A 144,179-nucleotide genomic window follows, 5' to 3' on the forward strand; every position below is an offset into this window, starting at 1 on the left:
TTCTTTGGATTTAATAATATAGTCAGCCCTCTGTGTCTGACAATTCTACATCCTTGGATTCAATCAGCCAACAGCAGATCAAAAATATTCAGGAGGAAAAAAAAACCAAACAACTCTAGAAAATTCCAAAAAGCAAAGCTTGAATTTGCTGAGTGATGTTACCTATTTACATAACATTTACATTGTATTAGGTATTATAAGCAAGTCTAGAGATGATTTAACATATATGGGAGGCTGTGCATAGCTTAGATTTTGGTATCCACATGGGTCCCAAAACCAATCTCCCATGGATAGCATGGGATAACTCTATTAATAATGTGAGAGTTGTTTGTTACTGAATCTAAAAGTAGAGTGCTTTTAGCTTACATAAAATTCAAATTGCATGAGCCTTGGCAGAGTAATAATGGTATAAAGTAGAGTGTTTGACTTAAAACCTGTTCTTTGATCAGATTCGTGAACATTTATTAACATGGCCTCATCCACTAGAATGCCCTATGCAAACAAATCCACCTGTCGAAACTCTTGACTATGCTTTTCACTTTCAAAAACTGCTGGGGAGTAGGTATAGCTCTGTGGTAGAGTGCATGCCTAGCATGCCTGAGGTCCTGGGTTCAATCCCCAGCACCTCCATTTAAATAAACATAATTTCCTCTTACCCCCACCCCCCTAAAAAAACAAAAACAAAAACAAAAGCTGCCGACAATACTGTATTTTCTAGTCAATCACTCTAGAAGTAGATGTTTCCTTATGTGAACCACCACAATTCCCTGCTACTTCTGTTCTTGAATCACTTATTTTTATTTTGCTTTTTAAAATATATTTATATGTACCACTAGTGTCTAGATTACAATTCTTTTCAAGGCTAAAATATGTCTCATTTACTCCTGTGGTGCCCATCTCAGGGCATGTAATAGGTCTTCACCAAAGATATTAACTAAATAAATGACAAGATATTGGGGAATTTCTTTAGGTAAAGTTCCGTATATTACAAGGAGTTAAAAATGAAATCGAAGATGCTAAGGCAGTTTAAATTTTTCTCCCCAGACTTTTGCTTTAAGAATCATATTTCTCTAACCTAGGTTTTTTCTTACTATCATACTTTAGGCCTTAAGATTGAAGGTCCAGGTTAATGGTCTGAGCTGACTTTGTATGAATAGCTTTTGCTGATGAGGGCCAGATAATAATCTTTCTCTCTCCAGCTGACTGGTTCTGTGTTTGTGCTGAGCTGTGCTAGATCTGCTCAGTTGATATGAGGGATGGTGGGTTCCAGGTAGGACGCCAGGACCCGGTGTTTACAGCAAAACAGACCTTTGCGGTAGTTGGTAACTTTCATCATTAATGTTTGTATTTCAGCACATGAGTACATTTAATACTACTACTAAAAAGAATTGTTATTATTATTATTTTAAACCAGAGAGGTAAATGTACTTCCCTCTTTTTTTTTTCCCTGCCATTTCTAATTGACTGTTAAGTCTAGCCAGTAAATTCCCCATTTAAAATGTATTTTTTGATCCTGGATATTCTATTACATTCTTTTTTAGATTTTTCCTTTCTCTAGTGTGATTTTCCTCATTCATTCATTATGTCTGTATTTTTCCTTCAGTTTTTGCATATATTTATAATATACATTTATTCACAATAACCTCGGTTATAAATACTTACTTTATAACCGAGGTTATTTATCTGCTAATTCCAGCATCTGAGTTGTTGAGGTTGAGGTTTGGCCTATTGTTTGCTTTTTCTCCTGAGAGACCCTGAGTTCTGGAACTTTCTTCTGAAGAGTGCTGATGTGTGTTCAAGCAGGCATTTACCTTGATTGGGTTTGATTCTAAACCCTGTCTCCCCAGAAATGGGCAGCTACTGAAACCGCTCCACTCTCTCATTTGACACAAAACCTTGCAGTCCCTGTTGGAGGAGGTCATCGGGAGGGCAGGACAGCCAGTTGACCCAGGAGCTGTACCAGGGCAGCAAGAGGCTCTTCAGTCCTTCCCTGTCCTTGGCATGTACATTTTGCCCACTATCCCAGGCACTAGGGGCCATTTTAAGGGTGCAGCCTTGAGAGAATATTTGTTATGGAGACCACCTGGACAGTACACAGGACTGAACCCAGATAGGGTCTCTATACAAACTTGAAGATTCTTGGTGGGCAGGGGCCGAGAGCTATTCCTCTTGCAGCTGCTCAAGACAAGGCTTGAAGTAAGTTCCCTTGCTTATTAAACCTGCCACCTTCCGATCTGGAGCAGCTAACTCTTTCTTGGATTTTTCCCTTGCCTTTCTGATAGGGGGGCCAGTTGCAGATTTCACCCAGGGAACGTCTGAGGTTGCCAACCGGCAAGCAGTTCCCCTACCCTCCACTGCACCGCTGGCATATCCTGGGATAAGCCAAGATGTTTGATCAAGTTTATACACAGTTATGAGGATCTCCCTTACTGAGGTCTTTTTTCTTTGATTTTCTCCTCTCAGTTTTCAGCCTTTTAGCACCCCATACTTCATCCTCAGCAAGTCTGAGCCTTTGCATGTGTGTTAGTCCCCTTCATCCCCTCCCTGGGTCTTGCCTGGTGGGCGTCCTCAGCCATAAACGCTAGAAACAAGGATTTCACCTGGTGAGGCTCCTTTCTTTCCTGAAAAAGTCAAATGCCCTCCAGTTCCTTCCTGCTCTTGCTTGCTCTCCAGGGTTTCCTCAGAGTTACTTTCCATACTTCGTTCAGAATTTTGAATAGTTATGGGTTCAATATAAATGACTCCATCATTCTCATAGAATAAATTTAATTATGAAGGTTCATATTGTGTGTCATCCTGTGAAAAGGAAATCTGAAACAAAGAGAGAAAAATAGCTTAAACTCTCCGAGAGTAGCTCTATTATTAGGGGAGATACAGAATTAAGCCAGGAGAAATAGTCTGCTTTCTCTGAGGGGAATTTAATTTGATCGCAGAATGGTATATAAATTGAAATTTAATTATTTATTTGATCAGTTTTATTAACATATGTAAAAAATAATTGAATATTTTATTAAAGATAAGGAAGAAAGAAGCTCTAAATCAAGCTAATAAGCATTTATTGAACACATTTACATACTTTGCCCTTAAAAAAAATCACTTTCTATTTCATAAAGAGAAAACAGTAGTGTTCCTAATCTTTCCAGGTCCTCTCATTACTCAGTTGAAAAAAAACAATTCAGTTTCGGGAAGATGGAGGAAGTGGCCTGAATTTCAATTCTTCAGTTCAGAGTCTTTCCACAAATAAAGAGAAAGAAAGCCAACTGGAAAGAGTGGTAATCTGAGAACAGCAGGCAAAACCCGTGGGGGTCTCAGAATCGAATCTACTGGTTAGTGGGTTGGGACTTCGTAAGGTCTTGATACCAAAAAATAAAAACTCCCTTTCAGGTCAAAGTCTTGATTGAACCAGGAGAAAATTCTGGGACTAGAATCCTAACTGAACAGGACAATGACAAGTTCAAAGGAAAATGCTGATCTGCAACTCAGGGGACAGCAAACTTCTTTTTTAAAGGACCAGATAGTAAATTTGCCAGCTTTATAGTGGGCCACTTGCATCTCTGTTTCATCTTCCTTCATTCTTTCCTCCCTCTCTTCCTTCCTTTCCTTTTTCTTTCCTTTTTCCTCCCTACAATGTTCTAAAACCATGAAAAGCATTCTTAGCTTGAGGGCGGTACAAAGACAGGCCAGAGACCCATACCTGGTCCATAGGTGGTGGTTTGCCACCCTTGGCCTAGGTGAACAGTGAGAAAGGGAGCCAAAGGAAGAGCGTCTCAGAAGACAGGACTCTGTGTCGTTTCAGCCACCTTGAGAACAGCAGAAGTGGGCACTCTAGAGCCGTGAAGTCGGAAAAAGATAGCAGAACTCATCTCTTCTTTCAGAAAAGACTAGAACGCTCATTTGACTGAAAACGGAAGAACAGAAAAAGGTGAGTTGAATCTCGTGCCAATTTAATACAGGAAAAGGAGAGTCAGGAGCTCCAGAGCATCTCGACAGATTAGGAAAATTCTCAAGAGACATGCCCTCAAAGACATGAGAACGGTAACCTAACATTTCAAAACAGATACATTAAAAATAGAATAGAGAATATGGATAAACAACACAAACTAGAATGATGAAAATGCAGAAATACACTCCCCTGAATATACTGTTAGCAACTATATATGTAAACTGTTGAATGCTGATTTCAGGTCTAATAATGTCGGCATGAAAGAGTATCCCTGCCTCTCTAGTCCCCTACGTCTTAGGATGGGTCTCTAGTTAGGTAAAAGATATAATCAAATACTGGCTTTGTTCTCTGTTCCTTCTCTTTCCAGGTATTGTGTCTAAGAGACAATCTCCTTATCTTCTCTGAAGCCATCCAATGAGTGAGGTATCTAGTAAAATGGTAGGGATTTATTTTGTAAGGAATTTTATTGAATAGATCATGCTAATAGAAATGATGCTTATAATTTCAGAAGTTAGAACAAATAAGCACATTATATGGGTGAGATGGATGTTATGTCTTACTCCATTGTTGTTTTGATCAAATCTCAGGGGTGATTAAAATCTACTGAAATTCATCAAATTTATCATTTGTCTGAAAGATGACCTTCTCTAAACTACCTAGTGCACTTAATCCATTACAGAATGTACCCCATTCTGGGAGGAGAGGAGTTCCATTTTTCTAATATTACCCTTCTTGCAATCAATGCTATTCTCAAGAGGATTTTTGTTTCATGGACTGGATGTTCTTTGTAAATTCTCAACATGACCTAATATAAAAATCAATGCATCTTTATGTAAGTTCATTTCTATTATTAGATCTCACTGTAGCTTCACGCTAACGTGTTTTGAAATATAAGCAGCACCCTACCACAGGGCACAGCTTTTTCCTGGTAATGCATTAAATTTCATTATGGTAAAAACCATTATAACACAATAAAATCCACCACAGCTTTTTAAAAAAAAGTGTCTCAGCTCCAGCCGATTGCCAATAATGTTTGTGCTTTAATGGTCTCTTTACAATACTGGTCTTAATTAAGTTAAAAAGTGCTTTTTGTCCAGGTTACATCTCTATTTGTGATCTCCCCCCATGATAACGAACACAGATTTTCTGGGTTGCCAAGGACTAAAGGAAGCGCTTTCTGTGAAGAGGAGTAAACAGCTTCTCTGGAAGCCCACATCCAAAGCGGAAAGTGAAGCAGTGCACACAACATTGCTTACATGATGGATCTGCATGAGCACTTTATTTGACGGGGTAAAGAAGAGATGATTAAATTCTGCATTTTGCATATTCATGAAGTAAACCCAACCAAATTAAAGAAGAAGGTGCCAAAAGAAGTCCTGGGGCATTTGAGATCTGTTTTATTTCAGTCCTCTTCTGATGGAGGCGGTGGTTAATTACCCCGCAACTTGGTTTTTCTAGCCATAATAATTAGAACATTCCAGCACAAGGAAATAATTTAGACCCTTTGAAGTGGTTGTAGAGGGACTTGCCCTGGACTATAATTTTTCTAGAATCTAGAGTGCACAGAACTCTTCAGTGATTGTATTTTCTATTGATCTTACTCTCCCACCAGAGCACAATTTCTCATAATTCTCACTTGTATTTGAAACTATGTGGCTTTCCATTGATCACCTATGCTTTTCATTATCTGTTAAAAAATCTCATTTTCATGTTCTAGACTTCTTATTTATGTACTTGATTGAAATAGTCATCTTACGTTTTCCAAGTTTAGACTAGCAAGAAGAGAGATCCTTTTGAAGCAAAACCATTAATTTTCATATTCAGGATAGGTGTGACTCAGCAAGTTTGCAGAAATTCTTTGGGCCTGATCACAATGCCAGTCAGGTGTCCTCATGTTGAGTTAGAAAGTTTTGTAGAGGAATTTATGCGACACAATGGAGAAAATAAATCTTCAAAGCTTCATGGTAAAATATCAATACTTAGCTTGAAGTATTTCCAGAAAATTAGACATGAACACAATAACCACATAAGAATGGTCTTAAAAGACAAGTCATTCTAGATTGGTCGCCAATTTGGATAATAAGATATGCTGTGTCCTTTGAGGAGTACTAATTACAGTTTTATGCCACCACTGAAGATACAGTACATTTTTTTGAAGCATTATGTAAGCATATACAAATTGTATTTTATTAATTTTATTGGTTATATTTTATACTTGGTATATTAATCATTAAGTGTAAAAGGGATTTGGAGAAAGACTCACCATAGACACAGTACCAAGATCCAAATCTGAGTTACTCTTAGCTTTTTTCCTCTGCTTCATTTGCTCCCAAACCGCCCCACTCAACCCACCACTAATTCAATCTGTCAGCAAGTCCCACTGAGTCTACGTCTGAAGTATAATCTATCTGTGCTCTTCTCTTTCTTGCTGTCTGTGCCTTGGTTCTATTACCTACTCAGTAGTCCTCAAAGTATAAACTCCAGATTCCCTGGGATGCATGAAACCCTTGCAGGAGATCTGTGAGATCAAAATATTTTCATTGTAATAGTGGAACATTAATTTCTTCTCTCACTCACATTTTTTTAACATCTTTTATTGAGTTATAGTCATTTTACAATGTTGTGTCAAATTCCAGTGTAGACCACAATTTTTCAGTTATACTTGAACATATATATATATTCATTGTCATTTTTTTCACTGTTAGCTACCACAAGATCTTGTATGTATTTCCCTGTGCTATATAGTGTAAGAAGACATAGTACATTTTTCTCAATGATTAGTGTCTTGTCCTTAAAATTTTGCAACATCATCTTGAATTTCAGAGACACACATACACAAAATGTGTGTTACATCTCCGTTGTTCGATACAACGAACAGCTTTTTAACATTTCATGTTCTGCTGTATAAGGCAAAAGCATTGTGAAAATCATGACCCTGATGTTAACTACTCATGGGGGATGTGGTACAGTATTTTTTATCCCCAACGTGGCTGTTTAAAGTAAGGAGGAACATCCCCATGGCTGTCCCAAGAGGAATGTGAAGCTTCTCACGAGAAAGTGAAGTGCAAGTGGAGAGAAGCTCTTTAAACATTTTCAAGAGCCCTTTGCTTTAGGGCTTTGGTGGAGATTTCCATGACTATCTCTTCTCATACTCTTCTCCAGCTTTGCATCACAATGGCTAACAAATTTTCCAGTATGATACAATTCGTCTTCATCCTCATGAAGAGATAAATGAGAAATGGCCAAGATTATTTAAATCTATTACAAAACTACAGAGCATGAAATCTTAAGGACCAGAGCCCCTCCAATGAGAGACCTAGATACTGCAAGACCTTCAGTAGCTATCGATTTGAGGGGAACTTTTATTAAGGAGAAAGAGGATGGGAATAGGTTTCAGGAGCCCAGTGGTTGTAATCCTAATTTGTCAATTACCAATGACATAACTTCAGGAAAGACCCTCAACATTTCCGGGTCTCTGTTACATGAAGGGCCAAACAGAGGAATTTCTCAGGCAACTTTCCATTATAACATTCTGTGAGTGGTTTTTGTTATATTTGTTAGAAGATTTTTATATATTTTAGTGTATAAAAAAAGATCACATTTTTATTTTATGCAGTTCACCTAAGGAAATTTATAAAGAGATGAAGACACAGCCTAAAATAACTCTAGAGAGTTAGGCCGTGTCTCTCCACATCTCTTCTGGATTTTTTACAGATGTCTTTAAGAGATTAAAGAGAGAAAAATCAGAAGAACATCAGTGTTGTTCAGTTACATATCTTTCAGCGTCAAAGAATTATTTAACATTTTGAAGACATTCTTCACCAGGATTCTTGACTGGTCATGGACTGTTACTAAATTTATCATTTTTTCCAGAAAAAGAATGACTTTTATGCTAATCAGTGTTCTTTGTTCAATTCCTGGACAAAACTCCTAGCTCTTCAATAACAGGCTTTTCTAATTCTGTTTTGTAATTGCAGTAAGGCATCTCTGAGAATTTATCTCTCCTGATGCACGCCAGCAGTATGTGGCCTTTTCTTGAACCCGTCAGAATTGTGACTTTTCTTTGAACTCTTGGCTGCTTGGTGCTACTGACCTTGCTGCTCGTTTATAGCTTGGGTGCCATTTATCACTCTCAGACTTACAGATATTGTTGTGGAAAGAGACTGAATGCAATCATTCATGCCATTGCCTCTTTCTAGTGGTGCCTTCCAGCTTCCTTCCTTACAGGATAACTGATAGGGAGAGATTAGTGACAAAGCTGTAATTCTACTGAGGGATTGTGATGTAACTGTATCATAAACCATGAAGTGAGACTCAAGAGGTTTGAGATCACGAATGCTGAGATTAAGTTACAGCAGCCACAGTCAATCTCTGTCAATATGTGTTTTGTGATGGTTTGTAATCTGCCTGTAAAATATTAGCTACCTGTAGAAAATACCTTTTTTCCCCTAGTATTGACTTTATTATATAGCTTCTGCAATTTCAGAGCTTAAGAGAAATATTGATTTTTATTTTTACAAATACATACAGACATTTTACAGGCGATTAAGAAAACTTGCTCTTTGATTTGGTGATACATGTGGGTTTTTTTTTTAATTGCTGTATAATTGACATAACATTATATCAGTTTTAGGTGTACAACACAATTTTATATTTGTAGTAACACGTTTTAACTCCGTGAAACTTTTTGTAGGCTTCTCATGCAACACTTGAAATATTTAGGTTTTAATATTTTGAAATTGAACTTTTTATGTACGTGTGAAATTTTAAAAGACAATTTCTTGATGTTGAAATTCACCTAATAAATGGAACCATTTTGAAATAAACAATTCACTGGCATTTAGTACATCACAGTACTGTGCAAACACCACTGCTGTCTAGTTCTGACACACTTCCATCATCCGAGGTAAAACTCTGTTAACTATTCAGCAGTTTCTTCCCAGTCTCCCTACCCCCAGGCCTATGTATGAAAATTTTAACATAAAAATAATTTATTTGCTTTTTTATTTACTTAACAATCAGAAGAAATTAAAGCCATTATTTTTGAATCCATGTCAGTTCATTTAACTTGTGCCTTTAGCAGCACTTTTGTAAGTTATTTCTGAGGGAGGAGTTTGTCCAGGTAACACAAAACTATGAGGTTATTAATAAATATTTATTTGGTGTGCCAAAGCAACTGGTTAAGCTAGTATACACAGATTTCCTTCCCACAGGAGTTTTCAGAAACCTTCCAGATATTAATAAAACTCTGCTTCTCTTTAATCGAGGGCCATATTATACAACATTACCTAAAATATTTGCCTCATATTTCCTGGAGCATTCTGAGCCTACTTTTGAGACCTCCTCTTTATCAAACAGTAATCTGGGTCTAATTGTGATACTGTTGGAGGATATTATAAAGAAACAAAAGATATAATAATGAAAAAGAATATGAAAAGGAGTATATATGTATGACTGAAAGATTATGTTGTGCTCCAGAAACTGACACAACATTGTAAACTGACTATACTTCAATGGAAAAAAAAAAAAGGTATTATTGTCCTAATTTTATAGAGAGATAAACTGATGTGCATGGTTATTTAACGGCAGTCACATAATAATGTCTTCCTTTGTGATTAAGTGATTTGTCCAATATATCATAATTGTAAATGACAGAATGATGATTTGAATTCAGATGCCTGGGCTCTCAGATTCTGCAGCATCCTTTTTATTCTGCAGCGTCGCTGCATAAGCATGAACTTGGAACTCAAGTTTTCTGGGCCTTGGTTTTCAAATTAATCAAAATGAAGAAATTGGATGATCTCTAAGGTCTATTCTAGCTTCAAAATTCTGTTGCTTCAATGCTGTACTATTTCCTAGCCTGTCTGAATAGGATTTGTAAAAAAAGAAAAAAAAAGAAAAAAGAAATTTTATATCCCTACATCAGGAATCCCAAGATCTCAATAAAAATGTTAAAATACGTTCCCAAATAAATGAACAATTACGACAGCTGACCTTCCTACAAACCTCCCACAACTCAGAATGAGTTATAGAATCAAGGGAGGAACTCTGCTCTGCTTTTATAAATATAGTTAAGACCAATGTAAATACATGACTTGCCTTTAACACTAGGGTGTCTTAGACATCGATCTAACTTGCAAAGAGGGCATGTGTGTGTTTGCCTTCCCCTGGCCGTCCTTACTCATCAAATAAAGGAGTCAGTTCTAGGGCCAAGGAGGTCTGTATCCAGGTGGGAGACGAGAGAATGTCAGACTTGATTCACCACCTTCAAATCAGCTCATTTGTTATTTTATTAGAGGAACATACTAGAGTAAATAGATTGGGTCAAACCTCAAATGACCAAATGGATTTTTTCTCCCACCTTTAAATTATTTTTCGCCTGTTTACTAAGATGAGCATTTCTCTCCCTTTTTCTACACACATGCATCTCAGAAAAAATTCTGAAATTTCCCTTCTTTCTATGTATGATAAACCTTCTTAAAGTCACAGTATCATTTGCACATTGTCACTTATGAAGAAGATTTTTTAAGCTTTATTTTCTGTGGTTTGCATTATTTACTATTACAGTACTACAAAATACTTTTTATATGTTTTGTAAAATTTTAAAATAAATATCATACTGAATATATTTTCAAACTATGTGTCTCCCTTTCTCTCACTTTCCACCCTGATATTCTGGTATCTCCCTTCAATCTTGTTCTATACTGCAAATCTCCTCTTTCCAGGATAGAAAGTAAATTTTTGTTTTCACTTCATTTTCATAAGAATCCTCTCCATTTTTAGAAGAGAAATGGAATGCAAAGAGTCTGCACAGAGGAGAGCTATTTGGTAAGTCAGGTCCTTGTGGGCTAAATGGATCACTGTGGGGATGGGAGGAAATGCTCAGAAGTTTTAATTCTTTCAACATTTACAGCTGCTACAGAATTATAGCAGGTTTCAAGCATATTCTGAAGACTGGTGGGCTTTAATGTCATGTTTGACTTTTATGGTTATTAAGAGAATTATCTTTGAAAAAAAATGGAAGTGTCATAACTTCTCCCAAATCCTTTCTTAATCTTTTGATACTTAGTCATTTGCTTTTGTGTCAATATCTTTTCTTCAATTGCTTCTGTGCATATAAGTAAAAGCAGTCCTTCAGAATCACTTTTATGGACTTTGTGAAATCCCACATCCTTTGCAAAATTTGTAATTTCACTTAGCAATCAATTTCCACTGTCAAATTTTCATGACTCCTGACAGAGAACTGATAGACTGGTTCCATTAAGTGGTTGGTATGATGGGCAGGAATGGAGGTTAGCATCAGGTAGAAGGAAAGTTTTGAATAGAGTCCTACTTTAAAGTTCTAATTTTATGATATATTTATGTCATGTGGCTCTATGAAAGTTGTGGGTCAGAAAATAAACATTCAGATATGACAGACATATTTTAAGCCACAGATTCTTCTAAAAATAACTTTTATATATGTAATATAGTTTATTATTCATATGTGAATATTTTATTCCTAAAAAACTGCTTATTTTCTTAAATATCTCACCACCATGATTAAGCATTCAATTACATTTAACAGCCCTCCCAAATTTAGCCCTCATCCATCCCCAAAGAGAGAGGCATCAGGAGTGAGTATGCAGTTAGGGTCATTTGTAGTAACTAGCTCTGGAATCTGTCCTGGGGTTCACAGCCCACTGACCATGGAATATGTCAAATACTTTCTGCAAGTAGTCCTGGATATTGATCTTCCTGTCTCTGGACACAGAACACTGCAGCTCAGCAGTACCTGGGGTCTATGAAACCCCCTTGGGGACATGTGGCTGGTTCTGACATAGGGAATGGATCTGTGCAAGGACTCATAAAATCTGAATGATTTATTCAAAGCAAACACAAGGATATTGCCCCCTCTGGTCCTTTCTATGTGGTGAAGGCATACAACAAGCTATCCTTGCTTTTCACTAGAGAATGTTTGTGAAAATTATCATGGCTAGTTTCATTGTCAAAAAGATTGATTTTTCTCATATGAACAATTGTAATGGGTGATAGGTATTATATTTCTGACCAAAGATCCAACGTAAAACTAATCAGAGCAAAACATGTAACAACTATAAAAATCTACAATAATTTCAACTAGCAAAATCTCACTTGAAATCATAAAGTAGGGAAAAATATACTGAACATATCCGTTCTATAAAGAAGCTATCATTATAGATTTGACTAAAAACATATAGCCAATTGTTACTAAGTGATTGTTTTATTTGTTTTCTTAGAAATTAGAAAGTATTCTTTGATACGATTTTTTTCCAGCTGACTTTAAAAGCTGTCCAGAGAAATTTGAATCAATGCCTTATTTTCTTTTCCACACTTTTTTTAATGTAGCAAGCAGATGTGTTTTGCAAAAATAATCTACAGTTCCTTTTATTTTGCCAAGCCAGCGTATCATTAAATATTGAGTGTGACTTCCAGGGGTGTGAAAATTGAATAAGGGTAGTGGTGAAATTTACCAAAAGCAGTTAGCTGATGGACAGTGAGAGCCTCATACAAGAACATTAAGGGAAAGCTTCTTGAAGCAGATTTTTGTGCTTCTTAGTGGTGGCAGTGTCAGCTTTGTTTATGGCATGTTCAGGTTACCAGACCCTCTCTGGAGATGAGGTGACCTAAGGAGGCTGCTAGGATAATGCTTTCCTGTAGACTCTGGCATTTCTTCCCTGACCCTCCTTGCAGTTGAGTACCTTGGCACCAGCTCAATATTTACTCCCTCGCCATCTTGGGATGGACCACAGAGGGCTCTCTGACTGATCCTTATGAGCCAGAGGCATTCTGCTCATCAATCCTGGCCCGTCACTGCCATCCCTTCTCTGAAGGGTTAGTGTACTCCTTGCCCAGCCCAAAGACCTGTTTTATTCAGCTGAACATATTCATTTTAAAGAAAGAATTGGTGCACAATAAATGAAATGGGGAATGGGAGTTAGCTTCAGAGATCATTTTATGTGTTAAATCACTGAAGTGTGGGAAGAATCAAGTGTGAAATTAGAAGCCTAGTGTGAAGAACAGAACACTAGACTGGAATTCAGGAAAAAGTGTGCTACTGATGGTTCTGCCACTGACCTGCTGTTATCTTGGAGAAACTATTTCACTTCACTGCATTTTATTTTCCTTATCTGTAAAGTGGATCTGTAGAGTGGACTTTAACAGCCATGGCTGTATATTTATAGTCGGGATATGTCTTTGTTCCTTTATTCCATACCTCAACTGTCAATTGCCAAACATACCAACTGGATTAAATATGTATAAATATTAATTATGCATTCTCTTCTTAGCTACCATGTAGAATTCTTTGTTTTGTTTATATCAGTTGTATTAGTCAGAGTTCTCCAGGGAAACAGAACCCACATTTCTGTTTACTATAAGAGAAGATTTGTTAGAAAAAAGTGGCCCATGAAAGATAATCAAGGCTTAGAAGTCCCCTGATCTGCTGTCGGAAGGCTGGAGACCCAGGGGAGCCTGTGATGTCGTTGAAGCCCAAGTCCGGAGGTCTGAGAACCAGGAGAACTGATAAATGGGCTCAAAGCCTAAGAAGAGACAATGTTTCAGTTTGAATCTGAAGGCAGAAAAGACCAATATTCCAGCTCAATTCATCAGGCAGGAAGATTTCCCTCTTACTCCAAGGAGGGTTAGACTTTTTTTGTTCTTATTCAGGGCTTCAACCCATGTTACACTGGGAAGAGTAATCTGCTTTACTCCGACTGCTTATTCAAATGTTAATCTCAACCAAGACACCCTTACAGACACACCCAGGATAATGTCTGACCAAATATCTAGGCACCCCATGGCCCAGTCAAGTTGACACATAAAATTAACCATCACACTAGTCAAAAAGGAAGCCGTATATAATCTTTGGGGTTACCTAGTTGATATCTATTTTCTAAAAGGCTTTAAAAATGTTTGAGAAGCTAAAGACATCGAGGCATATGGATCACTCTGAAAGCTCACCCTACTCCAGAGGATTTGATTTTAATAAGACCCTTTACATGGAGAGAAGGGCAGTTCATTTCTTTGAGTAGAGATTGGAGGCTCTGAAGTTTAATTTCCCCTTGATAAAAATCTTTCATCCCTGATGTCATTTAAGCTTTCTTGAAACTCCTCATTTTATTCTCTGCCATCTTTCAGGTTGAGCAAAATTGTGCATTCATTTTCCAAAAATGCCTCCTTCAAGTTTCAAGAACACGGTCTCTTTTTGGTTCATCATGGAATTGAAAACAAGCATACCATTCACTGGCTTCATATTTTTCAAATATATCCTTCTTGTGGTCTTTACCTTTACAAACCCAAAATCTTAAGTTGTCTTTTTTATTTTCATTGGGGAATTTGTATGCCATATGGCTTATTTTAGTTGTGCTTGAGTTTCAAAAACTACAATTGTTATGGTACATGAGTAGGCGGAAATTGCAAGGAGGATGCTGGATAGCTAACTGGAAGAGGAAGATGGTGATTTCAGGGTCAGAACTTTGGGTTCATGGTTAGTGTGGTGGGGCTTTGAACTTTTGCACAAATTCTTGCCCACAGCCTTCCCTACCTTGTGAACACTGACTGATACTGCAAGAGTCAGCTTCAATATTCATGTACTTTGTGATGCCTTCCTTGAGCTTACCAGGCACAATTAGTGTTCTTTTCCCTACTTGAATAGCACAAATGTGTGTTTACTGTGAAGCAAAACATAGTTCAACTGCAATTAGTTATACTTTATCTTCTGCTCATTGCAGTCACTGGAGCATTCTTAGGATAAAGTTAAGGGGAAGCCATTTTAGCTGTCATATGGAAATACTTTTTGGAATGTTTTTGATATAACAAGTGAGAAATTATAGACTCCTCACTGGCATTTTTTTAATGGGAGAAAATTTACATAAAAGTTAATGAAATATACAAACAAAAGCAAAAAAAGGTGAGAAAAAATTAATTAAAATTATTTTGACGAGAAAAAAGTTGTAACAAATCATGTTCAGATCATACCTAAATATTTTATTAAGAGAGAGAGTTTTCCAGGGCAAGGGAGTGAATAGCTATACACTGTTACATAATCAAATTAGTCAAAAGAAATGAGTCATATGAATCCAGTGGAAAAAGACTTAATTTGTTGCTGATTGGACAAGATTACTGACTTTGATGAGGATAACATGAAATTCCTAATGACATCAAAGTAATAAAGATATCTGTGACAAAATGGTTAATAAGTCTTGTCAACTCAGAGTATGTGATATAGTCAACATGCAGGAATATTTGAAATACAAGCAATTTTATTTATATAAAAGAAATTTGATAAAAGTTTTCCCAAATTGGGTAACAATCCTAAATATTTTGATAACATTACCAACAATAAGTTGTGAAGTTAAAAGTTTTCTAAAATTTCAGGCCTGAAATAATTTCAATAAATTGTATTAGAGAAAAGACTGAATTTACCAATCTTGTGAAGTTTGTAATATTTTCAGTTTCTTAAATTTTGCAATTTTTCATGATTTATCATTCTAAATATTCACGTACAAATGTAATTTTATATTTGTAAGTTTATATTCTTTTTCATAAAGAAGGCCTCTCAAATTTCAGGCCCTATAAAACCTGGATCATCATGCATAGAATACATACACTTCTAAGCACTTATTTTAACTTTGCTTTCTTTCTGTTAATTTTTTAGGGAAGGAAAAAGGACTTTGGTCTTTAAAACCTGTATACCTAGTACAGTACTTGAAACACAATGGTAGAAATTGCTTGATAAAGAATAATGGGATGTATGAGTGTCTGACAGATTATGGAACTGGTCTAGAGAGATCCTCTCAAAGTTGTTCTTAGAGGCCTCTGCTTTTCCTAGTAAAATGACTGAGGTATTTAGATGAAAGCCATTCTATGATAGCAATGTATTATTTTGGAACATTTCAAAAATCTTGACTTGAGTAGTATTGATAATAAAATTCTCCAGTGAAAGCATAGCTTTCTTTGGCTTAGAGAAGGCATTTTTAAAGGTGTTTGATTTCATCCTTTCCCAGCTGTGACTAAAAGCATAAAATTCTGTCTCAAAAGTTATGATGACTATTTTGACTGCGAGGAGAAATTTGTCTGAAAAAGCCTTACACTGCAAGTTTCTTTTGACTTTGAGGGTAAATTACAAATAAACTCTAATAAGATCTTCCTTTAACTTACGAACATATTTAGACATGGATATTATTAGTATTATAACCGATCCTCCTGAGATGGAGCGCAACAAGTGTCCTCCTGCCTAATGTCACTCATGCCAATAGAACTAGAGGGAGACCAAGTTCAGGTCAGAAGCCAAAGAAAGATTTATTCTCTGATCAGAGAATAGAAAGGCCGATCTCCCTGACGGCTGTGGGCGGGGTTGCTTCTCAGGATCTTATTAGCAGGGAAGGGCGGGGCGCAGAGGGGAGGGTTGGGGCGGGGCGGGGCGGGGAGGGGCGGAGTTATCGCAGGGCCTGCAGCTGTGCTGCTCCAAGTCCAGCCTGCACTGCGGGCAGGCGCGGCGTCTCTGCACACGGCCGGCCGCCGCCATCTTGAATTGCAGCGTCACTGGCGGCTTCTACACACAGTCGGAGCTGAGGTGTCGCACCGCCATTTGGCACTAGGAACTCTGGTCTGAGGGGCCCTTTGCGAGTCCTCTGAGCAAGTGAAACTAGACTAAGCACAAAGGAAAAGAAAACAAAACGGTTAGTCTTTATTACCCAGTCTGTTTTTTTCCCCAGGTGTAATTGTTAATGGGCTTTGCTGTGACAGTGTTGTTGTTTGTTTTTGTTTGTTTTTGTTTTTGTTTTTACTTTTGCATGTATCTGGAGCATTCAGTTAGAGTGCGTAAGTGCTTTTGGTTACAGAGTGCTAAAAACAAAACAAGAGCTAAAGAGAGCTTTGAGCCTTGCTTCAGTGAAGGTGAGATATTTTCAGAGTAGAAAATTCATACTGAAAATAAAGTTTAGTCTATTCTGTATGCATAGGAAATAACTTTTAGGGAAGCAATGATGATAAAGTCAAATTGAACATGTTTGAACTTCAATCTTTTAATAGAACGGTGATATTTTGTGCTACAGTGCTGGGTGAAGTATGAATTCATATTGTAGATGTATGCTTAGACTAAATACATACATTTTGTTGCCATTCCCTTAAGATTAGACATGTGATTAAATTAAACAAAGTAAAAAAAATTGACTTAGTACACAAAGTTATGTCTTTCTCTTTATTTTATTTAAGTATTGTGATTTAGAGTATGCAGTTAAAATGATGTTCAATGGAAAAAAAATGATGTTCAGTGAAAGGTATTTCCTGGTTTGTTTTTTTAAATTATTGTAATAAAATACAAAAATAAGGATTTCAGGCAATATCTATTCTGAAAATTTTACGATTGCTTCTCTCTTATCTAGGCAGATTTAGCTATGCATCTGTTCTTTTAAATGAGACTTCTAATTTCCTTACAGTCCAGGAGAGGATGTGATGACTTTTTTTGAATTTTCCCAAAGAAAACATTATAGGAAAGAAAAAAAACTTCTGCTTCATTGCTTGAGTTTCAAGACTAGGGAATAATGAAAATCTAAAAAAAGCTCCTCAGTGACCCACTAGAGAAATATTCCCCTCTAGTTTTTGCCCTTAGCTATATGTTTAAAAGATAAAGAAATATTCTTTCCCCCAACCTCTCAAACAGTATTTTATACTAGTCACCCTCACTTAATAAATATTTTTTGAAAGCCTAACTCTGTGAGTGTCAGACGCCATGGTATGTTAAAGCAAGGATATGAAAAGAAACAGATAAAAACATACCTTGCCCTTGATTAAATCTTGGTTTAATTTTGGTGAAAATATTAGGTAAATGCAATCTTGTAAGCAAGAATAGAATGCTGTAAGAGCAGAGAGGGCAATGAAGTAACTTGGCTTGAGTGAATCAGGAAAGGAGTCATTAAGCAGACTGGGCACATGCTTGTGTTAGAGCCACTGAATTTCAGAATTGGAAGGAGACTTAGAGATTACCAGTCTATAGATTAGGTATACATTTTAAAGTTAAAGGTTAAAGTGTCCACTACAAAGTTGGAACTTTTCGTTGGTTTATTCAGTAAATAAGTATTGAGTTCTTTCTATGTGCCCAGCATAGTTCTGGGATTAACACTGTTTAAAACAAACAGACAAACAAACGAACTAGAAAAAAATAAGACACAAAAACAACCAGAAACAAAAGCAAGCTGAACTCCCCTCCTCCCATGGACACACCAAATGCACAGCTGCACATGGAGCAACTACCAGTGAAGGACATGCAGAAGCTAGCTGAGTGACTCTACATGTCAAGTGAATGAGAAAAGGCCTATGTCAAAATAGGTAGGAAAGGCTGGGACACACTCTTAGCACAAACCTCACTCCTGACACAGTGCCTATAGGAGACTCACTTTAGTTTTAGAGTACACAAAGACTGAAAGTGAAGGGATGAAAAAGCTATTCTATGCAAATGGATAAAGAAAGCAGGAGTAACTGCGCTTATATCAGACAAAACAGGCTTCAAGTCCGAGACTGGAACAAGAGACAAAGAAGGTCATTATTTAATGATAAAGTGGTCAATTCATAAGCGGATATAACAGTAAACATTCATGCACCCAACTCAGGAGCACGTAAATATATAAAATAAATGAAGACTTGAGGGAGAGATAGACAGTAATACAATAATAATAGTAGGGGACTTCAAAATCCCACTTTCAACAGTGGATAGATCATCCAGACAGAAAATCAACAAAGGAAACATTGGACCTAAACTACACATTAGGCCACATGAACTTAACAGATATTTATAGAACATTCCATCCAATAAGAGCAGAATACACATTCTTCTCAAGAGGACATGGAACGTCCTCCAGGATAGATCGTATGTCAGGCACAAAATAATTCTCCATAAATTTAAAGAAGATTGAAATCATATCAAGAATCTTTCTTGACCACAAAGGTATGAAATTATAAATTAATTACAAGAACAAAACTAGAAAGTTCACAGATATATGGAGGTTAAACAACATGCTTCTGAACAATCAGTAGGCCAAAAAAGAAGTCAAAAAGAGAAATCAAAAAATGTCTTGAGACAAATGAAAATCAAACATACCAAAACTTATGGGGTGCTGCAAAAACTATTCTAAGGGAAATGTATGGTGATAAGTGCTTTCATAAAGAAAAAAGAAAGATCTTAAATATACAACCTAAGTTTACACTGCAAGGAACTAGAAAAAGAACAAACTAAGCCTACTAACTTCATACAGAAGGAAATAAGATCAGAGCGAAAATAATAGAGACCAAGAAGATGACAGGAAAGGTCAGTGAAACTATGAGCTAGATTTTTGAAAAGATAAACAAAAGTGACAAATCTTTTATGTGGAATCTTTAAAAAGTTGAACTCATAGACACAGACTAGAAAAGTGATTGCCAGGGGCTCGGGGGTGGGGGAAATACAGGGAGGTGGGGAAAGGGTACAGACTTTCAGTTATGGGATGAATATGTTCTGAGGATCTAATGTACAACATGGTGACTATTGTTCATGATACTTTACTTTGTGATTGAAATTTACCAAGAGATTAGAACTTAAATGCTTTCACCAAAAAAAAAAAAGTTAAATATGTAAGGTAATGGATGTATTAATTAACTTGATGGGGAAATCGTTGCAAAATATATCTAATCACCGTATTGTACACTTTAAATATCTTACAATTTGTTTATCAGTTATACCTCAAGAAAGCTGAAAAAAATAATTAGAACCTTAAGAAAAGCCAAAAACAAAACAAAACAAAAACAATTTCTGCCCTTCTGGAGGTTACATTCTAATGTGAGAATCACAGAGTTAAACTACAGGACATCAGATGGTGATAACTAAATATCTGCGATGGATCAGCTACACACAAAAGAGGTATAGAGATTATAAGAGGTATTATAATTTAAAATATTTTGCCCAGGTGAGACTGTTGAGCATGACCTGAAGAAACTGGGAGAGAAGATATCTGGGTGTATTGGAGAGAGTGTTGCAAAAATATTTCTAGCAAATGGAAGAGCCCAATATAAAGGCCATGATATGAGATCATATCTATATCTTCTAAGAACAGCATGGAGGTCAGGGTGGCTGGAGCAGCATGTGTGGTGGACAAGCATAGGAAATGAGTTTAGACAAGAAAATAGGGAGTTAAATCACGTAGGATCTTGTGAACAATTGTAAATCCTTTGAATTCTACATTTAGTAAAATGAAATACTAAGTTGCTCTGAGGGAAAGACAAAATACGACATATATTTTAAAATGCTTCCTCTGGCTTCTGTGTGGATATGAACAGTGAGAGCAGAAAAGAAGAGATTCATTTGAAAGTTGCTGTTGTGATGCAAATGAGAGATGATGTAACTTGGACGAGGGAGGAAGCAGTCATGGTGGTATGATGTGGTTGAACTCTGGGCGTATTTGTAAAGGTAGAATCAACAGGGCTTGCTGAAAGAATGAATGTGGGGTATAAAAGAATGAGTAGTTCTACATGATTCCCAGGTTTTTGGCCCTAAGAGCTGCAAAGATGGTGAAGGTGAGATGGTAGGACTTTACAGAGCAAGTGTGGGATAATAATAAGAATCTGTTCTCATACACATTACATTTGAAATGGCTGATATATACTCAACTGAGTTGTCAAGGAAGCAGTTGGCTATGAGGACCCTGGGGAGGAGAGAAGACCTGGAGATTTAAATTTGTTGATTTTCAATGTGTAGGTGATATTTAAAGCTGCAAGACCGATTGAGGACCAGAAAGGGAATGAGCACAGAAAAGAGAAGAGGTCTCCTGGTTGAGCACAGAGCGCACCATCAGTTGGGGCCTGGTTAGAAAGGAGAGGCTAGCAAAGGGCGTTGAGAAGGAACAGCCATTGGGAAAGCTTTATCCTAGAAGTGAGTGAATGAAGTGTGTAATGGAGGGAGGCGTGATCAAACTGCTGCCAACTGCAGCCAAATGCTGCTGAAGCATTAAGTAGAATGAAGCCAGAGCACCGATCATTTGATTTAGGATCATACAAATTATCAGCGGCTTTGAAGCAGTTTAAATGAAGTGGTCATAGTGGGGAAAGTTCAAATGGAATAAGTTCCAGAGAAAATGAGAAGAGAAGTTGGAAACAACCAGTATGAATCCTTTCTCGAGGAGCTTTGCTATCAAGAAAAACAGAAAAATGAAGTGTTGGTGAGAAGTGGCTGTGCGATTAGGAGTGGTTCATATTTAAACATTTTTTTAAGATGGGATAAATGATGGTTTCTGTGCTGTCCCGAATATTCAAAAGGAAAAATAACTGATGCAGGAATGAGGGTAATTACTCTCAGTATGTCTTTGATATGGTCATAACTTTCTTTTAGTGGAATGTAAGAATGTAATTTTTAAGTCTCTTGACTAAATCAGTATTTGCATCCTTTGAATTTTGAGTCTCTCAGCTGCTTTTTGATTAGTGGGAAAAACTAAATAAGTGGTGCTCAGTCTTTTCTGCCCAATAGACTCATCAGTGGACATAAAAACAATCAATGCCCAAGTCCCACCTCCAGACAGAAAAATGAGACTTTCCAATTTATCACTTAGTTTTCAGAAGTTCCCTAGAGGACTCAAATTTAAAACTAGCCTTGAGAACTACAGAGGTAAAGTAACTAGAAAATAATTGATAACAAAAATAATAAAAGGCGTTAGGGCATGGACTTTTTAAACTAAGTCTCAGCCTAACAGCAGAAGAAGCAAGACCACTTCTCTGATATATCTGCAACAGCGTGTCCCGATTCATTCAATTTCAAAGATAATCTAATAATAAACATTGTTTTCATTATGGTATATTTTAAGATTATATTTGCTGAATCCTCACAGATCAAAAGAGGGAATATCTGAAAAAGTAACAGACAAGTTAAAAAGTCAGATCTTCTGGATGGATTTTTTGCAGTAGGAAAATTAAATGGGAATATCTTAGAGTGATTGGCAAAAAAAGAAAATAGATTCGTGTTATAAATGGGCTGTTCTCTGAAAAACATTTTTCTAACTCTAAACAATTATGAAGATACAGTGGTGCTCTGACTGGTTGAAGATTACCTACATGGTTTTGGGGGGATCTGATTTACAAAATGTTTCTACCTTATTTTGTCCTTCATCCTTTTTACAGAGTGGAAGAACCTAGACTCAAACACAAACTTGGTTTTCCAACTCTGAAGTTTATGCTCTTTGCACAGTTGTTGGCTAATCTTAGGAACTAAGCACCAGTTGAATGTAGAAATTTATAAATTATAAAGAAAGCCCTTGATAGAGTTATTTAATGAAATCGATGTTATTCTTATTTCAAGATTTGTGAATAAAAAAGTTCTCCACGTTACATAAAAATTAATATGCCACAATTAAAAAAAATTGTAAGGGTACCTTTGTTTTTGTCCAGTCTGTAGCTTGGACATAGTTCATGCATTTAATGAATGGTTAATCTGTGAAGTTGTTAGTTCTCATATATCTGAGAGGAAAATATTTAAGATTGAAGTGTTTAAACCCTAAAGATCAACCCTGAGAAGTTTCTGTAATTTTTTCTTTTTTTCTAATTGATGTACTTTTCTTCTCTTTGGCCATATCATTTTCAAAGTGTTATGAATCCTTTTCTCTATAATGTTCATCTATTCTTTTCTTTCCTCTCTCTCTAACCCCTTTTCTTTTTGTCCTTTTGCTCTTTCTCCCTTTTCTGGGAAAGAATAATTTACTCCTATTTTTTTCTATTGTGCATTGATTAGTGATAGAGTACTGAGTTGCAAAATCAATTAACCAAGAGTCAAACAGCATTGTTAAAAAGGAAATAGAAGAGAATATAAAATACCACAATGTATAGTGTGTAGTAAGTGTAGGTATTTTTATGAAACTTTTTTCCATTTTGTATTTTTATATATATATATAAACTTTATATGTATATAAACTATATATTATATATATAAAGAGATAAATACTTGTGTGTGTGTGTGTATATATATATATATATATATATATATATATATACACTTGTCCATGATATAAAATAAATTTTTTTTACTGAAAGTCACAGTAAAAAGTTAAAAGCCACTGGAGTAATGAGTGTTAAGGACTTGATAAAATTGTGTGGAATGATTTTGAATAGCATATTTAAAAAACTCAACCAAGTATGGGCCATAAGCCAGAATTTATGACTATTTTCCTTATGGTGATTATTTGTTTTAAAATTTTTGTGGTAGTAGAATTTGGCCTTGTTAACTTTTGCTATAATGTTCATTCATATTAAGTATATTCAGGTTGGAATGGGTTCAGTTCATAGAACAATCTGGCCCTTAGAAAAGAGGTGAAATGAGGAGAGATTTTTTTTATATTCATACCTAAAAGCCCAGGCAGTTTTCTCCTCTGGAAGGTGCCTTCCAACTCCTTATTCATATATTCTTACACACAAGATTTATTTTAAAAGCGATTTTTCCTCATGAAAAATTTCCTTACCAATAATTCATGTACCAGTTTACTAAAAATAAATGTTTAACATGAAAATGATGGATACAGTTTTGTGTTAATAAAATGAGAGTGTTGCTCACTCTTATTTTGGTATTAAATGTTTCACTCTTTCCTTTTCTTTACTTTTCTTTTCCAGTAATTGCTATGGGAAGAAAAGTGAGAAGTATTATTTAATTTCTTTTTTATATTTAAGAAACTCATTTCAGAGTTTTGTCTGATGTAAAGTAGATAAAAACTATATCCCAAATAATTACTTGATAATTTTTAAAGCTGGCTTAGATATTAATCACAAAGTTACTGAGGACTTACTGTCTGGGGTAGCAGAATTAATTCCTAATGTAAACTTTATAGTCTGGGATGAAATAAAGTTTATTTTGCAAAAAATAGGGAACAAAGTAACACAAGACAATTTGAGTATAGATATTTTGTATGTGCATCCCTCATTGGGCCTAGTCCACCATTCCCAGTTGCCCCCAAACTTATATATTCCTTGAACATATGCTGCAATAATGGTCCATTATCACATGGGTGTACTAAAAATTTATGTTGGGACAGTGGACTTCCTTTGCTCTTTAGACTCAATAAACATCAGCAGGAACCACACAGAACACAGAACGTGAAAGTATGAAGGGCCTCAGAGATCCCATTTTAGGGATTTGGACACTGTGATTTAAAACCCAGAGGTCCAGGGCCTCACCCATAGCCAGGGGTGCAGTGGAAGAAGGACCATCAATTCTGGGCCTTCTGAGCTGGTCCAGGGCTCCTTCTAGTAACACTTGTTTCAGGTGTCTTGAAATATACCCAAATAGGCTGTGATCAAGTACCCCCAAGATAAAGCTACCACCAGATGTGAACGTCACAGATATGTCAACCATGTAGTCATGTATGCAATCACAAAATTTCCTACAAAAGTGTTATACTACATAATCTGCCTGTATGTTTCAATTATGTACAATTAGGTGAATCTTATGTGCCAGGAAGGTGAGCTATATTTTTACTCTGACTTGGTGAGCTTCCAGACACGTCACTCACATCTCTAAGAGTATGGATATGTACTAGCCCTTGCTATCTTACCCTCCTTGTGTTAAGAGAAAACAAAGAAAAAGAAAATGAGTCATTTCACTTCATTGTAAGATGATACTTACTGGGTTGTTGTACTTAAAATAAAACCTCTATTTTAATGAGTCTTTAGTCATTATGACCTTGTATCATGTGATGCTCCTTAAATTTGTGCTGGATCATGTTATACCAAATTAAATTTTAAACTGGTACAGTACACTTTTGAAACTATATTTGGTTCATATATCATCTCATACCTATTTTTAGTTGCTGTGTTCTTACTCTGTCTTAGTTTCAGAGAACCCAGATATATTTGTATGAGTCACTAAATCTCCAATTATCTGCACTTTGAGGAAACTCATCCATCACAGGATGTGCCCTTTCGAAATTGTATTGACTTACAACTGTGTTTATCAAGCTTTGTTTGTAAATCATCACTGATGTTTTTAATAAATTTTAATTATTTATGAACTGTTTTTAGTGGCCATCTTGGATTTCAAATAATACTGGGAGAACAAAGGAGTTATGATGTGATTGTCAGGGAGAAGAATTAAAACATGTTTTTTCAAGGTTCTATCTTGCGTATAATCTTAAGACAAAATCGTAAGAGCCTGAGTCTTTTCAAAATGTTTCTGAAGTTAAGTACTCACCTTGTGTGCTATACTTTTATGCTTTTCTTCCAACTGTGACATTCATAGTACTTTACTGTACTGGGTTTTTATTTGTTATCTCTCGTAAGAGGCTTTACAGTCTGTGTATGACCTCAGACCAGGTCCATCTTTTCACTGGTCTATCATTTGCACCTAATATAGCACTAAGCACTTTATAGGTATAAAACAAAATTTTTTGGATTAATGAGGGGTACTCTGAGTAATGGTAAGATTTCACCTGTTTCATTTGTATATTGATTAGGACATAATGTTATTTGAGTTGTGCCATATTTAGTAATTAAGAACATTGACACTTTGTTATATTTTTCAGTCTTGTATCTTGAATTATCTAAAAGGCTCTGAAAATATCTAGAGCATCCAAAGAATAGAGCTAGCTCTGCTACAGAGAGTCTGACAATGTAAGAGCTTCTAAGACCCCTTATGATACCAAGTGGGACATGCATTTCTGAATATATGCAAAATCTTTTCCATATGTTCTGTTTAAATTTATTTGTCTAAAAATAAAAATATAATTCACTACTACTTAATGTTAAGATTTATAAGAGAACATGGATACAATTTGCATATAAGTACAATACATTGAATACACCAATCTTTTTGACAAATACAAGTATGTGATTTTAATCAATTTTGAATATCACTGTGCAAGACCACCATTGATACGTATCCAGAATACCAAGATGACGTGAAATACTAAATGGTGATGCATTAATATGTTTTCTCTTCATTGACAGAAATGAAGATGATGTAAATCATATATACTAAATCTGCATGTATTTTTAGCTAACTTCTAGAGATCACACTGTAAGAAAATTCTGGAAACTATAAGAAATGACAGATACACAGAGAAACTGAATAGAACTGAGAAACCTACAACAAAGTTGAAGTAGAAAGCCAATGACAAATTGAGATCTCTCAGCAAAACTCTGCATTGATAAGAGCTTGACTAAACTCTGAGTATGTTTGTGGGATAATTTATTGGAAAATTACTCATTGGAGCCAGAGGCCAACTAAAATATGAAGATGAGAGGTATCAACAGCAGTGGAAGCTGGAAGTCAGGAGAATATTATCCTCAAATAATGAGGAAAAATAGTAATTCATCTAGAATTGTACACCACTGAACCTTTAAAGGACGAGGACAAACTCATGATTTTTGTAGACAAAAATGGAGAATATTTCATATCAGTAGACCTGCTCTAAAGATGAACTGAATTCAAAGGAAGGTCTGAGATGCAGGAAGGAATGGTGAGCAAATAAAATAGAAAGTATCTGTGTGACTGTAAATAAGCATTTTCCATTTGAAGTAATTACAACTTATTACAACTTACTAGAATTAGAACTTATTTTCTACTTGACAGGGTAAAAAATCAAAAGAAATTAGTACCGAAGAGTAAGAGACAATAAATTGGGGAATGAGTGGCTAGCATTAAAGCATTCTGAGTTCCTTTACTCAGGAGCCGTATAAAAAGATTGATTAACCTGAGTATGAAAACGTACATGTTAAATTTTCTAAGAAAACAGCTAGTAGAATAGAAACAGAACGTTTAAACATCAAAAGGTAGAGGGAAAGAAACTTGGATTTTAAGTGAAGTGATTTAACTATTTAATGTGTAAAATTTTATCACTGACAGTAGAGGGCAGGGTATCCCTGATCCTGTGTGGATAATTTCTTGAAATTGCAAAGCATGTCTAATGCTATCCCTGAAGTCATATGTTTCATGTATTCAGCCACATATTAGAGATTTTATGCTGAAAAATTCTAAAGACACTATTTATTAAAATCAGAAATCTTGATACGACCTGTGTCACATTGAGTCAGTTTCTAGGTAAAGAAATATATTTATTATGTCTTTGGATTTAGGAAATGTTTAATTTTGCCAGTGCATTTAGAGAGTCATTCCTTTTTTCTTCGAAAATAATTTTGAAGTTTCTTGGTTAAAAAAGAGAAAAAAAGATGACTATAGAATAAGATAGTGAGAGCCCTACTTCCTAGGGTTATAGATAATCCCTAATGATGGCCAACATTGTTTCTGGATGTGATTCTCAGATTTTTTGTTTTCCTATTCTATAAATAACTTAAGATTTAGTTTGGATTTTGAATCTCTTATAATATCCTTGAGGTTTAGTGCAGATAAAACTTGGTTTTATATCCTGTTGTAACTATGTTCACACATAGGAAGCTTTGGAATGCTTTTTTCTTTATGAATAAATGAGATTTTATGCTGCTGCCATCTCTATGTTAATTATTCTAGTTAAGTGTCAGCATACAGATTATAACTGGACTTTTGCATTCTCTTAATCAGTCACTTAGCATAGCCTAGGTAATCCTGTGATAGCAAGTGATATAAAATATGGAGGACTAACAGATACAAAATTTTATTTCTCATTCATTCTACATAATCTCATGGGTTGGTCTCAATGCTATTCTGTGTTGTTTTCATCTGGATCCCAGGTTGATGGAGCAGCCTTTATCTGCAATATTCTGGTCGTACAGCACAGGAGAAAAAAGAATCTGGCAAACTACATAATGGCTTGTAAAATTTTAACTTGCAAGTGATATAGATCACTTCTGTTGACTTTTCATGTGTCATATGACAAGGCTGAGTAGAGTAGGGGATAATCCTTCCCAAGAGATGGTTTGCAAATATTTGTGAAAATAACATAATCTATTACAGTGTCCTTATGATGTTTTTTAGAAATTTAGCCAACATTTTAGTCAATTCATTTGTGTAAACTGCCTATTACAAATAACTTGAGTTCTAGAAATATTATTTTTGTTTATTTTTTAGTCCTTGATAATTATAAATAAAATGTTTAGGAGCCTAATAGATTGAATATTTAGAAATGTTGGTGATTACCAATGGCAAAGAAAAACTTGAAAGGTCCTAAAAATAAAATGATAATAGAATTATCAGTTTGCTTTGCTTCTACATAGTGATGGGCTGGCAAAAATTCTGAACTCAGGGTCTCTTCTTTCCTGTTTCTGGTGAAAGGGGTTATAGATCTGTGAATGAAAGGAAGAAACAATATTTTTCTTTGTAAAAATAGATTGTAAGTCTTAGAAGACTGCCTTCATGAATGTAGTATTTTCAGTTTACAAGATAACTTTATGAATTTTTTAATGTAACTTCACAATAACCCTGGCATGGTAACAGATGAGATAATTAGTGTTTTTCTGTAGAAGATTCAGATTTAGAAAATACTGGCTGAAGTCTCATAACTGGTTCATAGTAACGTTAAAACAAGTATGAATTTTCTCACTCTTCATTCTCCTGCCCAGAGAATTTGTAACTTCTCAATTATTTGGGGAATTCTATGTAAAAATCTTGACGCATTCTGCATTCATGGATGTGGCTGTCAAATTCTGCTGAAGAGCTACTACTGAAAAATCAAATCACTGACTCAATCTGTTGATTAATTTTCATTGCTACTTTATAAACAGAAGAAAAACTAAACATGGTTAAAATATCTTTCATCACAGCTTTGAATTATAAACAACTTAAAATGGGTATAGCTATATTATCCAATGTTATTGTGCTTAGACAAATTCATTGGTAATGATTTTGAAATTAAGAAAAAATGTAGAGATCATAGGACTTGTTAGACTAAGTATTTCTATATTAAAAAAGAGCCCAACCTCATCTCCTTCTTTTTTCTTTTCCATTTTAGAAGGTTGAGTACTGCCTAAATTTCGAATCTGCGCATATATCCTGTCATAGTGTTAAATCCACATTGTGTTAGGGGAGCTGCCTACCTTATGTTCTCCAGGCAGCCCAGTCTTTTTGGTCACCTAATCAGTGACAATTCCTATTAACTGGTCAGTTTCTTTAGAACAGAACTGTATAGAGAGGCCAAAGAATATCTGAGAATGAGTGAACCCACACTATGGGAAGAGAACCACATTTATTTCATTTTCTCCTATTGTGCAGTAGTTTCGTTATCAAAGGCATAGATTTGAGTTTGAATCTTGCTTTCCTGCTTTTCTAGATCAGGGGTTGGCAAACCATAGCCAGTGGACCCAACACCCATTTGTATATCATTGCCACATTCACTCCTTGAAGTATTGTTTGTGCATGCTTTTTGCCACACAGCAGAGTTGAGTAGTTGTGACTGAAACGTTATGACTGGCAAGTACGATATTTACTGTCTGGCCCTTTAAGAAAAAGTTTGCTGACCTCTCTTCAAGAAGAATAATCTTGGCCAAGTTACCTAAATTTCTGGGCCTCATTTTTTTAATTATAAAATGTGAATAACAGTCTCTGCCAAGTTGAGATTACTGAGGGCTAAATGAGTTACTCTGTATAAAAAGTTAGCATAGTAATAGGATGGAGAGTAAGTGTATTATAAAGTGGATAAAATTATGATCATATCCAGAAAATATAATACAGCATATATTTCCTCCACACTAAGGAACTGGTAAAAACTCTTATGAAAGGATAAATCCCTGGTTATGTTTGGTCAAAGATGTGGATTCTTTTTGTGTTGTTTCATTTCTGCTGAGTCTTTTCTGTGTCCCATGTAATTCTAGCCTCCTGCAAGCCTGTTCCGGACTGTCACTTCTTGTAGCCGACCCTTCTTTATTATTTGTGGAAAATTCTCCATGTCTACATCTGGAATTGCTCAAAGGTCACTGTAAGTATTGAGTCTTTATTAATGGTTTGTTCCCCTCCAGAATGCTTTCCAAAATGCCTGCAGCCAGGGGCTTAGAAGCTGGTTTGAAGAGATAGTTTTCTCTGTTTTCAGGGATCTCACAGTTTGCTCTTATTTGTTTTCCCAGTGGAGAGGAGAAAGGTTTTATATGTTTGCTGTGAGGCATGAAGATTTTCATGAGTTAAAACATGTTCTTTTTAGGACAAAAGTATTTAGTCCAGTGTGTTTAAACATTCCAGATTGGATCACGTTATAGATTTGCTGTTTTATAACTGTATGTCTAACATCAGGTGAGCTACAGAATGTGTGAAGACTTGTTTCTTCAGCTTTGTGTTTTTCAGTATTTTCTTAGCATATTGTTTTTCTGATTGCAAGTATAATATTCAGAAATTCTAGGAAACTGAACAAATATAGAAGAGTATTAAAGAAATTTTAAAAATTTGCTCTAATCCTTTTCCCTCAATTGTGACACTTTCTGCCATATATGTGCATGTATGTATATATATATTCCTCTCCACATATATATTATAATTTATATAGTAACATATCATAATAGCAATATGCATTATCTTGTATCTTGTTTTTCTGCATATAATCCTATGCATAATTTGCTGTGTCATTAATTTTTGCAATGTAGTATTTTAGTCTATGGAAATACCATAATTTATTTAAACACACTCATATTGGACACTTGGGGAGAAAGAGTAAATTGTTACAACTTTTTAATAGGGTAATTTATTAACATAATGTAAAATATTAAATTTAGATACTCTTCAACGTGCAAAATTACATTTCTGGGAATTTCCCTAAGGGAAATAATAGGGTATACTCACTCAAATATGTGTACTGAAATGTTCATGTTAGAATGTACAGTAGTGAAAATAATATTGCAACCGAAATGTCCATCAGAAGAAGATTGCATAAATGATTATGGTACATATTTAACAGTAAAATGCAATGTGGCTAAAAGTGAATGAGCTCATTTTTATTTCTGTACATTAAAATTGTTTATGTTATTTTAAGTAAAATAGAGCAAATTAAAAAAAAAACAGCATAACGGATCCTGTTTTGGTAAGCACAGCCGCACATATGAATATAAAAATCTGGGAGAATATTCCTCACAGTACCTCCTGTAGTTACCTCTACTTACTGGCATCATAGGTGACTGTTTCTTGTTAGTTTTAATTTGTAACATTTGACAGTAAAGCATGGTTAATTTTGTGATCAGGGAGGGAAAAAAAGATAATTTCAAAAAGAAAAAATGGATTTATTAGGTGTAAGACTCTTTATAAATCTGTCTTAATTTATTTACAATTGTTGAAAGAATATTAGAAACAAATTTTACTTTTTTTTTTAGTGGAATCTTCATTTTTATAGCACCCACAAAACTGTAATTATTATACTTACAGTTCAAAGGTGCTAGGGAAATATTTTTATGCAAGAATTGGTGGATCCATAGACAGGTGGGAATATTAGGACCCCTCATAGTGGATGGACAGTTCTGTGGAAGTACATGCTTCTGGCTATTGCTTAATATGATTTCTCTAGAAAGTTGCTCTATCCATGGGATGAAGGAAGACGATAAAGAGGTGATTGAGTGGGAGACCTCCTGTTGCCATTAAAAATCCCTGGAGCCAGTAGAGAGGTTGTAGGACTTTTCCCACTTCTTACCATTTTCTATTATCCAGGTAAATAATGGGTCTAGGAAAGTGCATATATGTTAAGTAAATGATTATTATGGCCATCCAGAAGTAGTCTTGTTCCTGATTCATCTATAAATGACTTTTGGACTAAGCAGAATTTTAAAATTCAAACATCCATAGTAAAAATTCCTAATTCTAATTCTCTGGTTTCTCTGTCTGTCTGTCTGTCTCTCTCTGTATATGTATGTAGATAGAGGTGGATAGAGATAGATAAATAGATATAGGTAAATGTGTGTCCATCTCTCTGTTGACATCTGCATATATGCATTTGACCTTCAGAAAGTTTGTGAAATTTATATCAATATGCTCTTCTTCCTTCTAGCGATGTATCATGGTATTCACTTCATACTGTTGTAGGGAAAAATAGAATTTCATTGTTTTCCTTCTTATTTCTTTGGTTACTAATATGGTTGAATATTGTTTTCTTTACTTTTTTTGGTACTAGTGTATTTCAAAGTTTTGTTGCCGCTTTTTATCCTTTTTTTCTATTAAGGCAGAGGTTGGCAAACTATGGCTGCAGGACAAGTTAGCCTCTGCTTATTTTTGTAAATACAGTTTCATTGAGACACAGCCAGGCCCATTCATTTCCATATCATATATTGTCTGTTCTTTTTCTTGCTACAACAGCAGGGGCAAGTAGTTAGGATAGCATTTTTCGGCCGTCACTGTCTAAAGTATTTACTCTCTGACAGCTCTATAGAAAGAGTTTGCATGCCGCTAGTCATGTTTTAGAGGGCCAATTAAAAACAATTTTTAAAAATCAATTTGAGTAAGAATTTTAACTCTACTTGAAATATTTTTTGCAGATATTTTATTTCAAGTGTTTTGCTTGCTTGATCAGGCCCTCATGGTTTCCATCTCTAAGGGACTCCTGTTTCCTCCTCCTCTCAAAGCCCTTGAGTGTAGGGTGCTGGAATGATGAATATAGTGTCCTTTGACTTAGAAGGGCTTATGCCATCCTTTTTACCATGAATGGTGGGTGGACCACTTTATTATCTGTGTCATCACTTTCTCACCAAAATGCTTACAACTCTCGTTCTTGGCTTAGATGTTAGAAGAAACATTTGTTTCTGAGAACCATTTAGGGTTCTCCTATTTGTACTGAACCTTGATGTCCCAGCTAGAATAAAGCTTTGATCCTGTAAGAAAATGCCTTATATGGACTCCTCACCTATTTTATTAAAAGTAATGCCTTGTGTTTTATAACACTTTAAATCTTTCCTGGTTGTTTTATATGCTTTACTCTTATATTCTCCGTTTTACTCTTCTATTTTCCTTTGTTTTTACTGACTCACTTCTTACTGTTCTTGACTAGTGATTTTGCTTTGTTCAATCATGTATTTTCCATGTGCTATCATTGGTTCTGAAGGACTTTTTTTAAACATTAAGAGCTAATTAAATTGTCACATAACTTTCTTGTATACCTTAGTAGTCAGTAGGTGTTTTCAAAATTGAAGAAATGGATCAAATTCCTGTTTTCCATTTATACTCATGGTATGATCCAGTACCTTATTCGACAAATGTTTCTCCATCGTGGTGATCAAGTAACATTGTTCTGGCTTATCTATGTTTCCATGTTTATCTGAACATTAAAAGTACAGGAGGATAAAAATGACTAATCCCCACAATATTTAGTTTTCCTCTCCTTCCTAAACATCCTAATCTCCTTGAAGATTTCCCAGTCTCTCCTGCCATGAGGGCAGGACCATATGTCTAACTGTGGATATGACTGTGAGAAGTGACATGTGTCACTTCAGGTCAGAGGCATTTAAGTGTGGTTGTAAGTTCCTCTTGACCTGGCAACCGTGAGAGCCACAGATTGTGATAGCAGAGTGAAAGGCAGTGGGGCTACCGATAGCCTGGTTCTCTGAATGACTATATGGAGAAGAGTTCTCTTGAAACTTGTACATTTCATGTGAACAAGACATTAACCTGTGTTATGATAAGACACTTAGATTCTGTGGTTAATTTGTTACCACAGTTTAACCTCATCTGTTCTCACCAACACAGAAATTAGTTTTTGAAATGGGATCTCTATTATAGTGAAATACTTGAAATGTACTTGTGGACAGGCAGTGGCCAAACAGAAAAATGATCCTGGAGGAGACAAAGAAAATATATGTAACATAGCAGTAAATCATTTGGTGAAACTCTTGCATGTCAGAACCTGGAAGGCAGATCGTATGCCTAGGTAACTCTCAGCTCCTGGATAAGAAGTAGAAAACAGAACCACAGTAGTGTACGCTAACTGCTGTTGACTGTGCTTGGCAAGGAGTTACAGAAACAAAGATGAACTCAGAAAAGAATTGGCTGGTTCATAGGCAGAAATGAAGATACAAGGAGGGTCTAGAAATGTGGATTCCTGCAGTGTTGGAAAAGCCAACTGCTTCTAGACCCAAACTACGCTCAAAGGGATTTTACAGAGGCTTTTAGTAACATTCAGCAAAACCTTTCAGTTGATTGCAGCACTTAAGGCAGAAAAGTTTTAAAAATGAGGTCTTCCCACCTGTTATTACAGATAAGCTTCAGATAGCCACCATCAAATTGAGAGAAAAAGACAGGCAGTTGAGAAAACAAAGAGCTACTGGCGATTTGAGAACTAGGTATTTAAAAGTGTGGGTGTGGTTACTGGCATGTGGAACTGACTGGAAACAAATAGAGAAGAAGCCTCTTAAGTATTTGAGAGAAATGTACTGCCAAAGAAACCACAAGCCTGGACTGAAGGGCCCTTTGACTGCACGAAGCTGAAAATGGCCTTTGTGCACACAACCTTACGTGAACAAGAAGGAGCCCGAGGAGGCTGTGCGGCCCTGGGACTTATTTCCAGATACAGTCAAGGGAGAGAGTGGAAAAAAAAAGAGAACCTGCCGTAGGATGGATACTGAAGGCACACGCAGGTAGGGAGCCGTCCCTGTGTGTGCTCGGCAGGACGTCAGGATGTAGGTGGGATGCTGATTATGTCTGATTTATCTCCTTTCTAAAAGTGAGTGTATTATTGTAATTATCCTTGTCCTGTCTCACCTTTGTTTAGAGAGAGAGAGAAAGAGAGTGTGTGTGTATGTGTGGAGGGACAGGAAACTTGGCTTTTAAATTCATAGACCAGGAGAAGGCACATCTGGGCTCGGTAAGGACTACTGAACTTTCTCTGGATACGCTGGACTTTGAGATTCTGACACAGGCTCGATGGGATTCAGACTGTCCCAATGTGATTTGCTGGATATGTGTTATGTGTGGGAAGAAGAAGGAACTGAACATTTAGTGAATAGAAGGTGATGGATTCCTAGTCTTCACCAGAATTGACTATTTCCCCTTTGCTTGAAAATTTCCTAATATCTCTTGAGGTTTATGTTGGGGTCATAACTTGCCAGTGAACTGTGAACAGAAATGAAGTGCTTTTCTTAAGAGCAGCTCTAAGTTTTCTAAGCTCTCTCTCTTTTCTTGCTATAGCCAATGCCGAGGCATCACAAAATAGTGAAGTCTTCATCAGCCGAGGTCCCTAAAAACCCATGCCAAGGAGAGACCTTTGTTAACCCAAGTCAGATACATATTAAGTGTGAGAAGAGACATACATTGTTGTGATAAGCCATTGAGATTTAGAGTTAATGATTTTTTAAAATCAATTTTATAAAAGGTTTTCTATTTGGAAAAGCTCACCTGGGATTTTTTTGGTTTTTTTTCAGTAAACATTGGAGTAGACTGCTTAAATAAGAAACCAAAGCTGCTCACAATAAAGACTGTCTGATACACGTTCAAGCAAGGAGAGAGCTGAAAGCTCCTGTTGAGCAAATTCTGATCCCCTAAAATTATATTTCATGTCCAGCCTAAATCATGGGAGATGAATTATCTGATTCTAAACACATTACATTTTAACAGTTAGTCACCTTGAAAGACTAATTAGTGCTATATGTATTTTCTGTTTTAGTAAACAGTATTGGTTTTTATCTATAATTATGGACAGGTAGAAGGCCACATGGCACCTGCTTTAATTAGGCTGGTCTCATTTTCTAAGTTAATTTATTTTTTCCTAAGAACATCAGAGTAATTTGTTAAATATTTTATAAGAATCTGAACAAACAACAGTGTTTACATTAGAGAAATAAAGCATTCACTTATTTAAAAGATTCAAAGAACATAAATCAGCAATTAACACAGACATAAATTATGCATGGGTTTAATGTGTGATGATGAGTCAAGAATGTCTATCCAACATGTGACTCCACCAGAATATTTACTTTTCTGCTTAATTATTGGCATAAACTTTAATGAATGAAGTTTCATAGGAAAGGTAAATGAGAATGCTAAAAACGGATCATATTCACTGAAGGAGAACTTGGGAAACTGAAACAGTTTTATAGGAACAAAGAAAATTTCAACAGATAATACTGAACTGTGCTTCTCAGGAAATACACACACTTATTTTTGTTTACATAAATTAGCATTTCTAACTATGTTGTATATAACGATGTGGAGATGGTCAAATTTTCATATTTGTACATTAAAATTTGCACATGAAATTGCCTGGATAGTAGACATTCCCCACGCTTTTCAGTTTTTTACTAATGTTGACTCTTATTTTCTTGTTTAAACTCAGCTCTTTATTTAGTCTATTTTTCATCTCTCTCTCAAGCAGACTCAGATCTTGTGCTTGACCTGCCCACAAATATAAGACAGATGGAAATAAATAACCCACTAGAAAATTCACTTGACATAAGTACTGCATTTTATGTCTTGAAGGACTGGAAATGGGTCTGACTTTGAAGTCATTGAAGGGTTATATGACACTTAGAGAAAATAAATCTTCCATTTTTCCATTGAGTTGAAGCTCTCTGGCCTTCAAATTCATGCAAAAGTAAATTCATTGATACTGCATTTGCAAGGTTGATGTTCCATTTCTAGGAAAATAATGTTTACTACAATTGGATAATATGGTTCTTTTCTGGTCAGAAAGGCTTTCTAAAGTGTATGTCATGTGGGAAAAGGAAAAGTGAGTATTACTCATTTTTAGGAGTAGGTCTGTATTGCTGCTTTGCAATCTGAATTTATTAATGGCTTTATAAATCCAGTATGCATGCTAATAATGATTACTGTAACAGATAAAAACAATATTATTTTATTATATGAATTACATTATTTGCAAGTTATTTGTATGTACTTCCTAGTATAGTTGAGTGCTGCTTTCCTTTTCAGTGTAATAATTTTGCATTAAGAATAATTCTTTGTTAAGACGATTTAAATGAACTTCTTTGCTATACTAATATTTAAGGCTTAGTAATTCACAGTCTTTGTCATTGAAAACAAAAACAAAATTATATTGAATTTGGGACATATATTCTACCAATGCTATTTACTCTAAAACTTGAAATTAAAGCAATTGATATCAATAATTAGTGAGCCTACTAAAGAAACACCCCCATGGAGCTAATTTTAGGTAAGTGACAAGGAGTTAAGAGTTAAGGCAGGCAGTTGCTTCAAGATATTGGTATTAACCTTTTTTAGATTCATCATTGCTGCTTGCTTCAGCATTTTTAGGCAGATAATTTGTCTGCACCTTTATATGTTTAATGAGTAACATCTCTTATGTTTTTGGTGAAATGCTTGACAGTTTCACTTTGAGAGTCGTTTTATCCATGCTCTAAAACCCAAATGGAGCCTGTTAACGGATTAATCTGAATATTGGAAGCACAAAGACAAATTAAAACTTTTCTCTTTGTCTCTCTCAACCGTATCTTTCTGTTTAACAAAAATAAGCAAAAGTAACATGCTTGTTTTTATTTAGAAGTACTATAAAAATTAAAACAAGAGAACCAAATGCCAGCTAAGGCTTGGATTTATAAGCAATTAATGGAAAAAATGATCTGGTTTAATAGATTATTTGAGAGGCTCAGAATATGTCACCTATGAAGTTTTATGTATTTACATAAATAAGAAGTGCTAAAATTAAAATAGCTAAACGATGTTTTCTTACCTCAAAACTCTGCCTGTAACTTGACTTGCCTGCAGTCTGTTCTTCCTGCCCTTAGAGAATGCCGTGAGTTAATTGCTCCTGACACTGGGACATTTTTAAAAAATGTATTTCAGATAGTTTTAGGAACTCAATTTACAATAATTTCTTCAGATTCTCAAAACCAAGTGCAGGACTGTCCAATACCCTTAAGAGATGGGGTTTTCATAAAAATTATGTAAATAATAAATGGGAAGAAACTCTTAGAGATATTTCAATTACTTAAAGAGAGAAGTTTATGTTGCCAGATGTTACTGAAGGGTGTTGAGGAGGTTTAGGGTGAACGTTGAAGAAAACTTTCTGATTAAGAAAAGGATTGTGAGTAGAGTGGCCGTCATCTCTTTTGCGGTAGAGATGTGATTAGAGGCAGTTGTGGTATAGGGTAATAAGTTCTGTAGAGCGCTTGCTGGGTACCAAGCACTGTGCTAAATTATTCACAAGAATTCACATTTAATTCAGTCCTTCTACAGTCCTGAAGTTTGTTTATTCTCATGTTGCAGGTAAGAAAACTGAGTCTTAGAGAAGTTCAGTTGTCCGAAATCACAAAACGAGAGGTTGTGAAGCTGAGACTGGGGCAGCCAGGCCAGCAAAAGTTACTGAAGTTCTCTGGGTCTCAGATTTTTCCTGTGTAAAATGAAGGTAATAAGACCTTTCTCTTAAAATGTCTGTAGTAGAAGATGAGGTAACACAGGGGAAAGCACCTAACCCACGTTTAATTAATGTGATTTATCCTCCTTGCTTAAGGAGGGTTATACATATTACTCAAAGCTGTCATTTTTGACTTTGCATTTAAGTTATGTGTATTTCCTATTACTAAGCCATGAGCTCTGGGAGAAGTTGGCTGGAACCACGTTTTATTCCTTCCACATCTCCCTATCTTGCACCTGGTACATGTCCCAGAACATAGAAAGAATGCAGTTTGTTGCCTCTATGAAAAACTAATTGGAGCCAGGGCAAGGGAGCACATCTATCTATTGCAGTTTGGAAGGTACCTGGGCAGCATGGTTCAGATTTTAAAATATGCTTGCTCTTTGACTCAGCAACTCATTTCTAAAAATGTATACTTAGGAAGTAATGAAATTTTTATACCAAGATGTATTTTCTATTATATCATTGTCTTAAATAGGGAAAAATTAGAAATGTCCTAATTGCCAATTTAAAAATTGTGCAATAGGCACACACTGGAATAATCTGTAGCCATTAAAAGTGATGTACAAATGCATTATCAGTGGTGAAAGAGTCTCATGGTGTATTTGTTGACAACTGTAAAAAGCTATAAGCAACTACATGACCCTCTTTCTGTAACAGACACACAGGACAGGCCCAAAATTGAGTTGCATATGTTGACTCGCATCACAAAACTGAGGCTTGACTTAATTACAGTTTTGACTCTCCTCGAAATAGAATCTTAAACCAGTCTATCAGGAATTGCTTAATTGGCACTAGTTAGGTAATCTGCCTGATAAGACTCCTGCCACCCTTCCGAGGAAAGTAACTTTGCAATAACCAACCTGCTTTGTTGCCTTGTGTAACTTTCTTGTTCCCGCACCCTTCTGTCTTTCATTTCGTACAGCTCTTCAGAGCTCCTTTCTTATCTGCTAGATTAGATGCTCAATTTGAATCAATTTTTCCCAGAAAAGCTCTTCATAATTTTAATATGCCCTCGGTTTATCTCTTAGCAACACGTATGCATGCACACATGCATTAAAGTATATAAATAAAGAAATAACAACAGTTGTATCTAGGTAAAGGTTCATAGGCTAGCTTTATTTCCCCTTAATTTATTCCTATGAATTATTTTGTAGAAAGCACTTTTTTAATATTTGAGAAAATAATAAGTTATTTGAAAAAAAAGGCATCACTTTTAATAACTGGATTTTTGACATAGGACCTCAGAAGCAGATAGGTTTTTTAGATTTTTAAAATCTTGAGCAAACTACATTAAAAAAAATTGTTCAATATGGCAGAATGATTAAAACTAACAATGCCTAGGAGGGAGGGTATATCTCAAGTGGTAGAGCACATGCTTGGTATGCTCGAGGTCCTGGGTTCAATCCCCAGTACCTCCCTCTAAAAATAAATAATCCTAATTACCTCCTCCCACCAAGATAAGATAAGATAAAATAAAATAAAGTAAAATAAAATAAAATAAAATAGTAGTAAATAAGTAAAATACTTTTTAAAAAAGTTTAAAAAAACCCAACAGTCCCTTTTAGGTGAGTGGCCTTTTTTGTTTCTTTGTAAGCGACTAAACATAGGAGCCTTTCAGTGGTTTCTCAGATTGCTTCTCTCCTACCCTTCGTGCTTACATGAGGTCAGAGATCTAGAACTTTGAATCACTGAGACAGGGGATTTGTCTGTGTGGTTTAATGATGGGGAGGCCACAGGGTATGTTTGAAATCTCAGTTAGATAAAGCAACACCCCCAAGGCACTTCATTCTGATTTTTTAAAGATATGAGTGCACATTAATATTAAATGGACAGATTTATTTCTGGTTATTTCAGAGAAATATCAACAATGGAATGCTTGGTTCTAAGCAGGCTGGCTGTAAGCCCATGTAGGAAGAAGTTGTGTAATACAAAGTAAAAAAAAACTTCCATGTTCCATCTGTGGGGGAGAGTGGAGCCTTGACAACTATAATTTTTCATAGGTGGACAGAATGGGATACAGAAAGGCAGACCAAAGAAAAGGGGCAGTAAATATGGAAAAGTATGCATATGGTATATGCATATATAAGTAAATGTGATTCCAGCGATCAAAAGTGAGGTCAGAATATGGGATTTTAGGAAAACTAGCCTCCTGGGATAACTATAAAATACTTATCAAACATTCAGTTTTAATTTGTAGGAGTTGTAAGTGATTACAAATGTGTCTCCAGTAGCAAAGATTTGGGCAAAACTGAAATCAATTGCCCTATTCCTTGTCCTTAAAGGTAATTTCTTTTCTAGCTTATTACTGCTTATGATCTTTACAGTTGAGAATCCCCGAGTGAAATGGAGCAACTAGAACACAGAATAACTGTGAATATGGCTTGGAAGAATTTTTGCAACAGTGGTGGTTCTCTTCTACATAATTCTGTTTTTCTTGCCCAAGACTATGACTGCAGTTTTTATAAAACACTTTTCTCACAGAGAAGTTTTCTATGTGAAGAATAAAAAACTTAGTTTTGAGTATTAGACCTGTGGGATTCAATATTGGAGACTACCAGGGTTCTTCTATTATGTGAAATAAATGGGATTTAGCCTACAGTAAGATCTGTAATTATTCAGCTCCTCCAAAAGTAGCTCCTGACTTTGATTTTGCAAAACACATTAATATTAATTTTGTTACTTGAACATTTGCTTTTAATATAACAGAATCCATATGCTTGGTTAAGGCGAACATATGCTGTTTATTATGCAGGTTTGTCTGTTCCTGATGATACAGCACATAAATCTAAATTAAGCCAACACCTCTTCTCCCCTATGCCACGATATTTGGGGATGAGGTTGTTGGCTAAGGAATCATGAGGAAGAGTAAGGTACTTTTTGTACATTAAATGTGTTGCAATATATTTGGAATCCTTTGTGAGATATTCTCATTGCTGTCAGTAGTAACACCATTACCAATTCAGAACTTGAAATACTATGCAATCAGTACTCCTATAAATGGAGTTATTTTACTTAGCTTTTGAAATCTTTTTAGTAGTTGCATATGAGCTTGCAAGAGACATGGAATTAAAAAAAAATTGTCTTAGTAAGACTAAGGGTTTTATACTTGTTTGATTGGTTTTAAAATCTGGGATACAAGAATACAACATTAATAAAATACATATTTAAAGAGGTTTGGAGGCCATTGGTTACAACATTCGGATAGATGTTGGGGCATTTCTTAGGTAAAAATGATTTATTAACTCCAGAACCAAAGAAATATGGGGAGACATTTTTGTTAGTGGTTTCTTAAATTGTCTTTATAATCAAACCAGTTGGTTTTATATTGAGCTGTTCTGAAGTGAATTTTGGTGAGAATACCTCATGCTTCTGTATTCTTTATTCAATGTAGAATTATTTATTGAGCTCATGAATGCAACATACAGTACATTGCAGACCATAGGACTGATCTCAGAACTCTCAAACTCTGATCTGAAAGACAGACATATTAGCACAACCGACTTGTCGGATGGACCAGCTTAGTTCAAATATTACTTTCTCCAGGCAGGTTTCCTCTGTTCTGTTTGTTCACTTATTTGCTTTCTCTTTCCTGAGCTGAAAATTCTCTTCCCTGCTTGTCAACTTTAATGATATCTATTATCTCTAAAGTTTGGTTGCAAGGAAAAGATTCATTCAGGTTACCTGAAAGTGAGATTCTTATAGAATTTTTAAAGCCTGAAAATGGAATCTCCTCAGAAGTAGATCAGGCTTTCTGAATCCTTCTCCAACTTGACTGACCCTCAGTGGTTTCTCTCCCTGGCATTTCTGTCCCTCTCTCATCTGACTAGCATGGCCTTGGCAACCTGTTTCTCCACTTCTCTGTATCCTCTCTTATTACCCCTGCCCTTAGTGCTGGGTTTCTGTTTCTAATTCCCAATATAAGACTGATCACTTCACTTTCCATGTCAGTTAACTTCCAGGAGTCTCAAAGCCTATAGAATGTTTCACTACAGTTGCCCAGTAGCTTTCATTCATTGCTGGCACTTGGGGAAGTATCTTTAATTAGAGAAGCAAAACGAAGAGACGCAAGACCATAATGCATGTTTGAATATTCTGTGAATGCCTAACAAGTGGAAGGTGAATAGTTTGTTATATATAAACAAATGTGTTTATATATATTTGTTTTTATTTTGTGTATATGTACTGAAAAAGTGTTAAGGATCCCTTTTTCTGCTGAAAATTGTCAGAAAGCTGGAGAAAAGGAGCGTAATGATTAGTCAAAATGGACTTACCATTAAGATTAAAATGCCGTCTACTATTCTTTGAAGCAGAAATAAAAATATTTCTGCCTGAATAACTGGCAAGATAGTTGATACATCAGAAGCCTTTATGGGTTATTAAAACATGGGGACTTGATTCAGTAATTCTATTAAGTCTTCATCATGTCTGATCTGTCTGTATTCGAAGGTGTTGACCAATCTTCTCTTGACCCTTCCTTCTTCCTTGGCTTCTAAAATGTCACTCTGCCCAATGTCTCTTCTAATCTTTCTATTTCTTCTCAGACTTTTCTGATGGATTCTCTTTTTATTTGGCCCATTCTCCAAGTATTTGTGTCATTCAGGCCAGTATTGTTCTACATATTCTTAATTATGCAACCATCCTAACCAACATCCTTCTTTCTCATGGGATCACTGATCAGCTATAATCATGAGATCTATGTTTCCATCTCCAACTTCTATACTACTAAGTTTCAACTGACAGGACATTTCCAGCTGGCAACTTACAGGCACATGCAATCCTGCCCTGACAAACTGAACTCTTTTTCTCCATCCCATACTCCTGACACTACTTCTGACTTTTGTATTTTTTATATCAGTGAGCATTTCTAACTAGCCATTGAGTCAGAAAGAGTGAATAAGTCTTTATTCCTCACTCTCAACTCTCAGAGTGAATCTGTAATCATCTCGTTAAGTCTACTTAATGCTATCATAGTTGAAAACTTCTTCATATCTCACATAATAGTTTTTTCCTCATTTGAGGATAATTCCAGTTCTAATTCTAATTCCTCTCCTTCTCCTTCTCCTCCTTCCATCCTTCTTGCTTTCCAGAGTGAGTTTGCTAGAATATAAATACATCATGCTATTCCTCTACTTAAAATCCTCCAGTGGCTTCCCAATGCCTATAGAGTGAAACTCCCACACATTTCATGTGGCGTCAAAGATTTTCAGAGATTAGATGGTCCTCTCACCTTTGTTCTTATCCTTCTCTTTCGCATATTCTTTCCTTTATCTGTGCCTGATGTAAGCATACATAAGAAGCTCTGGTTTGTACAGAAATTAAATGGGATACAATCTTTCAGTATTCCAGTGAGGACAGCAAGTTAAAATTCCCACTTAAAATTTTTGTACTAATTGCTTATGAACTATACAGAATTTTTGACTTCTGATAAAACATGAGTATTTTTATTAAAGAGATCCATAATATCTGGCTTACCAATAGAAAGGGCACCATACATTTTTAGTTTTGAATTGGTTAAATAACAAAGAAAATGTACTTGTGTTGTGATCTATGAAATATGTAAGAGGTGTAAACTGTGTAATTTAAACTGTATGATCATACCATACAAAAAATTCCTCCTTGGAACATATAAAACAGTGACTAAAGTTGTTGCAATAAGAAAAGGTTAATATTTCAATCTTGTTTATTTCAAGTGGCATAAGAATGAATTGGCCAAATTTTTCATTTAGAAATAGTATAATTTATCAAGTTAACTATGTAAAAACCTTTTAAAAAGTTCAACAGCTAAAGATATTCCATCTGTTTGATAAAGTATATCTATCTATAAATGTCTGTCTGATGAAAAATGAATTATTATAAGGCTGAATATGATGAAAACATAAAGCAGAAATGGAAGCAGTGCTTTCCTTTCTCTTGTTTGCTTGCTTTATTTTTTTCATTTTATAGTATCTCCTTTGGCCATCATGATGTATGTTCTAAGTCTTGTTGCTCTTAGCTGTTTTCATTTCCTGAGAAGATTTTTAGTTCGTTTTGTGTATCTCTGAATTCTAAAGAGTTTTATTATTTGTCTGTCACTCTTCCCTAAGTGGTTTTTTTCACATAAATAAAATGCAGTCAGGGTAATAAAATGCAAGCCACTCTCTCTAATATGTTGCCTCAGGATAAAACATAACTCTGTGTAATTTCAAATTTTGGCCCAGTCCATTCCCAAGGCCTAAAAAGAAAATGTAGGCAGAAATACAGAGGATATATATGTATTTCAAAACCCACAACTGTAATTTTTTTTTTACTGTGTGTATTAGTTTCCTATTGCTGCTGTGACAAATTTCTACAAACCCATCTGATTCTAATGTTCTTAATAGTTGCGTCACACTGTTGGGAAGGCCAAGGATTAGGCTGGGTTAGTCTGTCACAGTAACTGTAGCTATCTGGAATTGCACAGCCTCAAGATCCATACCATTTATTAAAACAAGACTTGTCCAGTTGAAAAGTAGGAGCTGCCATTTTCTGGTCAAGGGACCAAAGGGGAAATCAGTGAGGGAGGGCTGACTACAAAGGCAGTATTGTGTAATAATCAAATTAAATTAATTCTGACCTACAGTCTAATGTGTTTCTAGAACTACCTAAAATCACTTGATGACTCTTAGGAGATTGAGACAAAGGTCCCCAGGAGGCTGTGCCTCTTCACATCCTGCACCTTAATTTAAGCAAGCTGGGGAGTAAATGAGATGTCCCTGTAGGACCCAGTGTTTAGTAAGCTACCATTCAGCACAGAATCATCAAATCATAGACGTTTGATGCTAGAAGAGATTTTGGAAGGCCATTATCCTAAACATGTACAGAACATGTAGACTAGGGAAGAAAAAAAGGCTTGGTCAGGGTCCAGCTATGCACTGTTAATGATTACACAACAGTAAAGCTACCAGTCTACCATTCCCTACCCTCTATGTCCTTAGAAGTTCCTAGCTTGTTGAATGTGACTATAGTTATGGGCTCTATTACTATATATAAAAACATACCTATATGTATGTTATTACTATTTATATGTATATATATTTGTATTCAACAAGTTATAAAGCACATATAAAGAATTTTTGTATCATTCTCACTATATAGCTTTATAATTCTAAACTGGAGTAGCTAAAGGCTTACTTTTCTTTCCCTCTGATCCTTTCTCTGCTAAAAATTTGTACAATTTGAGCTGGACTAGAAGTGTGCTTTAGCTTCAAGGCCCTAGTTACTGATGAAAGAAGTTTCTTAGTCTTTACTTATGCACTTCCTGAAAGTAGAACTTGAAGGACCAGCTAATAGCAGTGAGGTTTTGCTCATATGTTCGATGAATGCTGTGGTTCTTCTCTACTAAAGTTCTCTGGTTTCTTACTTGTAGTGCTCCATATCAACACCTGAGTTCTCTCTGGTTGCTTCAGTCTCATGATGGGTTTGGTGTTTCGAGTTAAATGAGTCATTGCCTATTTGGTAAAGAAATAAAAAACACCCCTCCTTCACTCAAAAGTGTGATGTTACTTTCTATGTATCAGTTTTAAAGTATCTTCCAAATGAATAGTGGAGGGGGAGTTATCATGTAATCACTTCATGTCCAGTATCGTGGAGGTTATACATGCTCAAAATAGAAAAATATAAACTGGTTAAAAATAACCCATAATCTTACATCCTAAACATATCTTACCATGCACAGTTTGATGTATTTCCTTTCAAAGTGTTTGATTTAACTGTAATTTTATTTCTTTCATGCAGTTCTACTTTGTTTTACAACTTTACAAGTATCTATACCTTACATTTTTAATATTATCTTCCTATTATTCCGCAAAGTAAACCTTTCATAATGCATAGGATCATTTTCCTCAAGAGTAGGAAATGCTGTTTCCCCTATAATGTTACCTCTGTTACCATCTTTGCGCATTGAGTGTCCCTACTCCCATATTTAGGATAGTTACTTAGATATTGTCAGAGTCTGGTAATTTGTAAAATTGGCCGCAGTTCTCCTTGTCTCCCACACCTGTGCCTCTTCGCACTGTCATTTTACAGCTTGTCCTTCAAGAAGTGAAATCCGTTCCCCTAGCACTTAAATCAGAACTTGTGACTTGCTTTGGCCAGTAAAATGCAGCAGAAGTGAGTATTGTGCCACTTCCAAGCCTAGGTCTCAAGAGGCTTATCTAAAAGTCATGTGATTATTCTTGGCTCAGAGTAGAAAGCAAGGCAGTAAGACACTTTTATTCAAATTGGAAAATTGGCTTCTGGGTCAAGCAGATGTGCAAAAAATGTAGACAAAGTACTGGCCATTATACTTGTGGGACTTTGAAGTACTGCCATCAATCAGTGCTTTCCCACTGCTCCCAGGATGAAAGCACAAATTGCATCATTTATGTTGTTTTTGGCTGTAGGTAACAGAAACCCACCCAAGCAGTGCTAAATTCTGAAACTCATTCCTTGGCTGATGGTTAGCTAATTCATGCCAGGAATAGTTATATTAGTTTCTTAAAACTTAAAATATGCTTTCTTTGGTTGTTAAAAACTATAATAGTAATGGCATTAAGTAGTAAAGTTAGTTAATGAATAGAAATTAGCTATAAAGCTTATACCTGCTATCTATGGCCACAAAAACTCAGTGGTGTGCAGTAATACAATATTTAGCTCATGGTTTTGTAGGATTTCCATGATCTCATCTGTGCTCAGCTGATCGCAGCTGAGTTTGTTCACATGGCTGCTATCAGCTACATGTCAAGAAGTGTCTTTGTGATCTTGCCTGGCCTTGCCACATCTCTCAGGGATGACCCTGGCTTGGACAACTGAGTGACTCAGCTCTGTTCCACACATAGGTCATCCTCGATAAGATTAGCCTAGGTATGTTCCCATGGTAAAGACAGAGGAGCAAGCACATGCTTTCTACTTGCATCATACTTAATATTTGCCCAAGGAGGTCACTTGGTGGAGCTCAGATACAGAGTGGAATGGTACTGCAAAGTTACATGGCAAAAACACATGGATGCAGGGAATGGTGAAGTAGTGAAGCCACTGATAAAATCAAACTACAACAAATTCATCAATCCAAGTTAATTGTCATAAGATGTTACAATATATATTGATGTCACAATATTGATAAATAATTCTCTTGTAGTGAAATCCAAAATATTTGCAGTTCCAGCTACTAGGTGGATCTGTATCATGGAGTGTACATTCTCTAAAAAGTACTCTGCTTTAGGAGAATGAGCATTTTATAATTAATTGTTCTTTAATTAATTAATCATTATTGCTTTGAAATACGCATATCTCTTACTTTAAGATCTGTTGGAATAGTGAGTTTGTGTGAAAACAGATGCCTGTGTTATAAACATTAAATCTTTAGAAGCAAAGATTTTATGAAATAAAACAGTAAACTGCCGCCTGGAACATCTTCTGATGTTAGGCAAAAATCAGAAAAATCCAGAATATATTTTGATAATGTGTAAGAATTAATACAAAATAAAACAAATCATTTGTATTTCTTGAATAAAACACAACTTGATTATTTCAGCAAAATGTATAAGTAGCTTATCACTGTTTTTGAGCATTGAAAAATGCTAAATTTTCTGTCAATAAAATTTGAAAGTGCTAAACACATATATTTCATCAGCATGTTAATCATGTTTCATTAAAAATCATGGTTCAAATGGAGAAAATTTGCAGCCTTCAAAGAGGAAAGCCATTAATCAGTCATCAGTTCTGTTTCACAAAATATAACATCGAGTATCACATAATAAAACATTTGAAATAATATAAATTGCCAAGAATATTTTTTCATAGAAAATCAATAAAGTAAATTGAAATCAGTCATTTAGAAAGTACCATCAGAACTTTATTTTATATTAAAAATATTCAAATGTATCTAATTATAAAATATTAATAGCATTTCACAAAAATAATAGTACCAATTTGTGCATATTTTTGTAATCCAGATTTATGGCTCCACTTGTGGGGAAATGTGTAATTTCTTTTGAAAACAGTTTTGTAACTTTCCCATATTTTTTGAAAAAAATCTATGCAGGAGTGAGAACTTCAGTTATCCCTGATGGTGCTTTGACTGTTTCACAGAAAAGTGATTAATAATTGACATGGACTGTACAATTTAAGACCAAAGATAATTTTGAGGTTTTCATTGGTTATGGAATTAAAAGGAATATCATCTAAAATAAGTTCTCAATCTTTATTGTTAGTGTTCAAGAAAAATAACTTAAGTGAGAAATATCTGTATGAAAAATCTTGTGGTATATTCTCACATAGTTGTTTCAATGCAATAATGGAGAGAGTTTGGAGTTTAAGTCAAATTTTTATTAAAATTTCTGGTTGTTTTAATTTGGCACTACATTATCACATTCAATTATTTCTGGATAAGACAATAGAATATTTACAAAGTAACACATCATTAAATTCCTTTCTTGATGAAATTTATCTTTATCATCATATATTAGATATACATTAGAGAGAAGGAAATCACTTACTAACTTTCTGTGAACTGACATAATGAAAAATGGAAGAGTATTTGTATCTCTGTTGGCAGCCTGTGTCGCTAGAGCAGCAAATGTAGTTTGGAAATTTTAAGAAGCACTGAATGTTCACTTATAATACAAATTGCACAATAGGAATTATTAAGAACTTGGGAAGTGGAACTTTTTTTTTCAGAGATTCTGGCTTGAATAATAATTACAGCTTTTGCCACTTTGTTTAGTTTTACATGAAAAAATTGTTTTATTAAAGCTGACAGGTTAATTTAATGCATGATAAAATAATTAAACTTATAAACCAAATAAAGCTAGGAAAGAGAACAAGATGTAGAAAGAAAGGTATGTGATGTAACATTTGAAGCAAAATAATTCCAATGAAAAGACTGTTACTTTCACTGATAAACACTTAAAAGTGGTATCACAAGTGAAATAATAAATATCTAAGTTCTTTCAATTAATTAAGTCGTGACTTCTTTTCAAATAATATTAAGTTTATTTATGGATTGAAGATTAATAAAAATCAATATAATTAGTCTAAATAAATACTATATGCCAATAAATAATTTTCATGAATTAGCAATAGACATTTAATATATAAAAACCACAGAGTATTATAAGCTAGACATAAGGATATAATTTTGTTGGTTAGAAACAGAGAGGATACAATATAATGAATTGTATTTCTCTATTTAGATGATGTCACATAATAATTTTACGGGGAATTTTTGGAGGACATTTCTATGTCAAATATGATAAACAGGCATCATTTAACTAGATGCAGCATATCAAAGAAAAGATGATAACACTTTCTATAATTCAAGAAATAATTTGTAAGTTATTAGAATGACTTTATGACTGATATATAGTGAGTTATACTTATGTTACATATATACAAATTCACATATGTGTCATAGCATACAGGTTGTTTCATATTTTGAATATTGCTCTGCTTATTGGCTCCTGTACCTTAAAGTCCAGAGACAGGAAGAAATTTGGGGCAGGTGTAAGCCAGTATTTCCACCTGTCTCTCTCTCTCTGGTTCTTCTCTCATCTATGTGGACTTTGCCCTTGAGCGGTAAGGTTCCCAGTTGCTGGCATACTGGTTGGAACAATCCCATGTGGTCATCCTCACGCATGACAACCAAAGAATGAGCACTTCCAGTGGTTCTCTGTTGAGACCAAAAAGAATTTTATCCCCACGTGTCCACAGGGAATCCTTGTATCTTGCTTATTTTTACAGACTGGGGTCACATACCTATTCTAAATCAGGTCTCTGGTCCAGGGAAGGTCATCCACAGAGTGGCATAGGCTGAGTTCCTCAACTGGCCCTGGCTCAGCCAGGGGCATGCCCCAAGGCCTGAAAGGCCCATCCCTGCACTCTGGGTGTTCCGGTGAACAGGGAGTTGGGAACAGCCACCTGTCCTGTACAATGCAAACAACATAGGTTAACATGTAGCACCTTTACCTTTCTGTGGCGAGAGGCCAGCCTGAATCTTGAGCTGCAAGTCCCACTGCACTTCTCTGAGCATGGTAAACTCTGAGTGCCCCGGACCCAAGTATAATTCCCTGAACCGACAAAACAGAATAAAACTTCTAAGCTCTTTTTCCTCAATGGCCGCAACCTGAAATAATGTTTTCCATTCACAGCCCATCAAAATCCAACTGCTCTCTCGTCTTGAAGTTGATTTTCTTTATGATCTGAGATTGCGTAGACTTAAAACAATAAAGAGAATCTTGTAATTGTACAAAGTTAAATAACTTTTTATCTCTTGCCCTTGGAAAAATGGAAGATCATTTAAATCTGCAAGCAGAATGTTAAATGCTTGCTTTAATATTGTTGATTGAATTGAGTTTTAATTTCAGTTGTTTCCTTGAGTAAGTAGAAAAATGGTTTTCTTGAGAGGGAAATTGAGATTGTACTAAATGTGCCTAATGTGGGTTATTGAAGGGGGAACACTTAGAACTTTGAGAAAGAAATATACTGTGAACTACTGAGGTTTCTTTGGCTTTTCACTTGGTTGTGTTGCTAGAATGGTTGTCCAGGAAAGGACTGTGTCTGCTCTTGGGATGAAGTAGTCAGGAGGTGGGTCGGAGTTTGTTTCTGGACACAGTGCAGTCACTGCTGTTGTCTGGTACTCCGGTTATTCATGGTAAATCTTTGAATGAATGCCTTCAAAATATAGGTAAAATGTTTATCCTTTCCCTCCGTCTATATATACAATATCGAATATGGTGTTCCATTTCCTCTTTCCCTACATAATTGGACAAAACCATTTTGTCTTGGATTCTTTAATCTTGAGTGAAGTTCGGCTCCTCAACGCAAACTGAGGTTTGAAGGATTGAAAGACAAGAGTCAAGTGTCAGAGAACTAAGAGCAGGGTTGGCTAAAGCCTGGAGGCCCTTCCTCTGTTAACCATCTTTTCTGCTACCTGGTTCTCCTGCAGTTAACAGGTTAACAAGTTAAGATGTAAAACTAAAAGATTTCCTGTGGAAATAAAACAGTGAAAACCTAAGACTCTAAAATTTGTATTAGCAAAAGGTCTAAAACTCCTTTGTTTTATATTGTCATAATTATTAAAGAATCTAACAGCATTAAACAGCTCTAGAGAATGTTTGCCCAGGGGAATTCTACATATTTGACAAGCTAAAAAATGTTGAATATAAATGAAAATCATCCCTAATCCAAGCATATGCATCTCTACATTGTCATTTCCTTCCAGATTTTTTCCAAATTTATACTTTTAAAACATGTTTAACAGATTGCTAAAATTATGTATCATAAGTTTTCTCTACATATGTATGTCTCACAATTTTCCTCTTGGTTGCTGTGATCTTCATAATGATCATTAAATGTAACCAGTTTTCCAAAGAACACCCTCCAGGTTCTTACTGCCTTAATAACCTTGCAATAAACAAATTAATTCATTACATTTCCTTTTTGATATATTTCTTTAGACTAAATTTTCAGAAATACTATTACTCAATAAAATGGTTCTGAAATGTTTATGGCTCATTAGATAAAATGCCAAACTTCTTTCAAAAAAAAGGCTTTAAAAATTTTAATCTCATAGTACAATATGTATATTAGTTTTGTTATTTTCCAACATTATGTATTACATTTAATTAAATTTTATTTGTTTATTTATTTACTGTCCCACTTCTAGACTTATGTCTCCTAGAGAGACATAAGACTATGTGTTTATTGTTCAACTTTTAATTTTCTGTAGGACTAGAATATTGCCTGACATATATGAAATAAATGGTAAATTTTGTTCCATTGATTGGAATTAATAATGGAAATATGTTTCAGTCATAATAAATGCCAAATTACTACATATTTTTGTTTTTTCATTATGATTTTATCATTGCTTAAAGTCTCATAATTAACTGAGACTTGTGTTCTGTATTCTTAGTGTGTTTTTTCAAAAGTGAAATGCTTCATGATTTTCTGCATCATTCTTGCAAGAGAACATGTTGACCTTCTCCAGGTTGTGGCCAATTTTAAGATATTTTCTGGAAAAGCATTCATCATTTAATTTTGCTAATACAGTAAGCAATTATATCACTGAGTTTACAATTTGTGTTTTTTTTAACATTTTTTATTGATTTATAATCATTTTACAATGTTGTGTCAAATTCCAGTGTTCAGCACAATTTTTCAGTCATTCATGGACATATACACATTCATTGTCACATTTTTTTCTCTGTGATTTATCATAACATTTTGTGTATATTTCCCTGTGCTATACAGTGTAATCTTGTTTATCTATTCTACAATTTTGAAATCCCAGTCTATCCCTTCCCACTCTCTACCCCCCTGGTAACCACAAGTCTGTATTCTCTGCCCATGAGTCTTTAGATTCCACATATGTGCGATCTCATATGGTATTTTTCTTTCTCTTTCTGGCTTACTTCACTTAGAATGACATTCTCTAGGAGCATCCATGTTGCTGCAAATGGCGTTATGTTGTCGGTTTTTATGGCTGAGTAGTATTCCATTGTATAAATATACCACCTCTTCTTTATCCAGTCACCTATTGATGGACATTTAGGCTGTTTCCATGTTTTGGCTATTGTAAATAGTGCTGCTATGAACATTGGAGTGCAGGTGTCATCCTGAAGTAGATTTCCTTCTGGATACAAGCCCAGGAGTGGGATTCCTGGGTCATATGGTAGGTCTATTCCTAGTCTTTTGAGGAATCTCCACACTGTTTTCCATAGTGGCTGCACCAAACTGCATTCCCACCAGCAGTGTAGGAGGGTTCCCCTTTCTCCACAGCCTCTCCAGCATTTGTCATTTTTGGATTTTTGAATGGTGGCCATTCTGACTGGTGTGAGGTGATACGTCATTGTAGTTTTGATTTGCATTTCTCTGATAATTAGTGATATTGAGCATTTTTTCATGTGCTTTTTGATCATTTGTATGTCTTCCTTGGAGAATTGCTTGTTTAGGTCTTCTGCCCATTTTTGGATTGGGTTGTTTATTTTTTTCTTATTGAGTCGTATGAGCTGCTTATATATTTTGGAGATCAAGCCTTTGTCGGTTTCACTTGCAAAAATTTTCTCCCATTCCGTAGGTTTTCTTCTTGTTTTATTTCTGGTTTCCTTTGCTGTGCAGAAGCTTGTAAGTTTCATTAGGTCCCATTTGTTTATTCTTGCTTTTATTTCTTCTAGGAGAAAATTTTTGAAATGTATGTCAGATAATGTTTTGCCTATGTTTTCCTCTAGGAGGTTTATTGTATCTTGTCTTATGTTTAAGTCTTTAATCCATTTTGAGTTGATTTTTGTATATGGTGTAAGGGTGTGTTCTAGCTTCATTGTTTTACATGCTGCTGTCCAGTTTTCCCAACACCATTTGCTGAAGAGACTGTCTTTATTCCATTGTATATTCTTGCCTCCTTTGTCGAAGATGAGTTGACCAAAGGTTTGTGGGTTCATTTCTGGGCTCTCTATTCTGTTCCATTGGTCCATATGTCTGTTTTGGTACCAATACCATGCTGTCTTGATGACTGTGGCTCTATAGTATTGTCTGAAGTCTGGGAGAGTTATTCCTCCAGCCTCTTTCTTTCTCTTCAGTAATCCTTTAGCAATTCTAGGTCTTTGATGGTTCCATATAAATTTTATTATGATTTGTTCTAGTTCTGTGAAATATGTCCTGGGTAATTGGATAGGGATTGCATTAAATCTGTAGATTGCCTTGGGCAGTGTGACCATTTTAACAATATTGATTCTTCCAATCCAAGAGCATGGAATATCTTTCCATTTTTTAAAGTCTTCTTTAATTTCCTTCATCAGTGGTTTATAGTTTTCTGTGTATAATTCTTTCACCTCCTTGGTTAGATTTATTCCCAGATATTTTATTACTTTGGGTGCTATTTTAAAGGGGATTGTTTCTTTACTTTCTTTTTCTGTTGATTTATCGTTAGTGTAAAGAAATGCAACTGATTTTTGAACATTAATTTTGTAACCTGCTACCTTGCTGAATTCTTCAATCAGCTCTAGTAGCTTTTGTGTGGACCTTTTAGGGTTTTCTATGTATAGTAACATGTCATCAGCATATAATGACACTTTTACCTCTTCTTTTCCAATTTGGATCCCTTTTATTTCTTTCTCTTGCCTGATTGCTGTGGCTAGGACTTCTAGGACTATGTTGAATAGGAGTGGTGATAGTGGGCATCCTTGTCTTGTCCCAGATTTTAGTGGGAAGCTTTTGAGTTTTTCACCGTTGAGAACTATGCTGGCTGTAGGTTTGTCATATATAGCTTTTATTATGTTGAGATATGTTCCCTCTATACCCACTTTGGTGAGAGTTTTTATCATAAATGGGTGTTGAATTTTATCAAATGCTTTTCCTGCATCGATTGAGATGATCATCTGGTTTTTGTCCTTTTTCTTGTTGATGTGATGTATTACATTGATTGATTTGCATATGTTGAACCAGCCTTGTGTCCCTGGGATGAACCCCACTTGGTCATGATGTATAATCTTTTTTATGTGTTGTTGGATTCTATTTGCTAAAATTTTGGTGAGGATTTTGGCGTCTATGTTCATCAGTGATATTGGCCTATAATTCTCTTTTTTTGTAGTGTCTTTGCCTGGTTTTGGTATCAGGGTGATGGTGGCTTCATAGAATGAGTTTGGGAGTATTCCCTCCTTTTCAATCGTCTGGAAGAGTTTGAGAAGGACTGGTATGAGTTCTTCTTTGTATGTTTGGTAGAATTCCTCTCTGATCATTATTATTTCCTTCCTTCTGCTGCTTTTTGGGGCTTTTTGTTCTTCTTTTTCTAATTCATTCAGGTGGTGGGTTAACTTGTTTATTTGAGATTGTTCTTCTTTTTTGAGGAAGGCCTGTATCGCTATAAACTTCCCTCTTAGCACTGCCTTTGCTGTGTCCCATAGGTTTTGAGTGGTTGTGCTTTCATTATCATTTGTCTCAAGGTATTTTTTTAATTTCAGCTTTGATTTCCTCATTGATCCATTGTTTTTTCAATAACATATTGTTTAATCTCCATGCTTTTCTTTTTTTCTCCTTTGTTTCTCTGTTGTTGATTTCCAGTTTCATGGCATTGTGGTCAGTAAAGATGCTTGAGATAATTTCTATCTTCTTAAATTTGTTGAGGTTTCTTTTGTGTCCAAGTACATGATCGATCCTGGAAAATGTTCCATGTGCACTTGAAAAGAATGTATATTCTATTTTTGGGGGGTGTAATGCTCTGAAAATATCCACCAAATCTAGTTTTTCTATAGTAGTATTTAATTTCTCTGTTGCCTTGTTTATTTTCTGTCTGGAAGATCTGTCTAGTGATGTTAATGCAGTGTTAAAATCTCCAACTATGATTGTATTCCCATCAATATTGCCCTTTATCTCTGTTAGTAATTCTTGTATGTACTTAGGTGCTCCTATATTGGGTGCATATATATTAACGAGTGTAATGTCTTCATCTTGTATCACTCCTTTAATCATTATAAAATGTACCTCTTTATCTTTCTTTATGGCCTTTGTTTTAAAGTCTATTTTGTCTGAAATCAGTACTGCAACACCTGCTTTTTTGGCTTTTCCATTTGCATGGAATATCCTTTTCCATCCTTTCACTCTGAATCTATATCTGTCCTTCTCCCTAAAGTGGGTCTCTTGTATGCAGCATATTGAAGGTTCTTGCTTTATTATCCAGTCTGCCACCCTGTCTTTTGACTGGAGCATTTAGTCCATTAACATTTACAGTAATTAATGATAGATGTGTGTTTATTGCCATTTTGAACTTATCTTTGCAGTTGAATTGGTATATCCTCTTTGTTCCTTTCTTCTTCCTTTTGTGGTTTGGTAATTTTCCTTTGTATTATCATGGATTTTATTTAATTTTTGTGACTCCCTTGTAAATTTTTGACTTGTGGTTACCCTTTTTTGTAAATCTATTAACCTATACCTGTTTTTATTAAACTGATAATAACATGATCTTAAACCCATCCTACTGTTAAAAAAATTTTAAAAAGAAAGAAAAAAAATTCTATATTTCCCTGCCTCCCTCTCCCACTCTCAGTGATTTGTATGTCTTCTTTTATAATTTCGTGTTTTCTTTATTTGTAATTCATGAGTTATCACCTTTCCAGTTGTGAGTTTCTCATTTCTGTAGCATCCTGCTGCTTTTCTATTTAGAATAGCCCTTTCAATATTTCTTTTAGCATGGGTTTAGTGTTGCCAAGCTCCTGCAGCTTTTTTTTTGTCTGTGAAACTCTTTATTTCTCCTTCTATCCTAAAGGATAGCCTTGCTGGATAAAGTATCCTAGGCTGCATCTTTTTTTCATTCAGGGCTTTGAATATATCTTGCCACTCCCTTCTGGCCTGTAGTGTTTGTGTAGAGAAATCAGCTGAGAGCCTTATGGGGGTTCCCTTGTAATTCACTCTTTGCTTTTCTCTTGCTGCCTTTAGAATCATTTCTTTATCCTTGACTCTGGCCATCTTGATTATGATATGTCTTGGTGTGGGTCTATTTGGGTTCTTCCTGTTTGGGACCCTCTGAGCTTCCTGTACTTGGATATCTGATTCCTTCTTTAAGTTTGGGAAGTTTTCAGTCATGATTTCTTCAAAAACCTTTTCAGTCCCCTTTGATCCTTCTTCCCCTTCTGGGACCCCTATTATGCGAAGATTGGGACGCTTTATATTATCCCATAGGTCCCTTATGCTATTATCATTATTTTTTATTTGCTTATCTTGTAGTTCTTCTGAATGGGTGCTTTCTATTGCCCTGTCTTCTAGATCACTAATTCGTTCCTCTGCATTAACTAGTTGGCTTTGCACAGCTATTAGATCATTCCTTATCTCTGTGAATGAGTTTACCCATTCTGCTTGGCTCTTCTTTATAGCTTCAATTTCATTTTTGACATATTTTATCTCTCTAAACACTATCTCTTTTAATTCCTTCAGCAATTCGATCACTCCTTTTTTGAAATCTTGATCTAGTAGGCTATCGATGTCTATTTCATTGATCTTTCTTTCAGGGGATTCCTCTTGTTCTTTTAATTGGGAAAGGTTTCTCTGCTTCTTCATCTTGCTCATACCTCTCTGGCACTGTGGTTTATGGAGTATCAGTTGTCTATTTTGGATCTTAAGGATTTTATCTGTCTAATGCCTATTTATGAATAGAACTTAGGAAAAAAAAGAAATAATGAGAGAGAAAGATTTTTAAAAGAAGGGAGAAAGAAGGTTTGAAAACAGTGTATAATGAATAATAGAAGAGCGAGTTGAAGCAGAGTATTAATCGGGTTGAGACGTCCTTTTAAAACCTTAAAAAAAAAAAAAAGAAAAAAAGGGGTGGGGAGATGAATAGATGTATTTGAAGCCTGTGTCTAATCAATAACAGGACATCAAAACCCAAGAGAAATAGAAATGAATTAAGAAGTAAAAATTAAGAGAGTAATTGAAAATAGAACAGGTAAAAACAGATTTAAGAACAAAACAAAAAACAAACAAACAAAAAAACAAAACAAAAAAGGGGTTGTCGGTGTTCTCCTGGAGTCTGTGTGCTTTTAATGTGAAGTCCTTCTGTCTTCGTCCTGTTTTGGAAGCTCAGCTTGTTTTCATAGGCCCTCCGTTGGCGCCCTCTTCTGTGCTGCTCCCAGCACCTGTCGGCAAGCAAATCGCGCCTCCTCCTAACACGGGGTCAGATGCAGCTCTCCTCTGCTGTGGGCGGGCGGGTCACTGCCCCTCCGGACGCCGCAGTCAGGTGTTGCAGACTGGCCAGGGAGGAGGGCGGGTCGTGCCCCCTCCCAGCACCTCGGTCAGGGGCTGTGTTCCTGCCCGATAGGCGGGGGGGGGGGGGGGGGGGGGGGGGGGGGGGCGCTCTCCCTCTGCCTGCGCCGCCGGTAGCTCCGCTGCTCTGTGCGGCTGCGCGCTCCGCCCTGGCCGCTCTCCGCCCTGGCCGCGCTCCGCGGGTGGGCTCGGGGATGACCGAGGGGCAGCCTCGTCCCTGCGCTGAGCCAAGACCCAGCTCCTTGTTTGTCTTTGTGGAGCAAGTTCTCTGAGGGACCAGGATGGAAGGATCCCACCTGCCCCGGGCTGTAGGCCCGTCTCAGTCTGGCCCTTGAGGCTGCTGAGCCCTTCAGTGTGGATGCAGGTTTCGCCCCTGCCCCCGCCTGGGTGCTCAGCCGGAGGATATGGCGGCTCTGCCTGGGCCCCGCCCCTCTTCCCCTGAAAAGCCTCCGTGGGTTTTCAGAGATGGGGGTATGCACCCTTCCCCCGAGAGCACATCAACCTTGCTGTTTTATGGAGGGCCCAGGTTGTTCTGTCCTGTACACCCACAGCCCCGGCGCCCAGCCCCTTGCAGTCCCCCGGGGCTGCCTCCGTGCAGCCGCCCCCGTCCTCCGCCCGGCTTGTGCAGCCTGGCCCTGCCCGCCGCTGCCGGCCCGCGTCTCAGGCTGGGTGTCGGGGGGACGCTCTGTGCCCGTTTAACTTAGTTCTGTCAGACAAGGGCTGCTCTGTACAGATCCGAGCCTCGGAGGCTCCCCCTCCGTCCCGCTGGCCTCTCAGTTGGAGAGGGGAGACCCAGCGAGCGAGCGCCAGTCCTCCTTTGCCGCTCCCTCCCCGCGGGACCCGTCCCGCGCTGCTTTGCCTTTTGTTCTTTCTTTTTTCCTTTTCTCCTACCAGATTTTTGGCGTCTTTATCTTTTGAAGAGGGCGATGTTCTGTCAGAGTTCCGCAGGTGCTCTGGTTGGCTGAGTGAGTCTGTAGATGTGGATCTTGGTGTATTTGTGGGAGAGGGTGACTTACAAGCGTCCTTCTACTCCGCCATCTTGTCTCTTCTACAATTTGTGTTTGACATACAATTGAAGCTAAATATTTTAATGTTTGTCTGCCAAAATAGTATTCCTTATAATTATTTGCTTGTGACTTTGCCCATTTGTATACTGATTTTAATTTGTAAAACAAGAAGTATAATTAAATTTTAATCTATTCCTGTTACATTTGCTGTAGATTTCTAAAGGACTTTTTGGATTTTCATTTATGGCTATAATTCAGAAATTTCAAAATTTTACATGGTTTCATTTTTTTGTGGGGGGGAAATACTTTTTTCTTAGTTCAAAAGCTATTGACTATCACTCCGCTTCACCAGTTCACTATGGGCTAAATGTCCAATTTCATTTTATTTGAGGTATTCTGGATATTGTCAATGTCTTATATAATGGTATACAGTGCATTTAGAGTGTATTTAGATATGGACTTTTTTTTGTGATAATCTGAATAGATTTTTTCCTCAATTATGCAAAACTATAAGCATATTTAAATTAAAAACATTTAAAATATTTTGATGTATAGGTTAGTTTTTAGTTTTCCCAACTTTTGAATATAATGTAATATGTTGATTTTTATAGCATACTGTTTTATTTATTCATTGATTAGCATATATATTTAATATCTGATAAATCTAGCTCCCCCATATATTTCTTTTGAGACTGTTCTGAAATATTCTTTACTAGGTGATTGTCCAGATACAATTTGTAATGTTTTGGTCCAAGAAAGAGCTTATGATTATGACTGGGTTTTTATTAAACATTCATATTATTTTAGAAAGCAAACAGTATTATACACAACTGTCTCTTCTCATCCAGGAACATATCATGTCTTTCCATTTGGTCAAATATAATTTTCTTCCAATAAAGTTTTCTGGTTTTTACTAAGCATGTCATATATATTCTCATTCAGATTTTAAAATTATGATTATACTTTTAGTTAATACTGTGATGAGATACATTATAATTTTTTTACCATCCTACTTGGCTATTCAGGAAAGCTGTTGAGTATTATATTGTTATCCTATTTCATATTTAATTGCATGTAATAGTGTGATTCCTTGATAATGATGTGTCTCTTCCCTTCCTGTAGGTGTGTACATTTCCTTTCAGTGTATGGTGACAGTTAATTCAGGATAGACATTCTGTATCATGACAAAGTAATCAGATATATTTCCATTTTCTTTGGTTTTTATTTGTAAGTACTGAATTTGAACAAATATTTTTTAATGGGATTTACTGGAATTATTATATTTGCATACATTTCTTAAACTGTTTATCGAGTGATGTCCTTCTATTGAACAATTATGTAATTTCTCAGCTAAACTTTCTAAATCATGATAAATTATTTTATCATTCTTCTCAATTTCATATACTGTTTTCTTTTCCTTAACTTGAAAAGAAGCAGAAGGAGAAATAGTTGCAATGAAAGTTAGAGGCTTCGCTCAAATATTTAAAGGTTTAAGCAATCTACTTATATCTGAAATTTTGCCAAAATGCTTATGGGCAGCTCTGTCTGCTTTGGCAAAGCTTTCTGACATGCATTTACTGAGGGGTGATTAGAAAGGGATGCCCAACATTCCCAATGGGCTGGTCAGTTTTCCCAACACTCTTCAGCCTGAGATAGTTGTCAGGATAGTGATGGGGTTTGGAGTAGTAGTCTCCTAATGCAGCATGCAGACTTTCACTTATTCCTGCTTTGGTAATACTGTATCGCATCCTTGTTGTCCACTGTTTCTCTGCTCTATGACACAGTTTCTCCAGAAATCAACACTTCAACTTTTGTAAGGGCTGATTAATCACAGCCTCAGAAGGGGCACATAAACAATACTCTTGTTTCAGATTTTCTACCAGTCTTCCTGTTTTATGCCTACCCCCCCACATCCCTACACCCCTTCCTCTGGAGATAGTGAGTACCTTCAATTTCTGAGTCTTTCTAGAGTTTTATGAAATAAATTGGCTTATTTATTCTGTCTTCTGTTCAAAAAGTCACTTAGCTTTCTGTTACTATTATTCCATCCATATGCCTCAAAATTTTATTGACTTCAGTAGAGCGTTTCTGTTTCCTTTATCATTTTCTTTGTCCTTGTGGGTTAGTGATTTTGTTTTTTTGTTTTTTTTAACTATGTAAGTGCCATATCAGTCAGGTTTGGGGAGGGAGCAGAGAGAAGTGTATGTGTAGGCCATGTTTTTAAGGAAGTCTCTGCCATGACATACTCTTAATTCATACCTCTTGACATAACTCAGCAGAGCCAGTTAACTCCCTGCCATCAGTTCTCTTCTTACCCATTGTTAATAGGACTTCAGATTTACCAGCTGTGTGGTTTTGTTAATAGGACTTCAGATTTACCAGCTGTGTGGTTTTGAAAGAAACCTTACTGACCCAAGCTGATCTTCATCAGTGATGGAGAAGAAGGTGAGAATCTACCAGTTCTTGGCTTTATTTTTCCACATGGAGAGATTTCAGGTGGAATCTGAATACACTCCCCACTCCTCACTCAGCCTCCCTAGTGGAGAAAGAGTAATGGCTGATTGTGAGTTGGAAGAAGAAATCAGGTGTTCTTAATTCAACCTTTTTTTTTTTTTTCCTGTTAGATTTTTATCCCCCTCAGTGACGACAGCACAGATAACCTTAGTAGTAGATATTTTGCCTTAATGAGGGTCTCCAGAGATCTTAGGTTGAAATATGAGCAGACTCTTTGGGCCACAGTCTGAGCCATGTTCTCTGTTCAGTCTATAAGTAAAAGGGTTGATATTTTGCTCTCCATATGTCTTTCGCTTATGTGCTATTTTCCCTTTGTTTCTGAACTTGAAAAGAAAAAAAAACAAGTGTTACTTATTATACCTACTCTTACCTACACCCTTGAAATAAACAAACAAAGCAAACCAACAAGCCTAATTTTATCCCTAATGCTGCGATGTTTGGTTTAGTGATAAACATGGAGACTGAGCCTAAATGATTAAGGCATAGCATTCCTTTGACTGGTGATTGTTCAAAGTAGGGCAGCATCTGAGTTTCCATAGAGTGAAGACTGTGAATTTCATCTGGTATTTTTAGTCAAGTTATGTTGACTCATCCTCTGGCTGATTTTATAAGAAGATGTCATACTGGGAACGATTGCAACTATTTTATACCCATGGCAAAACCAACCAGTACATAAAAAGAGGAATTTAGATCAGAAGACTGAGACAGAACTCAGATGGAATTCCACCTGAAGTTCACACTACTTCTAGACTTTGATTTATGTGGGCTAGTAAATTTCTCTTTATGTTTAAACCAATTTGAAATGGTTTCTCACCATTAAAAGCATTATTGCACTGTTTAATTTGCTTGTCTAGGATTTCTATAGAATTTTCACGTTTGTGAAGAGGCAAGCTCCCAAACATATAGAACATTACAGCAATGCCCAATTTTCTTGAGTGGAAGTAGTACTCTGGACTTCCAATTGACTTAAATTTACATGTCAAAATAGTTTATCCAGGACTAAGTTTTCTTAGCTTTAAGGCAGGATATATGGTGGCCACACTGCAGGAGTAGTGACAACAAATCAGAAGTCTTGGGGTGCCTAAGTGTGTCTTCTGTTATCCTTACTTCATTGCTGAGATGAATGTGGTCACGTGAGACGAGATAAAGTAAGTATGATCCACATCAATTCGGGAAAGCTGTATGCTCTGTGGGTCCCTTCAGCTCTTATACCTTGAAGATATACATGAAATTCTCCTCAGATGTACATGACTGGTCCCTATTCTCCAGTGGAGCAGAATCTCAATATTCTTAGTTGTTACTGAATAAACAATCTCAACAATGATGTGCAAGTCTATAGTCTGGAAAATAGTAACCTAAGATGAATTCTCATTAATCTTGAGTCTGGTCTGCTCCTATGATTCCTTGAGCTTATGTGCAAGGATTTGACAAAAGTCAACCCCCTCAGATGTCCCTGAAGATAAATTACAAACCTGTTTTTAGCTTTCTCCTTTAATTTAGTATCACATGAATATTAAAACAACAACAGCAACAATATATGCTGGGTACCAAGTTAAGTGCTGTACATATTGTTATATAATAATTTAAAAAATTAGCTGGCCTTTGTTCTTGGAACGTAGCTAATGACATGGAAGTTCCTGAGTGATAGGAGTGTCTTTGTTATTCATGATGGGTCCTGATAATTTATGATAATGAGGTGACTTATAGAGAGCCCCTAGGTAATATGCCATGACAAGGTGACTCAGGATAGGAGCTAGCCACTCCAGAAAGACCAACAATATGATTAGAGGATTGGGGCTTTGAGCACATCATATTAGCCTGACCTCTAGGGAGGAAAGGAAAAGCTGGAGATCGAGCTTAATTGCATGGCGCATGATTCAATCATCATGCCTACACAGTGAAATCCCAGTAAAATCTCTGGACATTGAAGTTCATATGAGCTCCTCTGGTTAATGACACTTTTTATGTATTGTTACTCATCAGTGTGCTGGGAGAGCGATGTGTCCTGACTCCATGGGAAGAGGACACTGTACGCTTCATTTTTTTTGTGGGTATGGACTCTCGCAGACTTCCCCCATGCGTCCCTTCTTCTTCTGCAAGTCCTGATTTGTATCCTTTTAGCTATAATAAAACTGTAATTGTAAGTAGAGTGCACTTCTGAATTCTGTGAGTTATTCTAGCAAATTAGTGAACCTAGAGGGTAATGGAAATCCAGCAGATTTAGCCAGTTGGGAAGAAATGTGAGTGGCCTGGGAACCCTCAAGCTGGTTTCCAAAGTGAGGGTGTTGTGTGGAGAACTATGTCCTTTACCTGCGAAGTCTGGCCTAGTTCCGGGTAGTTAGCATCAAGTCATTGGACATATAACTTGTTCAATCTCTTACTATTTCCATGGTGTGAAGATTTTATCCTTCTTCTTCATAGGTTAATAAGGAATCTGGGATCAATAACATGTTGATAATTGCTAAATACTACATGCCATCTCTTTTCTTTTTCATGGCTTGTGTAATGAATTCCTTTCTCTGAGAATTTTTACAACAAAATGCTTATTTGAATTTTTCTTCTTATGTAGCTTTCAAAAGTGTAAATTATATTGCTTAGTAAAATTTCACTGCCTTCTTAATTTGAATTCTATTTCTTCTATGTCTAAAACTATTTGGAAGATTCCAAGGGAGTACAGTAGAATAAATTTAAAGGCTGCCAAAAAGACCTAGATTAAAAACCTAATGACTGTGTTAAGCCAATTCAATTCCTAATTTCTGAAAATAGAGATAATTTTACATATATCAGAATCATGTTATGAAGAGGTATGAGATAACATATGTAATACATCTAGAAAAAATATTAGGTCTATTTCCCTTTTAGATACAAATAACCTTAGGGTAAGAGCAAGCTATCTACGTATTTGTATTAGTATAATCCTTTTAGGGATGGTAAAGTTATAGAATGAGATCCACTTTCTTTCCACTCTTCCTCAGGGGCTAATTTTTCAGTGGTTGGTATAACATCAGAACAATGTATGTGTGTGTGTGTGTGTGTGTGTGGTGTGTGTGTAAAAAAGAGAGAAAGAAAGAGAGGCTTAAACTCTTTTGAAATAATTTTTAACAGAAGATGCTTTTGGAAATATCATTCTAAATTTTTATTAATGTAGCTTATTTATTCTTCAAAGCCTTAAATGCTTGGTGATCATGGATTCACAGATCTCCAGTTATAGGAAGTGTAATTGACTAAGGGCCCTAGCTCCTGCAAAATCTATTGCATGTTTGTGATGGAGCCACACTTCCTATGAGCTTCTCCCAGTCAGTGACTGAGAAGGACAAGGATATGAAGTCAGTGTCCTTCCTGGGAGACATGGTGCTCCTCCAGTGGCCATTTGGCTCAAGGACTCCACTCTTATTCTACTGCTCCTTTTTTCCTTTGTAGCTTACTGTAAAAATTGCACAGAACTTCTGCTTCATTGAAAGTTAATGATATATTTGGGCAGGATTTGGGGAAAACTCTCAAAATCCTTTGAAATAAACTTTCTTGGAATTCAGAGTTTTTACTTTTGTTTGCAATCTGTATATTTATGTTTTGGTGTGGAGCTGGTCACAAGGAAACAGAAGATGACCCAGATTATTCCCTGTCCTGGGTGTTTGCCATAAACAAATATTTCACATACCATCCCTTTTGTATAGCTATATGTATTGATTTGCAAGTAGTACTAGTTTTTGTTTTATCATTAAAGTGACTGTTTCTCACCAGTTATATCAAATTATGAATATTTCTGAGATTTAATTGTTGCTCCCCAGAGTCTTATATGCATTTTTCCAGGAAAGTACATGGGTTTGAGAGTGTGGCAGTAACTTGCTTTATCTTCTAGCCAGCCCAGTACCTCTGGAACACAACCTTTTGCTACAGATCTGTGTTTCTGTGTGTCATCTGTTAATGAAGATGCATGGCCCTTAGATGGGATTGATGTTGTTCTATAAAAGGCGATTTGTATAGATTTCAGTAACATGCATAAACTTGTATTCAGCAACCTGTAAACTTAAGAAATAAAAAGTATTCGTTTCCTGTATGAAATTTTGGACAATTAGCACACTTACATTTCTTCTTTTTCTTCTGCTCCCTCCCTCAACATCTCAAAATTTGTTGATATGCTCTAAGATTTGGGCCTCAGTTTATTTAACTAAAATTATCATTTTCACTTTTAATGGTGTAATATGTGCCAATATGTATTGGCATTTTATAGTGTAATGATTTTTACATGATTATTTCTTTTAAAAAGTGAGTTCCATATTTGGTTGCCACTAAATTTTTTTTTAAATTTTTTTACTTTATCATATGGTGAGGTGGAAATAAGACATATGTATTGAGAGGTATCTGTGATGAGTAGATGGTAAAAGGAACAGAGCTATATGGAATAGGCACAGGACTGGAAGGAAGATCAGCACTGACACTTACTTTGAAAATCATGAAGTCCTTTGACCAGGGGATTATTTCTACTGCTACTGCTACTACTACTTTTATTTATTACTATTATTATTACTATTAAAATAGAGGTTACACTCAAGTTAACGAAACTACAGACATCCCAGGGAGTTATCTCCTGTTGCAAATCACCTGTGGGATAGTCACCCAAATCTTCAGATTTTGAAGATCAGATTCTCTGGAAATAAGCTGAAGTTACATCCTGTAGACACAGTAGCTACAAACTCATTTTTCGTTTCCCAGTTCTCACCAGTGACCGCTGGCTCCCCACCATTTGGTGCTCCTGAATTAAATTTTTTCTCAATTTATATATCAAACAGCATAATTCATACTAAAGATCTGATTTCATTTATGTAGACTCTTGACTTAAAATCCAAACTAATTATTCCATATAATAAATTATTATAGACAGTTTTTTAATATCACCTTCTAAGATCATTTGTTTTATGTTTGGAATAATTCTTAGATTTATTCAGATAGTAATTTTTTCCTCCATGGAAAGGATACAATGCAGATATATAGTTTCTAATTTCCTGTATATTCAATCTTTTTGTTACTTCACTGAGTAAATGTCAAGTGGGATGAGGACAGAATTCTGGAATCATAGTCTCTCTGTCAATTATTTCTCGCTATTATTCCGTCTTCTGGCATCTAATATCATACATGGGGAAGTCTGGCACTGGCTTGATTTTTGTCCTTTTGAGTGTCTTTTTCTGCCGAGTTTCCAGGGAAGGACATGGGTGAATGTAGACTTCTGGTGAGTCATGCTGATGAATAGAATCTTGTGGAATCCTTAAAATCGAATACTTCATACCAGACTCTCTTAGGTTTTGTATTTTGTTAATTTTGCCTACCACGCAATAAATGCTTTTGATCTGAAGATTTTCACTTTAGGAAAGATTTTGTCAATTACATATTTGACTGTTTTTTTCAGTTCCATTTGCCATGTTCTTTTTTGCAAAAGCAGTAATTGTAGATTACATCACTGTTATATGTTTTCCACGTTCATATCTTCTCATAGATTTTTTTTATTATTTTTATTTCCCTCTTTGTTGTAGGAGATTAAATTCTATGGATTAGATTTTCTTCAATATTGATTCTACATTTTTATACTTCTCTGGCCATTCTCAGTTCTGATACAGCTTTTCTTTAACTTTCTTAAATTATTTTTTAATTTTTAAATTAAGCATAGAATAATTACAGTAAAGTTCTCAAATCTTATGTGTAGAGCTAGATAAACTTTTATAAAGTTTTATAAACCTAAAGACAGCCAGTACTTTGATCTCTATCACCATAGATTAATTTTGCCTATTTTGAACTTCTAAAAGAAGTCATACAATATATACTCTTTTGTGTCTAGCTACTTTTGCTTAGTATTATGTTTGTGAGATCTTTTAATGTAGCAGATGTTTGTTCTCAGTGATATTTAGTGTTTTTGTGTGAATTTACTTATTCTACTTATTCATTATTGCTTTTACTTATTCCATTTATTCCATTCTTATTCTACTTACTCCATTCTATTGTTGATGGACATTTGTGTTGTTTCAATTTTGGAGCCATTAAGAATAAAGCTATGCACATTTTTGAGATGTCTTGCTCCACATATTGTGCATTTCTAGAGATAAAGTTACTGGCTCATAGTTTATATGAATATATAGCTTTGATACATAATGTCAAACAGCTTTTCAGAGTGATTATACCATTTTACATCCCCATCAACAATGTATAAGATTTTCATTTGCTTTACATTCTCACCAGTGATCTTCTTCATGGGAACCATTTTGTATGTGTGTAATAATAGCTAATTGCACTTTTATTTTTCCCAATTAAGGATGATATTTGCATATTTCATATATTTGCTCATCATTTGAATATATTCTTTTGTGAAGTGTGCTGTTCAAGCCTTTTTAATTAGACTGATTAATATTCTTATAGATTTGAATGGTTCTTTATCCTTAAATTTTTCTTCCTAGCTTTCCTGTTTTTTTGAAAGAATTTAGTATCTCCTTTTCTATATCTTACTTATATGGACCCTTGAAATATTTAATTGTATTGAAAGATCAAAACAGTCACTATTTAAAATTTCTTCTGTTTTAGGGGTACATCTTCACATGTAAGATCTCTGTCCTTGAATATGTAAACAGTGTGCCCCCCTACTATAGCCATGCTGTAGACTGAATGTGTGTGTCCTTCCCCTCACCCCGCAATTCATATGTTGATTTCTCTTACCCAATCTGATTGTGTTTAGAAATGAAGCCTTTGGGAGGTGATTAGATCAAGTGGGCAGAACCCTCAGAAATGGAATTAGTGTCCTGTAAAAGAGGCCCAAGAGAGATCCCTTGTCCTTCTGCCCTGTGAGGTTACAGCTAGAAGACATCATTTATGAACCAGGAAGCAGGCTTTCCCCAGACCCTGAATCTGCTGGTTCCTTGAGCATGGACTTCCCAGCCTCCAGAACTATGAGAAATAAATTTCTGTTGTTTATAAGCCACTCAGTCTATGGGTATTCTGTTACAGAAGCTAAGGGACTAAGAAAAACCATGTAACCAGAAGTGTAGCTAATTTCCCCTAATTTTGCTTCAGAGTTCAAAAACATGTGCACTACTTATCCCCTCTGTTTCCCCTTTTCAGGCAACAGTAGCATGATCAGAACACCCCATCTATTATGTGTTTGGAGGTCTCTTAATGATTGTAACTGGCAGGGAATTGAGTACAGTCTTACTTATGTATATTTTATAAATTTTTCTGCAGTGTCTACAAGGAAGGGTGATGTCAGGTCTCAGTGTATAGTGCCATTGCTCAGATTCTGGTTACCTCTCATATCTCTAAGAGTGGCCCAGGGAGCTGCAGTATTTGCCCTGAGCAGTTGACAACAGGAAAGATTCTAGTGGCTGGTCTTGAATTCAAGATCAGAATGTAGCAGTTGACTGGATCCTTTATTCCACAGGACCCTTAAAAACAATCTTGCTCACAGAAATTTTTCATTAACTTTGCCCGTTAAAGCCTCACTTCTTCCAGTGATCAGTTCTGGGGTGTTGTGCTGGAGTTGATACAAAATTCTTTTCTTTGTGGACTCAGTACCACAGTCCTCCTTTCCTACATCTCCCAGATCTACCTCATAGTTGCATAACTTTTCCTTTGAAATCTCAATACACAAATGGAGTTATATCTCTGTGCAGGAAACTCTTTGTCCTAAAACCATTCCTTAGATGAGTAGCTCTCATCAGTTACTGTCAGGGACAAAAGGTCCTGTTAAGCCCTCCTCCTTCAGACATACATGTCTGAGTGTGGCCACTTTTGGGGATGCAGGGTGCCATCTCCCTGAAGGGTGGCTGCCATCAGCAAATACAGTGGTCTTTGGGCATGTGGGTGGATGGAGAAGCTCAGAGGGGAAAAAACAAAAAAACAAAACACCATTTAATTCTGGGATACCACTTGGCAGAGCATGCTCATTATTTACTTCTTTGCAGAATTTTTGTGTGAATTTTCCTGTTACTGTGTGTGCACTATCTGGTGGGGACCTGACCTATACGGACTATTTGTCCTATCTATACATAAAATAATGCTAATCAACCTTCCTGGTGATTATCTCTGTTTATTGATTCTTTGAAGATCATTGGAAGATCCTCCTTAATTATTTTGTGGCTTATGGGTCATGGGGAGCAAGTTTAGCCATGAGTAGTCACAGTTGAAGAAACTGGTCTTTGAAAACGCTTCCTCTATGTTCACAGAAATTACTGTGATCAGATGTCTCTAGGTTTGGGGGAGGAGTGGGTGACTTTCTGGATTTCAGTTCTTTTACTGACCACACTAGAGAGAAAAGCCCTGAAGCTTGTGGACTTCTTCTTTCTTTTTTTCAATATCTCACATAGTTGTCTGAAGAGAAATGCCACTCTTTGTCTGAAGTGTAAAATGACTCCAAGTTTCTATTTCTAATGACTTCAGACTTCAGCATGCCCTCAGATCTTGCCTCTCCAGTTAAGCATGGCTCCTTCACAATCATGGGACAGATCCAGCCTTCTGCTGAGATGCTGGGTTGGAGGATGGGCACAGTGTCACAGGCCATGGCTTCGGAAGGCTGTTGACCAGTGGTGGGGAACAGGGGGACCTGTCTTTCCCATGTCTTGTATAACATCCCCTTCTCTTGTTTTTCCAAGCTGGATGGTGTTAGTGAGATTCATTGGAACTTCCTCCACTTATTTACCATAAAATAAAATACTTTCTTAAGGAAAGGTTTGTGTTTCAGCCTACACTATTTTTTTTTCCAATTTGACCCAAATTGTGCTGTATCAGATAAAATTCCCTTAAAGTCTGTGGCATGTGGTTATAATATTTCCCTGTGTCTATTATTGGAGGGGTCTCCCTTCTCTTCTAGCTTTTATTTGGTCTTTTAAGTTAACTCTTGATACAGGGTTATCAGTCGGTTCTTAAGTGTCTATTCCCCAATATTCCCTTTCATGAGTTGCCTAGATAGCCTTTTGAAATTTTACAGCTTGTCACATCTAGATGATGGTATTGCAAATATTTCATCAGTGTTCTCATTTTTTGGTGTCCTTTTTGGCTTTGTTTTGCTGCAATTACTATTTTGCAATTACTACTGATTGTCAAAAATGAACAAATAGGTGTGAAAATGAGTAATAAATAAGAAAAAAATATGTGCATTTACTACTTCATTCCCGTACTCTATGCAAGATGAAGTTTCAAGGTTATCTCTTCCCCAGCACAAGATTATTTCTAATTCCTAATTATGTCTCTGCTAGTCTAAGTTTATTTATTGCACACATAATCCCTCCTGTGGTTGCATTATTGCTTCACACTATTTTAGAATGTATGTTTTATAAAGTATTAGAGATGTGTCAACCAAACTACTCCTGGCAAAGAAAGTGAAGTGCATTACCCCTTCTTGCTCACATGCTCTATTTTGTTGAAATCAATATATGGTATAGGCACTATTAGTGACTTTTTTTTATGTGTTAAAGATCATTGTCTGTTTTGAATACAATATCGTATAATTTGGTAGAATTAGGAAGAATAAGTGTAGTAATACCTGGGCATTTGTACCTTTATTTAATTATTGTCTAGTTCTTTATGAACACTAAGTAATTGGAGTTGGAGAAATTTCATTAAAATGAATCAAACCTTCCTCCTCTCGTTGTGCTGTTTTTGTTATTGTAACCTTTCAAAATTTATCAACCAATGTCTTTTGGCTAAAATGATGGATTTAATCTCTTTTTAAAATTATGGTGTTTTATTATTTGATTTTTTTTCAAAAGATAACCTTATATTATTATGGTGTAACTTAATATTACCAGAGAGCATTCCTTTTCATTTCTTTTTTTGCAGTTTCAGAAAGTTTTATGTTAGGTTTGTAATAATTCCCATAATATGCTTATCAAGGAAGTAGCGGAAATGGTCCTTCACCACAAGATAGTCACCCAGAGACCAAAAGACTTAGCTCCAAAGACCTCACCTCTCTGTCCTGCAGCACAGTATTTGAGGGTAGGCCCTGGATGCCAGTACAACCCATAAAATTTCCTCTCAAGGGAATTTGGAATCAGGTGGAAACTTACTCCATTATAGCAGGTTGAACTAGAATTATGCAGATTTCCCTTCATTGCAGGGTAGCCATGTTATGGTTTATATGAAAGTGTGTAAGTGAGCTGAGAGCTGGTTTGTAGAAAGAAATGGAAGCAAATGTCGAAAGACATGGAGATGAGAAATGGTATAGCCCCAGAGTTGCTGTCTGATAAATTCATATTTTTTTCATATTTTCTGCAATTGTGTTCTTATATGTTCTGCAGTTATGTTCTCTGTTCCCTTATGATACATCTTTTTGAAAATCCAAGTAGGGTTTTTTCTTCCCAGACCAAATGGTTTCTGACAAAGGCAACTTTAAACTAGGAATATGGAATCATGTGTTCTAGCCCCAGTTCTGTCATAAATTTGCCATGGTCCTCCTATGGGGAACTGGGCTTTTCTCTCCTGTTCTGCAGTATTATTCATAAACCTGTCACATCACTTCATACTGATGCTGTAATTATTGATTTGGATGTCTGTCTCCCTCTTAAGAGGGGGTGGTTTTGTTCTCTTCTTGGTGTCCTCAGCACTTGGTCTTGTGGTTGGGGTGTAATACATGCTCAACAACTTTCTGTTATAAAACTTTCTGTCAATAAACTGCCAACTATATGGAGTACAAGTCACCTTGCAATTCTTGGGTGCAGTTTGCTCGGAAGGGAAGCAGAGCAGAGAGTTCTGAAGTTCCAGCTGCTTCTCAAGTTTCACCACTGATCCTTAGGTTCTTGTTGATCGGAACATCTGTTGAGTAGCTTCTTTTTCTTTCTTCAGTGTTGCTTACTTCAGTGAGTGCATTCTTGTCTGTTAGGAAACTAAGCATTTTCAGCATTCTGGGTATTCTTTCCATGTTTCACTTTCTCACATGTGTTTATGTATGTTATCACCAGAGGTGGCTTAAATAAATGCTCTAGAGCTTCCTTTAAAAAAAAAAACTATTTTCTGAGTGATGAGTGTGTGAGACAGAAGAATATAAAACCCTCCTGTGTACATCCCCCAGTTTCTGTAATTATCAACACCTGGCTAATTCAACCTTCTTTACTCCTCTCAATTCCTTTACTCTGCTGGATTATTTTAAATGAATGAATCTTAGACATCGTATCAGTTTACCTGTAAATATTTCAGTATGCAATTCTAAGATTTAAGGATTTGATGGTTCCTTTTAAAAAGTCACTTTGGTTTGTAATAATTTAAATATTAGAAAATGAATTTCTAATACTTCTTAGACTTAAGCTAGTATCCTTAGTGATTTCCAAATATAAAAACTAAAAGTTAATTGATTTCAGAAAAATGGCAACGATTTGTAGCAAAAGGCAATTATAATTAAAGTGTATCAGATGTCTTTCCTATAACCTTTTAGTTGTTTTTCCTAAGTGCCTAGTCTCCCTTTTCTGTGCTTGGCTCAGGTCAGCGGAGAGCTGCAGCTTGTTTCCATTGCTATACATTCCATTGTAGTGATATGGGGCAATTCTCCAAAAGTTACTTCGAACTTTAAACTATATTGCAAACCTAATTTCAACATAATAATATGGATTCATGTTTCACTCGGCATAGCCCTTACATATTTCTCTGGAACATCTTGCTTCAGTCGTTTCAAATTATTTTCATTTCATATGTCATGTGTAATAGCAGGGAGGAGACTATTGCTAATGTTTTTTTTTCTTGGAAATTAATTTGTCAACCTGGTGAAAATGCAAAGTTTGAGCAGATGAGCAAGAATCCTTCAATTTAATATCCTAAGCATATTAATTCACTTTAGCAAAAGCGTAACAAGATTAAGTAATCGATGAGAATTTCCATTAAGTATGAGGAAATTTAGCACATAGAGAAGGCGATTAACAGCCTGTCAATGTGATGTATTCATAAAATGGTTAAAAAGTATATTTAGTTTTATGTAGTGATGGCTGAATTCTAATGAGGTATCTTGGGCCTGAGGACAGGCATATACAGACAGTATCTAGACTTTAATGTTATATTTCATGATGTAATATTCTATATGAAGCCTGCATGTGTGACCCTGAGATGGAAGGAGATCTTTCCCCGTCAGCCAGGTATAAAATAAGTGTTCCGTTTCTCTAATGGTAGTCACTGAAAGGATTTTCAAAAGTTGCATTATGTCCTTGGCATTGGATGACTGTATCCAGGACCCAGAATACTTTATATTAATGACAGTTTGAAGAACTCTTCCCCCATTGTGCAAACATCACAGTTTTTAATCACCCATACAAGATTGTTATAGAGTCAAAGGCAAAGATCATAATGGTGTAACGATCTTAGAATGTGTAACCTCAGACAGGTTTTTGATGTTTCTCTGCCTTTGGTTGTTAATGTACTGCTTTCTCTAGCATCAAATCTGCTAGATACTTTTTTTTCACTTTTATTTCTCACTTAATAAATTATTTCCTATCCTTTTTAATTCACTCCTCTTTTCACCATTAGACAGCTCTCACACTGCAGAATCAACTTAAAAGCTGCCATAAATTACTTGCAATTTTTCTGTATTTTTATTTTCCGTAATTTTAATAGTGTGTGAGTGCAAACTCTAAGTCAAATTGAAACTTACAACATTAGAGTTAGGTACAGGTTAATTTTGATTTATCTCCTGTGACTTATGGATGGGTCTATAGTGAAGAGAGTAGTCATGTTCCTCTCTTTGAATATCCATCTGTAGGAACAGATACTTCCCTTAACTTTTTTTTTCACTGAATACCACAAAAATACACTGTATTTTTGGATTATTAGACATCCCACTTTAAAGAAATATGAAATAGAACATGTTGTTCGAATGGGAAAAAGGCAGATCTTAAATATCAGAAGGGAAGCTGTCATTGTTCCTTCCCATTCTTAGGTATCAAACATGGCCATTCATTAATAGATAAAAAGTGAAATATTTATTAATAATTAATATGAATTAGGTAAATCAGATTTTTTTTCTTCCTCTGAAATAGTAATTCCAATTCTGAATTCAGGGAAGAACACATGAGGGAGAAAAACTGAAGCAGCATCTTTATGATAACAATAATTGAAAAACCACCCAAATATTACAAGTGAATGGTTAAATAATGGTTAAATTTTGGGACGTGCATTCAATGTGTTATTAGTTACTCATTTAAAATGACAATGGAAGTTATGAAAATTGCTCAACAATTTATATTGTATAAAAATGAAATCTAAGGAAAGCAAAATTAAAGTATTTAAATTGTTTTTAAACTATTACTGCAGTTGTTTGGTGATATAATTGTGGATAGCCTATTTCTACTTTCTTTCATTTTGCAGTTTCTATTACACAGATGCAACATTACCACTTAAATTCTTGTCCTGGAGAAGGTTAAACAACTTAATGTAAATCGGTGCCATGCTGTAAGCTTAATTCAGCTTATGTGTCTTGGAACAGCAACCTGCCATTAGAAGGAAAATGTAATTATTTATTGTTTTGACATACATGATATAGTGAATATAGAAAATGTTAGTGAGAGAATGTAGGTAGGGGAGAAATATACTTATTCATTGTAAAATTCTTTCAATTTTGTTGAAACCTTGAACTTTTTAATGATACAATGTTGGGATAAACAACAACAAAAAATGCTCTAAGGTTTGGGCAATCAGCTTACAGATAAGCTTTCAGAGCATCATTTCTTTGTTAAGTTGGAGGCTGTCAGTATATGATCCATTACTATTCATTTTATAATTCTGTTTTCTCTGGTACAAATTATGTGCATACAAAATGGTCAAATATTAGGGATTATGCCAGTCAATCTATAACATATAATAGTTTTTTTTCTTATGCTTTTGGTTGTCTTGACTCTAAGTTTGCTTCTATGGGTTAATTATAATATTTTTACTACATTTTCTCCTAAATATCATCTTCTGTATTATTTGCCTTTGAAATTTCATTCATATGTAGATGTAACATTTGAAGAATTTATATATAGAAAAGCAAAATTACATCTTTCACAAATGCTATTACTATAAATATATATATATTCCCATGTATGAAATTTATTATGTCTGTTATATACAGATATACAAGTTAAACACTACTAAGAAGACTCCCTCTACAATAATGTTACAGTGAGTAGAAATGAGGTATATAGTAGAAAGGGTTTCGTTATGCCTTTGTATTTAATTTGGGAATAATACATATTTCAGTGAAGTGATATTTGTATATACACATTCATATGTATATATAATTGAATACATTAAAAAATAACTGAATATAGAAATAATTGGCTTGAGATGTTCTGTCTGTGAATGTATGTGTACTAAGTTGACATGTTCAAATATAGAATTTTTCTTTTTATGAGCTCATAAATTACGTGTAAAAGGCTAGAGGCAGTATATATTCAAAATCCTGCTAGGTAAAGGGAAGATAAAAATGTATATTAGTTGTGGTGTGTACTTCTTTTTAAGTTTTTTAATCATAGCTTTTTTTTTTCCTAGCTTAAAAAGGTAAATTAAGCCAGCCCTTATCAAGGAGACAGAAGACCTAATGCAAAGGCCCTTAAAGGAGTTTTTCTCAGTTGGCATTGTTCTTTGGTCAATATTTAGTGCTAGCATTTAGATCAACCCTTTGAAGTTATAATTTGTTTAGATTTTGCTTTATTTAGGGTAGTGATAAGGAAATAAACTGATAATTTAAATTTATATTTAGTCTTCATAAATCCAACTTTATCTAGAGACTTCCCTTCAGCACTTTGCGTATAAACATGCTAGCTGTCATTATTATAAAATCCCTCTACTTATGAAAAACATTTTGTACACAGCCAATGGTATAAGTTTTTTGAAAGATGAAAGTTTAGTACTAATTTATATAATGCAAAAATACATTTGTATTAGTTGGCATTAAATCTGGCTGTAACAGGAACCGCCAAATAATCATAGCTTAAGCAAGAAAGAAATATATTTTTATCTCATAGTCAAGATATCTAGAAGTCAGCTCAAGCTTGTTCTGGTGTTCCAAAAGAGACCCCGGTTTTTTCTATCTGTTGTTTTACTATATATGGCTTCCATTGCAAAGGTTAACTCTTTGATCCAACATGGCTGCTTATGTTCCAACCCTTGTATTTGCATTCCAGCCATCAGAATGGAAGAAGTCACAGGGCATATCAGTTTCCCTTAGGCAAACTTCCTGAAATTTTCAGCACTTTAGCTTATATCTCATTTGCCAAAACTTAGTCATATAGTCATACCTAATCACAGAGTAGATTGTGATATATAATCGTTATCCCATTTGGTCACATACTAAGCTAAAAATCAGGATTATCTTACTGTGACAGACAAAATAATACCCCCACCCCAAAGATATTAATGTCCTCATCCCCACAACCTGCAAATATGCTACTTTAGATTAGTAGAGACTTCGCTGATGTGATTAAGAATCTCCAGATGAAAAGAGTATTTGGGGATATCCAAGTGGGCCCAGGGTAATTTTGACAGTCCTCGCAAGTTTGATGCACATTCAGAGAAGGAAATGGATAATGGAAGCCGTGGTTGGAGTGACATGTTTGAAAATGGAGGAAGAAGTGGAGACCTAAAGAATGCAGATGGATCCTAGAAGCTGAAAAAGACAAGAAAATAGAATATCCCTTGGAGCCTCCAGAAGGAGCCAGTCCTACCAACACTTCAAGCCCCTTAAAATTCATTTCAACTTGTAACCACCAAAACCATAAGAGAATAAATTTGTGTTATGTTGTTTTAAGCCACCAAGTTTGTGGTAAATTTTTACAGCAGCAAAAGGAAACTACTCTACTTACTAAAGAAAAGGGAATGGATACTAGGTTCATTAGCAGTCTGCCATATGTTTTCAGTGACATGTCCATATTTTTGGTCCCTGGATCTATCTGAATTCTTTTTATATTTGGATTCAGTAGTTTGTGTCATTGGTAAATGAATAAATATTGTAATCTGGTAGCCTGAGTATTTAGGTTCAGATAAAGACCTTCTCAGGCTCTCTGTGTAATATTTGCCTTCCTATTCCTTAATCCCAGCATCAGCCAATCAAGTAGTGAGACTTGAGTGGAGGCCAGTGAGAGCTGTGGCCAGCGAAAGACAAAAAACTTGGGTTTGGTGGAGGAGGAAGCCCGGGAGTGGCCTGGAGTTTGAAGTCATGGCCCTTTCTGTTAGTGGCTGACGTCTGCTTCCCAGGCCTCCCCTGCTGTCTGTCTGAGTGAACCTTCCATTCCCATGCCCACCGCCCCATACAGGCTGATGATTTATGTCTGGTAATCTCAGCTCAAATGCTACTTACTCCTTTCTGAGGGGGATTTTGGTTGATACTCTTGACCCTAGATGATTCCCCAACTCAGACTTTATATATTTGGTGAATATTGATTCTCTTTTGTTAATTTAAGTCTTGTTCCATGTAGTAAGCAGAATAATGGGCCCCCAGAGGTGTCTACTTGCCAATTTCGAGAACCAAGAAATACGTTACATTACATCACAAAGAGAAATTATAATTGCAAATGGAATTGAGGATGCTAATCAGTAGATGCTGAGATTATCCTGGGTTATTGGGTTGGGCCCAACATATTTACAAAGGTCCTTGAAAGTCAAAGAGGAAGGCAGGAGTTTTCAGAGTCTGGGGCAAATGGGAGTGGGGAAGAATGGTCAGAGAGTTACAGTGTTGTTTTCTGGCTTTGAAAATGGAGGAAGAGGCCATGAAGCAGGAATATCGGTGGCCTCTAGAAGTTGAAAAGGACAAAAACTGAACCAAATTAAACCAAGATTCTCCCCTAGAGCCTCTGGGAGAAACATAACCCTGCCAATACCTTGATCTTGGCTCACAGAGACCCATCTTGAACTTCTGACCTCCAGAACTGTAAGATGATTAATTTGGGTTGTTTTAAGCCACTACATTTGTGGTAATTTGTGATAGCAGCAGTAGAAAACTAATATCACCCCATGTATTTAAGAAGAGACTTGAAAGATTAGAGGTTAAAGCACTGAACAAGAAGAGACTTTGAAGGTACAAAGAGACCACTGGGGGAAGCAGAGCAAGTATAGACTGCAAAACATGCAAAAGACATTTTGCTTCACTCTTTCTGACATAAAAGGCAAAGAGAAACATTTTTGGTCACATCATTTTTTACATTCTGATGATAGCATGTAAATACACTTGAGGATGTAGCACTTTTCTTTGGACTGTACTAACACTGGGATTTGTTGATGTAACCTTGCTTAGAAGACACTGAGGAACACTGAAAACCCATCTTTTAACCACCATTTAGGGAAAGATAAAAAGGGACTTTTCTCATTGGGTCCTAAGGGAGCAAAATTTCTGTTGTGACTCATGAAGACATCTCAGATAGGTCCAAGATTATGTTTTGACAGATTGCTTTTTGAAAGCCTTACTTGATGTGGCTGTACCTCCTGGAGAGAGTAGATGAAAGAAAAGTTAATTCAGTTGTTGAAAAACCAATGTTCTGGTTAAGGAAAGTGAATCAGGTGCTTTTTCCTTTGGAAAAAAGTCTTTTAGATGGAGATAGGCTTAATGAATGTGAACACGTGCTCTTGGCTAATCCCAGTGAGGAGGAAAGGTAAGGGTCCCCCTCTCCCAACAAAGAATAAAGTATAGGGGCACCATTTCTCATCACTTCAGACAAGGTAGTTTGAATAGCAGTTGTCAGGAGTGGGGGTGTTGCCCACAACCATGGCTCCTTTTCTGTATGCAAAGGATGGGAACCAGACGTTCAGCCCCAAGTCCCAGTAGGTGACGCAAAACTACAAATGTATCATTGGTTTACAATGTTGTATTAGTTTCTGGTGTACAGCATAGTGATTCAGTTATATATATATACATGCACACACACACACACGCACACATATATGTGTGTATATATATATATATATATATATATATATATATGCCTTTCCTAAAAAAAGTTATAATGTGTCTGCTTTACTGTATAGTTCTATAGGCTTTATCTACTCTAGATCAGAGTCTGAAGACCTTAAAAAGGAAAATTTACTTACGTAGTAAACATAGGCTTTTCTTTTAGACACTTGAATGGCTGTTACATCAGCAACCTCTTATAAAGATAAGCTGTTAAACAAAAACTAGTAAGTCCTTGAGTAATTAGCATTGTTCTCAAAATCCAGATGTTGTAAGATTGTCTTTGTCCAAAGTCTACTTTGTTGATGCAGATGGGAATCATATGTCCTCTCTGACGTCTCTAACGTTGGCAGGAGGCTTTCAACGTAAGAGCCAGACTGCATCATTTTCCTAACCTACATCTGCCTTAGAGGAATTTACGGAAGGGACCGGTTCACCTCTTCTTTAAATCCTAAAAAAGGATTTTAAAAATTTCTCAGCTTTTTCCACACTTCTCCACCACCCTGGTATATTTATCTTTAACATTTTGATTTATATAAATAGAAAAAAATTATTCTAAAAGCTGTATGGATTACTGAAGAGACTGAGGAAAATGACATACATCAAGTGCATATTCTGGGCTGGACACCAAGGAAGATATTTGAATATTTATTTCATTTAATCATCACAGTAACATTTTAAAATAGTTCTTTTTCTATTTTATAAATGAATGTTCTACCTCTCTTTTATTGTACATTTGTCTTTTTCTCTACTTAATGGAATAGTTTTCTCAAGTTTAACTTCCAATTTTTTCCAGCTTTTTATTTTTATTGTCATGAACTTTTAATTTAATTTTGAGTAGCTTTTTTGGTTATCTAGATCTTCTTTTTGTAGCATCTTGTTATTGTCTCACGGATGTAATAGTTTTTAATGTTTTTTCTGATAACATTAATGACAGAACTTTCAAAACTTTTATTCTTCTGATATAGTCTTATTTCCACCATTTGCCTCTTTTCTTATTACTTGTTTTATTTTATGTCTTCCATACTATATTGTCAGTGTCCTATATATTTGTTTTTCTGCTTAAGATTAAGAAATAGTGACTATAAAGCTGACAGAAGCTCTGAGCACATAAAGGAACTTAGTTATTGTGATTTTCACTATATGTAAATAACTGGTGCAATTGTTGTATATATTACTTGGGTATGATATCTGCTCTACTTAGTAAAGTCAAAGTGTTTAATGACTAAAATACACATAAAATTATTTCTTGCTTATGTAAGAGTATTGAACAAAAAATTATATAGGAAAGCATCCCTTCTACACACAGTCTTTTAGTGGCCTAGACAACAGAGGCTTTGCCATCTTTAATATATTATTCAAGGTCATCTTGAAGGGCATCTATATTTTAAAGAGGTCAAAAGAGAAAGGAATATGGAGGAAAGCTATGGAAAAGTTTGATAGACCTGCCAGGCCTAGAAGAGATGCACTTGGGTTCCACTCAGCTTTCATCACCATCACTTTGCATATACATCTATAGGGTGATGGGAAAGATGACTCTGGCCAGACAGCCCCTTCCCAAGGACCAAACTATGCTATGTAAGCAAAAGATAATTTTTGTTACATACCTACTTGTCACTTCCACATTGTATGTTCATTTTACATTATTTTTCTTGCTAAGTCAGACTGCTCAGACAAGAAGATGTAAAATTTAGCATTTTGAGAGCCAACCTAGTTAGGGAAGAAAATAGTGTGGGAAGAGTCTCAGTATCCAGAATATATACATTGATTTAAGGCTCCTCTTTAGAGTGTGGGAAACCATCCTCAAGTATGTCCACTTTGTTTCACTTTCTTTAGATTATCAGCCTTTAGTCTTATGCTGTAGTGAGAAAGGTAAATTTGCCCACAAGTATGGGATAGGGGAGGATTTGCAGCGATTTAACTTCTTGATAAACATAACATAAACATTTAAAAAATTCTACTCCTTTCTATCTCTATTTCCCCAAACATGTGGTGCTTCTGATTCTTTAAACTTTCTTGGAAGGGTTTTTGGCTTTATCTGTTTCTGGTTGAGGATCTCATTTTCTTAGGTCTTGTAGGTCAGTCATCAGTTATTCATCTTTCAAAATTTTGTTCCACTTTTCAAAATTTTGTTTTGTTTTCCTTCTTTGTTCTTTATGCTATTGCCATAAAAAAGAATACATTTTCTGTAGTGTTAGTAAGATCTTGAGATCAAATCTGCCAGTTTAACCAGAAGTTGATGGGTATAATATTTTGAAAATAATAAATGAACACATATTTCACCCCTGCAAATCATATTTGCCATGTTTCTCCATAGTCATTCTGCTATTTGGCCTTAGTGAAAAAAGAATTTCCTCACGAAGAAAGAGGATATTAAATAAAAGGAAATACCTATTATATGGGAACAAAAAATACTAACCTTCCTGATCTAAGTATGGGAAGAAAACAAGCAGAAGAAAAAGGCAGTGTGCCCTGGCTCTTTTTCCTCTGGGCTGAAGTCGCAAGGGAGTTTTTTTTTTTTTATTCAATATACCACTAGATAAATTTGGTGATGCCATTGCAGGGAGCAGGAGGGACGGGAGGAGATAATTACTTCCCGTGACCACAGAAATTGACCAGGCACGAACTGAAAAAAAAACCAAAAAAACTGTAACTGTCTTTGAATGCTCAGGTTCATGTCCAGATTCATGCCAGAACAACACGGAGGAGGTTAGCAGTCCCTTAGTGAGGTTTCAAAATAGGAAGAACAGGAGATAATCTACCAATTCATTGCAATCACACAGTATATAGAATATTCAGGCATTCTCACATTCCCTGGTGGATAAATGCAATGAATTTGTCAAAAGGGTTGATTTTCCAACAAAGCCTGAAGCTGAAATTAAGGGGCTACCTAGCACGAGGATATTGTGACCTGGGAAATGTCATGACATAAGTGAATTTCAGTTTGGGGAACCAAGACCATGCTGCAACAGGTCCAGTAGGATCCACCTCCCTACCTCAGTAAACCTGCACAGGAGTCTAAAGACCAGGCAAGTCATGTATACAAGAGGGTACCATCAAGGACACAGTTCTCCATTTCTCAAAACCACGAGCTCTGTTAGTTCATCCCCTTTCCATCATTTTAAAGGAAAGGAGAATTAAATTTAAAACCTTAATTCATTCAAAAGATGGCATTTATTGGCTTCCTATTTCTACTGCAACAAATTACTATACATTTAGTGGCTTAAAATAACATAAATATATTATCTTACAGGCCTTGAGGTTGGAAGCCTAAAATGGGTATCACCAGGCTAAAATCACAACTTTGGCAGAGCTGTTGTTTGTTTCTGGCTATTCTAAGGGAGAACTCATTTCCTTTTCCTGCATTTAGAGGCTGGCTGCTTTCTTGCCCCTCCTTCCACTTTAAAAGTTGGCAGTGTTGCATCTCTGACCATTCTCCTATACTCACATCTCTCTCTAACTCTCTTATGCTTCCTTCTTCCACTTAAGGACCCTTGTAATTGATTTGGGCCCATGAAAATAATCTAGGATAATCTCCATATTTTAAGATCAGTTGATTAGCAACCTTAATTCTATCAGCATCTTTCATTCCCTTTGCCATGTAATGTATGTAACATATTTACAGATTCTGGGATTAGGATGTGGACATTTTTGGAGGGTCATTTTTCTGTCTACCACAGGGGGAATAATTCAAAAGAGACTACTGAAACCATGAAAAATTAAGACAAATTAATTGGAAAATAATTTTCCTCCTCCACGCCCAAACAACCCAATGGATGGGCATTTGATGAAAATTAGATCACTTTTAAAAAGAAGAAGCCATGTTTCTTTTGCACATCTGTGCTATAGTGCAAATAAATTTTTTACTTCACTACATGTAGACTATAATTTGATAACTTTTTAAATAAATGACAGATTTAGAAACTACTGCTTAGTATAATTTTGGATTTATCTCATGACTTGAGTAGAACATTACTTTCTTATTCATCCTGGAAGTTAAAAACAACATTTACTTAAATGGAAGTAATTATCCAAAGACTGTGAGATAATTCTAGATGCTTGGTGGCAACTTCTCAGATGAAAGGTTTTCATTTTTCTTTCCAAGTCTTCTGCTGTTCCTTGTAAATAGAAGAACAAAGAATAGTGATTATAGAGCATCATGGTAACAGTTCTGGAACCTGTGGTTGTTTTTTTCTAATAGAATATTTCTCTTTACATGATTCATCTGCTTGAAGTTTTTCTTTTCTCCTGGGTATTTAGATATCATAATTCATTATGTTTTTCCATGAAGTGCACCTTTAATAAATAGTCCTAATTGAAACAACTGGAAACTTCACAAGAGAAACAAGTTTTAAAAACTAAGGTGTCAAGTGTTTTTTGTTTTTTGTTTTTTTTCATAGCAGATGAACTGCTAACCCTTTTGAGGTTGTTATAAATGAGATTTATCATAACTATGCCCTAAAAAGTATTATTTGGTAATAGATTTTCAACTGGGTGACCCGAAAGTGGCACCTATAAAATGTCTGTATTTCTCATATCCTATAAAAATGATCATTACTAAAAAGTTCAAGAATACTCATTTTGAATCCAAAATATGGACACTGACAACTTAAGCACTGAGTTTGTGCACAGAAGAAGCCAAATATTTAGAGCTATTCTGATGATTAACCTCCTCTTGTTTTGTCACCTGGATGCTTGTTATTGTGTGGAGTGACATAAACAGTGGTTTCTTGATGTTGATTATACTATGAATATTTTCCACACTTATCTAAATGGCTTAATTTTTTTAAAAGAATGAGTCACATCAGAAGACTGACAAGTTACTTTTTAATTTGTTATTTTTGCATCTCTAAGTTGGCTCTACGTATAGAATGCCCTGTATTATTTATAAGGTTCATATGGTTGGCTGCTATTTCACAGTCTTACAGCCAATTTGTGCTGAGTTGTCTCTTTTGGTGGGATCATGGTTGATTATAAGTCTAAGGTTATGCTTTTGATCTTTATTAAGGGGTTTGCTTAATTCCATTGTGGGAACACAGATGGCAATATATTCTCCATACATTATCTTATGAATGAATGTCTTTGATCTTACGGGAGGAGACCATAAATTCCTTATCTCTAGTAAAACTCAACTAATTAAGAATATTCTGACAGCAGGTCAGAACCATATTTTTAATATAGAATGGCAGTGTGATGGGTGGAAATACAATAAATAGTTACTAATTTTCTTTAGATGTCATGTTTAAAATTAATGGATTCAATCTCTAAGATACAACTTAAGTCTAAGTTCTTTAGTTCAGTGATTCCAAATAAGATTTTATTGCAGAATTACTTTGGTTTGGGTAATATGCTAAAATCTCACAGTTGCAATTTGTATTTGACATGTGAGAAGAATAGTAAAGCCTAATACTAAACTATTATAAAAGGTGCAATGTTGTTTTCAAATATATCTAGTAACCCGAACTGTGACAGAATGTCATAATAGGGAGTACGAAGCCTTGCCTGGTTTAATGAATTATAATACTTAAGGAAGGTCTCTTTAATTTTTTAACGTTCATTGTTTGCAAATCCCCATTTAAGGAGGTCAGAGATATGGATCATCCACTAATCTTGTTAATAAAATTAATACATTCATCAAAATCCTCTGTGTAACAGTGAATTTTCAAGTGTATTCTATGTGTTAGTGGAATCTAAATGTATCTCATATTATGAGTTTTTCCTGTTTTGATTTTTACTTGGTAAAATGGATAACTAGCAATTAAATATTATCTTTTTGATTTTCATAAGCTTTTTTGTGCAATGACAGGTCAAAAATTGTGATAACTAGGTAGAAGAATTGCAGATTCTTATAATAAAAGAACAGTCATAATGTTATATGTATTTCTATATGTGTTTGTGTGTGTGTATGTGTGTGTGAGAGAGAGAGAGAGAGAGAGAGAAAGAGGGAGGTAGGGAGGGAGGAGGGGGAGAGAGAGAGAAGAAAATGAGGTCTACATATCTTAATTTGATTACCAGTAAAGTTTTCATGGTTTACTTGAAGATTTAGAAAGACCAGCCTTTGAAAGAAAACTTATCGACAAAGCGAGGCAAGTAATCACTTAGAGAAGAAGCATCTTACATTATATATCAAGTAACTAATTGACATCTTTGATTTCAGGTGTTTTGCTTTCAATGTGTGTAGCAACTCAGAATTATAGATATATTTTCATTTATTATTTATGGTTTTATAATTGAGCCTTAGGGTCTCTTACTTGGTCTAGTTAGGAATTTGCCTCAATTATCCCTCCTACCAAAACTTGATTTTGACAAAATGTAGATAGAAGAGCTGTGCTTTCTTTAAAAAACATGCATATAAAATGAAAAATCAACTTGAATACATTTTATAATACAAATCTTGCAAACGTTAATCAAAAAGAGGACAATAAGGTATACATTGATAAAAATAACATTCAGATTATTTCTCTGTAATGTGGATGAATTATGTGTTACATACATGTGTCTATGTGGATATAGATGAATTTTGTTTCTCCTCATGTTCCCGCTGTAATGATGAATTCCATTCCTGATTGGAGAATTGTGTGTTAAAAATCAAAATGTACCAATAAATATAGTTTAATATTGGTCAAACACCGTCTTAGGAAATAATCAATGCTTAAAGCTTAGCATTTTGATTTGAACAAGAAATGTGTAAATTATAAAATAATGAGAAAATACCGAGCTTCTGAGCACACCCCATTTTAATGATTTTCTAAGTAGCCAGAAAAAATGCAATTTTATTTACTTGAAAACACTGGAGACAGAAATCTCCATTTCAGAATACTTATTTCTTTACAGTGTGGCTGAACGGCCATAAAAAATGCAAATCTGTTTTACTTTCTAGCTTCATTATACTTACACATTTTTTGATAGGTTGTCTACCCAGATCCTTATTATACAATGAGGTAACCCCCAAATGAAACCCCAAGCATCTTCTCTTTCTGGTCATCATATGCTGCCACTCTCCCCCTAGAAATTAATAGGGTCTGTATGCTGGATCCTGCCTTTTCATCTCCTGCTGCAGAATCAGCAGTCATAACAGTATTCTGTTCATGAATATGTAAACGCAACACGCATAAAAAAAATTAGCGGGCGGTTCCCACTGCAGACTGTACCCAACTCTGACTAATACACGAAAAGCAAAGATTTAATTTTTCAAGCATTTTGAGTCAGTGTTGCAAAAAAATGCTGTAATTATTAACATGGAAATACATAAATGAGACATGGAGATGCTCAGGACAATTGGACTCCTAATAAATCGGCATCTGTGCACGGCTGTGGTGATGCGTGCAGAGTCACTTATTGCTTCACTCTAATGTCTAGTGATAAGGGAGAAACGCCTTAGATCCTCAATAACCTTTTATTTGCTGACTAGTTTCCACTTCCATACCTCACCCCAATAAATGGCTAAAACAGTGTTTAAATTATGCATGTATACATGTACACATACATGCACATGAATATAGATACATGCTTTTTTTCATTTGAAGAGGGGAAGTGATGACTATATCCGCTAGAGTATTCTGGAGTAAGCATTAAGCTCTTGGAAAGAAATAATTGGGGGATTTTATTATTGAAATAGCCAAGCATGTTCATGCATATTTTTACAGCATGCATGCCCAAGCGCCACCCTGTGCAAACAGTGCTATTGCAGCTCTTGCGCGGTAATTAGGTTGATGTAATTACGGTGAAATAAAGACAGCCTCACTTATAATTTCACAGTGAATATTAAAGACATATGTGCCTTCCAGTGTACAATAAATGAACCTGAACTGCTGTCAGGGGCTAGGAGGACAGTGTGGCCAATGCACCTATTGTGTCCCTGCTGCAGAAAGGAGCCTGCCGATTGGCCACTGTCTGCAGCACATAGCGCTGGCTGGTTATAAAGGACTTGTCTAGGGGAGAGCCTGTAGGTACTCCATTGTCTGGTAAAGTTCATATGACTGCATTCTTTTTTACAAGGGGGGTGGAGGGAGAACGGGTAAGGAGGGGGTGTCAGCTCAACTGTAAAAGCTGCACAGATTTTTTTTCTTTCTCTTTCTCTGCCTCTCCATAGATCGTTTCTGTTTCATGCCCTGTCTCATTTCGCATAGCTAAAAAAGAATGCTAATTAAGATCCCTTGTCTTAACCTGAAAATAATGACTCGGAGATAATTAGAAATCTGCTGAGAGTTTTAAGTTCTGGGAGGAGACTAAAAACATCAGTTACAAGGTGCTTAGGAGGGAAATGAAGAATTATTTTTCTGTAATCAAGGTAAACATGGGAGAGGGGGGTTCCCCCTATCTTTTTTTTTTTTTAACTAATTTGAGCCAATGGTGTTCTACTGCAGATGAGAGGATACTGTATTTCAAAAACTATTTTAGCCATCAAATTGAAAGGACACAAATCAGTAGCAATAGAAGCCTTCTTAATCCTCCTTAGGATGCAATTCAGATGAAAGAACTGCTTTTTTTCTTTTATTTTTCTTTTTGTATGTGTGTGTTATAGATGGATCTGAGAAACGCTGTCTGGGCTTGGTGCCAAGTGCTGGCATTTCACAGCAGCGACCGCCTCACAGACGGGCTGTGGGAAGCAGGAGGGAGACTCTCTTAGGGTGCCACTACTATGGAGACACAGCTGGGCTGAACAAGATTTGCTTCAAACGACAACAAGAGAGACAGAAAGTATCTGGTTCAACCGCTGCCCAAGCAGGCAGGCACCAGAAGAGCTAGCAGCCAATCCGGCCATGCTCGAAGCCAGCTCTGCAGCTCAGCCAATCAGTGACATCACTGGTGAGAAACTCATTTACATCATGCAGTAATGAACTTTGTTTAACATAGCCTCCCCCCTTTCCTCTTACCCCCTCCTCCCCATATTAGGTCCTTCCATTAATTATTCTGCTGGCATAATTTAAACCGCTATGCAAAAATGTGGCTATATTCTTTCTGATAGCTTCTGCCTTCCCCCCTCCCCCTTACTGGTGTCTGCTGTCACTAAAATTATTCTGGGTTCAATTCTATTTTGTTTTGACCTTGCAAAATTATCTTCTCTTTGCTAAAAGAAATCTTAGAAAAAAATTAAATCTTCGTTTATTTTACCTGACCCCGCTCCCCTCTTAGGAAAGCATGTTTTTGGCAAGTTGGGATTCAGGATTGTGCAAGGTAGTGGAGAATAAGGGGGTGCTTTGCCATGGAAGCTGCGATTTTTCCAAGCAATCTGCATCTTAGAACTTACTTTAGTGTTTCCAGATTTTATGCTGCAGTGGCCATTTTTATGTACACTGTTTTATCTTAAAAAAACGCGTATGTGCATCTGTTACACAGAGGAAAGTTCACTCTTGTTATATTTCATTCTTCTCTGCTCTCAGCCAACATGTCATTTTATTAATGAATAGAACTGAGGTCATTTCTGGACAAATCTCTCTCTTCCCATCTCAGCACAATGAACCTGATTTGCATCCGTTTACTAGAAAAACTGAATGCAAGAACCAGTTTGAAAAGAAGTTAAGGGACCAGCTTACATATTATTTCAGAATTTATCGCAGCAGTTTGTTTTTCAGAATGCGTAATATTTAACATCTGCCTTAGTGTTTCTATAAAAATGCCTGATCTCCATTCCCAATGTAATACCTTTAGCAAATTTATTGCTTTGTTATATAACCAAGATAGACCAAGTGAAATAATATTCAGGAATGAGTTCATTTAATCAGCAGAATACCTTTGGAAACGTAATTTTGTCTTGTACATTTGTATTTAGTTTGTCAGAGATAAACTCATTTGTTTTATAGATAAATTTAAAAGGCTGGAACATGTGGCATGTGAAGATTTTCAGGTTGCTTTAGAGAATCCCAAAGAGCGGAAACTGGGTCACACTTAAATGCGATTTCTCTTAAGCCATATCTTTATTGCATATTGGCATGAAAGGGATATAGTTTTCTAGCAGAGAAGGTAGTTTCATTGTCTTTTTTTAAAAAGAATATTTTGAATATAATTATTCAAAGACATGGAATTTTAAAAACATTGACAAGGATTTCATAACAGTGCATGATTCGTTTAAGAAGCTTAAAGAGTACAATGATAAGCATAGACACTTTTTTAAGCATATGAAGGATTTAGACGCTAAACCACGGCCCTTTTAATTCATGAGGCATTCCATCATCCCATCATCAGTATTCAGGGAGCGACTGTCCTGAATCAGTCATGAGCTCCCCTGCTGCAGATCCTGTAATTTGAATCATGTGTAATAATATATTATCCTACTGGGGGCCTTCTTTCAGTAGGAGAATGGTTTATACATTCTGCTATAAGAGAACTTTTGGCTCCTAGCCGACGTACAGCCATTACTCACATAGGCAATCATGATCGTCTTCCTTAAGGAATAACATCTGCCCGACCTCCTGAGCCAAAAATCTGCAACCTCCCCCACGTTCTGAATTACGATTTCTTGGAATTGGGAACACTTGACAAAACTGAAGGAGAAAAAATGGAAGGGTTAGGGAAATGGGTGGCAGTTTTATTGAGCATGCCATGTGGCGAAAGCACAGCTCCCATTCCTTTGAGATGTTGGAGAATGGTGAGGAAAGGGTGCCCCCAAATAGACCTAGATGTGTGTGTTTGATTTTGAGACACAAGCTAAATTTTAATGTGTTGTATGGAGACATGGCTGCATCTGTGTTTTGCTCTGGACATCCTAGCAAGGTCCTGCAAAGGGTGTGGCAACATGGAGGAATAAATGGAGGGCGGAGATGGTTGTGAAAGCAGAGAAGCCTTGTTCCTCCAGAGGAAGGATGCAGTGTGATAGAGCATGGAAACATTTGGCCCAGGAGTGAAACGTTCAAGAGATGGCTCTGATTCTTTCTCTCATTCTGCCCTTGGCCAGATCATGTATTTCTCTCTGGTTTTCCTTATCTGTAGAGGTTGAACACACGGCTAGCACAGAGAGATTCCCCCTGTGTGGACTGCTTCCCCACCTCCCACCCTTCCCTTTTTAATTATTAATTTTTTTTTGACATTTGAAATTTTTCTTTGCCTCAAGGACCAGTTAAGTGTTTCCTTTTCTGTGAAATCTTTTCAAATCATTGTGGCCAGAACCTCTCACTTTTCCATTATTCCCTTTGTGCTTCCATTAGGGCATGTGTGGCAGTCAGCATTGCTGTCGGGCCGCACGTGTGCGTATCTCTGCTACTAGACTGAAAGCTCTTTGGGGACAGAGACCACGTTGGATTTACCCTCCACCTCTAGTTCTATAAATAATATTATGTTCCTAAGTTTTAAATCAGTGTTCTAATTAATGAGTTAAAAGTACACCGTCAATTATAGAGAGAGGGTTTACAAATGCCAGGGGTTACTGTTGTTGCTGTCAACTACTACCATCCGGTACCAGTTGATGTCAGTTTTGCCTAATCAGTCTTAGGTCTTTCATTTCATCGGCCCCTCATTATAAAGCTCAGAGTAAATGGTTGTTGCATCGTTTTTCTTAAATAACCAGTTGTGGGGAATTGTAAGTCTTCTGTTTATCATGTGTGGAATTAACCCAACTTAGCTTGGTGTTTTAAAACTTAAAAATAAATGAAATTCATGTAGATTAATTGTAAAGCAGCCAGGATAAGCAAATTATAGTATTGGGCTCCGCTGTTACCAATGTGAAAGAATTAATTACTTGGAAGAGGTAAGCAATTAACGCTGGATGTTGAAATGCTCTGTAAAGCATAATAAATCAGAAAATATGGAACCCTGAGCCTTAGCATTATAATTGAGGTATGTATTTTTAATCCATAAACTAGTACAATAATCTTTTAATAGTGTATTTCTACATGTTTTTGATATAATCTGATAATTAAATGCCAAAATATGGTTGATTTTATGCTTCTCATCTATTTAAGTTTATACTTTTAGCTACTGTACTTACTGCTAAGGAGAAATTAATTTCTTTTCATATAATGATACTCTTGGTAATATGTTTTGCAAGTTGTGTTTAGGTTTTAAATTTTTTACTTCAAACTGTTTTCCCAGAACATGTTGTGAGAAAAGAATGAAATAACAGAAAATATATATGCTTTTGCTTTTTATAACGAGGGAAATAGAAACAGAAAATGAAAACCAGATAGTCTGAAGTCCACGTTTTGTAGAAGTCTTAGAGGGAGAAAGTATTGTGCCCAACAGTGGGTTCTGTCAATTTCTTGGGACAGCTGAGACTGGTATCCAGGATTCAGAAAGACTGATTCAGTATTCTTTCCACTCTCCCAAATAATCTGTATTTTTAAAATCAGCCAGATGGGGTTAAACAATTTAAAAATGCTAACATGAATTATATTCACTTATGTGATCCAGCATTGTGTGTGTGTATAGGATTCCTATTTTGTGGTTGAGAACAAGGACACTGAACTCACTGAGGTGTATTTTTTTTTCCACTGCCCAATAAAGATGTAATCAACTCCTAGTAAGTCATCATTTATATTAGTATTCTTTAAAGTAATTTTGGTTTTGATGAAGAGAAAATGGAAGCCTGATATCCAAGTTCACTTTGCAGTGGCTTTGAATTCAGTTAAAATAAATATTGATCTTAAATCACAGGATTGGTTAAACAGATTTGGGTGGGGCCAGTTTGAACTTTTTTTTATACCCAGTGAATTGTGCTGTTGTTACTGATCTTTTTTTTTTTCCCTACTGAAGTCTCTAGTTATCTCAATGCCAGTATTTTCTTCTAATCCAATATTTAAAACTAGATTTCTGAATCTTATGAATCCTGAGAGATGAATTATGCCCACTTAGGGAACAAATGTTTCTCAAATGCAGTAAGATAGTAGGGGTCTGTCCAGCTTCCTCTGCTCAGAAAGTGATATTTAAGAGCTCAAGGAGTGACTGAGTAAATGTGGAATATCTTATGGGTTGAGACATGGTAACCAAAAACCATTTGCATCTGAATAATATTGCTGTCTTTTCTAAACTTATTAAAATAGTGTGATAAATTAGATAAAAGTAATAAAGCATTCTCCTTCATGTTGACAGTTTTGATGTCATAATCATCTGATTCTTACTCCAAAATTAACTCTTGCATTAGAAAGTGGGGCTAAATATTGGGACCTCTGCTTATACAATAAAACTGAGATTTTGATTGAGAATCACTTATTTGTAAGATGAAACTGACTTGAAAAGTTTGCATATTCTAGCTTTTTTTTTTCTTAACCCTTAAAACATACTCAATATCAAGAGCAATGTCAAGTACATTTAGGAACTTAATGAATATTTTTGTAACATTGATGATAACATGTCTCACTGTTAATGACTGATGACACGGCTCTGTAACTGGGTACTGACACAAGAAGAGGAACAAAATAATGTGGATTAATGGCTGATACTCACTGGGGATCACTTATGCCACGTGCTACACTATGTATCATGCAGGCATTATTTCATTTAATCCTCAAATCAACCAGTTGATATTATTTATCTTCATTTTACCAAAGTCATGTGACTAAGAAGCAGCAAAACTGGGATTCAATCCAAAGATTCTGACTTGAGAGCCCACATTCTTAATCTCTGTGCCCAAATTGAATAATCAGTACATTTGATTTTGCTATTTGGCTGCAGGAATAGAATGTTTTCTCATATACTATGTCTATCACAAACACTTTGGTTCATTTTTTTAGACATGCACATATATTTTTACCTTAGTATTCTATAAATCAGTTTGAAAGCTACTGACCTAGCTATAGTATCTAGCTTAATATTTTCCTTATATTTTTCTATTTATGCAACGATTCAAATTACTTAAGGTAATGCATGCAAAAGCAATTTTGAAACAGAAAAATACTAGATGAATGTAAGGTCATGGCACTATTAGAATGCCTTTGTAACTGTGAATCACTAAAAATTATTATTAGGCTAAATGTTTCCGTTTCCCCTTTCCTATAGATTTATTACTTATTAAATATGTCACCTATTTTATGAGAAAATTAATGCTTATTGATTTGACAATTGCAGAATGTCACTTAATAGCCTCACTAGATCCTGACCATCCAGACATTTAAGGCATTTTAGCTTTCTCAATCCTGGTTACACATCTCAAGTTTACAACCCACTGCAATCCATGTGATGCTGAAAGAGAAGAATCTTGCAACTACTATTTGCTAATAAACCCTGTGCCTAATATTAGATTTTCTAGCTTTCACTTAGTGGTTCGGACTGCAAGACATAGTCAACAAGTTGTTGAATTTACACAATCAGTTTAATTTTGTGAAGGCAAAGGAGGAAACAGAAATATGATTAGTTTCTTCCCTTTCTAGATGAATCACTGTCCAGTTTCTTCCTCCATTTTCTTAGTTCCCTTCTCAAACATGTTGTGCATTTGCCACAAACTAGAAGCTGTGCAGACAATAATCTGGCCTCTTGAAATCTAGTTCAGTATTTTTAATTGATGTTCATTATGGAAATACTACAAATCAATGTATGTATCAGTATAAAATTAGAGTTTAAGTGTTCAGTCTTATTGTGTAATGTATGGTCCCATCTCCTCAAAAAAAATGTAGAAAAGCAATAGTTCTGAGCCCTATGATTCTCATTTGGGTTTTCTTCACTTTGTCTGTGAGTCTATAACCCTGACACCTAGAACTCAAAAGAATGTTCTTTGGAGGGTCTAATGAATGTAGGCATAGGCAGGACTACAGCTGTGCTCTTTGAAGACAGTAGGCCCACTGATGTGGTCTAAAGGCTCAATAGGGTTTCAGGGTCACGTGGTTTCCTAAGCCCAGCATTATCCTCCTCTGTAGTTAAGAGCTTCGTAATTCTTTTCTTTTCCTCCCAAGGTGTCTTTACTTCCATGTTACTAACAGTTTTCTGTTTGTGGGCAACAATGAAAGTCAATGTAGCAGTTTCTCTCATAGCTTTCTGAACCTGCCCAGAATGTACAAAGTGAAGTACTTAAGGTGTTCATTTTCAGAATGAAAATCAGAACTGATAATAAGGAAAACTATGTCAATTAGTACTTAATGATCACTTACTCTGTGGGGCAGTTGAGAAGTGATTAGGAGCACAGGAATGTCTGGCCAAACACCTGGTTCTGAATCTAGATTCCATTACTTACTGGTTACATAACCTTGGACCAGTCACGCAACTTCTCTGTTCCTTGGTTTTCTCCTTTGTATAATAATACCTATCGTATAAGATTGTGAGGATTCTGTCTGTTTTTGCAAAGGATGGTGATATAAAGATAGGTAAATTCATGTTTCTGTTTTTCAAAGTGCACAGTGTAGTTGGGGAGTGTGAATGAGTGAGTGGGTGAGTGTGTGTGTATTTAAATAAATAGTAATATGGTGTAGTCCAGTGCTACAACAGAGATGTGTTCCTGCTTGTGTAAACACTTTGGTTTATTGATTCTACTCCACGTATTGAATTAGATTTTCCTTTTATTTGAACAAGTTATCAAACTATTGTTATAATTTTTATCGGTTTTATCCCATCTGATATTGATTTCATTTAAAAAGTTTTTTTAAAGACTGTATAATCTGTTCATGATACTGGTATAATTTTACAAATCCAGGCAACTAATTATATTTAATTCATTTACTCTACTCTTTCCTTCCTTACTCTTGGATTTGTTGGAAAAAACAAATGTCCTAAGACATATATTAAGATACATGAAAACACTTCGATTTTTTTTCAGACCATGATACTCTGAATGACCAATGGATAGGCCTATAATCGGTGACATTCTGTACAGAAGGTTAACCCACAGTCCAAGTGTCTAATGCTCATGAATCAGATAACTGATACCCATGGACTTTCCTATAGCAATCTTCATTGTGCTCAGGAATTAAAAAAAAACAAAAACAGATTCTACACAGAAGACCTGGGTTAGAACCCTGTAAACTCTCTAAGCCCCACTTTTCTTATTATAAAATAAGGATAGTTATAATGACTACCAAAAAAGATAATTGTGTGGGTGAAATAATAAGATCTGTGGAATAATGTTAGGTTTTCTCTCTCTCCTGTAGGCGTTATAAAGCCTTTTCAAGTGTGTGTTTAAATGTCAATAAGAGCGTTATGATTTCAATAAAATGCCAGCCTCTCAGGAGACCTCTAGTATGATATGTTTTATACAATAGAGAGTAACATTGCTTTTGTTTGCACTTCAAATCAAAACCACTATTAATTTGGCTGACTTGAGGGGAGTATGAGTGCAACTTAATTAAATCAGATTTTTAAAAAACCTTAACTTGGGAATGACTGAGTCTAAAAATAGTTGCATTTTTATAAAAGGTACAAGAACCTCTCTCTTTCTCCACCCTCTACTCCCAAGAACTTAACATACTTGAGTAGACAAGAGAATCATAAAGGGTTTCTGATGATTGAGGCAAAGGTATATAGATTTTCAAGATGCAACTACTTGTCAGGAGTATTAGTAAAGTGAAGAAATAATATGCTATATTCAATATCATATCTGAACCCCTATGTGCCAATTTTATGTTTTATAATTTCATCCTACCTTTTAAGATTTGCTACTACTTCCTTCTAGCTCTGTTCATGTTTTTTTCATGGTGTCAGTAATGATGATGGTGATTGAATGAACTTTGTCATGATATCTTGTAGGTGTAGTTATTGGTTGAACTATGAATATAGGAGAAGCAAAAAGTTACACATTATTTGGGGTATCGTATAGTCATATTGTCTTTTGCTAATCTTTGTTCTCATTTTTCTTGTAAGCAGCAATTAGCTAACATCCTATTAAACATCACCAAAAGTAGTCTTGGATGTCAGTGTCATTGTGCATTAGGATATATTTGGCTTTTCAGTTCTTAAAAGCTATTTATTTTGCTATGGAGTTAAATTTTGCCACTACCTTCCTAGCAATGATAGTTTCAGATTCTTCAAAATTTCATTAAACTTAATTGCTTTTTTACCTTTGTTATATAATAATCAATTTTCTAGAATTGACTGACTGGGTTTTTACCGCTGTAGAAACATGGCCTTTCACTAGGTATAGAATTTAGCAGGAGTCCGTTCAAGAGACCATACACACTGTTTCCCAGGGACACGTCAAGTGAATGCCTGATATCCAGGGGTGATTACTAAGGATGTGCTCTTTCATTTTGCATAAAGATCCATTTTAGATTAGAAATTATGTGGCTCCTCTATAATATATAAATTTCTGAATGGTTTGCCAAGTTTACATTTTCAATAACATTTTCTGTTGCATTCATTTGTACTTTGCAGATCATACAAACTGAGTTTTGGTTTTGAAAGTATGGATCGTAGTAATGATAGATAAATTTGCTGACATGTGTTAGACACTCAGTGCATAGTTGCTGAATTAAACTCTCTCATTTAAACATCAGATTTCATTAGTACTCTACATAAATAGCAGGAAGCAGTCCAGGATGTTAATTCTTTTAACAAATATTGGTTAAGTGCTATCTGTGTGCCAATCTGCTATGAGTACGGAAGGACACAGCAGTAAAGCAAATAGACAATGTCCCATGTTCTCATGAAGCTTGTTCTCAGGGTTCTTTACAGGGTAATAACATCAGTTATACTGATGGGATTTTGCTCTCTTATATAAATTGCTTTGTTAAAAGGAAGGCTTCATTTAAAATCCAGTCTATTCTTAGTAAGACAGCTCTGTGATGTGGGCTAACTTCATACCATGAATTCCTACTGGGTACATTCTTCTTTCTCTCACTCAATACTTACCTGATAGCTTAAACCCTCCTTGAGTTGATGGTGCCAGTTGCCTGTAATTTTCCTATTACAATTTAATAAAAAGAAGCATAGAAAATCAAATTCCTAGCAGTCTTGTTATCTTCTATATTCTAACCAACATGTAAATGTACATAGATAACTTATTACTTCATTTGTCTTTGAAAACTTTCATTTTTCCTTATGAGGCAGGTTATTGTCATTTTCTACCAACGTATATAAAATTTATCTTTTTAAATGCATCCTGGAGAGCTTTTCAAATGATTTCTCTTTGGAGAAATCACCTTTTCTTCTTATTTGGGTCTCCATAAAGCCCATGAATATTTAAAAATTTTATTGACTTATGGGCATAAAAGAAATAATCAGCAATTTGTATAACAACACATACTTACTCAAAATGAGAGCAATCATATAGTAAAATCAGAACCATTTATTGTTTGAAATAGACTTAAAATGATCTAGTTAATTCCCTTATTTTGCAAATGGGCTCAGGAAGTATGGAAAGGAAATGCTATTTGACTTGCCCAAGTTCATAGAATAGTTTATGGCAGACTCAGAAAAAGAACCAAGATTTTTTTTCTTTTTTTTAAAAAAAATCTGATTTTAAGGGTTATATTTTCTCTGAAATACAGTATTTCTGATGATAAAATAAAATTATAAATTTGAAAAATTCAAGAGGGGTCTGGAAAAATAGTAAAATGTCTAACTTACTCTGGATGAGTTACTGTGGTTACACAAACTATTTAAAAATATATACATCTTTTGAATAATATTGTGGTTTCCTCCTAGAAATGATTTTATATCTTTCTTTTAAATGCTAAAACACACATGATATTTTTGTGGTATCATATGAGGGATGTACATTTGGATTAAAAATAAAAGAGAGTAAAGGCGAAAGTAGCTTATAAGACAGATACAGAAAAATCCCTGGATTTTTGAATTACAAATTTATAAATTATAGTGAGATGGTATAGTCTGTATGTAGAAGTGCATATAAATACCTCAGTGTCATTTCATAAAAATATTTGTTCTGTGGAGATTTCAAGTGAGATAATCAAAGTGACAGTGCTGTTACAGATGTGGACACACCACCTCACTTCTGGAGAGTGATATCTCTTCTCTCCACATGCATTCTGGATTATATATTAAGAGCTCTTAAGTCCTCAAGGATCTTGCTCCACTGATGATCCTTCTTTTCCTTGTATCATCATCTCCCTTTCAACCAACTCTTTCCTCCCAGCACTCGAAACTCTCCAATTTTCACCCGTCATAACCAGATGAACAAAACAGTAACAACTGCCTTCTGTAAACCTGTTTCCTCTTTATCTCCGGCTCTTCCATCTTTCTGGTGGACAAGAGATCAGGAGAGCTGGAGAAACACTCAAACTAGCTTGGGATGAGGAATGTGACTTCTCTGCACCCCACCAAAGTTGATAGTTTTATGCTTTGTAAAACATGAAATAATTTTTTAAAAGATAGTGTTATCAAATGATTTGTAATATCTCTTTCACGTCTAAAATTAAGTGCATCTTAAGAGAGAAGAGAGGCAACACATGCAGAAGCTATTTATTATTACTAGACTAACTAAACGTGTATTTGACACAGTATTACTACAATTTATAGCCATGATTTCACTTGCGTTGATTTATTTTGAGGTTCTGTCCTCACCCAGATTTCTAATGGTACACGGGAGAGGGTAAAGTTATTTTAAATAAAGATGAAGGAAATAGTCTATTTTTAAATGAAATAAGCTCTTTGTTCTGTTGAAAAAGAGCATGAGACTTGAAGTCTGTTGAAGTCTATTGGACTTCAAGTTACCCCAAAATTATTTGAAGTGAGAATAGGAATCAAAACAGCTCAGTTCTACTGTGAGCTGTGCCACTCTCCATTTATGTGACATTAGAAAAACAATGGCTTATCCATTTATACAAGGAGGGGCATGAGACCAGATAAGATCATTTAACATTTTAGAAGTGAATGTTGCTTTTCTTTTCCCTTTTTGGAAGTGGAATCCTTTTTAGATTTTCACTAAATCCTTTCACTTCACTTTAAGATTTCAAATGAAATTGAGTCAGAAGCCCCAAATACAGAACAGATAAAATGCAACTGCTCTGGTTGGGTTAGAGGTGGGACCTCAGAGCCCTAAGCTTTCGCCCCTCCCGTGCTTCACCTGGTACCCAACCGCTGCAGGAGGTAATCACTTATGTTCCCTGGAGTCTGAAATTAGACTGTTACGTTTTCATTTTTGTTTTTGCTTTTGTCAGCTGCTAATAAATAAATGTAAATAAAATATCCACTAGATGGCAGTAGATCAAATCTTTGTTCTAATATTTTCAATGGACAATCTTCAGTCCAACGTTTAAGCACATAGTTGGATTACTTACAAAACTTTCAGAATTCCTTTTTCTCGTAGTTTATACTCTGAAATTCTTCTTCAGCCTTTCAATTTATTTTCACTTGGTGTTCCATTTTTAAGACACTGTGGAATTATTGGTTAGTCCAAACAGTCTTTATGCCTGGTGAAGTATTACTTGTTCTGGTCATGGGAATTCTTAAAAATTGCATAATATTCAAATATACACATTTACATGAGCATTTAAATTTATTTGTAAAACCCTCTTGATTTTCCAACTCTCCTAGAAGCCTGATCTTTAACCCAAAGGTGGTGGTGACCTGGTTACTCATCTTTCCTACACCCTAACCCAGCACTGAGATTCCCATGATAATTGTGTGTTAAAGTTGTGAGGAAGAGATGCTTTTGGGTTATGCTAGGTGATGAGAGTTCACGATGAGATGACCAGGCAAGTGAGGTAGCCCAGGAAGCTGGTAGGTGTTTCCAACATTTAAAGTACTGCAACCTCATGGAGGAACCCAATGATAACTGCTTCCTTCAGGATTCAGCAGGTTTTCTAGGACTCAGCAGTTCTGGTAATTTCATGCCAACACTGAGGATCCCTCCTCCCCCCCAGAAGTTGCTACCTGCTCCTCTCTTTTTTTTTTTTTTTGGCATTTATTTATACTCTCCAGGAGAGAAGAATTTGTTGAGTGAATTTGTTGTAATTTTACATAGTGATAAAGTTAATTTATCTATTGGGTCGGACAAAATGGAGACTGCCCCAGTGGCCCAGTCCACATCAGAAATCTAAACCTCAGTCAGCCTGCACCTATGAGAAACAACTGTCAGGAAAACCTAACATATGTCAGTCACAGCTCGCTCACTGCACCCTAGAAGATGGGACCTGCTAGCCTTATAAGGAAATCCTCAGCCTCCCAGCTAATCATGCCCTGTTTCTTTGTTGCCTCTTCTAAAGCTCTGTAAACACACTCTTGCCCCTTACCCCCCCGGGAACAGGGCTTTGCTGCTTGTGAGGCTCTGTACCCCTCCCATAGATGAACCGTTGTCCTTTGACTAAAGGACATTAAACTTGTTACTCAACTATATTCATTGTTGTCATTTGACCATAGAGCACCCCTATATGCAGTCTCTTTAAGTTTCCTTAAAGCTAGTTGGATCCCATTGAGGGCAGCTTATATGTAGAAAGGTCAAGGTAAAAGATCAAAGTTTTGGTGCATTTTCTAGGTGAAATTAGTAATAACTACCTATTTTACTCTCAGGATTGTCCCAATTAGGATAATAAGTTACACAATTACCTGAGTGCATAGTTTTCTTTGCCTTGAGCTAATTCCTGTTCTTCAAGCCAGGATCCTGTTGCTTAAGATTTGGCTACTGTGGGAAGAACTGCCTGAGGCTACTCAGGAAGGGGCTGAGAAATGCAGGCACTGAGTGTCTGGACTACCAATCGTGTAGCCCTAAGTATAAAGGAAAGAGAATTTAAAGAATAAAGCTAACTTTAAATTCATGTTTCTACCTCATAGTTCAGTTTTATCTGCTAAATATAGTCTTTTTCTAATGCGTTGTGGAAACGAGAATGTGATTTTCATTTATAAAGAAGATTATAAAGCTAGAAAAGAATTTAAGTGGTTTGCCTGTATTACATTATAAATATCAGACAAAATTCCAAAATTAGACTTCCAAAGATGGTGAATTCACAGTCTCTAATGCATAAATGGTAGATTGAATCTTTCAATTATCACTCTTAATAATAATTCACATCGCGACTAAATGTATGGAAAGTAGTTATCTTTCAATCTAAGTCATTACCCAAAATTCTCTTTAATGATTGTATCTTTAGGTCTTTAAACACTTTTTTTCCTCACATTAGTCCTCTACCATTTTAATTGAATAGATTTAATACAGTGAATCATACATTGCAAAAGTCTGTTTTTGCCCTCAGAACAGGATTATAATGAACAAATGTTAAGGGACCATTTTGAATGTTTTACCTGCAGAGACTGGGGGATATTATTTTTCAAAATGTAAAGAGTTGTTTTTTCACAGGGCTGTGATGAGCTTTTTGCCTATCTCCATGTAGAACACCAGAAAGAGAGATTAAATAACTTGAGGCATTTTGTTTAGAATAACTTCAGGAAACCTTGTTTTCCTGCTATCAGATAAGGCCTCTAAAGACATTTATGCAAAGCTTTTTCTCTGAAAATCTTTTATTTCACCTGTGGTGTTTTGGACAACATCGAGCCAAGCTGGAGGGCAGTGGACATAACGGCCTCACAAATGTTACTATATTGCTTTGATTAGATAAAGTATAGAAATAGCCACTTGTTTGGCTGAAAATCTGTCTTTCTGGAAGTTTCACTCTGTTCACCGAATGATCCCATTTCATTGTCTTCCTTTTGAGTACAAAGGAAGAGTGGATTCCTCAGCCCTCTGAAAGCGAGGCAGCACCGTGTGACTAGCCTGGCCAATGAAATGTGCTCGGAAGCCACTTCCTGGAAGAGCCTTGAGAAGCCATATGCCCACTGTCCTTGTTCTTCCAGTCACAGTTGCAGTGGGACCATGTATTGAGATGGCAGAGGCCCACAGGCGAAAGAGCCTGGAGTTCCAAGATTCTGATTGCAGATGGGCTATTTGAAAGTGAAAGAGAGTGAAATATTCTAAAAACTAAATGAAAAAGAAATCATTCTATGTCATAAGTCACTGAAATTTCAGGCTTTATTTACCACCATAGTGTAATCGGGCCTTTCTTGACTAACATAAGGATTACATGAATTTTAGTTTTGCAGTTTAATTTTATTTTTCTGACTTGGTTAGTCCTTGCCGTAACAGATCCTTTTAAGCAATTATTGAATGAGACAGGTCATCACTTCAAAGTTAAAAAAAGACATGACATTAGACTACCATAGTAAATAATTTTAATTTGACTAAAATGTGGGGAGTTATCCAGAACCTGTAGGATTATTTTAGCCATCAAATATAATCTGAAAGAAGAATCCTTATAAGAAGAGAAGGAAAGATCTGTATTATCCTATAGTTTGTGGTTTAAAAGATCAGTCTGTTATTTCATAGTTCTTAGTTTTTATTTGTAAAGTAATAGTATTGTAGAACTAGAAAAATAATTAAGTTTCCAAGACACATAAACTCTTTCAGCATAAGTACAATATAACTGTTCACCTTACAGATATGCAACTGTGTCTTGGTTTGCATGGAGCAGTCTCAGTTTGTGTGTATTTTTTGGTAATTTTTATGTGTGTGTATTTGGTAATAATATTGTCCCCTTTTTGCAAAGATTGTGCTGTATTGGATGATACCCTGTATTATATGTCCATACGGCCAGATGGTAGTTTGGAAAACATGTATCTGGTGAAGGTAAATTTTCTTCCTTATTCATTCTGTGGAACATTTTCACATGTGCATGAAAATAACATTATATGGGGTTGCTAGCTGCCCAGACCAGCTCACAGAAAAATTTAAAGTTCATAACTGAGTTAAACCATAGTGATTAGGAAATGTAAAAAAAATTTTTATAGGTTTCTGTGGATTTATTCAGGCATCAAATGAAAAATGTGGTGTAGGTTCCAATAACCAACTTGCCAAAGAATTTAGACTACTTTTTCATTTGGGCACAAACAATGGTTTTTTAAATGCAGCTTTCATTATTAGTACTGTTAATATTTTATTTTTTATTGTGGAAAATTTTGAAGATACCAAAATTAAGTAACAGTGTATTAAATCACCATGCAGCTATGACCCCAGTCCAAACAAGCATCAACAAATGGCCAGTTCTGTCCTATCCATACCCCATCTAGTTTTTTTCTCTCATATTATTTTGAAGTAAATCCAGATATCATACATTATCATTTTATCCTTACACATTTCAACATTTATCTCCAAATGATAAGTACTCTTTGATAAATGTCATATTATGTGGTTTTCATATCATGGTATATGTTTAACAAATGTTTGTCAAAGTAGGTTTGGGTTGAAGATTAACATGTCTGCAGTTAGCCACATTAAATAGATGCTGTCTCCCAGACTAACAGTCTTCCCATTTCACCTTTATCAGAACAAATTACCTTTAAACATTCCAAAAGTAAACTCTAAATTTCCCTTTAGACAATTTAGAAGTATATGTACACACTCCAATCCAGAGATCAAGGAGCTGTGAAGATGTGTTCTGCAGCTGTACCCCTTTGAAGTTTTCTGCTCTGACACTTCAGATAACAGTATAACTCAGGTTTCCAGGGAACTGAGCAGTCTACTCTTCAAAGAAAAGGTGGATACCTTAGGCTGACAGGTTAACTTCAAGGAAGGTAATTCTAATAAATGGAACTTACAGAGTAAATGTTAAGAGGACTAAAAAATGCCTTTTATTGGACTGTTTATTGAGACTTGGAAGCAACAGCCTGTTATAAGCAAATCTTATTTTCTTTGTGCTAGAGTTATTCCTTATAATCTTTTAATGTACTTCATATGATTTGTGGAAAAGGAAAGTTATTCCCTTTCTGTTTCATATTTCAGAACTTAGTTAAACCATGTCTCTGATTCGTTTAAAAAGAGAAAGCCAAACATGTTTTTTCTTTATTTATCAAATATGTTCTGTTTCTGCCATTTAGTTCCCATAAAGCCGAGGTCAACCCTTGATTCTTTAATCATGTAATGAGAGTAATAACATTTTAAATCTATAAAGGTCTATAAGGATTAAGTGGGATCATCTATGTAAAGAGTTTTTTTAAAGTCAGATCTATTTCTGTGTTTATATAGAATATAATACTAAAATTTTAAGTGTACACTTTTTTGTTTTGACAAATCCATATATTCATGTAACTAACACCATAATTATGATAGAGAATATTTCCTTCACCTCCAAAAGTATCCTCGTGACCCTTTATGATCAGTCCCCTCCTCTCACCTTCAGCTTCTGTCAACCACTGATTTGCATTGTCATTACAGTTTGCATTTCTGAAATTTCATATAAATGAAATCATATGGTATGTGGTAATTTATGTCCATTTAATTTTAGAATCCCCTTGTCAATGTCTACATAAATACCTGCTGAGTTTTTCATTGGGAGTTCATAATGCCACAAATGTATATGAAGAAAATTAAAACCTTTGTAGTGTATGTATTTTGATTCATGAACATGGCATCTTTTTTCATTGTTTTTTAGCTGTCTTTTAATTCCACTCAGCAATATTTTGGAAACTCCACGACACATGCATTTTGGTAAATATAATTTGTATATCTATGTATTTCGTGTTTGTTGGTGCTACTGTAGAGAACATTTAAATTTTATTATTTAGTTGTTTGTTATTAATATATAGAAATATATGACTGATTTTTATATATTTACCTTGAATCTTCTGCCTTTACTAAACTCACTTCTTAGTTCCAGTAGCATTTTTTGTAGATTTCTTTGGATTGTTTGCATAAATGTTCATGTCATCTGAGTATAAAAAGTTTCATGTTTTCCTTTCCAATATGTATGACACTTACTTTTTACTGACTTATTCATTTTATTATCAGTTGCACTATTTTTGCTTTATTGCACTGCAGTGTTGTGCAATGTTTGTACAAAGCTGAACAAAAGTGGTAAGGACAGGCGTCTTTGCCTTGCTCCTGATCTTAGAGGAAAGCATTCAGCCTTTCACAAGAATTCCATTAGCTGCAAGGTTTTTGTGGATATTTTTATCAGATTACCTTTCACTCGTAGTTTGTAACTAATTTTAATTAAAATTGGATTTTGAATTTATCAACTGCTCTGTTACATATGTGTTGAAATAAGCATGTGATCTCTTTCCTGTTATTTAATAATATGGTAGGTTATGTTGAATACTGAATATTAAACCAATCTTATGCACTAGAATAGTGTGCTGTTTCTTTTTATGAATTATCAGATATTATTTACTAATATTTTGTTTGAGGTTTTTACATGTATGTTCAGGAAGCTTACTGATCTGTGTATGTATGTTCGTGTATATTCATTTATTTAAAAATTGTCTTTGGTTTTCTGATCGGATAATTTCGGCCTCTTAAAGTGAGTTAGAAAGTATTCTCCCTCTTCTCTTTCCTGAAGAGTTTGTGCAAAATTAGAATTATTTCTTTCTTAAATAAGAATTTATGGGAAGACTTTACCAATGACATAATCTAGGCATGGAACTTTCTTTGTGAGAGGAACTTTAATTATGACTTCAATTTTTTTTAATAGTTGTAAGGCAATCTAGTTATCTGTTCCTTGTTGAGGGAGATTTATTTGTATATTTCAAGAGATTTCATTTCACTTCATCTAAGATGTCAATAAGCATATAGCTTGTTAATAATATTCCTTTTTTGTCATTTTAAAGTCTACAGGACCTATATGTATGTTCGTGTTTTCTTTATTGATATTGTTTATTTGTGTATTTTTTTCTTGTTTCCTGATTATTGCAGTTAATGCCTTAATTTTTTGCCTCTGTTCAAAAAACCAGATTTTGGTTTCATTGATTTCCTGTGTGTTTTTCTCTTTTTCTTGATTTTTTGCACACACCTTTATTATTTTCTCCCTTCTAATTACTTTGGGGATTTTTTTGATCTATTTTTTATTTCTTACAGTGGAAGCTTAAATAACTGATGTTAGATCTTTCTTAGTGCTATGTATTTCCTTTTAAGCACTGCTTTAACTGCAAATTTTTATGTTATGTTTTTGCTTAAAATGTTATATAATTTATTCTTTTACTTATGGTTTATTTAGTGGTTTTATTTAATTTTGGCATATTTGAGGATTTTAAAAATTTATTTATTTCTAGATTAATTACATTATTGTCGGAGAATTTCGTATGATTTGTTTTCTTAAATTTATTTAGCTTAATCCGTTGAGGGCTTTTATATTCTTACTGATTTTCTGTCTGCCTCTTTTTTTTTAATCGATTATGAGGGAGTTGTGTTACATCTCCAATTATAATATTGGATCTGCTTTTTTTTCCTTTTATTTCTGTACTTGGATATCTGTTTGCTTCTTTAGGTTTGGGAAGTTTTCAATCATAATTTTTTCAAACATATTTTTGATCTCCTTTTCTCTTTCTCTTCCTTCCGGGACCCTTATTATGCATAGATAGGCATGGCTTATGTTGTCCCTTAGGTCCCTTATGGTGCTTTTATTTTGAATATTTGCTTTTCTGTCTGCTGTTCTGATTGGCTGGTTTCCATTATTGTGTCTTCTAATCATTTATTCGTTCTTCTGCAACATTTAGTCTGCTACTGACTGCCTTCAGCTCGGCTTTTATCTCAGCAGCTGAGTTTTCTGATTTTAATTGGCTCGTCTTTATAGTTTTTATTTCCTTTTTATGGTATTCTGCATTTCTGTCGCTAGCTTCTGATGTCCTTCCGTGCTTTTATCATCTCCTTTTTGAACTCAAGTTCTGTTAGAATGTGGAGCTCTGAGTCATTGTTTATTCTTTCAGGGGAATTTTCTTGTTCTTTTAATTGGGAGTGGTTCCTCAGCTCCTTCAGTTTACTTCTGTTTCTCTAACTGCATGAATTTAGGAGTAGCAGTCATCTACTGTGGTCTTGAAGGGCTGTTCTTATGCAGGAGTGTCCCTGTGAAGACTGTGTACACCTAATGTTTTTGTTGCAAGGGCTGTTTTTAGTATGGATGGCGGCCACATCTTTCCTCCTTGTGTATTGGTTGTTATCCCCTTGATTGGGGGTGTGATTGGTGTTGTGGTGACCTCAGGATATTGAGCCAGGCCTTCTCTTTGCTCTGTGGTTGTCACAGCCCTGTCGGTGGCTGGGTCTGCTCCTTGCTGTTGGAGTAGAGGCCCCCAGACCCATTTCTGAGCTGTGGTGTGTGGTAGGCAGGACTGGAGCACATCTGCTGGGAGAGGAGTTGCTGAATATGCCTCCATAGGAGATGTCCCCTGGAAAGTGCCCTCTGCGGTGTTGTCTGACACTCATTGTGCTAGTTTACGGAGTGCACTTTGTTGACATTGCCCTTGTCCCTGCCTCAGCCATGGGAATGCTGGGAACCTACTTCGGTGTCCCTCAGGTGCTGTGCTTACAAAGTCACTAGTGAAGATTTGTTGACGTCAGGCACCAGGACCTGCCGTAGTGTGCGTAGAGTCATGCTCCAGGATCCACTGTGGGCTACAGGGTCAACCCAGGCCCCAGCCCCATCTCAGTGTATACACACCTGCTGTTAACACCAGACCTGCCTCTGCCGTGTACCAGTATTCTGCTCAGATGTCTCAGAGGCTCTGAGTTTCCAAAGGCACTAGCAAAGTAAATCTGCATGGGGCTCAACTCATATTTCAGCCCCACCTCCACTTGGGAGCTGCTCACCAGTGATTGTGCCCTTCTGGAGCAAGCTGAAAAGACCGCTGTGTCTAGATCCTGCTCCTCCCCTTGTAAGAGTGCATTAACAATGGGGCGGCTGAGCAGTGCCCTGTAGGCTAGTGGAGAACGCTATGGCTGGGCTGCTTTGTGTCCCTCCTTCCGCAAGAGCATGTTAACAATGGGGCAGCCAAGCAGTGCCCTCTGGGCCAGCAGAGAAGGCTGCTGTGGCCAGGTCGCGTGCACCAGTAGTGGAGCTTTCTATGGTAGACCTTGGCTCTTTTGCACACACTTCCAACCTCAGCCTGCACCACATTCCAGCCCTCTGAGGCTGCCTCTGTGCATGCAACTCCAGTATTGTCTCTCGGTCCATCCTCTGAGGCTCAGGCTCCAGCACCCAGTTCTGGCCTGCACCAGCCAGGTCACATTTCAGGCTAGGGATCGCAGGGACGCTCAGCTGTGCCAGTTTCTCTCCGTTTTGTCTGCCAAGTGGCTGCTGCTTTGTCCTCAGAGCTTCTGTGGCTCCCTTCTGTCCCGGCTGACCCCCTTGCTGGAGAGGGGGCTTCCCAGGGTGAGGGCACTTTTCCTCCTTCCCCACTCCCTCCATGAGGGGCAGATCCCACCCCAATTTCCTTTTCCTTTTTTTTTTCTCCTACTGAATTTTATGAAGATTTTGCTTGTAGTTCCAGTTATACCAGATCTTCTGCCAAAGCTCACTAGGTATTCTGTGAGAATTGTTCCACATGTAGATTTTTTTTGATGTATTTGTGGGAGAGGGTGAGCTCTGTGTCCTTCTAGTCCATCCTCTTGAAGCCTATCCCTTTCCTCTCATTTCTATCCATTTTCTTCATGTACTTTAGTTTTGTTATTAGTCTATCCATATTTAGGCTTTTTTATATATGCTGATGATTTGATCCCTGTATCATTTATGAATGACAGTCTTTAAGTTATATTCCTTATTATAAACTCTGCTTTGTTCAACATGAGTTTAGCCACTGTAGCGTCTTTAAAATATTTATTTGCTTGGCATATTTACTTTAATTCTTCTGCATTAAAACTATCTATGTCTTTATATTTAAAGTATCTTTCTGCTAGACAATATCATAGTTGGGTCTTGGTTTTCAATCCACTCTGACAGTCTTTTTCATTACTTTTATTTGAAGTGTTCAGACAGTTTACATTTAGTGTAACTTTAGTATGGTTGTGTTTATGTTTATGATGTTGCTGTTTATTTTTCTACTTGTCCCATCTGTTCTTTGCTCCTTTGTTTCCCTTTTCCTTTTCCTTCTTTTGGGTTAAGTAATTGTTGAGAGTTATTTTTACTTCCACAGTTGGTTTTATCTTTTTGCCTTATTTTTTATTGGTTTCTCTAGGGTTTATAATATACATCTTTACCTTACAACAACACATTTTCAAATAATATTATACCAGTTTATGTGCATAGTCAGAACCTTATGTATTTTTTTCATAAATACAAACAACAGGATATTTCTGTTCCCCAGCTTTATCCTTTGTGATATTTGTGTTGAAGATTTCATTTCTCCATATGTTAAAAAGAACACAATACACTTTTAAAACATTAAATTACTTTTTATAGTAATGAAAATTAATTTAAAATATTAAAATGTTTGTAATTACCCACCTGATTTCTATTTCTGGTGTTCTTCATTTCTTTGTGCAGTTACAGATTTTTTTCTGCTATTGTTTTTTTGTTCCCTAAAGGGAACTCTTTGACATTTCTTGTACTGTAATTCTGCTGATGATTAACTCTTTTGGTGGTGGTTTCTCTGAAAAAAGTTTTAATTTTTACTTCAATTCTGAAGACATTTTTTCTGGGTGAAGAATTATGGATTAGTTGTTTCTTTTTCTCATTTAGTACTTTATACACTTCTCTCCATTGTGTTTAGTAGTTTAAGTAGTTTTGAGGAGAAATCTGTTGTAATTCTTATCTTTGCTTCTTGGTGTGTAATGTGTATTTTTTCTGTGGCTGACTTTAGGACTTTCACTTTATCAGTGATTTTCAGCAATTTGATTTTGTTATGCTGAGTGTGTTTTTCTTTACTTTTATTCTGCTTGGGATTTATTGAGCTTTTTGAATCTGTGGTTTGGTAAATTTTACCAAATTCAGAAAAGTTTTGGCTTTTATTTTTCAAAAAATGTTTTCTATTCCCACTGTTTCTTCTTCTGGGATTCCAAGTAGATGTAAGGTAGACTCTATGATGTTTCCTCCTAGAACACTTCTCGGTTCATCTGTTTGTTTATTTATTTATTATTTTAGTCTTGTTCCTCTCTGTGCTTCATTTTGTATAGTTTCTATTGCTATGTCCTCAATTTCACTTTTTTTTATTATTATTCTGCGATATATAATATGTTGTTAATCATACCCAGTGTATTTTCATTTCTGTTTTCCATCTCTAGAATCCTATGCATGTCTTTTTTATGTCTTCCATTTCTCTTGTCATAAGGCTTACATTTTCTTTTTCCTTATCTTCTTGAACATCAAGGATTTGGATTGTGCAGGTCCACGTATACACAGACTTTTCTCATAAATACAAACAACAGTACTGCATGATCTGTGGTTGGTTGTATCTACAAATGCAGAACTGCAGATACAGAGGGCTGACTATAAAGTCATATGAGGATTTTTGAGCCAGCAGGTTCGTGCCCCATTCCTCTGCACTGGTCAAAGGCAACTGTATATTTATTGAACTGTTAAAAAATACTTTTTAATAGTTCAGAAATCCCTGTTATTTATGAGTCTTTTTCTACTCTTTGTATAATCATAGTTTTTTTGCTTTTTTACATGCTTGGTAACTTTTTACTGGATGCTACATTAGTCTGCTCAAGCTGCCATAATAAAATACAGTAGACTGAGTGACTTGAACAATAGGAATTGCTTTCTCACAGTTCTGGAAGCTGGCAGTCCCAGTTCAAGGTCCAGCAACGTCTATTTCCGATGTGAGCTCTCTTCCTAGCTTGCAGACAACCACATTCTTGCTGTGTATCCACATGACATCTTTCTGCATGCAGACAGAGAGAAGAGAGAGAGAGCTTTTGTGTCTCCTCCTTCTTTTATATGGACAGTAATCCTACTTGAACAAGCCCCACTTTTGTGAATTCCTTTAATCTTAATTACCTCCATAAAGACCCCATCTTCAAATACAATCACCGTGGTTGTTGGAGCTTCATCATGTGAATTTTGGGAGGGCACAATTCAGTACATAACACTTGTTAAATATTGTTCTTTTGATGTTGTTTGTGACATAAATGACTTGATTTTGTTGTAGCTTTTTAAATAGTGCAAATTTTTATTTTTGCTTATAATTAAGATACTTAGAATCAATTTGACTTTATTTAGATACACTTTTAAGCTGTATTACATACTTTATTTCTGGAACAATACATATCACCACTAAAGTGACATTATTCTAAGGATTCTACCTGGTTCATGTGTATTATAAGGAATTTTCAGTCTAGCTTGTGGGAACAAAATTTATTCCCAGCCCTCTGTGAGCTCCAGGAGTTGTTCTGCCTAATCCTCTGTGGTGGTACTTTTTCCAGTCTCTGGTAATTTCCTCTCATGCATGCATAGATCAGTACTCAGCCAAAGACTTTGGGGAACCCCTCTACACATCTCCAGACCTGTCTCTGTACGTAACTCCTTGTACAAATTATAGTCCCTGTGACCTCCCCAATTTTAATTCCTGACTCCTCAACTGAGAGGGACTGCCAGGCTCTATTTGGGTTCACCCTCTGCTTTGTGGTCTGGAAATCACCTGCAGGCAGTAAGCTGCAGCAATCTTAGGAATTGCCCTGAATGTTTCCCTCCTTTCGTGCAGCGCACTCCTCTATTTCCTGTTGTCCAACAAATGGAAACTATTGTATATATTTTGCCTGACTTTCTAGTTGTTTAATTTGAGAAGGCAAATTAAGTTCCTGTTGTCTTGGTCAGGAACAAAAGTCTTGTTAAAAGTTTCATAAACTGTAGGCTCCTGTACAATCATCCTTATTATATTTTGGGAATGAGCTCTTATAATTGGTACCTTCTTATAACCAGGATTTCTGTTTCCATGTTTCTTCCCCTCTTTCTGTATCCATATAACTGTAAAAATGGTCTTTCTAAAGCGCAAATATGGTCATGCCTCTTCCCTGCTTAAAAGTTTCCAATGGCTCCATCAAAGTGAAGTCCAAAGTTATTATAAATGTTTGTGCATTTTTATGACTTGGCTTCTTCATTACTTGGTGGCCTCATCTCATATGCCCGTCTATGTTGCACTTGATTCTCCACCATAGTAAGTGCCCTCATACTTATTCTCTCCTCCCTCTCATTGCACATGAACATTTCCATCTATAAAAAGGAGAAATAAAAAGAGCTACTTCACACAATTTTCATGAGAACCAATTGACTTAATATATATAAAGTACTTAGAACAGTGTTCTAAGCACATAGTTCATACTCAGTAAATGTTAGCTGCTATTATTATTGTTATTATTATTGAATATGAACTATGTACACTTTGGAAACACCAGTTCATAAGATATATTATCTATAATTTACAATATACTTTGAAGTAAATTACTTTTAGGTTGTCCCAGCTCATAGTGAACTTTAAAAAATGAATTAAAAAAAAAAACAGAAACAATTATCTCTAAAAAAAACTATATTTTTCCATAGTCAAAGATATTTAGCATGCTAATTCTTTTTCTTTTCAAATTATTTTTCTCTTTGTTCACTGGTATTTCTCTGATGCATTTCAAAAGATTCAGTGGAAACAATTTGATAAAATTATCTTTTGACTGTTATTGTATTTGCTCTATTATTAATGAAGTAAAGAACTGTGAAGATGTATACATAATGTTTATTTACTGTTTTAATATTGAGTACATTTTTTCACACTTACTATTTTACTGAATCCTCATAACTATGTCATTTTACATGTGCGTGTAGAATTTCCAAAAGCATTTAAAATATTATTTTAAAATAAATTTTCCCATTACTATATTTGCATTATAGTCAGCAATGTTAGCAGAAAAAATTCCAGAGAATAACCTTCTAAAAATTAAATTTTGTTTTGATGCTTATTACTTCTCAAGAAAAACAGAATGATATTTCCCATTCCCCCATCTCATTTTAGGAGGGTGGTCAGCTGTCACAGCATTTTTATGTTTCAGCATAGGAGAAAAAAAAAAAGATTCTGGACAGAATGGGCCATCTGGGAGAAAACCCCAAACAGGTTTTAAATTTTAAATTCTCAACTCTTGAAGGAATGCTAAACTATTTTGCCGCTGAATGGGAGCAAGTAAATCTTCAGCAGTAGAGAATGGAAGTCTCACTGCTGAAATGAGGAACAGAAATTTCTCTGGGTTAGTGGAGAAGAAAAGTTTTAGGTTCTTGGAAGAAATGTATACCTACTTGAATAAGGTGCCCCACAGCTAGTAAAACCCAATGTAGTGTTAACACCAAGTGTGCCTGTCTTTGATGGCCTTCAAGGCTGAGTGCAACGTGAGTGACAATTCCTGCTTCCAGATGGATCTGGTTTAAGAGTTGTGGCAGTGAGTAAGTGATGGGGATGTAATGTACAGCGTGGTGACTATAGTTAATAATACTGTACTGCATATTTGAAAGTAGCTGGGGGAATGGATCTTGAAAGTTCTCAAGAAAAAACAGTTGTAACTATGTGTGATGGCAGATATTACCTGGACTAATATATACAAATGTTGAATCATTATGCTGTACATCTGACACTAACATCATATTATGTCAATTATATCTTAATTAATTATTTTTTAAAATAAAAGATCAAAAAAATAATTCTGGCAGTAATGAATACTATAATATAAGAACCATGAGCCTCCTTAGCTCCTGGACCACATGGGCCTAAAATTCTTGTATGATCTTATATGACTTCAGAGAGTCTGGGGAAAGCCTCAGAAGTAGATTAATAAATAGTGAACTTCCCACAAGCTCAGCTATTGTGGTTATGATTTGGAGTTAATCTTATTAAAAAAATAATTTATGTAAACTGTATTGCTTGTTTTGTTGGTATCAGAATAATTCATACCTGGTAGACCTATCTTAATGTTTTTTAAAGGCAAACATAATTTTTAGCTGTCTTCTCAATAGCAGATTCTTGACAAATAATAATTAAATGAACAAATGTCATATTCTATTTTAGTAATAATTATAGCACTGTGACACTAATTGAAACAACTAACATTTACTGAATGTTTACTATATATCAAGCTTTAGACTCTGTTTATGAATGAACCTCATTTAGTTCTTACAGCATATCATGATGGAGGTATGGTTTTTATTCCCATTTTAAAGATAAATAAACTGAGGCTTAGAAACACAGATTGTCTTGCCTAAGGTCATACAAGTAATCAGAGGGTTAACCTAGACAGCTTGTCTCTAGAATCTACAGTCCTAATCACTAACTTAGAGCACTTTTCTTTTAATCATGTGGACAAATCAATTTAGTAACCATATCAGCTACAATACCTGGTACACATTAATTTTTTCTTTGATTGGTTTGCTTTTCATTAGAATTATTATAGTGATCAGCAGGGTCAGTGTTTTTCCTGTCGTGACCCCTCCCATCTCAAATTCTGAAATGCATAGTCTCAGAAAGAATTGGTTCATAATTTTAGGCCCAGTCCTTGGAAAGATCAATCCCTCTAATGCTCGTCTTCCTCCCAGTTAGTAAGGTCTAGGTCCTTGCATCTCTTTGGATTCTCTTTTCAGAGGCAAAAGAAAAGGAGAAAGCTTTGGATTTTGTCCAGTATCTTTTTGAGTCTTAATATTATCGTCTGTAGTGAGGACAACCAATAACTGTGAAAATAGCAGTGGTTATTCGTATTTTCATTGTTTATTTCTAACACTCCTGAGTGCCACGTTTTTCACCGTATGGGTTTGTCTGCAACAGAGAGAGCTATGGCAAAAGCTACGGTTGCCACTATCTTTACATGGAATGGAAGGATATTTTCCATTGTGATGCAAAACAGGTAATTTCTGACGGTGTTGAAAATAATTCCCTCTCTCTGTTTAGCCCATAGCTGATAATTGATATTGCATCTTCGTAACCAGACGATGCTTACTGTGGATGATCTTGATTATGGTCCACCCTAAAAAAGTTGGGAGGTATGGTGACATCTATTTTATTTCCTATCTTTCTGTTTTCCTCCCTCCTTTCCTTCCCGGGGGATGTGTACTCACGCATGTGTGTGTGCGTATGTGTGTGTCTGTGTCTCTGTCAGTTTTAATGTGTGCATGTCTCTCAGTAGAGTCCTTTCATCTCAACCTTCCTATTGTGTCTGAAATTCATCCACCTTTCTCCATCTCTACTGTCTCTACGTAAATCATTTCAGCCTGAATGATAGATAACCTCTTCATTGATGTTTCCACTTCTGCTCTTGTTTCTCCATAATCTATTCTCACACAAAATCCAAAGGATATTTTTGGAATGAAAACCTGATCATGATATTGCCTGCTGCTTAAAAATATTTGATGTCTGCCTGAAATTCATAATGTGTCTAATCTTCATGATCTTGTTCCTGTAAACATAAGAAACTACATTCACTTTCTAGATAAGTAGCTTTTGTGTTTTTTGATCATGGTAAGAAATGTATTTTGCATCATCATTCAGGACATACATTACACACATAAATACACACACGTGCTTAAAAAACATTTCACAAGAATATTTACCTTTTCTACAAACGTACACACACACCAACACACACCCACATATATATGTGATGTGTATTGTGTATGAGTGACTATTTAATATCTGTTCCCCCTTACTACATGGGACCAGTTCAATTTGTGTATTACCTTGTTTCTAATACCTAGTAGTATCCAATAGAGAATAGCTACTCAGGGTTTATTTGTTGAATAAATATATATTAATGTTTTAACTTTATCAGGAAATGATTATCTCCAAAATACTAGTCAGTGCTGCTGATTTGGTTTATAAGCTCTGATATTTAGATAAAATAGTTGCTAAACAGAAATTATCAAGTAAAGCCATATAATTAAAGGATAGGGAGGGATAAATTAGGGGTTAGGGATTAATAGACACACATTTCTATATATAAAATAGGTAAACAACAAGGACCTATGTATAGCACAAGGAAATATATTCAATTTCTTGTAATAACATATAATGGAAAAGAATCTGAAAAGAAAAAATATATATGTATGTATATGTATATAACTGAATCACTTTGCTGTACACCTGAAACTAACACTGTAAATCAACTACACTTCAATAAAAATTTTAAATATAAAAAGAGAAAAAAGGTATTATTTTAATAAAAAATTGTTTTGGACTTTGAATTTTGATTTGGTGAAGGTGTTTGTCAAAATATATCTTAGCAAATTTGCTGCTAATTTCTTTTGGAATTTGTATTACAAATTCCCTTACTTGCTTTTATTCTTTCTATTTCATTTTTAAAGAACTTTATTTGTAATTACATTTAACATATAAATAATCCTTTTGCCCAGTTTTCAATATTATATTTTAAATAGGAGTTATAAACGAATGCTATGTTTGCAAAAGCATGTTATAGAAAAGTTTTTTCTCTGTAATTTGCAATTAAATAGTTTTCTATAGGAAGCATAATGCTCAGGAAATATTTCCCATTTCTGTTTATATATGTTGTCATTTTATGTGTTAATTATAAGTAACTCATAGTGTAATTTTCCTTTAAAATCTGTAATTGTAGCTATTTCAGTGACAGTTTCACATATTAGACATTTTAATGTATACTATAAGATAAAGGGAAACAAGCTACATTTTAAAAATATTTATGTTTCTTTGTTTAAAGTAGAACATCACATTTTTCCTGCCTCCAAACAGATATATTTTCATTTATTAGATGAGATTCAACATTGTAAAATCCATTAAACAGTACCTGTGTGTCTAAAAGCTTTAGGTGTTAATAGAGGATGTTTGGAAATCTGAAGAAATGGGTGTCTGAGCTGCACATGCAAAGTTCATTAAATTTGAGGACATACTAGAGTCTGCTTTAAGATAGATACATCATGATGGTTGATAAAAAAAAAATCTGGTGTTTGTAATTGATGTGGGACTGCACATATAACTTCCTTCCTAGGATATTTGAGCTAGCTATCGAGGCTTTTAGCTTTCAATGTTGGATATAATTTATATTGGCCTCAAGCGCTAAAACCAAATGATTACACATATTAACTATTTGGTGGCCTTAATACAGTACAGATTTAGACTAGGACTTGAAAGGAGGCAGAAGTATATTACTCTAGTCTTCAGAGATACCAACATACATCTAATGTTGAGATTGATTTCCTAATGTCATGTATTATTTCCATTGTTTTTTTCTTTGCAAAGCTCCAATAGCTGTGCTCTGGAAGCACAAATTTGTATTGAAGTCCTGAGAAATTTCTTGCATCAGATGCTAGAAGGGAAGATTGTGAATCAGTTCAGTGGACTTGATGATGTCTAACTTCGTGGCATGCCACAGTATCAGGCCTATAATGATGAGGTTTCTTCCCCCTTCCAGTAGAGGGTGCACTCCTGTGAGCCCCTTTGAGAGCCAGTTGCTTCCTCCTTGCTGTACCACTGGTCAATTTGCAGCCAGTCGGCTTTGTAGGATCCTTGATATGGAGGTCTCCTTACTTACCTTACTTCTCCTTCCCCTAGAGCTCTGTGACCCAGAGTCTGCACTGGCATTAGGGAGTGACCATGGTGTGGTGGAGGCTGTGAACACAACTGAAAGATGGCTGACACCAAGCCCATCCCCTGATATGCACAGCCTGCCTTCCATACCCTGTGTCAGTCAGTCACACACAGTCTGTTGCATTTCTCAATATCAGGTGTGGTTATTATTTCTTCTAAAATCATTTAAAGGGAAAACAGGGTTATTTCTTGGTGCTTTTTATAATTTAAAAAATTGGAAAGGAAAACTGACTCAAAAAGTAATAATAGTTGAGGTCGAGTATTTATGTTTTGCTGTTCAACCCTTGAACTCAAATATGGTATGAATAGTATGTCCTTACAATCATTTATTAGTTAGGTAACAACTGAGTTGTAGTGGGATTTTAAAATAATTATGAAATTTTGGAAGAATTCTTAAAAAAGCTATTTTAAAAAAATTTTCTATGTAAATTGAAAGAATTTATTGCATACTTGTCTGTTTCTTGCCCAGACATTACACTCTTTTTCACAATGATGGTTTAAATCTATCTTTCTCCAAAAGGTATAGGGATGATTTTTTTTCAGTCACATTTCTTATACTATGGCTCTTTCCTGGATCACACTGTATTGTTAGTGCTATCTTTGGGGCCATGTCTTGGCCACTTAGTGTTAAAAGATGACCTGGGGTGAAGTCATTTAGAGGAGGGGCAAGGCAACTTATAACCTGAAGGAAAAAGGATTCAAAAGCTCAAGTATGGCTATATGAAGATATGCTAGACTTTTATCTTCTCAGCCTGTGGCTTCAGTAAGTAGGACTGGGCAGTTTTTGGCAAATATCACTGTGGTAGATATCACTGTATTTTTACTTCATCCACCACTGCACCTTCTAATTTCCCCTTTCTACTTCTCTCCATTCGTATTGATATCTTGGTAAAACATAATCCAGCTTATTCTATGGCTTCTGTTAATAGAGTGGTGAGTTTTAATCAGTGGTGAGCATCTTACCCAATCAAGATTCTTCTCTTCTGCTTTGAAACTGGGATTGTGAGCTAGCTCAATTTTTTCTCATTGCCTGGGTTGGGACATGTAAAATTTAGGAGCTGTCAAAAGCTATAGTTTCTCTTTTTTTCCCTTCCAGTTTTATTGAGATATAATTGACATACACCACCATATGAATTTGAGGTATACAGTGTAATGATTTGACTTACATAAATCATCACCAGAAATGATCACCGGAAAAAAATTGGTGAATAGCCATCATCTCAAATAGAGTCAAAATTAAAGAAATAGAAAAAATATTTTTAATGTGACTAGAATTTGTAGGATTTATTCTCTTAATAACTTGCATATATAACAAAAGTAGTGTTAATTATATTTATCATGTTTTACATTATGTCCCTACTACTTATTTATCTTATTAGAAGTTGCTACCTTTTGACTGCCTTCACCCAAACTCCCCTCCCCTTACATCCACCTCTGACAACCAGAAATTTGATTTCTTTTTCTATGAGTCTGTTTGTTTTTGAAGTTTAATTGACCTACAACAGTATGTTAGTTCCTGTTACATGACATAGTGAATTAATATTTCTATGTTCTTCAAAATGATCGGCACGATGAGTCTAATTACTGTCTATCACCATACAAAGATAGTACATAATTATTGCCTATATTCCCCACAGTGGACATTTCATACCTGTGACTCATTTATTTTGCGACTAAATGTCTGGAACTTTTAATCTCCCTTACTTATTTCTCTCCTCTGGCAACCACATGATGATTCTCTGTATCTACGATTTTGTTTTTTTTTTTTCTTTTTGTTATGTCTGTTCACTTGTTTTGTAGATTCAACATATAAGTGAAATCAAACCATATTTGTCTTCCTCTGTCTGATTTATTTCACTTAACCTAATACCCTCTAGGTCCATCCATTGGCGCAAATGCCAAGATTTCATTCTTTTTTATGGCTAAGTAATATTCCATTGTATATTTATATACCACATCTTCTTTATCTGTTCATTTATTGTTGAACACTTACATTGCTTCCATATCTATTTTGACTATTATAAATAATGCTGCAATAAACATAGGGGGGAATATCTTTTCAAATTAGTGTTTTCATTTTCTTCAGGTCAGTAGTGAAGAGTGAGATTGCTGGATCATGTTAGGTAGTTCTATATTTAACTTTTTGAGTAATCTCTGTACTCTTTTCCATAGTTACATCTTCAATTTACAGTACTACCAATAGTGTACAAGGAATCCCTTTTCTCTGCATCCTCCCCAACACTTGCTATTTGTTGTCTTTTTTTTTTTAATTTGTTGTCTTTTTGATAATACCCATTCTGACAGGTGTGAGGTGATACCTCATTGTGATTTTGATTTGCATTTCCCTGATGATTAATGATGTTGAGGGTCTTTTCATGTGCCTATTGGCCATCTTTATGTCTTCTTTGGAAAAAATGTCTATTCAGATCCTTTGCTGATCTTTTAATTGGTTGTTTGTTTTTGAGATGTTGAATTGTATGAGTTCTTTGTTTAAAGCTATAGCTTCTCATAGGTGGATTGGAGACAGAAAAGTCATTCTGCAGCAGAGAGGAACATAGAGCAGATGAATACAAGGAAGAAGAAATGAGCAATATTAAAAATTCAGGAAAAAAGTATGAGTCCCTGGTTGTGACGTGGATGATGTAGAAAATGAGACATGATCTTGAATCCAGCAGCAGTAGATGTGGTTTCCTGTTGGTAACGACTATGATCTTGTCAGTTTATAAATCTTGGTCGCTAACACTTTAGGTCGGTGATGATGTGGTTCTGGGGCTAGCTGCTTTACTGGAAGCTTCCCAGTTTTCCAGGCAGCTTCCCTCTGTAGAAGCAGTGCTAGTTTTCACCATGGCCTAGTCCTGAATTGTGGCTTTAGGAGTTCTTCCTAAAAGTTCAACCTAGAGTGTTTTTTTTCCAGGCCTGCCAGCAATTCTGTAGGGCATTTAACACCCCATAGTAAATCATTTGAGGCTCAAAATGTGAAGTGTGGATTCTGTTCCCTGCAACTGAACCGTAACAAATGCAGTAAGTAAAGAACATTGCTTGTCACATAGTAAGCACTCAAAATGTGTTACAGGATATTATAAATATACTCATTCATATGGGCTTGAGAGTTATTGGTAAACAAACAGACAAAAAGCATGCTCTCAGATGCAATATACATGTTAATGAAATGAGATGGATAATGATCAATACAGAGGAAAAAGTAGGTACGTTTTAGACCACGTCAGAAGGTGATAAAAGCTAAGAAAAAAGAATTAGATAGGGTATTTATAGCATTTAATAAGGTCCTCAGGGTATGTATTATTTGAGCAAAGACTTGAAGAAGGTGTCTATTTTTTAAAATATTGTTAGGACAATATTAACTTATTGTATTAACATTGTATTAAATTAATACAAGATTAAAGATGAAACTAACTTCTCTTTGATACTTATATAATGAGTCTTTAAATATAAAATTAAAATAACGTTAAAAAAGCCCATCTCACTGCCATCTTTGTCAAATCATTATTCACCTTTTCCAGATGGTAACTGACATATAGACTGTAACACAAGTCCTTCCCCACACTAATCTGCACAGATCATCAAACAGTGGAGTTTTCCTCACTTATATCTCATTTAGATCCAGAGCAACTGATGAGTGGGTTGAAACTGAACAAGGAATTACTTATAGGCCATTGGGTTAGAGTAATAGAAGGAAAGTTTCAAATTTTGGTGAGTATAACAATAACAAAAGAAGAGAATTTTCCACAGGATAAGGGTTTCACACAATTACCAGTTGCAAGAAACCTCAGAAGGCACAAACGTCTTCTGTAACAGCAAGGATCATTCCAATTTGCGAAAATGTCCCAAATGGAAACAACCATTTCCTTTGTGATTTACAAAGGCCTGTGAAATGGAGTTTCTGCCTTCCCTGTTGCAGCCACTCTAGCTTAAGTTTTTACTAGATATTTTTGCCCCTTTGTCACACATCACATTGTTGACCAGTACGGACTTGAAATACACTAAAAACTCATTCATTCATGCCCACTCTGTGTGCTCTTCTGTACTCTTGCAGTTTTCTTTTTCAAATTCTTTTAGCTGAATTTTATCATTTTTCCTGTTAAATTTTATCTTGTTAGGCTTGAGTCATTGTTCTGACTAGTGAATCTAAGTATGAGTTGGCTCTTTCATCAAATAAACAATTTTTGTCTGTCCCTCTTCACCCCTTTTCAAGCCCTCTTTTATTCCTACTTCATCAGACTAATGAATTCTTAAATATACCAAAACAGAAGTGTGGCAGTACGCTAGTAGCAAGGTCTCACTGATTGCCCGTTGGTTCCACCCTTGTGGGGATGATCATTGAGCCATTTTTACATTTGCTGGTGTAAAAAGCAGTGTGCCCATTGAATTAATGAACTACCATGTGGTCTAATGTGTGAATTATCAATAACTCTCTGGGGTTTTTTGGTCTTTAGAGGAGAACCATATCATGAAGCTTGAAATGCTACTATTAGGATTAAATAAATTAGTCAAATTCCTGGTATATAGTAAATATTCTGAGTTGAAGTTCTCATCATTTCTCTCTTTGCCTCCCTATTTATTTTCTTAATAAGCTGCCCCTGCCCAGTTTTCTCCACAAGAATATAATGCTTAAATCTCTTCCTGAAATTTAGATCACAATGACTGCAATATTTTTTATCAAACTGTGAAATTTGGAAGTCAGGATTTTAGTGTGATCGTCCTTCTGTGCTTGATATCAAGGGTAACGCAGATGCACAGAGGCAGTGGATGCAGGATGCTCTAGGGATAGAGCTTGTCTCTGAGGTCAGACAGAACTGAACTGAAATCCTTTTTTCAATCCCTCTACACAAGTCACTGAACTTCTGTCAGCCTGAATCTCCACACCAATACATAGGGTTAGTAATAGTTTTCCACTCCAAGGACATGAGCAGAATCCCTGGCATATAGTCAGAATAAAAATTGCCTTCAGCGTCTTTATTCCTATGACAGATTGGTGAATCATAATTAAGATGTGAATGAATGAATAACATTCTCTTCTTGAAGAACATAAAAACTAAGATGACATAATAACTTTATCCAAAAATTCATGTTTCTTTTATTTCACTGGCTAAAATGTGGTCAAAATTAGGTCAGATTTGGGCCATCGCTTCCTCCACCTTCTTTAATCATTCTCTTTCTACAGTGTAGTGGCCTGTGCTGTCACAGGTCCAGTTTTTTTCATTAAATACTCAGTTCAGGAAAGCAGCAAAGTTGACTCATCATTTTCTTCCTCTTGACTTGTTTTCTCCTCATTTCACAGCTCAGTGACTTTTAAAACAAAGGCAAGGGTAGAACTGTAATTTTTTATTGCATGCTTTTTTAATCTTTGAGATTTTTATTACTTATTTATAGTATGAGGGAAAACATTTTAAATATATGTTTTTCCTTTTAAAATTTTTACTTTTAAAACTTTTACTGTATCTTGTCATATGCTAGTTGATTATCAACTGAAAAAGAATCATAAGCACCTAATCTCAAAGCTTTCTCTTTATTAATTATGATTGTTCTTGAAAAATGAATATATAAACAATTAGTCATACAATTAGAATGAATCCCCCTCTTGCTATAGACCCTCCTCCTAATAAAATAAATAAAAATTCATTAGTACCAGAAATATGAAGTGGGAACACAACATGTCAATCTAAAATACTTGGCCAGATAATGTCAGGGATACATATTAGTTTTGAGATCAAGTTCCTATACACGTAATTAAGAACCCCTTTTGATGATGCTGTCTTTATGCATGAAAACATACTATCCTGACTACTTCATTTTTTATTCTAAATTTATAAAATTGAACCTCATTTTGTTTGTTTATTTTTAAATAGAACTCAAGAAAATAGATTGCCTTGATTCTTACAGGGCTTGAAATAAAGCAGGAATCAAATTGAAGACAAGTTATCTGAGATATGTTTATCAGTTTAATCGAAGGGAAACTACGCTTGAATTGTTTAACAAAATGATTTGGGAAAGTATAATGTCACAATAAACCATAAAGGATGTCTCATTTTAGATATCATCCCTGAAATTTTTTTTCCCAAAAGTCTAGGGAATTAACTCATTCTGCATTTGTGTTTGGATGAGTGAAAAATAGAAGCTAAATTTATAAATTATTAAAAAATGGACGACTGCTTGCTTGACTTACTGGCTATAAGAAATAGTCCATCAGAAGGAGTTATCCTCCTAAAATAACAGGAAAGAGGGGAAAAAAGTGAGGGTTGTATGGTATTCAGGTAAACTCTGAACTTTATTTGATTTGAAAGTCAAAGCAAAACCTTTCCAAAAACTTAGTAAAAATGTTTATGGCCATTTTTTTTTCAGACTTTCACATTTTCTATCTTAACCAGGAAAGAATTTGATTTTGATCTAAACAAAACTTAAAATATGAAGTTAATTTAGACAAGAATTTATGGGAGCTTGCCTATTTCAACAACTTTGTATTTTTTTCCTTCGTTTACATTTTAAATTAACTTAAATACATCTAATTTCATCAATCATTTATTCAACAAATATTTATTAAGTACCCATAATATGCCAGGCACCATTCTAGGCACTGGGAATACAAATAAGGAAACTCTGCCCTCATGGAGCAAGGAAGTAGAACTGTGATCTCCATGTGTACAAGTAAGACATACATTGAATCAGATACGGATAAGTGCTCTGTAGTAAAAGTAGGAAAGAGGAAAAGGGAGTGGTGGGCCGGGGCTATTTCAAATGGGGTGGTTTGGAAAGAATTGAGTAGAGACTTAATGGAGGTAAGAGTCATGGATCTCTCAGGAGGAAAGCTTTGCAGGCACAGTGAATAGCAAGGACAGGATCTGACACCAAAGGGTACTTGGCAAGTTTAAGTAACAGCAGGAGGCCAGCATGATGACAGGGAAGAGCCCCTAGAAGTGGGCTCAGAGCAATAATTAGGGTCCAGTCTCAGAGGATCCTGTAGGCCATTGGCAGTACATTGGCCTTCATTCTGAGGGTTTTGAGGAGTGACATGATCTGACTTATATTTTAGAAGAATCATTGGCTGTTGTGCTGAATATAGACTATAGTGGCAGAGGTTTGATTAAAATTAGAAAGATATATATATATATATTTATATTTAATATTAAATATAAATGTATTTATATATGTAGTTGACCCTAATTATTTGCAGATTTCATATCTGTAAATTTGCCTACTTGCTAAAATTTATTTGTAGCCCCCAAATCATTTACAGGCATGTTCAGAGTGGGGAGAAATTTGAGATGCACAGAGGTCACATTCCTACCGGAGATCAAACAGAGGAAACCAGTGCTTTCTCATTTCAGCTTGCATACAGTAAACAAGCGTTCTTTTGGTAGTCTGTTTGGTGCCACATTTTTTTTTTGCATTTTTGTGCTTTTTGTTTGCAATTGTATTGTTTAAAATGACCCAGATGCATAATGCTGAAGTGCTGTCCAGTGTTCCTAAGCACGAGAAGATATGATGTGCCTTATAGAGAAAATATGTGTTAGATCAGCTTCATTCAGGTGCCAGTTACAGTGCTGTTGGTCAGAAGTTCAGTGTTAATCAGCAGTAATGACAGATATAGAAAAAAGAAGAGGATATTTGCTGATCTATATAGGAGACATCTTCGGAAAGGACTAATGTAATGTCTGTTGTGCATGATGAAGCTATGGAAAAGATGGAAAAGTGACTGAATTTGTGGATTCACAAGATGATAGCAATAAAAAAGTCACAGTGCACAGAATTGTGAGGCTAAAGGCTACAGAAATTTACAGTCATGTTACCCAGGGTCAGGAAAATGTTAAACCCTTCTCAGCTAGTGCTGGCTGGTGCATACATTTCAAAAGGCAGTGTGGTGTGAAAAATATTAAACTTGCAAGCAAGGCAAGTTCTGCAGATCAGGAGGTTTAGGGATTTTTAAAATACCTGCTAAGTATTTTATAGGAAAAACATTATGTGAAAGAGTAGGGTTTTAGTGCTGATGAGACTGGCTTGTTTTACAATGACTTTGGCAAACAAACCTGTAATACCATAAACGTACTCCAAAGGTCTTGGCTTTAAAACATTGAAAGACCATGTGATTAATTATTTATAAAAAATATATGTTAAATAAGGTGTCTTTATACAGAACCACACACAAAAGTATATATTGATCAGTTGACAAAAATATGACCAGAAGTTTGCAGAAACATAACCTTGTATTTCCCATAGGACCAAAGGTTTCATTTCTACTAATTCAGTGTTCAGTGGCATCTTTTTAGCACATAACTATCAGAAATATGACAGTCAACTCTGTGTTTGTGTATTTTGTGTGTGTGTGTGTGTGTGTGTGTGTGTGTGTATTATGGACTGAATTCTGTTCCCTCATTATCTGTATGTTAAAGCCCTGGCTTCCAGTAACTCAGAATGTGACTGTATTTGCAGATAGAACCTTTAAAGAGGTAATTAAGCTAAGGCCATTGGGGTGGGCTCTAATAGGATTTGGCTCCTGTCCTACAAAGAAGAGAAAATTTGGACACACACAGAAGACACCAGAGAGGCATGTGCACAGAGGAATGACCATGTGTAAAGAGGCAGCAAGATGTTGGCCATCTTCAGCCAAGGAGAGAGGTCTCCAAAAAACCCAACCCTGCCAGTATCTTGATTATAGACTTCCAGCCCCCAGAACTATGAGGAGATAAATCTCTGTTGTTTATGCCATGTAGTCTGTCATATTTTTTAATGACAGTCATGGCAGACTAATACAGTATACATTAGGCAAATTATGTTAGTAGCTTAGGACCAGCATATTTCTATGGTAGAAGCTTGGACTTTGTGAGACATGGTTGAATTTGGGGTGTATTTTGAAGGCAGAGCTGAGATAAATTGCTAGAGAATTGGAAAAGCTTAAGAGAGGAAGACAGAAATTTTTGCATTCATGGGTAAATATTCCCCTATTTTGTTCTCTCTTACTATTCAAATATTGTACCTTTTTTTTAAGAAAGAAACAAAATCTGATGGTGTGAGGAAAAATAGGCTGTCCTTTACCACTGAAATTTATACCATTGAAATATTTCCAGTGGAATCAACAAAAAATGATGTCATTTTGGAAGTATGATAGTGCTATTTGTGATAATGCAGAATGTGAATGTTCAGGGTCCAATTTTTAAAAATTTAATCAGGAAAACAGTTTTGAAGAGATAGAAGTATTTAAAGGGGACATGATTTATTTCTTTATCAATATTGATTTCCATGGTTCTCTGTTAAGAAGAAATCAAAATTAGCTGTCCAAACTGTAACTAAATTCAGGAATGAATGAGTACAGAATGATTTTAAAGATTAACTGGTGTATCTACAGTATCCATGACTAAAATTACCTGAAAGCCAATTGGTTATTGGATATGAAGTCTGTCTTAGGGAACAGAAGCATTCCAGATAAGTATGTCCAGACTTCCTTTGCATTATGGGTTATGGCTTATTGTTTTTGAGGTCTAAAAAAAAATCAATGATAATTACATCATTTAGAAAATGCACTTTGAAAAGTAATTTCTGTCCCTTTTAGTTCTGCCATTAAAGTTTGATTACTTGGATTTGCATTTTAAAATAATAAAATATGTTTTTGTTAGATAGTATCTTATGTTGATTTTTAAGAGAAAGTCATTTTCATCAATTTATTCAATTCACCTTTTGTTTCTAAATGCAATCTACATGTTTAAATTTAACAAGGAACCAAATATAGTCTTAACTTTGCTTTTTGTTCTCTCATTTCCAGTGATCATTATGACTCTTTTTTATATTAAGAGGGTTATGTGGCTACAATATGGATGGTTTTCATAATAATTGCCAACATTCTAAAGCTGTATTCTTCTCTTCATATTTTTTTGTTTGTTTCATCATATTTCATTTATTTCATAGTGAAGAAAAAAAATCTGTTGGAATTAACTAAGTCTCTAAGCTGGGATTATCTTGGGTAATTAAATTCAACAATATTTTTAGCTGCAGAATCTTTGTTTCCTGACGGATTCTTCTTTCTCAGTTACTTTTAACATGTTATCAATTACCTAGTAGAGGTCCACTGCCAAAAGTGAAAGCAAGAAATGTTGAGGAAAGAAGAGAAGCAGCAGGGAAGTGTAAACCACTTCCAGTCCCTTTGTGACCTACCATCTAAAAGAAAGTAGGTTATCCCTTCATGTCATTATGCAATGAATACTCTTTAAAAAGAAAAGTGTACCGGCCACTTTGGACTTGCCCTTTCAGCAGCAAGCACTGGGACACAGTCTCTCAGTAAGTTGGAGAATGTTAGAGTATAGTCAGCAGCTGAAAGATTGTCTACTTGTCCATTTAAAAGGAGCCTGTAAGAAGTGAGGAAGGCTATCACAATAGAATTACCTCCATTTATAAGCTGTGGGATGAGAGAGGGAGAAGGTGGGAAACATTGGCAGTTATTTCTGGGCTGGGAGAGTTGAGACTTGAGTTAGCATCAAGACCCTGCTTATTTGTAGGATCAGAAGCAGTTCAAAAATGTCCATGATTTATCCAAAGAGGGAAGGAACTACTGGGAAACACGTTTCTTCCGGGTCTTAGAGCAAGGATTTTCAGGGGCATGGCACTGTTTTCCCAACAAATTCCAAGCCCTGAAATATTTACTTGATATTCTATGAAATTGAATAAAATGCTTTATCCATGTTATTTTGAGAAGCAAGAGCTACATAATACCACATAGCTAAATGTTGTTTAGAATTTATTTAAAAATGTATTTTTTATCTAAATTTAGACATTATCTACTTTTCACTCAGACAGCTGACTTCATTGAGTGCTTGTTCTTTTTCAGCAGCAACCTATTCTGAAAATTAGACTCAATATCTGTTGAGTTACTATTCATTTCTTTTCTAAGGTTTTATAGGTTTGATTTACAACACTTTGCAAATTACTTTCATATAAATTATTTTGTTTGAACCTGACTGATTGCATCCTGTGCAAAAGATAGGAGATTATTATCTTCAACATATAAAGAGACTGAGGTTCAAAGAGAGTCTGTGAACCCAGAGAGGCCCAACTTCCCTTTGGGCACTGCTCATGGGAATGGGGTGGGTAGAGTTAGCACTTACTTGGTTCATTTGACTTCCAAATCTTTCTTTCCACTAACGTATTACCTTTGAGGGCAACTGAAGCTTAAATATTCTGCAATAAGGAATTCTCTCAAGATTATCAGTCTTGAAGATGGCCATGAATATTATAATTCTTAATAAATGATACTGTGTACATTGAACTAGGCATGTATGAAAGTGCTTTATGAATTATGTCTCTAATAACACAACACAATAATGTTATTTAGCAAACATTAATGTAATTATATATAATTTAGAAGTGCTCAGTGTATTCAGAATTATTAACTAATTTTAACTTTTGTTAAAATAATAAATTGTGTATCATTTTAAAAAGGCATATAATTTTATAAGGCTTATACATTAAGTAGGATATTGGTTTCACTGCTTTAATAGAGGCCAAAGGGACAATGGCTTAAACAAGTCAGAAGCTTTATTTATATCTTTCTCATGAGAAAGTCCAAGATGAGAATCTCTTGTGGTTGCAAGGGAAGGATTTGGAGAAAGGGAAGGGGGCTTAAGGGAGGGGATGGAGAGAGAAACTCTGCCCCTTGAGGTCATCTGGAGTCCAAGTTCCTTTCATATTTCTACTTTATCATCTCCTTGAGTGTTTCCCTTGTCTACACAGTCAAAACTGGCTCACCACTACATCTATCCCCTGGCACAAGGGAAACGAGGAAGAAGATGTTCAAGACAAATAACTTCCTTTCAAAACTGTGCCGTTTTCTGCTCACATGTCACATCATTTCTGCTCATATCCAAGAGCTATTTCTTACTTGCATGGCTTCTTCTAGTTGTCATGCATTCAGCTGAATCTTTGGGAATTCTGTTACTGAAAGATTGAAATGAGAGACAATATTGGTTGACAAACACTATTCTCTCATAGCTTGATCACCCATGTACCCGTGAGCTATGTTTTTCTAAATTTTTGGTACATTTAAACCATGGTTTTCACTTCCTCACATAAAATGTTAAGTCTTTTTTAGTTACTTGATCCATCTGAAAAGATGTATAATTCTGTCCTTTGGGTCAGATAAAACTAATTGTGATGGGAAACCTATAAACTTAGGGAGGAGGAGTTACTAATCTCCCCTTTCCTAATTCCACGTACAGCCTCTTGTAGAGTGGGTGAGGATACTATAAAATTTCCTGCTTCAGAAAAGCCAAGAATATTATACAAACTAAAGTCACTAGTTTGTTGGAGTTGTCAGATCTTGTTAAGCAAGAATTGCTGGATCTCCTAAATTGATGGGCATTATTCTGCTTTCTGTAATTATTTTTTTTCCTTATTGTTTTCCATGGCTCCTACATTTTACATCTAGGATGACTTTTGTTTGTTTGTTTGTTTTTCTGATATCCCCCATGGCCAACTTTTAGGTGAGTGTTGCAATGTATGAACTTCTTTGAAAAAATACAGATTTCACAGTCTATTTCTTGCTAGTATAAATTCAGAGACCTGGAGGTTGCTTTGACAGTTGAAAAGTCTCAGACTGTGAATCTCTCTGGTGGCTCCTTTGAAAATACAACTTACTTTAAAATGTGATAGTTTTGGTCGGTTTCATGTGCATGTAAGCACAAGTAGAGATTTCATCTCACCAGAGATATTAAGCCTGAAGTCTCCTATCCATTTACTAGTCTTGTGTAAGCTTCAACCCACAGCTGCCATTACAGCTGCCAGAAAAAGCAAGATAAATTACAAAAATTTTATTTGTAAACATATAATAGAACAATAAGTACAAGATATCACAGGAGATAGAACTACCATTCTGAAATGATCTGAGGATTACCAGCTGTTTTTAACTCCCTAAGGACACTGGCCAATTCTGAAAAAGGGCAGAGAATCAGCCAAATCCAAGCAGAGAGCCACTACCAGGGAAAAAGAATTCAACAAAAGTTTTAATTGTCATGGAAAGCTAATGAAAACTTGAGAGAATTCTAACCTATGGCTGAGTTCTGGAAGTACTCAAGAGTTTGAGAACTAGGTCAAAAGGCAGAATGAAATTTCCTGCAGACTTGTGGAGATTACAGAAAAAAAAAAAAAAAAACACCACACCAAGGATACTAAAGATAGGTTTACTCAAATACACAGCTAATCTCCCATGAAGAGAAGTGCCAGGATCTGAAGTTGCTAAAGAAGTGACCTTGGAACCTGTGGCAGCAGAGATTGATCCCCCAAGTCTTTTGGGAATGAAGAAAAGAATATTTGCCAAACTTACTATCAAAAACCCAGGGAGGTCATGTCTGAGGAACAGAAGTCAACCAAGAGGTAAACTGAGTCTTACCAAAACTTCAACCCAAACCTAAAATGATTCAATCTCCAATTTGTTGAGATCACCAGTCCCTCATTAAATGTGTCCGATGGGAAAAACACTTTCTGATGAAAGATAACATCATTTGGATCCTCTGTGGCTCTTTAATCACAGTTTTCAACATACAGTAAAAATTACTAGACATGTAATGAAGCCGGAAGATATGACTTATAATCAAGGGAAAAATAGATAATCTAAATAGATGCACAGATAATCTAGGTATTGGCAGTAACTTTAACTTAACTGTAATTAAAATATTAAAACTAAGGAAAAGTTATAAATAACATGCAAGGCTGTAGAATTTCAAATACAGAACTGCTATCTATGAAAAAATTCAAATGGACATTCTAGAGCTGAAAAATGCAGTTAAAATATCAATATTTGAAGTTAAAATATCAGTGAATTTTGACAGCAGATTGGAGAAAATGAGAGACTAGTAAACTAGAAGACAGGTCAGTAGAAAACAAAACAAAAACTTGGAGAGAAAAAAAATGTAAATCAAGTATATAAGAGATGTATGCAGCACATTCAAATGATCAACTTAATGAAAGCTACTCTGAAGCCGTCTGAAACAGCAGAGGGAGAACAGCCTTTTTAACTGATCTTTCCTTCCCAGAGCACATTGGGATGTGATCGAGAGAGGCCTGAGGGCCCCTTCTGCTTCTGTTTGAGATGCAATAGCTGGTTAGTTTTTATAAACTAAGTGGGGCCCAAATTAAATTTTCAGCCAATATAATTTAAAGGTAACAATCTGAATCAGACACCTTTTTAGCAAAGCTGTATTCTCTTCAGTCCCTTCTTTCAAATGGAGTAACTCTTACTAAGTTTATTTCTCTTAGGCTTCTTTTAAAATGGCAAGAAACAGCCAACAAGCACCACCATTTTGACTTTTTCTAATGACTTTCTCTAGAGCTGCACTGTCCAATGAGGTAGTCACAAAGCTACATGTGGTTGCTTAACCGTAAATTAGTAAAAATTAAGCAAAATGTAATACTTCAGTACCTTGGTTGCAGCAACCACATGTGAAATGCTCCGTAGTCACTCAAGGCTAGTTGCTATTGCATGAAACAGCACAGACGTAGAACACTATTTTCTGTATCTGTATGAAAGTTCATTGGACAGCACTACCTAAAGCTGTGGACTCAGTAATCATAGTTTGCCTTCTAATTTTTATCAAGAGTCACTAGCATTTCAGCTGGCAATATTTGCTAAGTTAAGAGCTTTAGTTTAGAATAACTGGCCAAGGATCTATCACTTTTATTGAGTCAGCTGTAAGAGACTATGTACCATTTCTTAAATGTCAATGTTTAAAGATATGAATCCTTAGATTTTTTTTTTTCCTGGTGGTATAAGCAAGGCTATAACTTTTTTTCAAAGCCCAATAAAGAGTGAGTTTGGTCATGATGAGGTAAGGGACATGTCTCACCATTCAGCAGGGGAAAATTTTATTTGATCTCTCTGGTTTTAGGTGACACTCAGACCTTTTACTCTGTGAGGCATCTCTGAGTCTGGTGTCCTTGTGATTCAGCCTTGCTGTAGAGCAATCCTTCTTTCTTTGGGGGAAGTTAGGAAAAGCTCGTCACTTAATTGTGTAGATACAAGAGGGATATGTAGGAATCTGACTGCTTCTTACACAAACTTTCAACCAGTTTAGCTATTTTTGATTTTTGTCTGCAGGGTTTATGGTGTCTCACATTTCTGAGCCTTTTCTTGGTATGTAGTGTATACTGATTTGCTGTGGATTTCTTATGCTTTTAATATATTTAGTTCTCAGTTTTTCCTATAGATTGCTTTTCACCATTTGCCCACCTTCTTTCCAGTTTCCTTTTTTTTTTTTTTTTATTGGAAACTTCTTTGTGCTACTTTCTTCTCTCCAGCTTTTTGTCCTCCTGGGCAATCTTTTCTCTTTTTTTAAACCCTTTCATAGACATGGAATGGATTTTTTAAAGGAAGACAAGGTAAATAAACATGTTCACTGTTTTAGGTTTAACCAGGAACTCTGCATTACCTTATAACTAAGCTGTGAATAATAAACCGATGAAAAATTTGTGTTGGTGGAAACTGACATGTATTGTGTATTTAATATGTGCCAGGAACTTATATCCTTTTAAAATCAGAATAATTTTATGCCATCATGGTATGATATGGATGAAAAAATCAAAGTTACAATAGAAAGCATACTGAAGGTTTTAGCATTTAATAAGTGAAAATCTTAGTTTTTAAACCATGTCTGATTTTGACAAGCTCCTTGATATCATTTGTGTGCAGTGGTTAAATGCACTATCAAGGCTTCCTGCTTGTGTTTGAATCCTAGACATGTAAAGCAATACTTGAATTCTGCTTAATTTCGCTATATCTCACTTTCCTTGTGTGTAAAATGTTGAGAATTGTGGTATCCAGTCTCATAGTTGTTGAAAGGATTAAATGCATCATGTATGTAAAAGGTTTTGAACAGTGCCTGGCATACTGTAAGTCAGTCATTGCTGTTTGCATTATTTTACTCCTCTATCTCAAAAAAGAAAAGACATCACTACCTCTTATTTTAAATGCAGAAGGAGATGTGACACTGAAAGTCTGATGTTCATTTGTACTTTTCTATTCATGTCGTTTTTCTAGAACTATGACTAAGAATTGAACATGGAAGAACTGTTACTGAGTGAGCTAATGAAAGAGAAATGTGCTAATCTATTTTACTCTTAAAGCTGAAGTAGACCATATAACCTTTGAAGATGGCTATCATGCTATTATTTTTAAAATATACTCAAGTAATTTTAGTGGTTTTCCATACTATATCCATTCATTCATTCCTGTTCCAAAAACCCTTCTAAATTCCTCCATCCTCTTCCTTCGATTTAATATCCCTAGAAAATATTCTCCCCATAACAAAATTGCTTTAAAACTCCGGTTTTCAAAATGTTGGTGCACAGAATGTGAGAGGTAGTTGTGGAACTTTTAAACTATCCTGAAACAACCTCTTTGCTTGCTTGGCTTTTATATTTCTAACTAAATCCAAACCACTCCAAGCCTGAGTGCCATGAGCCTTTGGCAAAACTGAGTTCTTGGTTCCATGCAAAAGTGAATCATTTTTTAAACACTCTGACAAACAAGGCATAAATCCTTTCATTTTAGACAGGTGACCTCATGAATATTCTTTTTCACCCTCTGTGTGTTAGAGATTTAAAAATATTAAAGGCATTGAATATTAAAACATTTTCTAATCATTGTAAACTGGAGGGAGAGAGACGCTTCGGATTCATGCTCTGTACATGTGTTTTAAGGTTAAGAAGGAAAAGACATGAGAAAATACTTTATAGTCCTTTGCTGAAACCAAAGCATTTGGAGCACAGTTTAATACATTTGCCAAATCCCAAATACAGCTGGGTTCTCCCATAGCTCTTTAATTGGAAACAGATTTCTGTGCTAATTCTGTAATATGAAGAGAGCTCTAACAGTATTTCTTTCCTAAAAGTAGGGCATTATATTTGCAGTGACCACTTCTAATATCAACAACTCCTTAGAAAAGTTTTTGTTATAATTCAAATAATATCTGACTGAAAAACTTCCAATAGTTTTCAGTAGAATTAATACCTTACTGTAAAATGAATAGATTTTAATTAAGAATTAAATATATTAAAAAATAAAATTATAATGAAGCTTACAGGTTATTTGTGTTTGGAAAATATAAAAGTAGAATTTATCTAGAGTTAAAATGTAGAAATGTGCATGTTAAAATGTGAAAGTCCACATTCTGTTTTATTTCCCCAAAAAAGAGAAAGAAGTTTGCTTCTTTCATGAGTTTGCAAAGTTTACTAAATTTTAACATTTTTATATTACTTAATATTAAAGAAAAAGACTATGCTGAAATTAAAAATGTGCATATATGCAATATTTATTTTATATATAATATATTTGAAAAATATATATGTATATTCCATCTGAAACTGCTAGTTTTTGAGTCACCAAATGTGCAATTTATTATTAATATAACGGAAAAACAATTATTTAAAATGTATATGTATCTAATACTTACATGGCCACTTCAATGCTCAGTATATCTTGTCCTTAATAAAAACTAATAATAGTTTTAATAACTTTAAAGAATCTCATTACAAAATTTTATTTAAAAAAGCACTACTTTTTTTTTTAGAGAGTAACTTTGGGGCATTATTTCAGATTGCCTTATAATGGCCATTAGGTAGATAAAGGGCCCAGGTACGTATCAGTCTGTTCCCGGGATCTTTATTCTTTTCTGTTGATTTTTGTGTTCTTCCCAGTGCTAATATCACAGTGTCTTATGTCTTATGTCTTAATATAAATATATCTTATGGTCAGTTTTAATGTTAGTTGAACTAGTCCTCCCCTGTTTTGTTTTCATACAAGATACTAACCTATTCATGCCTTTTCCATTTCTATTTCCATTTTAGAATCAGCAGTACAGTTGAAAACTGTGTTGTGATGTTGGTTGGTAATACGCTGAATCTGTAGATTAATTTGTGAAGAATTAACATACTTATGAGCCTTCCAATCCATGAACATGATTTATCTTTCCATTTACACGAGTCATCCTTAATTTCTCTCAATAAATTTTCATCATATGCTCCATACAATTATTCATATCTTCTCTGAGATTTGTTCCTTATTGCCTAGTATTTTTGGTGCTGTGGGAAGTTGTACCTTATAAAAATATCTTTTATGGCTGATATTTAAAAATAAAAGATTTTGATATGCTGATTTTATAGAGAATGACCTTGCTAAACTCTTATTAATTCCATCAATTTCTGGATTATTTTCATTTTCTGTGAAAAAATTACATTATCTACAAATGATGACAGTTGTCAATATTGACATGTTGAATAAAAATGGTGATAATGGCTATTTTTGTTTTGTGCTTACTTTTATAGTTTTAGCAATAAGTATGATAGTGGAAATTTTATTTTGTAGATATTCTGAAAGTTGTAACTTTTGTTTCTAATTTAATTATGAAAGATGTTGAATTTTAATAGACTTTTTTCTATAGCAAATAAACTAGTAATATAATTATTTCCTTTAAAATGTTAATGTAGCAAATTGTATTGATTGATTTTCCAATGTAAGTCAGCATTGTATACCTGGGATAGACCTAACTTGATCATGATATATTTTGCACATTATGCATTGCTGGTTTTGGTTGTGGAAGTTTTGTTTTGAATTTTTGCATCTATGTTCATGAATGAGAGTGATTTAATTTTTATTTTCACATTTTCTTTTTCTGGTTTTGATATTAAGGTAGTCTAGGCTTACAAAATGAGATGTATATTGCTCTCTTTTTATCTGATCTCTGGCAGACTTTGTATAATATTGGAAATATTTATTCTCTAAATATTTGTAGAACTCACTGAGGACAAAAAGTTCTGAACCATTCTTTGAGCTATTGCTGCTGTGCATTTTAACATTTTTCATTCAGCATTCAGTTTTGCGTGCGTGAATGTTTGTGTATGTGTGTGTATATGATGCTATTCACTAGGGAAAAAATATACATACAGAAAAACCAATCATTAATGTAGTGATCAATGAATTGTCACAAAGTGAATGTACTCATGTAACCATCACCTATGTAAACAATAAACCAAAAAAAACAAAACAACTCAAAATACAAAAATAAGAAAACAGAAATAGACATACCCCACAAGCCCTACGTGGTTCCTCACTAGTCATTACCTCTGCCTTCAGCCTCAACCCCAAAGGTGGTGACTGTCCTTACCTCTAACACCAAAAGTTAATTTTGCCTGTTTACCAAGTTTCTTTTGTGCCTGGCTTATTTCATTCAATATTATGTTTGTGAAACTCATCTATATTCTTGCATGTAGCAGTAGTCAGTTCATTTTCATGGCTGTTCATGTGTGTATCAGTTGTACTGTTCATCCATATTTTAGTTAATGTCTGCTTAAAATAATGTTATAAGCACTCGTAACAGAAATCTCTTTTTCCATGCATGCATATAACTGGGGGTAAGGTATTTACCTAGGAGTAGGAGTGGAAATTCTGTTCATAGTGACCTTTATTAGATAAGGCCTAACTACTTGTGTATGAGACTTCCTGTTGCTTCACATCTTAGCCATTGTATTGTATTGGTGGGTGTAGTATTTCATTGTTTTAAATTAGAATCTTTTCCATTGTTAGTGAAGATGAGTATCTTTTAGTATGCTTAGTAGTTATGTGGATACCCTGTTTGTAAAATGCCTATTCAAGTCTCCTACCCCCTACCTTTTTTTTTTTTTTACAAAATTATGTTGCCTGACTTTTCCCTATGGATGTGTAGAAGTTTATTATATAACTTATAATTATAGATTATTCTAGGTTTGAGTGCTTGTTCGTTATATATGTATTACAAACTCTTATAACTTCCTCTTGTGGGCTTGTCTTTTCACTTTCATAAGTATGTTTTCTGGCAAATATAATTTCTCAGTTTAATGTTATCAAGTTACTCAGTCTTTAACGGTTAGTGCCTTTTTGGTAGTATTTAAGAAGTTGTCTGTTATCCTGAGGTCTTGTTGATATCCTCCTATATCTATTAAAATCTTCATTTTTTTTTTTTTGGCCTTTTAAACTCTTGTATGTGATTAGGCTGGAGCTGATTGTTATGTATAGTCTGAGGTAGGAATATTTTCATTCCATTTATAAATTACATAAATAACCTTTATTATTGTTCTGTAGGGTCAGTGTTTAATTAGATCTGTCCACATTTCCATTCCTTTCCTTGTGCTTCCTTTCTCCTTGACTCTCTGAGCTTCCATTTGAGATTATTCTCCTCAATACTGAAGTATGTCATTCAGAATTTCATTTAGTATAGATCTGTTGGTTGTAAAGTCTTTTAGTTTGGTTTAAACTTTATGTGTGTGTGTGTGTGAGTGTTTAAGTTTTCTGTTTGAGTAACCTTTTTTCATCTTCATTCTTAAAATAATTTTTTGTTAGATATAAAATTATCAGTTGAATCTTCTCTTATTTCAATACATTGAGAAGACAATTCTAATGTTTTTGGGTTTTCAATTAAGAAATCAGCCATTAATTCTTGGCAAGTAATTTATCGTTTCTCTCTCTCCTCATTTCTCTCTCTCATACTCTTTCTCTCCATTTCTTCCTTGTGGTTTTCTGAGTTTCACTGTGATGTGCCTGCTTTTATCCTTATCCTGCTTGTGTTTCGTTACATTTTAAGATTTGTGGAATGATATCTTTTTCAATCCTGGAAAATTCTTACTATCTCTTCAAATATATTACTTACGTCCCATTTTCTTTTTGAGACTCCAGTAAAACATATGTTAGATTTTCTTACTGTACCCTTAAGTATAATATCCTTTCTCTCTTAGTTTAATCTTCTTGTCCCTCTGTGCATCATTCTATCTTCCAGTTCACAAATAGTTTCTTCCTTTGGGTCTCATTTTCTCTTACATCTACTAAGTTTCTTATTTTGATTATTATAATTTTCAGTTCTATACATTCTATTTGGCTCTTTTAAAAGTATGTTATATCAATTGAAAATATTCTGTTGCATTTTTCCACCTTAGCTTTTGTCTTTTTGAAAGTTCTGAGCACAGTTATTTTACAATTTAATATGTAAAGTATCTATGAGTCTATTTCTGTTGGGTTTTGTAAATGTTATTGTTCTTTTGGGTACCTAGTTATTTTTGACTCTGCACAAGGCATTGCATTTGAAAAAAAATCATAGAAAAATTTTAAAGCCCAGAATAATACTATCTTCTCACACAGAAAATTTTGATTTGCTTTTGCTACATGTCTAGAGGTGCTAGAAATCCTAGATTCCGCAATCCAGTTTCAAGGCTTAACATTCTCTGGGCTCTTGGTAATACACAGCTGAGCTGCAGATATGTCTAATGGCTGGTCTATTTCTGGTTCATCTGTGCTCAAAGGGAACAGTCCTTTGGAGTGGTAGTATAGGAAGTACTTCTAAGCTCAATGTAGGCCAACTTTTTAGGGCCTTAACTCCAGGTTTTGTCTATAAGGTTGTTAAACTGTATCGTGGTAACTCAGCTCTTTCTTTTCATTTCTTAACGAGTCCCAGTACAAAAGTAGCATTAAGTGCTGGGTTTTGTTTTATGAGTTTTCATCCTCTTCTGGGTATCAGCTTAGTAATTCTTTATGATTTATAGGTTATTTGATACATTAAAGAAAATTTCTTCTTAATATTTTATCTGGCTATTTTTAGTTGTTCTCAACTAAGTGACTGATTTGAATTAGTCAATCTTCAGCAGAGTTTCCTGATGTTGTGTAGTTTCGGTGTGATTTCACATCCACAGAAGTGGTCATTGGAGTAGCGAGGATATAGCACATTGCCATTTTCCTTAATCCCCATACATACGTTGATGATAATGGCTTCAGAAAATACATTAACTTTTGAAATCTGTTTGCCTAAGGGATCAAATAAAGCTGTTGAATAAGCCAGTATTCTGCACACATACAAAAGGGTGAATTTTATGTGAAATATTTAGGTTTTTTTTTCTGTTTCTATTATTTCTTGCTCAATGTTTATCATAAAGGCAAAGAACTATTTACGTACAAATGCAGTTGGGCTTGTCAAGTACATTACTGTAGAGACTGTTTAGGAATTTTAAATTTATGAAAGGCATTATGAATTGGAAGGTAACTGGTGAAAATTGGTTTGACCATCAAGTATATACAGCGGTAACTGACTGAAGGCAATATTCAAAATCACCCAAAATTAAATTACTCAGTACTAACTCACTAATATGAGAAAGTGATCAGAAATATGATTATGTCATTTAGATTGTCAGCAGTTTAAAATGATAAATAAAAGTAATAATTGTATGTTCTCAGTTACCAAGAAAGTTCAATTAAGCACAGCATCAAATCATTGATAATAAGTTGTTCTATTTGCCTCAATCATATTTCTTTGTTCCTTATTCTTTGTTAAAAATATAGGTTATCTAAGTGCCTGAAATGACATTTTCCTTTTGATTTTCCCTGGGGACCATCTTGTTTTGGGTTTTTTTTTTTTTAACACTCTATAATTTAAAAAGTGGCCTGGCAAGAACTGAGATGCATGGAATAAAAGAGTGGTCCTCGGACCTATTCAGGATTATAATACCAAATCTTTTAAATCACTTTTATGTATGGCATTTGTATTTTATTCAGCAATGGCCGTACTGCTTACTAGTCTGCCTGTTGAAACATTGAATGAGTATTCACTTAAGACATGCATTCCTCAGAGAATAATAAATTTTATATTATTTAATGTGAAATAAGACACATCAAAGCATTTGTACTCATATATCAAAGCTGAAGTCACTTTTTCTCTGTCAGTTATTCTTTGCATAGCTTCAGATACGAAGAGGAATACGAATTCATGAACTAGTTATTTGCAAGCAAAATCTTTTCTACCCCAGATATTTGCTGCTACCTACTTTGTGCTTTCATAATAACTTGCATTTGCATCACTCTTTTCATAACTACATTGGCAGAAAGTGTATGCTAAGAGTTGGAATTATTACTCTCATTTTGTAGTGAGAAAAATCCAGTGCAACAAGTTGAGAGTGACATGACTGTTCAGATTCAAATCTGGTGCTCCTTATAGGACCCCTAGATTGTTTTTCCCTGAATTTTTACTGATTTATAGTCTTTCCCAGCATTGCATTAGAGATTTCAGCTGTTGTGGAATGATTTATGTAAATTAGGCATTGACATTTTTGAGAGATTTCCTAAATACCTGTTTAATGAGTGATATAAATATAGCACATAAGATAAGTCTTAATGTCTTAGATTAATTTTTTCTATAAATTCTATAAATCCATCACTTTCTATAAATTGATTCAGCATTATCTTCCTTTATTGATGTCATGATATAATTCTATAGGTAATAAAGTTGCATTTGTAATTTAGCTATTCATGAAACTCCTGGAAGAATATTTTATGTCTAGTTCACATGGCATGACAACATTTTAAATTTGATTTTAGAGTGCCCTAACCAAATCTCCAAGAACTGTAACTAGCAGTAAGTCCTTCACATAACCCAGGGGTTTGTTTGGTTTTGATTAGTTTTACTAGACTTCATTTGGTTTCAATTAAACCTTGAGACAGGCCAGTGACTTTCATGAAAAATATGGGTTTCTCAAGTTAGAAAATAATTCTTTTGTGTGGAATAATGTAATGTTTTCTACACTGGAATGAATAACTGTCAATTCAAAGACAATTTTGGAAGATTTCATAATCAGGATGCATAGATTGAGATATTTGTATATTGAACAGTTTCATGCTATGTTTCTGCATATTGATTCTCTTATGTTCTTAGATGATAAAATGAGTATCACTCCATATGCTTCCCAAACAATAACAAGATATATTTAATTATATAACTATAAAAACCTTTTATATTTAACTGCATATTGTGGAAAGTAGTTTGATTTAAAAGTAAGCACTTATTCTAGTGAATTCAGGGAATGTTTTAGTTCATGTGATTTGTAAAAGACTTTATTTTAATATTACATGATCATAGATTGTGCCTGAAACCATTTACTTAAGTCTTTTATTGCCTAGAAAAATAGTCTACTAGTATGATATCTCTGAATATTAGTTTAATATAATACCTATTATTCATTTGAGAAGGGAGATATAACAGCACATTAAGCAGCATACCCTGAGGTTATAACTATATTATTTGCCTTAAAAAAGGAGAAATGTGGTCCTTAGTCCTTAGAGAAAAACCTAGTGTGTAAGTTCCTTTACACTTTCTAAGTATTTCATTCTGAGCGAAATCATTTGGTCTCCTAGAATTTGATTTTTTTAAATGCTGTGTTGAGCAGCATAGACAAATACAAAACAAACTCGAAAATAGTGCTATTGGTAATAGAAAATGTAGATTTCTCTTTGTTTAAATTTATGATTCCCTGAGTTCAGATAATATTGATTTCTCCCCAGAGTCAAATACCCTGCCATCTGTTTAAGGTTATGCCAAAAATATTGCAGTTATAAATACAGGACACAGGAACCAATAAATGTGTATAAGAAGTTAAAGACATTATCATAATCATAACAATCTTTTACATTCTCAGCATAAAATGAAGAAATTAATGAATATGTGAATATTTTGCTCATAAACAATGTCTGTAGAATTTAGAACTGACAAATAAATTTGTTCAAAACTATAAGAGAATTTAATATTTACCACCCTAAAGCCAAGAGCAAATCACCTCTTGAATAAGTGTCTTCTAATTCTGTGATTCTAACACAGCAAATATTTAATACTTACAAGTTTTTTTAAATTGAACTCTTGAAATATTGCATTCCAAGATTTAAATATCAACAGATTCCTCAAATATTTTTGTTGAGAGTTGTTTATTAATACCTTATGTTGTGATAGAAATGAAAATTAATGACATCTGGCATGCATGTAAATAAAGTCTTTACATATTTCATTATATTTAAATAAATAGCATGAGGGGAAAGCACTAACTTTGTATTCAGACTGCTGAGATTTGGGTTTAAGTTTTGCCATGAATTTACACTCTCTTTGGGCTCTTCTTCCTGTGTTTTACTTTCTTCAAGTGAAAGAACTATAAGTTCTCAATGATTTTTTTCCACCTTGAATATTCTATTAGCTTAGTTTATTTTGGCTAGCCTAGAATTATACAAGTTTTATATTTCTAGTATGATACCGTGTCAATTTTGTAATTATTTCTGATCTTGTAATGTAAATTCATCTTGAAGGGAGTAAAACTAATTAAACTGGTAAATGTGTTTATTCAATATTTTACTACTTCTAAATGAATAGATACTATTTTTTCTATAGACCAAGGACTACCTGTTAATTCATTAAAGTGTATTGAGGGCCTCTTGTGTAATTCCAGATACTAGTCAAGACTTCAAGTCCAAGGGATAAGAAATTCAAAAATGAATAAGACATGAACTTCGGCCCTAAATCCATTCTTCTTAGATAGAAAGGCGAGTAAGCAAATAAAATTCAGTGCAATAAAAGTTTCATCAGTTCAAATTTTCATTAACAGCAAATCCCAATTTTATTGATATGGAATTCATCTCAGATTGTTAAAACTAAGTGATGGTACTTCTTTCATTAAAAAAAATGAAACATTTTATTCAGAAAAAAAGAACATGTATGATAGATTTTAGCATGTCTATCAGAAGACAGATTGATATAACCATTTCTTTTTGCATGTAGAGAAACACAAACTTGAACATGAAAGGCTCATTGTGTATTGAATTTCCTTGTTTTGAAAGAAAAGAAACAAGAAGAGAGTGACCAGCATTTCTATTGGTGGGTCAGAGGTGCATCTCATATACAACTTCTTTGCATCTGCCTTCAAGAGTTGTAATGATCAACAAGGTAAAGAAAATGCACTAGTGAGTAACAGCGGGAAATAAAAGGTGGTGGTGACATTCACCACAGATACATACTTGACCACTTATTTTCCTGGCTGGGTTGATGGAAGGATGCAGAACCTGAGTTTTCTAAAAGCAGAAAGTTCTTCCCAACATACCAGTATAGTAAAGTGAAAAGCAACTACACACTATCTTTCTGCTCTCTTTTATTTTTGGTTGTAGTTGTGTAAAAAGCTTTACTCTTAAAACAAATAAATTAAAAATTTGGCCAAGTCATGGGATCAACTCAGGATTTCATTAGAACCCAGATTTTGGATAACCACATTTTCTTAAAACGTCCAGTAGATTGAATTGATTCTCTGGCTCTGACACCAACCAGTAATGCCAAGAACATTTGAGTAGAAGCAGGCAGTCACCAAAACAGAATAGGATTTATTCCTTCATCCTGGTTTTAAAGAAAGGATCTTAAAAATCAAACATCTTAGAGTAGAAAGTGTCACAAAACTTTTTCAGATACCTCTGAGGAATCTTAATACTTTGTAGCTCAACGTATTAGCGCATACCATTCACATGAGGAGATTCTCAGCTCTAAGGATACGCATTTGGAGAGGATGGAATATCAAATAGATATTGTCTGGAGTTTGCCTTTGATAAAAACATTTTCAAAGAAGAACCAGCGTATAACAGCTTCTGGGATAATGTGAAACAATGAAATACAGGCTTTTTGTTAAGCTCACTGGAAAGCTAATTAAGGCTATATATTTCTATATTGATTGAAGGAACTTTATTTTTTCCTTTAAGGAAAAATAATAAAATACAAGCTATTACAACAAGAGATAAATGTCCCTTTGTCAATTTCAAAGGCTTTGGAAATGTTAGTATGCCCACTTAACATATTATCTGAAGGGAAGCATTGAACGAGAAGTTAGAAAGCCTGAGTTCTGGTCTTCACTCTAGCATATGTTCCTTATATTACCTTGGTCATACTCATTCACCTTTTCTGGAAGAGATCATTAGT

The 144,179-nt window shown here is 35.3% G+C and overlaps 2 long non-coding RNA genes across 2 annotated transcripts; one reads left to right on the forward strand and one right to left on the reverse strand.

The window, feature by feature from the left end:
* The first annotated feature begins 16,515 nt into the window (after positions 1-16,515).
* Positions 16,516-88,011, forward strand: LOC140698208 (uncharacterized). The gene is made up of 3 exons (XR_012075842.1): positions 16,516-16,644; positions 29,705-29,808; positions 87,842-88,011. It is a non-coding gene; the product is annotated as an uncharacterized lncRNA (long non-coding RNA).
* On the reverse strand, positions 49,623-58,955 carry LOC140698206 (uncharacterized). The gene is made up of 3 exons (XR_012075840.1): positions 58,816-58,955; positions 49,933-50,099; positions 49,623-49,846 (listed from the first exon to the last, which is right to left on the reverse strand). It is a non-coding gene; the product is annotated as an uncharacterized lncRNA (long non-coding RNA).
* Positions 88,012-144,179: the final 56,168 nt, after the last annotated feature.

This window comes from Vicugna pacos, chromosome 1, assembly GCF_048564905.1.
Source record: "Vicugna pacos chromosome 1, VicPac4, whole genome shotgun sequence".
NCBI classification, from domain to species: domain Eukaryota; kingdom Metazoa; phylum Chordata; class Mammalia; order Artiodactyla; family Camelidae; genus Vicugna; species Vicugna pacos.